Source organism: Corylus avellana, chromosome 6 (assembly GCF_965113065.1).
Source record: "Corylus avellana chromosome 6, dhCorAvel1.hap1.2, whole genome shotgun sequence".
NCBI classification, from domain to species: domain Eukaryota; kingdom Viridiplantae; phylum Streptophyta; class Magnoliopsida; order Fagales; family Betulaceae; genus Corylus; species Corylus avellana.
Genome location: NC_142495.1, coordinates 24,752,862 through 24,890,054, shown reverse-complemented (window position 1 = coordinate 24,890,054; position 137,193 = coordinate 24,752,862). Strand labels below are relative to the sequence as shown.

Sequence of the window (137,193 nt, the reverse complement as noted above, 5' to 3'; positions counted from 1 at the left end):
ATGGGTTGTAGAGAGAACACTGTGTAGTTTTTTATTTTTAATTTTTAACAACAATTATTTATTATTATTATTATTATTTTTTTTTTTAACTTTTACATATTTAATATATTTATATTTTTTTTATTAAGAGCACATATGTTACCATTTGATTGGTGGTGACGTGATAATTAACGGAATTCGTTAAATTTTTAAATAAAATTTAATTATAGGGATTAAATTGTTTTTTTTTTTTTTTTGGCATACTTCAAGAATCTTTGAGTTTATTTTGAAATCACATAAAGCATTTTGTAATTAAAGTCAATCACAAAGACCAATTACGCATTTAACCTTATAAAAATAAAAATTTAATTATTATTACTATTATTTTTTGACATGTCCGCATAAGAGGGGGAGAGAAATTCGAATTAGTAACCTCCGCTTTATTATGCGTGGTCTCAACCGATTGAGCTACCTATGGGACACAATTGAAAAAAAAAAAAAAAAAAAACAAAAAAACAAAAACAAGGCGAACATTCTAGATTATGAAAGAACATGTTGGACGAACATTCTAGCTTATGAAAGAACATGTTGAATTGCGTGTCGCTCTCTCTCAAGTCTCGGCATATACATTTCCTCTCGGAAAAGAGCAGGGCACTCTGTTTCCCTCTCTCACACACACACTCGGAATCTGCGTTCTATCGTCTTCCAACGTAAGTTCTCTATCTCTCTCTCTCTCTCTCTCTCTCTCTCTCTCCGTCTCTGCGCATGTTTGCCAAATATATTTTCAGAAGTCTCAGAATATAAACTTGGAAGTGTTCATGTGTAAGTTATTCTTATTATTATGATTTTTAAATAATATGGTTATTGAATAATACAAGATATTTCCTGGAATTGATTTACTTGGTTTGTTAGTTCTTAATTAACTCTAATACTTGACTTTGTTATCTTCAACGCTTAATTTGTTAGTTTCATGACATATTAAGGAAGTATATCTTTTGGATTATCTGAGATTGGGTAAGTTTTCTTTTCCCACATTTTCTTGGCAGTGATTCAGTGACACTGAGTTTAACAACTCAATCGTTTATATATATTTTTTATTATATTCAATTTTTGGTCTTCAACATTTGAGGTGCCGGTTTAACGATTAGAAATTCTGAACTTGTCTCTGTGATCGTATGTGATTTGAATTTTGCCCTTGTTCATATTCGTGATTAGGATGATTCTTATGAGATCATTCTTTTTCCAGTCGCTTCATTCATTGGCTTCATGCTTATTTGTAATAGAAATTTTCTTCTACTAAGTGTTAAATTTCAGATTCTTTTGAGTTTCTGAGCAAAATAACCTCTTCGGTTCACATTAATGCATCTCACATTTATAAGCTTTACTAAAAGTTTATATTTACTTTATAGAAGCAAAATCAACACAGAAAATAAAAGGTAGTTTTTTTTTTTCTTCCTCAAATTTTCTTGGCGACCAAGCAGATTTTCAGAATTTTGTGAATATTAGTTGTTCCTTAAACGGATTTTTGTGTTTTTAGAGGGATTAGAACAGGACAATATGCAGAGGGGAAGAGAGGGTCGAGATGACTTCTTCCATTCAGGTGACCTGTTGGGTAGTTTTAGGGGTTTTGGTGATGTTAGAAGATCCCATAGAAGTGTGATGCCTAGCCTTTTTGGAGAAAGGGATCCATTTGATGATCCCTTTTTCACTCGCCCATTTGGAAGCTTGTTTGATTCTGGCAGTGGCATGTTTGGTTCAACTGCTGCAACCAGTAAGCAGGACCAGACCAGTAGAGCAACAGGAATAGTAATAGAAGAACTAACCTCTGATGGTGAGAGACTGAATGAGGAAGATGAAGGCACTGGGGTTGAGAAGGATAATCATCAAAAGCATTCTCGGTCGATCAAAGAACCATCTGTTGAGCATCCGGACGATGAAACCGATGGTAACTGAACTTGTTTGTTTGCTTTACATTTTCATTCTAAGGTCTCTATTTTAGCCTGGGATTTTTCTTGCTTAACAATTTTGACTCCTGGGTTGATTTCATAGAGACGAAGAGCAAGAGTGTGGTTTGTGGGAATGACCGTAACAAGGTTGAAGGGGAACATTCCCAGGCTAGCAGAGTCGGTGTTCAGACTTGTAGAGTCACATATGGTGGTGTTAATGGAGCATATTACACATCTACGAGAACCACAAGGGCTGGCACTGATGGAGTAAGTAACTTTTTAAGGGCAAGTTGTTTCATTATTGGCTTTCTTCTGGATCTAACGCTGTGATTTTGAATAAGGTGATGCTTGAGGAGACTAAAGAAGCAGATAGAACAACAGGTCAAGCGAAACATAGAATCTCTAGAGGGATTCATGACAAGGTAATTATTTAGTTGGTGTAATGCACTTCATTAGAGGTCCATGATTAATGATTATGACACCCCTAACCCAGAAACCTTAATTTTAGCTTTATCAGTTTGTGGGATAATTGATTGGCAAAAAGATGTTTCAAATGGATGACCCTTCTCTTGCTGTATTGTTAGTGTCTGGTGCAGAGTGTGTTAGTGCATTTGGTCCTTGAGGATCCATTCGCCTTCATGGATGTTCTCATTATCTTGGCTTGGGAGATATAAACCCCAAGATTACCTGCCCGTGAAATTTTTATTAGTGTAGCTCGCACTATTCTCGAGTGAGATGTGTTCGTTATATATGTTCTATCATACTCTCCTTCTGTCGATCCATGAAGTTTTATAACCTGACCTCAAGTCATTTGGAATCTCTTTATTTCCTTCTCCCAACTCTTTTGGGTGAAAGTTGATGGAAGGATGCAACAAGAAATTGGTCTCTTTATTATTATACAGGGAACTTTAACCATGTGATTTGCGGTGATTGATGTGGTTGCGTTGCTTATGCAGGGTCACTCAGTTACAAGGAAGCTCAATTCAGATGGTAAGATGGATACGTTGCAAACTTTACACAATCTAAATGAAGGTTTGTTCCTGATGTCTATGATTAGTACTTAAAGTGGCATTATGTATTATGCAATTGCTCAGCCATAGGCTAACATTGTGGTGCTTATTCCAGATGAGCTTGCTGGTTTTGAAGAAGCTTGGAAAGGTAATGCTAAAGGAAATTTGCCGGGCCAGGAAGATGGATTTCATATGCATGGCAATGCAGGTAAGTTACAAATGGTGGTGTATTTTTTTTTTTTGATAAATAGAACATGCAACCAGGTGTACAAACTAACCAGAACAGTTAGAAATACAGGGAAATAAGAATACGAAAACATAAACAAACAACCAAAAGAGTACATTGTCTTTAGCAACATTAACATTGCAGTTTCTATCGACAGTCTAGATGGGATCCTCGCGGTAGAGCAAGTGAGAGGGCATGCTGCCAGTATAACTGGTTGTAGCGGCCCTATGGGTGGAGTTGCGAGTATGGCTGAAGGCACTCATATTGGTCTTAGTTTTTGGCCAGCCTCTGAAGGAAATAAGGAAACCAAGAAAAACTGAATAATTAGAAATGGGGTCTCCTACTAGAGTGGTCCGAATGTGGATCCGGAAGGCTCCATATGCCCAAAGGGAGCACCACATGTAGAGATTTAGAGGCGCATGGTTAGAGGTGGCCAAGATCTGCTATAAATAACAAAAAGGGTATCAACGCATGCAATCCATGCGTGCCACAAAAGTGCTTGGGGAGCATGGTGAGGGGGGAAAGTTGAAATAGAGAACAGAGAGATGGTGAAAGAAAGGAGTACATTAGGGTGAGGGGGGAGGAGAGAAGGGAAGAGCCTCTTGTCAATTTGAGATTTGGACACTTGAGGCTTTGCAGAGAATTCTTTTGCTAAAAGAGAGCAAGAGAAGACTGAATGGTGGTGTATGGTTTTTTTTTTCTTAGGTAGCCAATCTTACCTCCATTAATTACTTCTCTTAGTAGCATTTCCATTTGTTACTTGGTTGTGGGGTATTAAACATAAGATCTAGGGTTTTTTGCCAATGGACTCAAAAAAAGCCTCATACTATTCATCTCAAATTCAACTCTCGAACATTCTTACTTTTTACATCACATCAATCACATTTTACTACTATTCAAATAAAAAATTCACTACAAAACAAAATTTTTTCACTTTTCCATATCAAACATTCTTACTTTTTTCACACATCAATCAAATCTTGCTACAGTTTCGGGCCACTTTCTTTTTTAAAGCCATTAGCATACAGCCCCTAAGCATTAGAGGTTTCTCTTGCTACTTTTTAGTGATTGATCTGTTAGGTATGACTGATGCCCTATGACATGCTTATCTCTTGATGTGACACTGCTCTTTTGTTGCTGCTTGGCTTTTGATTTAAACATATGTTTGGTCTGGCTTCCATTTGTTAGGTTCTAGTAGCGGTAAACAGGAGAAGGCAGGTTGGGGAGGTTGGGCCCTCCCATCTGTAGAGCAGCTCTGGAAAGCTGGAGGAATGAAACCAGACAATGAAGCCAGAAACAATTTTTCTGCTGGGGGAACCAAAAAGGTGGTCAGAATCAATATAGAATGAATTATAGTGTATGAGTATTTTACCTGTGTTATTAGTAGGTGATCAAAGAACTTGGTGTTTGTGTCTTTGGGAAGGATAGCGTGCTCAAAAGTACTTTTGTTGCAAGTTTTATTTTGAAGTTGCAAAATCTCTAACTGTTTGAATACACAATCTTCTTCAAAAAAGCTATCATATTTCTGTTCTGGGTTTATTCATTCCTTTACACCCTTATTGACGTGAGTTTTAAAATAACTAATGAATCACAAATTATTATTAGATTTTGATTCAACAATAATTTAAAAAGTCACACAAGAAAATGTGAGCATGTGTCGGAATATCAGTCAACCCAACAACATTAGTAAAGTTAGATTTATCGTGCTCTGCTCCTCCGAATCACCCACACGGCCACTCCTTCATTTTCACTGGCCTCAGCAGCTTTTATCAACATCTGTCTCGAAAATTTGAATAAGAAAGAGACCTGAAAAATCATAAATAATTAAAGGGCGGCTGTAATAACCAATGTATGAGCATGGAGAGCAATGTGATCCGGACATAGATCTCTGTGTTGGTTTCGCGGGGGCAAACGAGCATCAACGCACCTTGTTCAACCATTTTCTATAGCAACTTGATCTTACATATTCATTTTCTCCTCCCTTTTTTTTTTCAAAAATAAAAAATAAATAATAATAACAATTAATCACTTTCTTAGCCTTCTGGGGTGCAATGCAACGGCAATCATAGCAGAAGTAGCATCAGAATATTACAAATTGAAGAAAAAAAAAATGATATTGCACCTCATTGTTCACCTGCTCGGGGACACCACAGCTACAATATACGAATATTTTGGTATTAGTATAGAAAACCAGATATATTATTTTATGTAATAAACATTTAAAAAAAAAAAACCTTAAATACATTGTCCACCATTATACTACTACTAGCGAAGATGATAACAAGTAATGATATAAATATGACGTTTGATCTTTTATTTTCTCAAAAGTAATGTGATTTTTAAAATTATTGTTGAATTTCTGATAAATCACTATTAGATTTTGATTCAATGGTAATTTTAAAAATTAAATCATCTTTAAAGAGATAAAAGTCCTTATAGCATTTGTTGATGGTCACGACTATTGCAAGATTCTTCGTGAAGCTAGTTGGCAGCATCTTGGCCTAGTTGGTGATATGTTTGATTGTTGTTTCCAGGCCTTATCCGCACGGCACTAGCGTTTATATTGGTACTTTTAGCACTCTTCAGCCCCGACACGTAAAAGCTCTAATATATGTTAAATCACCATTAAGCCAAATTGACAGTTGAAGTCAACGAAGCCAAATTGCATTGAAATTTTTCTTAAGGGGCCAAAATAAAAATAAAGAGAAAATACATTTTACCATGGAAAAAATCTATTTTACCCCTTTAAAATTTCAGAAGTTTTTCAATTTAAATCCAAAAGTTTAAAAATTGGCAATTTACCCCCTTAATGTTTTAAAAAATTTTAATTTAAACATTTCATTACTAATTTCCATCAAATTGGACGGAAATCTATAAAATTACGTAATTATCCTCAGGCTTTTTTAAAAAAAATTTCATCCAATTTAACGGAAATTATTAACGGAAGGTTTACATTGAAAATTTTGAAACATTAGGGGGGTACATTGCCAATTTTTAAACTTTGGGGTTTAAATTGAAAAACCCATAAAACTTCAGGAGGTAAAGTGAATTTTCCCCTTTTACCCTCCTAAACTATCCACACATTTACACTTTTAACCCGAATGTTTAAAAAGTGACATTTTACCTCCCCCAAAACTTTCAAATTGTTGCAATTCGACCATTTTGACTTTTTTTTTTTTTCTTTTTCAAAATGCCTCCATCCCAAGTTTTTTTTTTTTTTTTTTAAAAAAAAAATAATAATAAATAAATAAATAAAAATTAAGGGTTGGCTGGTCTAGGGTGGCCGAAGCCGGATTGGGATCCCCGGCAATGCATGGGGAATTGCCCATCAAAAATGCCTGAAATCCTAGCCTTTGAATTTCATCCAATGGTCTATATACTGCCACATGTCCATTTAATTAAAAAATACTAAAATAATATTTAAGTTTTAAAAAAAATATAAAACAAAATAATAAAAATAAATAAAAAATTATAAAAAAAAAAGTATGGGGTGGCTGGCCACCCCTAGGGTCGCCAGCCACCCCATCTGAGACTTGGGGGAGGCCGAAGCCATCCCCAGGTGCCGGTTGGGGGTGGCCAGAGCCACCCCCATGGCCCTAGGAGGTGCTTCAGCCACCCTCTAGGGCCAAACCCCAAAAAAAAAGAAATTGGGTTTGGCCCTAGGGGGTGGTTCGGCCACCCCCAACTGGTCCTTGCGGGTGGCTTTGGCCACCCCGTAGGCCCCAAATCCATAAAAAAAAAAAAAAACAAAAAAAAAAAAAGGATTTGGCCTAGAGGGTGGCCGAACCACCCCCTATGGCCATGGGGGTGGCTCCGGCCACCCCCAACTGGTCCTTTGGGGTGGCTTTGGCCACCCCCTAGGGCCCTAGGGGGTGGTTCGGCCACCCCCTAGGGCCCAAACCCACAAAAAAAAAAAAAAAAAAAAAAAAAGGTTTGGCCTAGGGAGTGGCCGAACCACCCCCTATGGTGGAGCCACCCCAACCGGCCATTGGGGGTGGCCGAAGCCACCCCCATGTCTCATATGGGGTGGCCGGCCACCCTATACTTTTTTTTATAATTTTTTATAATTTTATTTTATATTTTCTTTTTAAAACTTAAATAATATTTTAGTGTTTTTTAATTAAAGGGACATGTGGCAAACTAGAGGCCATTGGATGAAATTCAATGGCTAGGATTTCAAGCATTTTTTATGGGCAATTTCTCATGCATTGCCGGGGATCCCAATCCGGCCGAAGCCACCCCTTGATTTTTATTTTATTTTATTTTATTTTTTTAACTTGGGATGGAGTCATTTTGAGAAAAAGAAAAGTCAAAATTGTCGAATTGCAACAATTTGGAAGTTTGGATGGGGTAAAGTATCACTTTTTAAACATTTGGGTTAAAAGTGCAAATGAGTGAATAGTTCAGGAAGTAAAATATATTTTCCCCTACAAATAAAGACAAAAGGAAATTTTGTTGGAAGCTTAGTTTGTCTTAAACAGATAAGGAATGATAAATTTATTTATTTAATTAATTCTACATGGAGACCCCTAAAGAAGCTAGTAATTAAAAAGGTTTTATAGAAACTGAAATTGGAATTTTAGATAATTTAAAATTAAAAATAAAATCTAAAGGCTTGCTCATTAAAGAGTTGCAATGGTTCCACGGAAGAAATTAATTTGTAGTTCAATCCATATTAATTTTACAAATTAATAGAAGAGCAACTTGTGTAGTAAGAGCAACTTGTGTTGTAAGAAGAAATTTAGGGACATTAATAATTATTTCAACTTTTAGACAATGGCAGTTGGCAATGGAATCTTCCTCTCTCAGTTAAAACCTTCCTCAGATGCTTCTAATCTCTCATGACTCCAACTCTATAAAGCTCTGAAACGCAGCTTTTATTACCAAAAAAAAAAAAAAAAAAACTCTCAAAGCAAACGATTCCAAAATTCAAAACAAGAAAAATGACTTGGTCTGCTGAAAACGCCACAAAAGCGTATCTCCGTGCCCTAAAGATGGTAAGCAAGAACAGCTTAACAATCTCTTTCTGATTTGCACTTATTTTATATCAACTGACATGACATGTCGAAGGAGTAGTAGTAGCGTTATTCCTTTTTATGATTGAGTTTTGTGTTACGTTTTTATAGGCGAAAATAGGTAAAGAGCCAGACGTGGCGGAATTCATATCCGCCATCGCCGCCGGCAACAACGCTCAGCTCATGGTGATGATATGCGCTAGCATCGCCGGATCCACCGCTCTAGCACTAGTAGCAGCCGCCCATCAAACGGGTGGCCGTGTTGTGTGCATTCTAAGCAGCCTTGACGAATTGCATGCCTCCAAGAAAGCTCTAGGCCCCTATGCAAATTGTGCGGAATTTGCTGTGGGGGATGCACGCACCTTATTGTTAGATGACTACAAAGGAGCAGATTTTGTGCTTATTGATTGTCATATCAATGAGCACAAGGGAGTATTCTTCGCAGCGAAAAAGAGTGCAAAGCATGATGGGGCACTTATTGTAGGGTACAATGCCCTCCACAAGGGATCATGGTGGAGTGAATTGAACACACATTTTTTGCCCATTGGAAAGGGGCTTCTGGTGACAAGAATAGCGGCAACAAATGCGGCCAGTAGCCCGAAAAGAAGCCGGTGGGTGGTTAAAGTAGATAAGTGCACCGGAGAGGAGCATATCTTCAGGATCACTTCCCCACAAAGGAAACAAATTGAAGCTTAAGACTTTGTTTAACTCTCTGAGAGTACACGGAGAAGGAATAGGAATATATGAACTAGATAAAATGTTTGTCTTTATTAATGTATGAGAAGGAAGCTGAAGTTTTTTGAGATTTTCTGTTATCATAATTAGGATTTGAACTCGTGACATCTGCTTCATGAAGCGTGGTTCTTAACCAATTAAGTTAAACTAACTTATTTAGTTGCTTGGTTATATATATATAAAATAAAAAAATTGACAATTTGGGGGTGGCCGGCCACCCCCATTTCGACCAAGAGGGTGGCCAGGGCACCCCAACTGGCCAGAATGGGGTGGCGAGCCAACCGCCCATGGCCTAATGGGGGTGGTTGCCAACCACCCCCAATTAGATTTTTTTTTTTTCTTATGTTTTTTTTTAAAAAAAATAAAAAATAAAAAATAAAAAAATTGAAAAAATAGCATGGGACATTTTGGGTCATTTTGAAACATCGTAAGGGCAATTTTGGAAAATTTGGTGCTTAAAGGCCACATGTGTGGCACTGTGTTCTGCCTAGACCAAGAAGCACGGTACCGAAAGAAGAATCAAGCTTGGAAGTAAAACAAGTAGAGCATCCCTGCAGTCCAAAAATCAAAAAATGCGCACAACTTTAAAAGATAAACTGTAATTTTTCTCATACATAATAACTAAAATGTTCATGCGAATTTCAATAATTTCAGGAAAATATATATATGTTTTTCCGAAATTATTGAAATGCGCATGAACATTTTAACTGTAATTTTTCCCATTTTAACTGTAATTAAAATGTTCATGCGCATTTCAATAATTTCGGGAAAATATATATATATATGACCCATTGGTCCCATCATTATACATGCAACGGGAACTATGGTAGATGTTGTCAAAAAGTGCTCCAGGTCCTTTTCTACTGTATGCTATGCAATCAAACAATATACATTTACTGACGGCTGGCATTTTCCTATCCTGAATAATCCTAAGGTGAGGCAATAATTTAAAGATGCTCTGTTGCCACCCATGTCCATATTCGTTGCACATGAGTAGAGGTAGCTGTCTGTATTTTCGTGTCTGGGTTCGGGTCATATACCTTAAGGTATGAGTATAAAGTTATAAAGTTAATTATATAAATCAATTCTAAGTGGATCCATTTTAATAAACAGATCAAATCTTTAAACTTTAATCTACTAATTTTGTGTTGGATTTGTAGGTCGTATCAAAAAAAAATTTTGTTGAGATCATGTTGAATTTACAGGTTATGCCGAATAACCTACTATTTCAGCCATACAAAAGAGATGAGGTTTTTTTTTTTTTTTTTTTTTTTTTTTGTAGGGGTCGTCACAAAAATATTCTGCACTTGGCGTTTTGGCGGGCATCAAGATAATTTTAGAACAAGTCTTTGTTTTGTACTTGTGTTGTCATTCTTGAGGCATCAAGATAAGTTGGGTTTCATTTGGACTCTTCGGCCTGTTCCATGTGTTACACATGATGTGTATCAGATGTCCCAAGTAGACTTGATTATGATTAGGATTGATTTTGAGATCTGCCAACTTTCTTATACATTCGACCCCAAAATCATTAGGGTTTGCAATTTTTAACGTGACGCGTCATGCGTGCATTCGATACGATCTAAATATCAAAATTGAAGTATTAGAATTGAGAGGTATAATTCATTTAATTAATTTAATAGGTTAGATTACGGTCAACTTATATAATCTTTTGCATTTATGCATCGACACGATCCGAACCCGACATATAAATTTAGTACTAAACAATTTTATACGACTCACAAACCCAACCAAAATTAGCGTATTATAGTTTAAGGTTATAACCCGTTTAATTAAATTGGTCAGATTATAATTGAGTTATATATAGTCTTATACACATGCATGCTTCGACACGATTTAATCCCAACTTATGAACACAACAAATTATCGCCCCTAACAATTACCCTCATTATTAGGTTAATCCCAAAAACACGAACGCGGTATTGTCTAGTGTATTTTCTTGCTATTTCTGTCTCTGACTATTGGTGTTTCTCTTGACCCTGTATTGTCTCCTACTGACACCTCATTTCAGAAAAGCTTCACCTTTGTACTTATCTTATCTCAATAATTGTTTCTTTGGATGTTTCTCAGCCCTTTATGGTTCTAACAACTTTAGCACCCTGTGCACTGAGCCCTTTATAGTTCTGACAACCTTTGTGCCATGTCCAACAACTTTAGCACCCTGTTCACTGAGCCCTTTATAGTTTCGACAACCTTAGTGCCATGTCCACCACCCGCTGTGCTCATCAGCTCATTCATCTTCTGAAAGAATCTTTCTTTTGCTTTTAGGGTTTTTGGGTTTCTTGGGTCAAAGTTGTTTGCTTTTTGTAGATATGACAAGATTGCTTGTTGAAGAAGGCAATCAGTGAGCGTCACTGATGCGCTTGATCATATGCTTGTAGCGCATTCAGCCCTTTTCGTTGCCGAAATTCTTGAGTAGATATGCTTGCATTTTCCGTCTCACGCTATACGGTTTTTGCATTCATCAGCTCGTACATTTATTTATTTAATTTCGTTATACTTATCAAAAAAACCATCTCAATTCTGGTCCATTGTTCTTTTTCATAGGAAGATGAAAAAATTATAGGATTGTAAATTTATTTAGATAGCTAAGAAGGATGTACAGGTGCATGTGTGTGACTATTCTTTATTATATCTTCTTTTGCATGTGACTTAATTAGATTCAAGCCAACTGAATGCCATTTTTCAGTGCAATGATCAAGTTTATGATTTGAGATTTCGCAATTCTTAAATGCATTACCACTAAATTAAATAGATAGGTTCATTCTATAATATGAGGATGAGTCATCTGTTTGCTGGTAGAAGGTTGATTGCTGTTAAGAGATCTCCAGGATTGTCTGATATGCTTTTCCTGAAAAGCTTTGGTATGTTGGGAAGTTCTAGTTGTGAAATAGAGTTTCAATACTTCTTCATTGTTATTCAAGAGGCTTTTGAGCAGAGGTGGAGCCAAGTATGGTTGAGTGGGTACAATTTAATTGACCCCCCTTCAAATTTCTGAAACTTTTAGGTTTGGGTCATAATTTCTAAACTTTTACAATATTATTGTTGCACAGATGATTTTTTTTTTTAGGGGGGTGGGGGGGAATAAAAGATGTGGTTACTTTGTAATACTGACAAGTTATCAAAACTTATTGTCAGACAAAATGATAAGATTTCAATTGATCTTTTTGGCCCACTTTAAGTCTGTTTATGTGTTTTTTAAATTAGGCCACATAGTTCTACCTCGGCTCAGTGAGCATATTCTCTCTCTCTTTTTGATAGGTGGCCAAAACAATTTAGGCTTTCTTGTTGGCTTTTTTCTTAATTGATTTTATTTTCTTTTCTTCTTGGATTTATTTCTTTCTACTACCTCTATTTTGTGTTGCCTAACAAAGGAAAAGAGAAAAAATTAAGAAAATTTGTGGTGGAAGGAAAGAGCTTGTTTGTAGTTTACATCAGTTTTGGATTAATTTTTTTAGTTAATACACCTAAATTAATAATATGCATACATACATATATAGTGTCAATCCACTGTTATTCCCCCACTGAATAAAAATCTTGGCTGTTCTACTGCTCTTGGGGAGATGTTTCTTTTCCCAGATTTTCTATCTCATGTTTTCTTGACACTTTAATGAAAAGTGTTAGTTCTTGTGTTGGCTTAATTCAGTTCTAAAATGTAAAGGCTACTGTTCACGAGCTTAAACACTGATATAGAATGCTCAGAATCCAATCTTCACCGTTCATAATGTAGATTCATGTGTTATGAACGTTTCTGCAAAATTTCAGCTCAATCGGACCACAAACGCCCATCGATCGGAGCAGTTGATCAAAACTGGACAGCATTTCCAAAATGCTGTGCTTCACCCATTGGATGCCAGGTCCGAACAGGCCTTCCCCGGGTCCGGACTGCATTTTCAGAAACCTTATTTTTGCTCCGCAAGGCCGTTTCCGGACAGCCCATTAACCTGTCCGGACACCCCGTACCTATTATGCCCAAAAACATGTTTTTAGTGGGCCCAGGTCTAGGGTTTGATGTACTGATATATATACATCATTATAGAAGAGAGATGTACGAATTTTCACCCATAGAGAGTTCGTCGGAGGCTGTTCTAAGAGAGATCATATGTGGTGAGCGTTAAATTAAATCTCTTAAAGTTTTAGTTATTACTTTGATAAATCTACGGTTGAAAAGTCTATCGGAAGGGTTCGGTAAAGGAGAATCACGTTGAAGAAGATTGTGAGCAAGGAAACGAGTTGTAGGCTTGTCGATCTTACAGAGTCAAGGTCTTGCAAAGGGTTGTAAGTGTTCCTAGTGTCTGTAATCTCTGGATAATCTTTTGATAGTGATTTCCTGGGTTTGGCTGCCCCGGAGAGGTTTTACTTCTAGATTGGTTTCTAAAAGGTTTCCTCTTCGTAACCAAAATATTTGTGTCTGCCTCTTTATTACTTTATATATTTTGGGTGATTGAATTGTTTATTGCTTCATAATATTAATTTCGCATAAATTGTGATAAACAAGTTTTTGGAGTCGGCATAGCGTATTTCAATTGGTATCAGAGCGGGTTCACTCTGTTTGGCTTAAATTTCTGAGTGAGATCATTGACTCCTTTTTACTATGAATACATCTCAGTCCCTTGTCATTGACTCTTTTGGATTTGATGATCTGGACGATGTGTACAAGATCCTCTCTAATGAGTATAGTCAATTGTCCTACAAATACAAAAAAATTTGTAAGAATTTTAAAACTGTAGAACATGAAAAAGAGTCTTTGGCGAATGAATTGTCTAAATCACATGCCTTGATTGATTCTTTAAATTTTGAAATATTTGTGCTTGTTAAAAAGAATATATCACTTGAGAATGATTTGGAAGAACTCTCACAAAAATTCTCTAGTGATAATCTGAAAAGTTTTTTTTTGTGTTGATAACAAGCATAGTATGATTGTTGATAATGGTGTTTGCTCTACTTCTCATGCTTTTAAATCTGAAAGAAAGACCTTGCTCGTTAAGCCTGTGAATGTTAAAGAAGTCAAGGCTAATACAGTCTGTTTGGATAAGGGCAAAAACTCTTGTTTGAATAATTGTGTGAAGCCCAAATTGAAGACTTCTTCTAAGAAACAAACTCAAGCTAAGTTTGTTCCGACATGCCACCATTGTGGGATTATTGGTCACATCAGACCAAACTGTTTTCAGTTTAAATCCCAAAGACTTTGGAAAAACTCGACTTCTCCTAAGGAAGAAAAATGTGATATAGAGTCGGGTTTGCCTAGATCAAAGTCTAAATATATCCCTCCTCATAAAAGCCAACCTTCTCAAAGGTTTGTTCCCACAGGTCATCATTATGACAAAGTTTGTCATATTCGACTAAATTATTTTAAATTGAGACCCCATGTGCGTCATAAATCTGGTTTTAAGATTGTTAAAGAGTGGGTTAGGAAGGGTTATAACATTCGCCCATTGAGGGAGAGTGGTAGTGATCTCACATAGAGTTAGGTGAGTCATTAACAGGCCTAGGATTGATTGCCTATTTTTGAATATCCTAGAGCATGTTATTTTTTTTTGCTTTGCGTTTTTTTGGCTTTCGTGTTTATGCATTGCATTATTTTTGTTGTTACACTTTTTGTATGAAGAGTGTATACATAGTTGTTTTTGAGATTCTTGTTTTGAGGCATATTCATAAAGGACTTTTCAAGAAATTCATATATCATGATTTTTGAAAGGCTTATAGATGAGATGTTGTGTGCGAACCACCAAGATTTTTGTCTACTTGCTAATCAAATGTTCATGAATGTGTAATGTCTTGTGAAAACCTAGAAGTAGTTATTAAACCAAATCATTATTTTGTAGTGGGACCTATAAGATGTGATGAAAGTTTAATGCTAAAGGACATTCATGTATTGCCTGTTGTAATCTCAATTCAAGCATATTGTTTTTTTTTATGCATTGCATTTTTGTTTGTTTTGCATTTGTTTTCGTTCGTGTGCATTTCTTTTATGAAAATTTTCAAAAAGACAAAAATATGTTACTTTGATTGTTTTCTTTTCTTTCTTTTGTCTTATACACTTAGATAGTCTATTAATTTCTCATGTTGCTTTTTATGGATTTAATTCATTGCGTCTTGGAATGTTCTTAATATGCATGAGATTCAAATTTGTGTTAATGAACTTGTTTTTGTGGTTACCTAAAGCCTGATCTTATGTGGTACATTTTGCCTATATTTTATCTCTTGTGCACATTTATGCTTAAATTGAGGTTTTGTTTTACTTTATTTGTGAGGTCTGTTAGGTAACTATATGATGTTTTTGACTAATCATATTTTTCAAATTGACAATATGCTAGTTGAACTTAGGGCCTAAAAATTCTTGCTTTCTCTTTTGTGATAAGCACCAAAAGTTTAAGGACACTTTCTCAAAGAAAAAAATAAACAAAATAGTGAAACAAATTAAATTAAAAGATCATATTCCAAAAGGAATTTATTTCACTGTGTCAAACTTGTGCAAAATGTTTTACAAAGAGAAATGTATAAGATGAGAGTGGCTAGGCCCTAATATAATAAGGTTTGACTTTTGATTTGATATTCTTGTCAAAACCTCATGGTGGTGAAACTTTCTCCTCATTTTATAAGTTGAAATTTTTTCTCTTTGGATATCTTACACACACACCATACAAGCATAGGTTAAATGGAACATTTTTCTTTGCTTGGGTTAAGCAATATGAGTTTCTTGCCATTACTAGTCTCATGTATATTTTGCATATTTGGAGCATGTTTGGGATATTCATTGTGCAATACATGAGTCATTGATGTGTATATCATGTGTGTTCATTTGACTTTTGAGGGGGAGAAACATGTTTTGCATTTCCAGTTTCTTGTTGTTAATTGAGTCATACATTGAGGGGGAGTTTTGCTGATGTTTCTTTATGATCATGCATTCTACGTCATTTTTTTTTTCATGAGTTTTATTTATGTCTTCTTGTTCCACATATGCCTTGATGTATTTTGTGAAGTGTTTCAGGAAACATGAAGACCTTTTGTCATTCTGTGACAAAAAGGGGGAGTAAATATGGGGAGATGATGGGATTGGCTCGGCATTTTGGTTTTGTCACTGAATTGCCAAGCCAAAGGAGGAGTTTGTTAGTTCTTGTGTTGATTTAATTTAGTTCCAAAATGCAGAGGCTACTGTTCACAGGATTAAGCACTGATATAGAGTGTTCAGAATCCAATCTCCACTGTTCATAATGTAGATTCATGTGTTATGAACGTCCCTCCAAAATTTCAGCTCAATCGGACCACAAACGCACATCGATCGGAGCAGTTGATCAAGACTGGACAGCATTTCCAAAATGCTATGTTTCACCCATTGCATGCCGGGTCCAGACAGGCCTTCCCCAGGTTCGGACCGCATTTCCAAATAATTTATTTTTGCTCCGTAAGGCACGGACAGCCCATTAACCTATTCGGACACCCCGTACCTATTATGCCCAAAAACATGTTTTTAGTGGGCCTAGGTCTAGGGTTTGATGTACTGATATATATATACATCATTATAGAAAAGAGATGTACGAATTTTCACCCCCAGAGAGTTCGTCCGAGACTGTTCTAAGAGAGATCCTTTTAGAGTTTTAGTTATTCCTTTGATAAATCTACAGTTGAGAAGTCTATCGGAAGGGTCCGATAAATGAGAATCACGTTAAAGAAGATTGTGAGTAAGGACACGAGTTGTAGGCTTGTCGATCTTACAAAGCCTGTAATCTCTGGATAATCTTTTGATAGTGATTTCCTGGGTTTGACTGCTCCGGTGAGGTTTTACTTTTATATCAGTTTTTAAAAGGTTTCCTCTTCGTAATCAAAATATTTGTGTCTGCCTCTTTATTGCTTTATATATTTTGGGTGATTGAATTGTTTATTACTTCATAGTATTAATTCTACATAAATTGTGATAAACAAGTTTTTGAAATCGGCATAGTATTTTTTTAAAAATAATTAATTTGATGTTTTGCCTTTGTTAAATCTCAATGCAGTTCTACGCATTTCTCGAGACAAGTCTTGTAACACTGTCGTTTCTTCCACATTTTATAGCATTCTTTAGTGATGGAGAAATACCTGGAACTCCTGGCACCCGCACCCTCGCAACCACTTTTCTTGCCTTTGGTGAGGCCTGAGTAGCCTATTTCTGACTTGTTTAATTAATTGCATCTTTATTTCTCTTTAACTATCTTTGCTTTCTTTACAGTCCTGAATCTGGCTTTTGCGTTGAGTGTTATTGGGTTTCTGATAATGCACATATCATTGGTGGCTGCCAACACCACAACAATCGAGGTATTTTCTTTTGCTTACCTTTATATATTCATTTTTCACAATTTTTCTTCTAGTTGGGGCTATGCTTAATGCTGCTTGAATGAGATGCCAAAAGAAAGCGAACCAAGAAGCTGTTATTTCAAAATTAGGGATTTGGTAGTGGTCCTGTTGGCATTTGGCAAAAACCTATATTATGTGGAGAGACTTTCCTTGAATTATACTAACATACCATTCTGAAGCCTGTTATTTTGGCATGTCTTCGGTTTTAAAACTACGGATCTAGTTCTTAGTGGTCAGTACCACAAGTGATGCAGCATTTTCAGATGCTGCTGTCATCTTTTTAAAAGTTTGAATTAGCTGCCCTTTTCTTTGGTGCCTTGTGCATCTTTCCAGGTGCAATGAGATTGGATTGAGTAGAGCTTGGAAGTAAAATTAGATGTCTGATAATGGACTTTGTGGGCTTTTGGTTGAACCCTTGTTACTATTGCTAGAATTTTTGGGACAAGTGGTTTTTGGTTATAGCCAATATTATATTATATTGGGGAGGGACTTTTCTTGAGTGCCTGTTTGACACTTGTCTGAAGCTTCTTAACCTTACAATGGGACTATAAGTAATGTAGCACTCTTAGATGATCCAATGAATCTTTATGAAGTTTGAATGGTGAATGTATTTGCTGGGTGGGAATTTTTGAATGAATTAATTAATTAATTCTCTACGAGAGATATTATCATAATAACATTTATGGAACACTGAGTTATTCCCTTTACAGTCAAGCCATCTTCTGTTAGGTCAGCGCACTTGGCCTTCCAAAGGGGGAGGCTGCAACAGATATGTACTTTGTTTCTGATGGATTTATTATCTTGTGATCAGGCATATGAGAAGAAAACCACTCCAAAATGGCGCTATGACCTTGGTCGAAAGAAGAATTTTGAACAGGTTGGTAAAATTTATTGGCATTTTCTTGGTGTCATAAAACTTATTATTCAACAGATAAACTAGATAGTGATTGATAGCTTCTCAAATTTGGTTTTAACTCACAGTACCAGGTAATAGAAAGCTAAAGCGTTAATGTATTAATTTGTTTAGAATTACCATGTCCAGAGACCAGAATGCATGAATTTTCTGAAGTATATTGGGATGTGATGATGAAAACATGACAGGCAATCTAAAAGGGAAGAAGGGGGGGGGGGGGGGGGGGATTGTTACGTGTAGGTAGTGGGTCTGGGTCTGTTATGAAGTATTATCAATTAGTTTATTTAGTTCATTAATGTTTTATAGTTGTTTTATTATTTTTATATTGTTGTGTGGGTAGGACTCTTATGTTATGTTTATCTCTTTTATCTTGTTATTTGTTATTTGGGTAGGATTAGATTTTCCTATTTTTAATGGAAGTCCTATCTCATGCGGGACTCTATTTTCTATTGTCTTTAAATACTGCATTATTTATGAATAAAAATATGAAATCAAGTAAATTCTTTAAACCATGTGTTTGTAGGAGTTGAGAGCATCCTCATAGGAGGTATGCTCTCATAAGAGGTTTGGGATTCCTCGAAAATCCTATAGGAGGTTCAGGATTCCTCGAAAATCCTACCATATCAATCTTTCTACTTAGTTTCCATCACGCTACGTAACCACGTAACAAAGTGGTATCAGAGTCAACTTTCTGTAACCCACCACTTCAAGTTATGGAGGATTGTCTATATCAATGTGTTGGTCTAGTGCATGAACTCCAAAGAAAAGTGGAAGAATGCCAAAGAAAAATGGACGAGTCGTTTGGCAGATTCGAGAGCACTTTAGCGGAAATAAAAAATGAACGCCTACGTGAGCAGCAACAAACGATTTTGCGGGTGCAAAAGCCGCATGCCCCACACCGCCACGACAACGCCAAAACTCAGCCGTCATGTTCAAAAATCCGACCACACCACCTTCATCACATCAAAGTTCCACCACCAAAAATTCATCTATACAATTCAGTCCACTAGCAAACACAATTTTACCATACCAAACCGGTCTTTAGTGGGACAAACCCCATCAGGTTCTCATTTCACAACAGAGACAAGAAATTTGGTGATCTTACCATATCAATCCTTCTACTTAGTTTCCATCATGTTACATAACCACGTGAGTCACGTGACAGGGAGTGGTGGGGGGAATTCCGATAAGCAATTGATGTGATTGAGAGTGGCAAAAATATCAGGATGACAAACCTCAAAGTGCAGGAATTTTTACGGTATGACTAAACTTCTAGAGACTCCAAACGCATATAGGTCATGTTGGATAAAAAAACAAAAAGGCGAACATTCTAGCATATGACAGGATAAAAAAACAAAAACAAACATTCTAGCATATGAAAGGATAAAAAAACAAGGATAAAAAAACAAAAACAAACATTCTAGCATATGAAATAAAAAAACAAAAACAAACATTCTAGCATATGAAAGGATAAAAAAACAAAAACAAACATTCTAGCATATGAAAAAAAAAAACAAAAACAAACATTCTAGCACATGAAAGAATATGGATAAAAAAACAAAAACAAACATATAAAAAAACAAAAACAAAAAGGGCCGGCTCAACCACTAGGCGAGTTAGGCGGTTGCTTAGGGCCTCCAATTTACTAAGGCCCCCAATTAAAAAATATTAATTAAAAAATTTTCCATAAAAAAAAAAAATTAAAACCCTTATTACCCTCCATATTCTTTAATTAAAGCCTCTAATCATGGTAAATAAGTAATTTAAAAAAGACCTCAATTTAATAGGGCCTAATTAATGAATCATAATAAAACAATTTTCATATAAAACAAAATTCAACACCTAATTAATTGCCGTTTCCATAAAAAATAAAATAAAATAAAATAAAAATAAACACGGTCAATATATATGCTTAAATTAAGGACCCCTGTTTAATTTCAAAAAGGCATTAATGTCACTTGATTCTCTAGTATTCTGAAATAAATAAAGCTTAAAAATTGATATCAATAAATAAGGGAATCAAATAACAATAAAAATATTCTTAAATATACATTTTTTTTTTTGGCCTTGTGCAATGACAAACATAATCCTCAAATATAACTAACCGAAGAGAATCAAGTTTGAGATTGTGTCAAATGTTTAAATCAAATGGAAAAAGTAAATAAATAAATGTCGGAAGATAGAAAGTTTCTAAAATATTTTATTCAATTACAAACTCCTCACTTTATAAATTTTCATTTTTCTCTTACAGTACAAAGAAGTTTTTCAAAATTAAAATTGATAAAATCTTATCTAAGATTAACAATGCCCCAAGAGAAATTAAATGGATTAGCCATATTATCAATTAAAAAACAAATGTTAAAAAATCATGAATATAAAAACTTAATCAATAATTTTATTTTTCAAAAAACGAGAAGAAAGATTTTTAAATAAAAAATAATTAATATTAAAATAAATATTACTTAATTAATATTTAAATATAAAAAAAGCCCCGCTTAAACTTTTTACCAAAGGCCTCAAAATATCGGGCCGGCCCTGATTCTAGCATATGAAAGAACATGTTGGATTGCGTGTCGCTCTCTCTCAAGTCTCTGTATATATATTTCCTCTCCCGGCGGGAAAAGAGCAGGACACTCTGTTTCCCTCTACCACACACACTCAGAATCTGCGTTCTATCGTCTTCCAACGTAAGTTCTCTCTCTCTCTCTCTCTCTATCTCTCTCCCTCTCTGCGCATGTTTGCCAAATATATTTTCAGAAGTCTCAGAATATAAACTTGGAAGTGTTCATGTGTTAGTTATTCTCATTATTATGATTTTTAAATAATATGGTTATTGAATAATACAAGATATTTCCTGGAATTGATTTACTTGGTTTGTTAGTTCTTAATTAACTCTAATACTTGACTTCGTTATCTTCAACGCTTAATTTGTTAGTTTCATGACATATTAAGGAAGTATTTCTTTTGGATTATCTGAGATTGGGTAAGTTTTCTTTTCCCACATTTTCTTGGCAGTGATTTAGTGAAACTGAGTTTAACAACTCAATCGTTTATATATAGTTTTTATTATATTGAATTTTTGGTCTTGAACATTTGAGGTGCCGGTTTAACGATTAGAAATTCAGAACTTGTCTCTGTGATCGTATGTGATTTGAATTTTGGCCTTGTTCATAATCGTGATTATGATGATTCTTATGAGATCATTCTTTTTCCAGTCGCTTCATTCATTGGCTCCATGCTTATTTGTAATAGAAATTTTCTTCTACTAAGTGTTAAATTTCAGATTCTTTTGAGTTTCTGAGCAAAATAACCTCTTCGGTTCACATTAATGCATCACACATTTATAAGCTTTACTAAAAGTTTATATTTACTTATAGAAGCAAAATCAACACAGAAAATAAAAGTTAGTTTTTTTTTTTCTTTCTCAAATTTTCTTGGCGACCAAGCAGATTATTAGTATATGAATTTCAGAATTTTGTGAATATTAGTTGTTCCTTAAACGGATTTTTGTGTTTTTAGAGGGATTAGAACAGGACAATATGCAGAGGAGAAGAGATGGTCGAGATGACTTCTTCCATTCAGGTGACCAGTTGGGTAGTTTTGGGGGTTATGGTGATGTTAGAAGATCCCATGGAAGTATGATGCCTAGCCATTTTGGAGAAAGGGATCCATTTGATGATCCCTTTTTCACTCGCCCATATGGAAGCTTGTTTGATTCTGGCAGTGGTGAGAGGAGACTGAATGAGGAAGATGAAGGCACTTGGGTTGAGAAGGATAATCATCAAAAGCATTCTCGGTCGATCAAAGAACCATCTGTTGAGCATCTGGACTATGAAACCGATGGTAACTGAACTTGTTTGTTTGCTTTACATTTTCATTCTAAGGTCTCTATTTTAGCCTGGGATTTTTCTTGCTTAACAATTTTGACTCCTGGTGAAGAGGAACATTCCCAGGCTAGCAGAGTCGGTGTTCAGACTTGTAGAGTCACATATGGCGGTGTTAATGGAGCATATTACACATCTACGAGAACCACAAGGGCTGGCACTGATGGAGTAAGTAACTTTTTAAGGGCAAGTTGTTTCATTATTGGCTTTCTTCTGGATCTAACGCTGTGATTTTGAATAAGGTGATGCTTGAGGAGAGTAAAGAAGCAGATAGAACAACAGGTCAAGCGAAACATAGAATCTCTAGAGGGATTCATGACAAGGTAATTATTTAGTTGGTGTAATGCACTTCATTAGAGGTCCATGATTAATGATTATGACACCCCTAACCCAGAAACCTCAATTTTAGCTTTATCAGTTTGTGGGATAATTGATTGCCAAAAAGATGTTTCACATGGATGACCCTTCTCTTGCTGTATTGTTAGTGTCTGGTGCAGAGTGTGTTAGTGCATTTGGTCCTTGAGGATCCATTCGCCTTCATGGATGTTCTCATTATCTTGGCTTGGGAGATATAAACCCCAAGATTACCTGCCCGTGAAATTTTTATTAGTGTAGGTCGCACTATTCTCGATTGAGATGTGTTCGTTATATATGTTCTATCATACTCTCCTTCAGTCGATCCATGAAGTTTTATAACCTGACCTCGAGTCATTTGGAATCTCTTTATTTCCTTCTCCCAACTCTTTTGGGTGAAAGTTGATGGAAGGATACAACAAGAAATTGGTCTCTTTATTATTATACGGGGAACTTTAGCCATGTGATTTGCGGTGATTGATGTGGTTGCGTTGCTTATGCAGGGTCACTCAGTTACAAGGAAGTTCAATTCGGATGGTAAGACGGATACGCTGCAAACTTTACACAATCTAAATGAAGGTTTGTTCCTGATGTCTATGATTAGTACTTAAAAGTGGCATTATGTATTATGCAATTGCTCAGCCATAGGCTAACATTGTGGTGCTTATTCCAGATGAGCTTGCTGGTTTTGAAGGTGCTTGGAAAGGTAATGCTCAAGGAAATTTGCTGGGCCAGGAAGATGGATTTCATATGCATGGCAATGCAGGTAAGTTACAAATGGTGGTGTTTTTTTTTGTTTTTTTTATTTTTTGATAAATAGAACATGCAACCAGGTGTACAAACTAACCAGAACAGTTAGAAATACAGGGAAATAAGAATACGAAAACATAAACAAACCACCAAAAGAGTACATTGTCTTTAGCAACATTAACATTGCAGTTTCTATCGACAGTCTAGATGGGATCCTCGGGGTACAGCAAGTGAGAGGGAATGCTGCCAGTATAACTGGTTGTAGCGGCCCTATGGGTGGAGTTGCGAGTATGGCTGAAGGCACTCATATTGGTCTTAGTTTTTGGCCAGCCTCTGACGGAAATGAGGAAACCAAGAAAAACTGAATAATTAGAAATGGGGTCTCCTACTAGAGTGGTCCGAGTGTGGATCTGGAAGGCTCCATATGCCCAAAGGGAGCACCACATGTAGAGATTTAGAGGCGCATGGTTAGAGGAGGCCAAGATCTGCTATAAATAACAAAACGGGTATCAACGCATGCAACCCATGCGTGCCACAAAAGTGCTTGGGGAGCATGGTGAGGGGGGAAAGGTGAAATAGAGAACAGAGAGATGGTGAAAGAAAGGAGTACATTAGGGTGAGGGGGGAGGAGAGAAGGGAAGAGCCTCTTGTCAATTTGAGATTTGGACACTTGAGGCTTTGCAGAGAATTCTTTTGCTAAAAGAGAGCAAGAGAAGACTGAATGGTGGTGTATGGTTTTTTTTTCTTAGGTAGCCAATCTTACCTCCATTAATTACTTCTCTTAGTAGCATTTCCATTTATTACTTGGTTGTGGGGTATTAAACATAAGATCTAGGGTGGTTTGCCAATGGACTCAAAAAAAGCCTCATACTATTCATCTCAAATTCAAATCTTAAATATTCTTAATCACATTTTGCTACTATTCAAATAAAAAATTCTCTACAAAACAAAATTTTTTCACTTTTTCATATTAAACATTCTTACGTTTTTCACACATCAATCAAATCTTGTTACAATTTTGGGCCACTTTCTTTTTTAAAGCCATTAGCAAACAGCCACTAAGCATTAGAGGTTTTTCTTGCTACTTCTTAGTGATTAATCTATTTGGTATGACTGATGCCCTATGACATGCTTATCTCTTGATGTGACACTGCTCTTTTGTTGCTGCTTGGCTTTTGATTTAAACATATGTTTGGTCTGGCTTCCATTTGTTAGGTTCTAGTTGCAGTAAACATAAGAAGGCAGGTTGGGGAGGTTGGGCCCTCCCATCTGTAGAGCGGCACTGGAAAGCTGGAGGAATGAAACCAGACAATGAAGCCAGAAACAATTTTCATGCTGGGAGAACCAAAAAGGCGGTCAGAATCAATATAGAATAAATTATAGTGTTGGAGTATTTTACCTGTGTTATCAATATAGAATAAATTGTAGTGTTGGAGTATTTTTACCTGTGTTATCGATATAGAATAAATTATAGTGTTGTTACCTGTGTTGTCAATATAGAATAAATTATAGTGTTGTTACCTGTGTTATCAATATAGAATAAATTATAGTGTTGGAGTATTTTACGTGAGTTTTTAGTAGGTGGTCAAAGAACTTGGTGTTTTGTCTCTTTGGGAAGGATAGCGTGCTCAAAAGTACTTTTGTTGCAAGTTTTATTTTGAAGTTGCAAAATCTCGACTGTTTGAATACACAATCTTCTTCAAAAAAGCTATCATATTTTTGTTCTGGGTTTATTCACTCCTTTACACACTTATTGACGTGGGTTTTAAAATAACTAATGAATCACAAATTATTATTAGATTTTGATTCAATAATGATTTATAAAAAGTCACACAAGAAAATGTGAGTGGGTGTCAGAATATCAGTCAACCCAACAACATTAGTAAAGTTAGATTTTGCTCCTCTGAATCACCCACATGGCCACTCTTCATTATCACCGGCCTCTGCAGCTTCTATCAACACCTGTCTCAAGAATTTGAATAAGAAAGAGACCTGAAAAACCATAAATAATTAAAGGGCGGCTGTAATAACCAATGTATGGGCATGGAGAGCAATGTGATCTGGACTTAGATCTCTGTGTTGGTTTCGCGGGGGCAAATGAGCATCAACGCACCTCATTCAACCATTTTCTATAGCAACTTGGTCTTACATATTCATTTTCTCCTCCCTTTTTCTTTAAAAAATAATAATAATAATAATAATTCATCACTTTTTTAGCCTTCTGGGGTGCAATGCAACGGCAATCATAGCAGAAGTAGCATCAGAATATTACAAATTGCAGAATAAAAAATGATATTGTACCTTATTTTTCACCTGCTCGGGGACACCACAGCTACTGTATACGAATATTTTGGTATTAGTATAGAAAACCAGATATATTATTTTATGTAATAAACATTTTAAAAAAAAATTAAATACATTGTCCACCATTATACTACTACTAGCGAAGACGGTAACGAGTAAAGATATAAATATGACGTTTGTTTTTTTATTTTCTCAAAAGTAATGTGATTTTTAAAATTATCGTTGGATTTTTGATAAATCACTATTAGATTTTGATTCAATAGTGATTTTAAAAACTACGTTACCTTTAAAGACATAAAAGTTCTACTTATAGCATTACTTGATGGTCATGACTATTGCAAGATTCTTCATGAAGCTAGTTGGCAGCATGTGGGCCTAGTTGGTGACATGTTTGATTGTTGTTTTCAGACCTTATCCGCACCGCACAAGCATCTATATTAATACTTTTAATGCTCTCACGCCCGACATGTAAAAGCTCTAATATATGTTAAATCACCACTAAGCTGAATTGAAAGTTGAAGTCAAAGAAGCCAACTTGCATTGAAATTTTTCTTAAGGGGCCAAAATAAAAATAAAGAGAAAATACATTTTACCCCACCTGAACTATTTATACATTTGTATTTTTAACCCTAATGTTTAAAAAGTGACTTTATCCCCCCCCCCAAAAAAAAAAAAAAACTTCCAAATTATTGCAATTCAACTATTTCCCCAAAATGCCACAATTTCAAGTTAAAAAATTAAGAGGTGGCTGGTCTAGGGTGGCCAAAGCCACGCCCAGGCCCAACTGGGATGGCCGGCCACCCCTTAATTTTTAATTTTTTTCTTGTAACTTGGGATTGGGACATTTTGGCAAAAAAAAAAAAAAAAAAAAAAAAAAGTCAGATCGAATTGCAACAATTTGGAAGTTTGGGAATGGTAAAGTGTCAATTTTTAAACATTAGGGTTAGAAGTGCAAATGGGTGAATAGTTCAGGTAAAATGTATCTTCCCCTAAAAATAAAGACAAAAGGAAAATTTTGTTGGAAGCTTAGTTTGTCTATGGCTTAAACATATAAGGAATGATAAATTTATTCATTTAGTTAATTCTACGTGGAGACCCCTAAAGAAGCTAGTAATTAAAAAGGTTTTATAGAAACTGAAATTGGAATTTCAGATAATTTAAAATTAAAAATAAAATCTAGAGGCTTGCTCATTGAAGAGTTGCAATGGTTCCACGGAAGAAATTAGTTTGTAATTCAATCCACATTAATTTTACAAATTAATAGAAGAGCAACTTGTGTAGTAAGAAGAAATTTAGGGACATTAATAATTATTTCAACTTTTCGACAATGGCAGTTGGCAATGGAATCTTCCTCTCTCAGTTAAAACCTTCCTCAGATGCTTCTAATCTCTCATCACTCCAACTCTATAAAGCTCTGAAACCCAGCTTTTATTACCCAAAAAAAAGAAGAAAATCTCTCAAAGCAAACGATTCCAAAACTCAAAAGAAGAAAAATGGCTTGGTCTGCTGAAAACGCCACAAAAGCGTATATCCGTGCCCTAAAGATGGTAAGCAAGCTGAACAACCTAACAATCTCCTTCTAATCTGCACTTATTTTATATCAACTGACATGACATGTCGAAGGAGTGGTAGCGTTATTCCTTTTTATGATTGAGTTTTGTGTTTCGTTTTTATAGGCGAAAATAGGTAAAGAGCCAGACGTGGCGGAATTCATATCTGCCCTCGTTGCCGGCAACAACGCTCAACTCATGGCGATGATATGCCCTAGCATCGCCGGATCCACCGCTCTAGCACTAGTAGCAGCCGCCCATCAAACCGGCGGCCGTGTTGTGTGCATTCTAAGCGGCCTTAACGAATTGCATGCCTCAAAGAAAGCTCTAGGCCCCTATGCAAATTGTGTGGAATTTGCTGTGGGGGATGCACGCACCTTATTGTTAGATGACTACAAAGGAGCAGATTTTGTGCTTATTGATTGTCACATCAATGAGCACAAGGGAGTATTCTTCGCAGCGAAAAAGAATGCAAAGCATGATGGGGCACTTATTGTAGGGTACAATGCCCTCCACAAGGGATCATGGTGGAGTGAATTGAACACACATTTTTTGCCCATTGGAGAGGGGCTTCTGGTGACAAGAATAGCGGCAACAAATGCGGCCAGCGGTAGCCTAAAAAGAAGCCGGTGGGTGGTTAAAGTAGATAAGTGCACCGGAGAGGAACATGTCTTCAGGATCACTTCCCCACAAAGGAAACAAATTGAAGCCTAAGACTTTGTTTAACTCTCTGAGAGTACATGGAGAAGGAATAGGAATATGAACTAGATAAAATGGTTGTCTTTATTAATGTATGAGAAGGAAGCTGAAGTTTTTTAAAATTTCCTGTCATCATAATTAGGATTCAAATTAGTGACATCCGCTTTATAAAGCGTGATTCTTAACGAATTAAGTTAAACTAGCTTATTTAGTAGCTTGGTTATATATATATATAATTAAAAAAAAATTGACAGTTTGGGGGTTGGCCGGCCGCCCGGCCACCCCCATTTGGACCAAGAGGGTGGCCAGGGCACCCCAACTAGACAAAATGGGGTGGCGAGCCACCCCCCATGGCCTAATGGGGGTGGCTGCTGACCACCCCCAATTAGATTTTTTTTCTTTTTTTCCTTGTGTTTTTTTTTTAAAAAAAAAAAAAATTGAAAAAATAGCATGGGACATTTTGGGTCATTTTGAAACATCATAACGGCCATTTTGGAAAATTTGGTGCTTAAAGGCCACGTGTGTGGCACGTGTCCTACCTAGACCGAGAAGCACGGTACCAAAAGCAGAATCAAGCTTGGAAGTAGAACAAGTAGAGCATCCCTACAGTGCAAAAATCAAAAATGCGAACAACTTTAAAAGATAAACCGTAATTTTTCCCGTAGATAATAACTAAAATGTTCATGAGCATTTCAATAAGTCCAGGAAAACATATATATATATATATATATATATATATATATATATCAAACATTTTGTCGGTACTCCTTCTAATATTACCTCTCGAATTTTTGATTATTTGAATAATCTTCGATGCCATACTATGTCTGACTATAGATAGTATCAAGATGTCTTTCTTTCCTATATCATGGTTAGACCAGATAGTCAAAAACCTTATTGGAAAGAACAGTTTATTGATGGATTGCCTTCATTATTTGTTCACAAAGTTTACCATCTATATGCATACTGCGCTTCCTCTCCTCTCTTGTTGGGTCATATATATATATATATATATGACCCATTGGTCCCATCATTATACATGCAACGGGAATTATGGTAGATGTTGTCAAAAAGTGCTCCAGGTCCTTTTCTACCGTATGCTATGCAATCAAACAATATACATTTACAGACGGCTGGCATTTTCCTATCCTGAATAATCCTAAGATGAGGCAATAATTTAAAGATGCTCTGTTGCCACCTATGTCCATATTCGTTGCACATGAGTAGGGGTAGCTGTTTGTATTTTCGTGTCTGGGTTCGGGTCATATACCTTAAGGTACGAGTATAAAGTTATAAAGTTAATTATATAAATCAATTCTAAGTCGATTCATTTTATTAAACAGATCAAATCTTTAAACTTTAATCTATTAATTTTGTGTTGAGTTTGTAAGTTATATAAAAAAATATTAACCTTAACTGTTGCGTATCGGGCCGGGTTATATCAAGGCATGGGTATAAGACTTATATAAGTCAATCCTAATCTAATTAATTTAATTAATCGAGTCAAATTCCTCAACTCTAATTTACTAATTTTTTGTTAAGGTCATATCGAATTTAGAGGTTATGTCGAATAACCTACTATTTCAGCCATACAAAAGAGATGAGGAATTTTTTTTTTTTTTTTTTTTGGGGGGGTGTGGGTGGGTGTGGGTTGGGTGGTCACGAAATATTCTGCACTTGGCGTTTTGACAGGCATCAAGATAATTTTAGAACAAGTCTTTGTTTTGTACTTGTGTTGTCATTCTTGAGGCATCAAGATAAGTTGGGTTTCATTTGGACTCTTCCGGCCTGTTCCATGTGTTACACATGATGTGTATCAGATGTCCCAAGTAGACTTGATTATGATTGGGATTGATTTTGAGATCTGCCAACTTTCTTATATATTCAACCCAAAAATTATTAGGGTTTGCAATTTTTAACGTGACGTGTCGTGCGTGCATTCGATACGAACTAAATACAGAATTGAAGGGTTATGATTAAGAGGCCTGATTCATTTAATTAATTAAATAGCCGGATTGGATTATGGTCAGCTTATATCATCTTTTGCTTTCATACGTCGACACGATCCGAACCCGACATATAAAATTTAGTACTAAACCATTTTATACGACTCACAAACCCAACCAAAATTAGCGTGTTATAGTCTAGGATTATGACCCCTTTAATTAAATTAGTCAAATTATAATTGAGTTATAGTCTTATACACATGCTTCGACATAATTAAATCCCAACTTATGAACACAAATTATCGCCCCTAAAAATTACCCTCATTATTAGGTTAATCCCAAAAACGAAGCAGGCCAGGTAACTGACTCTTCATCTGCCATTTTTCCTGCTCACAAAATTCCAAGGAGAAAATTCTTAACCTACGAATAATTGTTTATATATATATATTCTCATTTCTTAAACTTATGTGACGTGGCCTTGAATAACATTTATTGGGTAACAATTGATTTTTTGATGCAGAAAATCAGGCTTTATAAGCTTTAGAGATGAAAAATGACAAATAGAATTACTCAAATGCAATCAGAGTTGCCATAAAAAGTAACCTCCACTAAGAAGTTGACATATATAGAACGGGATAATATTCGGTTAGTAAAAAAGTAAAAAGGCAAAAATATATTTCAACATAACTAACTCGATATTATTCGGTTCAAATCAACCGGATCCTAATTCGGCATATAGTCATAATGGCAGTTACAAAATTGAGAAATCTATACATTAATGTTCATATATATATATATATATATATATATATATACAAATACATAGGTAAATACATATGTTTTACCTCTGCTTCTCACCCACTAGCCCGAGGTAACATTATTCTTGCAGTTGCAGCCCATCTCGTATTTCAGCCATGGAAAAGGATGAACTTTATGTTATTTATTGTAATTTATATATATATAAAAGAAATCACCACCGGAACAAATGCTCCTCACCGGAGCGCGCATCGATGTGCTTGATCCAACGGCTAGGACCCTTCCTGGAGACCGGAGGCCCGGTACCTTTGCTCCCTATATGGGCAATATCCAACCCGGATCCCTTCCCCATCGGCAAAAGCACGGTCCTCACCACACGTGTCCCACTCTCAAGCGCCCCATGCCATCCAAACCCCGAAACGTTTCCTTTGCACGCGTTTTTGCATGCCAAAACCGCACCTCTCGGGCTCAGCCTAGCAACCCTCAAAACCCTCGCGAAGTCTCCGCGCTCGCAATCCACCACCAGAAAATCCACCCCCACCAGCCCCTCCATCGCCGCCTCAGCCTCTCCCACCACCACCTCCGTCGCCGGAGACCCGTCGGCGTACGCCCGTACGGCCTCGACGTACTCCTGTCTCGACTGCTCGTCCGGGACTATGCACACGTGGCGTCCGCAAGCGTGGCGGGCGGCTATGGCGAGGCCGATGCTCGTCGGGATTGGCTCCCCGCGGAGCCACGCTTGGACGATCAGCTTCGCATTCCAGCCGGCGGCCATCGCCGACAGCAGCTCCTCCACCCCGGAATGTTCTTTGAAACTCCGACACTGCATGTAAATGAAGGAAAAGTTGTGGGGTTAATTAGTATCATGTCGACGGTTAAAAAACATTTTACCGGGCAAAGGGGTCGCCGGTTTTAGAGCTCTTACTGATTTGACGGTGTCTATATAAGCTTTTGACGCTGTTTCTGGGGACCAAACAAGCTTCATAACTCTGTCTCTGTTTCTCTGTTTCTCTCTCGCAGGATTTTGAGAGAGAATGGTGGTGGTGGGGGGAGTGAGAGGTGTTGCCGTGTTGGGCTTTTTAAATGCCCTTTTTTCTGAGAGAGAAGACAAGGGATTGCAGGGTTTTGTTTACAAGCGTTGACATTTTAGCCGTACATTTAAGAAGGTGTGCGTGGGGGTTTAAAAGTCTTTGGATTTTGTGCCTCAGCAACTGAATGGAAAATAAATTTCTTATTATATAATATAAATATTTGTGGGAGTGGTGGGAGATCATCTCCTGCTGCTGGCTGCACCCATCTCTGATGAATCAATTTTAATGGTGAGGTTTTAATGTTCCTCGTGTCTGTAAAAGGATTGGATCAAACAGTTTTCACCACTTGGATTTGTCGTCAATATATTCAATGAGCACTCGCACTAATTCTGTGTAGAGTAGTGTGGGAATACCCTTCTCTACTTTTTTTTTTTTTCTTTTTTTTTTATGACTTAAAAATTGTTGCATTTAATTGTGAAAATAAAATCAATAAAAAAAAAAATTATATACTAAGAGTCTGTTTGGGATAGCGTTTGAGATTGCGTTTGAGAGGTCTAAAAGTATTTTTAACACTTAAAAAGTCTGTTTAAAGAAAAAAAATTTAAAGCGCTTTTAATGGTTCAAAAAGCCTAAAAATGCTAAAAAAAAAATATTTTTGGCAAAAGCTTTAAAATGAAGTTTTTGCACAAAAGTTCTTTTTGACTTAAAAGCTCTATTTCTCAAACGCAATACCAAACAAGCTCTAATGAAGTAACGCTATAACTAGAATTTTTGGGATTAATTATTATTAAATTTTGGTTTAATATTAATTTTAAAAGTCTATTTATATAGCTTACAATTAGGGGTTGAAGAAGAAGAAAAAAATTATTTGACGTGGGGTTTGGTTGCTTTAAGCATTAAAAGTAGTGATTAGAGCAAGTTGTTAGGGAGAATAAAATATGTCCAACACTTGCTCTGTATACTTTCGAGAGGGTGACGTCCCGGCAGGCAGTTTATTCTGTAGCTGACAGTCTGACAGACGAATCGTTGCATGTGTAAGGAAATATATTTCGTGTTAATTAATTACATGATATTATGATAAATCTAACAATTTTATCCGGAGGTAACCGCCATGCTTAAACATATTTGGCGAAATAAAAATTATATTTATATATAAGAAAATAAAATAAAAATATGGTAAATACAATTCAAAATAAAAAAATAAAGTATTTTATAGGGTAAAAGTCTACTTAATCCCCTCAAACTATCACTCTAATGACAATCTACCCATCAAACTATCAATTGCGACAATTTACCTCCCAAACTACCAAAACAATGACAATGTACCCCCCAATGTTAGTAAAATGATAAAATTACCCTTATAAGATTTTAATAAGACAAAAATATTCTTAAAAATTTGAAAGAAAATTAAATTTTCGTGTTTTTATTTTTGTTTTAGTAAGGGTAATTTTATCATTTTTTAAAAATTTGAGGTACATTGTCATTGTTTTGGTAATTTGGGGGTAAATTGTCGTAATTGATAGTTTATGGGGTAGATTGTTATTGTAGTGGTAGTTTGAGGCGGTTAAGTGAACTTTACCCTATTTTACAACACAAGAATCACAAAAAAAAAATATATATCTAGCAAACTTCATGCATATTATGCACTACACACTAATACAAAATTACAAAACGATAAGGTGTATAAAATTAGGAAGCAGATCATCTTCATTTCATGATCATGATTTAAAATTGGTATATCAAATGGTGTACATGATATTAATTTTGGCACGTCTTTTAAAAAAATTAAATAATGATGTACACAGTTAGATACACTAACTTTAAATTCTGACCATAAAATGAAGATAATCCTTACCCTTAAAATTGTTGTCTACGCTCATTTAGAAAAACGAATCATTAATTATCGAATTTGAATTGAAGATTTTAACAATTTTCCTTTCAATATGAACAATTAAATTATTTGCAAGAAATTCATTCTCGATTTTGCAGCGAAATCTTGTTTTAACAACTTTTATAATTAAAAATGCTTATTAGGTAATTGCTATTGACACCGGAAGAGTCAAAACAAGACAAATCAATATATCAATAAGATGATATGTCTTTGATTTTCTGTCTCTATCAATCCTCGACATAATTCTACAATGAAAAACAAATTTTATAATTTCGGATGATTAAACATATCAAATTCAAAATATTTCAACAAAAATCTTAAATTAATTTCCACATGCTCAAAAAAAAAATCAAGAGAATAATACTTTTTTCACAAGATTATATATATCATCAATGTTAGGAGATTCGAACTAGTGAGCTCCACTTCATTAAATGTGGTCTTAGTCGATTGAGCTACTTCTTGGAAACAATGCTAAAGGATTTATAGGCATTTGTTGGACCCAAAGTTGAATTAAATGCTAAAAGTTCCATCACCTTTTCTCCAAATCTGCTATCGAGCTTTTGCAACCGAAAGTCAATAGTAACATTGAATCTGTCAAAATATATGATAAAGTGATCTCGTTGATGACGACCGAGTAATTAAGTCTAAACCGTACATTTTTTTAATGGAAAATATATTGTTGTTATTTCTACATATATGACTTAAGCCTAATTAATCCGAATAAGATAAAAGTATGCTGTTGTCAGAAACCAGAGGGATCCATGCACTACTCTAATATAAAAAATTATCCTTAATTACATCATTTAAGTCATTCAATATTTTTTTCAATCTCAAATTATTAAAGTCTGCATATGTAAATAAAATATTTTGAAAAGAAAGTTTCAAAAAGCAGAATAATAATAATATCATTAAAGTTCACCCCCATGATTTTTTTTCCTTGGATAATGGATCAATAAAATAATACTACTAAAAATAAAGGTCAAATATTATATTAAAGAAAAAGTTTCAAACGATATTGTTTTTTTTCTAATATTATTTTTTAGTTTTTTGTTACTTATAATTAATTAACTTTTTTTTTTTTTTTGGAGAAAAAAGAGATAGGAAGAAGGCTTTGGAAGATCTGATTGTGTTAGTGGGGGCGAAAATGAAGAAAAAACAAAAGCACTATGTACGGTGTACCTTGTGCGGAGGCCGGCCATTATTTATATTAATTTCACGAATTTTTTATTTATATTTTTCGAAGGTCATCATGCTTGTGGAAATATAGAAATAGAAATATGTAGAAAGAGACAAGAGATAGGGACTAGGGAGAGGGGAGAGAAAGTAACAATTTGTAGGAGTAACTTTACTTAACCGCTGAATTGTCGCGTCTTTTGTAAATACTGTTTTAATGTTTAAAGTCTCTCACTTTAGTGTATTAAACTTTTATTTTATTCCAGTTACCCCATCCGTTAGGATTTTCTGTTAAATTCTAAGAAAAATGTACGAAATTTTAGGAGTATAAAAGTCTTTTAAGTAGCTCAAATGCAAATCTAAACAGGTCCTTAGTCTTTTAGGACCCTTAAAAACGCTTTTAATTTTTTTTTTACTAAACGAATATTTTTTTCTTTGAACGAAACTTTTTGAGTGTTAAATACATTTTTAGACCTCTCAAACGCACATCCAAATAAACCTTTAACATCAAAATTAAACACCATATCACAAATTTGAGTTAAGTAAAAGACGACCTATACAATAGAGTAGGGACTTTAGATTCAAAGTCGATCTAATGGATATTTTGGTGAAGATAATTACAGCAAGCTTACCTCATACTACTAAATAACATGCACACTTGCACATAAATTAGGAGTTTATGGCTGCCGTACCAATTGTACTTTACTTGAACAAATATCTTTCAATCCACGACTTTTTTATTTTGTTTTTTTTATCAATGATTAATCAACAATTATAGAATTTTTTTAAAAGGTTGGTGAGAGCATGAATGTTTTTAAACCTATGCTTTGAAACATTAGGTTATATTTATATATGCGAGCAAGTTGTACCATTAGGTTCATAGGGGAGGTCATGACTAGGACCTCTCCTAAGTCAATACCTAACCCTTTTTGTGATTTAGTCAATAACTATATATTGATATTTATTTATTATTATTATTATTTTTAGCAATTATGTATTGCTATTCCTTTGGACACAAAGATATTTCTTGAAAATTTAATCAGAATGGTGCTAATAAAAGAAATACTTGTGACATAATTGATTGAATTGCCGGCAATTCTTACTCCATTTTACAAGTTACATTTTTAGTCAATTATTTTAATCGAGGAAATTAGGGCTGGCAAAGCAGGTCTGCGGGTTGACTAGTTTACAACCCGCAGGTACCCGCAACCTGTTTAACGTATACCAAACATGACCCGTTTAGTAAACGGGTCAGCCCCACTAGACATGACACGACACGAAAATTTTCTCGGGTCACCCGACACAACCCGTGAAACCCGTTTAAAATAATGGGTCGTGCCGGGTCGACACCGTTTACCCGTTTAACTAAAAAAGTGATTTTTTTTTTATATAAATAAAATAATAATAGTTTTAGCAATTATCTCTTGAAATTGAACACGTAGCAAACTAGCCACACCAAATCACTTAATAGTTATAAGTTAATAGGCTTAATTGTCTAATCAAATAACCAAAAAAAAAAAAAAAACACACACACACACACACCATCATCTGAAAGGTTGGAGAAACAAAGGAAAAATGGAAAAGGTTGGAGAAAGAAAGAGGGGTGTCGGCGGCGTGAGCATGAGGACTAGGAGAGGTTTGGTCAGTCTGGAGATTGCGTTTTTCCTTTAGGTAATTAGGTTAAAAAAAAGAAGGTAAACGGGTTTGGCAGATCACCTACGGGTGACCCGTGACACGACCCGCCAGACACTCATAAACGGATCAATCCGTTTATGACCCAAACTCATTTAAGGTAAACCCAAACCCGCTAATTTCGTGTCGTGTTTGTGTCAGGTTGTCGGATCGTATCAAAATTGTCAGCTCTAGAGAAAATGTTAGAGGGGTTCAGATCCCCTGGAATTCCTAGGGGAATTCTAGTTTCTAAAATTTCAGATCCAAGCCATTTATTTTCATCCAAGAGTCATTATCCTGCCACGTGCCCCACTACTAATAAAATAATAAAATAATGATGATTATTATTAGTATCATTAAAATTTTATTATTATTTTATTAGTAGTGGGACACGTGGCAGAATAATGACTCTTGGATGAAAATAGATGGCCGGGATGTGAAATTTTAGACACAATAATGCCTCTAGGAATTCTAGGGGATCCGGATCCAATGTTAGAGTCACTTCCATTTTAATCTCACTTTCTATACTCCTATTTCATTTAATTGTTTGGGATTATTTGAAGAGTAATGTCATTCATACAACTCTTTTACAACTTTTGACACGTGTTAATATATAATTGGAGTCAAAGTGTATGCATTTAACACCTTCTAACACTTCCAATTGATCACATGTTGACATGTGTCAATAATTTTAAAAACTTTATAAAATAGTTGAATGTCTAGCATTTTTCTTGTCCCGAATACCGACCCTTACTTAAATTTAACAGCGATAACGGCTAATGCGAGATTTTTGAAATTTAATGGTTGGAATTTTGTTATACACATGGACAAGATTGTGGTATGGGAAGCCAACCTATGACGTTATTAAGCACATAGCATTCAAAACGCATCGGAGGGCAAATCTAAAAGATGCCACTTTCACGCCGGAGGCAAAACCAAAAGAAAACTCTTGGGGGGACAAAAAAAAAACTTTTGGAGGTTTACTCATAAAAATACATCTTTTAACGGGTTTAAAAATAAATAAATAAATAAATTTGAGGGGAGGGTTGAACCCCCCGCACTTACACATGAGTCCGCTCCTAGTCATACAATATTTATTGATTATTGTTGAGTTTTAACTGTTGATATGAAAAAATCTCGACCGTTAAATTTCAAATTATTTGTTGAAATTTGAAGAAATTAATTATAGAGAATCTTGATCTAAATTGTAAATTCTTTCCGTGATTCTTAAGGTTTTCCCATTTCACATGATGCTCTCCTAAGGTGATGATCAAGTTAGTTGATGCCACGAATGCTTGGTCTATGTTCTTGGAACCCTTGAGACAAATTCTTATACAACTTGTTGTAAGCCATTAAAGTTGTCGGGCTGCTGCTTAGCGTTTCATCGCAATAGAAAACATAAGAAGAAATGTTTCCTTGCATTTTAAACGTTCATTTTGAATATATTTCTATTAAGTTGACATGTATTATTTATTATTAATTAAAAAAAATTAATAGCAAATAAAATAGATAAGTGCTAAGGAATCAAAGAAATGAACCCAGAAAATTTTTCAAACTGATGTGGTAAGGGTTTTTAAAATTTTTTTTTTTTTTAAAAAAAAACAATTCGCTCTCCCTTGTCTGTCACGTCAGTTTGAAAAAAATTTTGGGTTCATTTGTTTAGTTCTGTAACACTTCCCAATAGAATATGCTAATTCAACGAAAATGTACGAAAGATTTGGCACCGGAATGCCAACAAAAAAAAATAAAAAAAGAAATTGCCTTTGCCACCTCATGATTGAAAAAGGAGAAATCACCCATCTCTTTCAAATATAGGCTCATCTCCATTACCTACTGCTTATTTATATGTACATTGCATACAAAATTGATGACATCAATTAAAGTTGATGGCTTAAAATATCATAACATCCCCATGAAATCCTTGGACCCAGTCCAAGCCTGATCTTAAACTGATGGTCTATATTTCAATTTGCATGTAATGCTTTTATGGGAGTCATATGAATTTTTAAAATCAATCACAAATCATACTTTTTATACAAGAGTTGTACACAATAGACAAAGTCCAAGGTAGGTGGTAAGATGTTAACAAAAAATAGGAATCGTACTTTTTTTTATTTTTAATTTAAAAAAATTAAGAGAATGAGGAAAAGAGAAATTACAATATAAGAAGTACAAATAAAGGGTGCAAATAAGAGCCCCAAACCAATCAGAAATTAGTGTAATAAGACTTATTAAAAATTGGTTAAATAAATTACCCGACCTAGTGAAAGAACTAGGACCACCACAAATGGCGGTTTGCTGAGATAATTTTTCCTAACTGAAACTACTTAACACAACAAGAATAAGACTTATTAAAAATAATTTTTCCTAAATAATAAAAAGACACTTCACGGTAATACGTATAGACAGTACCCAATTAAAAAAAAAAACACAAACAAAATGGCTTGGTAGACAAACATGTTATACAAAAGGCAAAAATTATATTTACTAGGAGTTAGTAGATTAACCGTTTATCGTCTACTGACCATCACCGAGCCGGCAATCGACGTTCGGCTGTCGGTAGGCAGAATAAAAATGTTGTCTTGACGTTGGTTCGGTTCGGTAGGCAGTAGAAAAAAAAATTTGTCGGTTGACCGATAATTACCTAAATTTTCAAGTGAAATTTAAATTTTATCTGATACGTTTTCTTATTTTTTTATCCTATTGATTTGTAGTTATCCTTTTGATATGTGTTTCATGGATTAGCTTTCTCTTTTCATTTATAAAAGTATATGTTTTACTAATTCTATAATTACAAGAAAGTTGATATTGCCGGTTTATTAACTAACTAATAAATTAATCGAAAAAGTCGAAACTATTATTTTGTATGAAATTAATTAAGGGAAATTGTATATAAAATCCTTAGGTAAACGCGCCTTTTTTAAAAACTCCCTGGGTTTTTTTTTTCGAAAATTTACTCCTTGGGTCACTCGAAATTACTAGAAACTCCATACCGTTAAATTTTGGTAACTGCCGTTATTTGAATGAAACGAACCGTTTCACTTAAGTCCACCTAAGTGGAATTTTTGTATCCTACGTGTTCACATTGGACACGTAGGATATAAAACTCACCGTTTTGGACCATCCAAAACGGTGAGTTTTATATAACTAGATGGCTTCTTTTTTGAAACCCTTCCATACGGACCATACGAAACCCACCCGATAGAACCAGCGGCGAGCCACCGACGCAGCAGACGCCACCGACCCAGACTCCGCCGGCGACAGAACCACCGGAGACGGAACCCACCGGCGACAGAGGCCACCGGCGACAGTACCCACCGTTTGGACCATCAATTCCGGCGTCACTTTTCCGGCTAGGTTTCCGTCGATTCACAATATTTTGAATCGGAAAAATCCGGTTTCGACGAAGGTATTTTCCGAAATTTCTCTGTGGGTTTTGTTGATTGACTGAAATGGAAGCCTTTAATAGTTGTGTTTTGAATTTTCTTGTTGTGTTGGAAGCTTTTGGTCGAAACCCCATCCCCAACCATTTTTTGTCCAACATCTGTCGAATATTCCACTTTTGAGCCAATATTATTGTTGATTGGCAGTGGGTGTGGTCCACCTTGGTTGTGGTCCTGGAAAGAGACTGGTTTTTTTCGTGTGCACTGGCAAGTTGGTCAAGGGGGATTGTTTGATCTGTATAATTATTTATTTTATTTTGTTGCTTCTCTACTCAAATGGTGGATTGCCGAGGACATGAAAATAGGAATTCTTTGTGTATAGTTTACGCCAGTTTCATCATTCTACAATTGAGCAGTATTTTTTGAATTTTTTTTTTTTTACCTAATAGTTCATGCCATACTTGCCATACTTTTCTATGCATGTCTTTGTTTTTAGGTCCTCCAATATTGTTGCCACCTTTTTTAGTTGATGAGAAGAAAGGTCAATTACTGAAAGAAATGTTAATCATATTAGTATTAACATTTGGAAGAAAAGTATTTTTCAATGGAGAAAAAAGTGGTATTATTGTTGGGATATGATAGATTGTGGTTGGTTGGGTTTTAATGACTTTGTAAATTTTTTTAGGGAAGTTTCATCATTCTACAATTGAGCAGTATGATATATGTGGTTGGATGCTATGGCTAATTTCTTCTTATTGCATGCTTGATTACACTGCATATTTGCATGTTTGTAGGGAGCCCTCTATGCTCATATACCATCTCTAGCTACTACACTAACAACTTAGTATTGTTTAGATTACAAATTGAGCAGTACTATTTCTGTAGGGGAATCACATTTTAAACAATGTGATTATCTATCGGTTAGGGTTTAGGGTACATTATTTTTCCCAGTATTGTTTAGATTACAAATTGAAGTGAGAATAATCTTTTGGCAAGCTTGATTTTATTTTTCTTTTATGAGCTTGATTATTCTCTCACATGTCAGTTATATATTGTTAGGTTCATATTATAAGATGAACAGGAGGAAGAAAGATTTCGGGATAGGAGACAATGAAAGCGAATTCTACGATGGGAAGATGAAAAAGGTTTGTGAATTTTAATTAGTGAAACCCATTAGGGAATTGTGATTACTTCTAATAATTGTGGGTTTCACCGTAGAATGAGCAGTCAATGTCGTCGGCATCTATGACATCATCGGTGAAAGAGGATATGGAACCTGTGCAGTGTAGGTGCGGACATACAAGCCCAATTATAACATCCACTACTATAAAAAATCCTGGGAGGCGATTCTATGGGTGTGCTATGTATGACCGTAAAAAGGTATTTGAATTTGGATAATTTGGTTTTACGAAATAGTTATTACTTTGTGCTTGTTCGTAATTATCAGATTTTTTTTTGTGTAATTACAGAAAGCTGGCCAATGTCCTTTTTTCCAATGGTATGACAAAGAAACCTGTGCTCGCGGAAGGGAGGTCCTACCTGCGCTGTATAAACAAGTTCATTCCCTGAAATGTGAAGTGTCATTACTTAGGGGCAAACTAAAGATCCAAACATATTTGTTGGTTTTTTTGTTGGTGATTTGTGTACTGTTGATTTGTCTAAGGTTGATGGGGCATTGAGGCATGGGAATGAGGCAATTAGATTATTATCAGTGAAATGGACTATCTGTTTTGTTGTTGTCAAGGATATTGTTTACTTACCTATGTTGTCCACGTGGATATATGGTTATGTCTTCTATGTAACAATTACGTAAAAATCCTGCTTGTTCGTAACATGCAAGGTATGGAGATGTAAGCAAAAAAGTTTGTCGGTGTAAGCTCATGAAAAACAATTTCGATATATAAGTTAGTAGAAAAGAAAAGACGTAAATAATGTACAATAGGAATGTACGGTTGTAGGTATTTCCCTCATAATCGAAATTGCAACCAATTTAAGCGGTTATTCATTTTTAAATAACCGCAACCATAACCGATATGCCGATTAGCGGTTAATTGTAAATGATACAACGTTAATCATAATCTAATCCATAAAGTTCTTTCACTTTTTCCATTGCAATTAGAGTAACCATTCAAAATTACTGAACTTCACCAAATGTTGAGAGAAAAATTGAGTGAGCTAAAGCTTTTTTTCTGTTTTTTAACAGTATATTGGGCAAGTTGAGTTGTACATTAAATGGAAGGAAATTAAGCCCCACATAAAAAAATTGGTAGAATCCCTTCTGCCTAACACGACAAAATCAGTCTCTTTCCAGGACCATACAGTGCACACGAAAAAAACCAGTCTCTTTCCAGGACCACAACCAAGGTGGACCACACCCACTGCCAATCAACAATAATATTGGCTCAAAAGTGGAATATTCGACAGATGTTGGACAAAAATTGGTTGGGGATGGGGTTTCGACCAAAATCTTCCAACACAACAAGAAAATTCAAAACACAACTATTAAAGGCTTCCATTTCAGTCAATCAACAAAACCCATAGAGAAATTTCGGAAAATACCTTCGTCGAAACCGGATTTTTCCGATTCAAAATATTGTGAATCGACGGAAACCTAGCCGGAAAAGTGACGCCGAAATTGATGGTCCAAACGGTGGGTACTGTCGCCGGTGGCCTCTGTCGCCGGTGGGTTCCGTCTCCGGTGGTTCTGTCGCCGGCGGAGTCTGGGTCGGTGGCGTCTGCTGCGTCGGTGGCTCGCCGCTGCTTCTATCGGGTGGGTTTCGTATGGTCCGTATGGTCCGAATGGGTTTCGAAAATAAACCCCTCAAGTTATATAAAACGCACCGTTTTGGATGGTCCAAAACGGTGAGTTTTATATCCTATGTGTCCAATGTGAACACGTAGGATACAAAAATTCCACGTAGGTGGACTTAAGTGAAACGGTTCGTTTCATTCAAATAACGGCAGTTACCAAAATTTAACGGTATGGAGTTTCTAGTAATTTCGAGTGACCCAAGGAGTAAATTTTCGAGAAAAAAAAACCCAGGGAGTTTTTAAAAAAGGCGCGTTTACCTAAGGATTTTATATACAATTTCTCATTAATTAATTAACTAACTTAACCAACTTCCGCGATTCAATAGGCGAAAATACCCCTACCAAAACATGCTCACCCCAAAATTATTTACCCAGTGCCCCCATAAAAATTAGCTCCCGGACAGAGCCTGTCTTGGCAGTTGAGAAGTACTCGGAGGAGGCACAAAGACAACGTTTTCACAGAGCTCAAATCCTTGTGTTCATGGTTCTCTGTGTAAACTCGTACCAGCCATGGAACTCAACCCTCCCAACATTCATTCTCCTCCCAAAATGCAGAACTTTAAACGACGTAAATCAAATCCATGCGAGACTTATAACAACTGGGTTTATCAAGAACACCTCTCTCACCACCAAAGTCATCCTCAATTTCATTTCTTCACCTCAGCAGCATCTCATTGAATTCGCTCGCTACATCTTCTTCACGCGGCACGCTTTTCGGATTCGTCGAGAACAAGAGGACCCTTTTCTTTGGAATGCTCTTATAAAGTCGTATTCTCATGGGTGTGAACCAAAACGAGCTTTGGCTTTGTTTTGTTTGATGCTTGAGAATGGGATTTGTGTGGACAAGTTTACTTTCTCTTTGGTATTGAAAGCGTGTTCCCGGCTGGGTTTGGTGGAGGAAGGAATGCAGGTTCATGGGCTGTTGAAGAAAATGGAGATTGGCTTGGATGTGTTTTTGCAGAATTGTGTGATTGGATGGTATTTGAGATGTGGGTTTGTTGAATTTGCTAGGCAACTGTTTGATAGAATGCCAAAGCGGGACTCGGTTTCGTATAATTCGATGATTGGTGGGTATGTTAAGTGTGGGATGATTCAATCCGCACGCGATTTGTTTGATTGTATGCCAGTGGAGGAGAGGAATTTGATTTCGTGGAATTCAATGATTAGTGGTTATGCACAATCTAAAGATGGGCTTAATGTTGCATGGGATTTGTTTGCGAAATTGCCTGCTAGAGATTTGGTCTCTTGGAACACAATGATTGATGGGTGTGTAAAGCATGGCAAGATGGAAGATGCCTATCATTTGTTCAATCAGATGCCGAAACAGGACGTGGTTAGTTGGGCAAATATGATATATGGGTATGCAAAATTAGGTAGTATTGATGTAGCTAGAAGTTTATTTGATGGAATGCCAGAAAGAGATGTTGTTGCTTATAATGCTCTGATGGCTGGCTATGTTCAAAATGGTTATTGCATGGAAGCTGTAAAAGTTTTTCATGATATGAAAAGTAAGAGCGGAATGTCACCTGATAATGCCACTTTGTTGATTGTTCTTTCTGCAATTGCCCAATTAGGACACATTGAAAGAGGTATATCTGTACATCACTATCTAGAGGCAAACGGGTTCTCTTTGAGCGGAAAACTTGGGGTTGCCCTCATTGATATGTATTCTAAATGTGGCAGCATAGGGAATGCTATGTCAGTTTTTGAGGATGTTGAACAAAAAAGCGTTGATCATTGGAATGCTATGATTGGTGGATTGGCCATTCATGGCTTGGGTGAATTGGCTTTTGATTTGCTCATGGAGATGGAGAAGCTTTGTGTCAAACCTGATGATATTACATTCATTGGGGTGTTAAACGCTTGTGGCCACGCCGGCTTGGTGAAGGAAGGTCTGATGTGTTTTGAGCTTATGAGAAGAGTTCACAAGGTGGAACCAAAGTTGCAACATTATGGATGCATGGTTGACATTTTAGGCCGCGCTGGGCTTATAGAAGAAGCCAGGACATTAATAGAGCAAATGCCCATCGAGCCAAATGATGTGATTTGGAGGACGTTGCTTAGTGCTTGCAAAAATCAAGAGAACTTCAATATTGGAAAGCCTGTAGCTGACCATCTAATGATGTTGGATTCTTGTAATCCAAGTTCTTATGTGCTTCTGTCTAACATGTATGCTCGTCTAGGTATGTGGAACGATGTTAGCAGACTTAGGATGATGCTGAAGGAAAGAAACCTAAAGAAAAATCCTGGTTGCAGTTGGATTGAACTCGAGGGAACTGTCCATGAGTTTTTTGTTCAAGATAAGTCCCACCCTCAAGTTACAGAGATCTATTCAATGTTAAATAGTTTGTGGATTCCCAATTCAGAGCACACCTATTGTACAAGTAAATTGCTGAATGCAACTCTGTAAAAAGACACCCTCATCTTTACCAAAAGTCACTGTAAACATTGACTGTCCAAAAATGCTACTCTTTGCTCTGCATATTGATAGCCGAATGTAAGTATATAATGAAAGCTTAAACGTCTATTTCCTTTTGGAGGAATTTGAGTTCCACTTGAGACAGCATTCTGCAAGATATCAGCAACGGTTCAATCAGTTCAAAATACTCTTTTTTTTTCTAATTAAAAAACTAGTTTTAAATCATTTTGAATCTTATTTTCCTTAAAGAGTAATGCTATAAACTACATTTTTTATCTCATAATTATTTTACAATGCTGACGTGTCAATTTCTATAAACTCTTAGAACAATCCTTGTCAAAAAATAAAATAAAGAGTCGGTTGAGACTGCCACGTCAATACCACAAAATATTCGTGGGGTAAAAATGTAGTATATAGCATTACTCTTTTCTTAAATCTTTTGAACCAAGGAAGAAGTGGCATTTGATTTTGATTATTAAGGATTTATTTGTTTTAACATAAAATATTTTCTGTCAGAAAATGTTCTCAATGAAATCATTATTTCTTAGAAAATATTCTTCGGTGTTTGGCTTGTACGAAAAATGGCCGGCAACTTCTGGCAACCTCCGACAAAAGTTCTACGGTGGTCAGACAGCAATCATGCAGTGGTCCAGCATCGGTCCTAGAGTAATTCGACAATTTGAGAAAAATAAACTCAAACTTGGAAAACGGTTTAAGAAATTTAAAAATGAAAATAATTTTTCGAAATTAAGGAAGCATTTTTTGTCAAACAGAAAAATATTTTGGATGTAGCAAACACAAAAAATAGGAAAAACATTTTCAATAATATATTTTAGGTCACAAACGGATTCTAAATTACACAGTGACATAGAGGATAAAGTAAAAATAAAAAATCACACTTTGAGATGGAGGATAAGCAAAAGGAAACAGAAAAGACATGTTAGCACTTAGCAGTCTTGAACGATGAAGAGGACAAAAAATATTCACAGACACCAGAGAGAAAGCAATAAAGGCAAGCTTTTTGTATTTGACAGCCTGTTTGTTTTTATAGGAGGAATACATATTATATGCTTTGAGATGCAAAAGTCAGCCAAAATTCCATACACTTTTATACGAGCCAAATCTGTGAAATGGGATTGCTGGACTGTTTTGTTTCCAAGAGACTATTTTGTCCATTTTCCAATTGGCCAGTTCTGGTTCTAGAATATTTTTCTCAAAGTCACATGTTGGGCTTACAGCATCTTGGAAATTACTATTGCCCTATTTTCTTTTGCTTTTTCAATGCCCTAATTGTTGTGCATTTTTAATATTAAAATACTATGTAAATAATTAAATTCATCATTGTATGACATTAAACATGATATCATTATAAAACTTCAAAATTCGATTCTTAACTTCATAATTTATCTTACATTTCAATTAAATTCTGCTCAGAGCCAATGTTCAATGCCATTGCAGCAAAAGGGTCTCTTCAAAAAGTAAATATAAAAACTTCAATATCTAGTTTTGATACTTATTTAAAAAGAAAAAAAGAAAAAAGAAAAAGAAGGAAGACTAGTCTCCTCCTCTTCTTCAATTTGCTTAGCCAAAAATACAAATAAAAACTGGTATTGATATAGTAAAGGAAACCTGCCTTTTACATAGCTGAAGTTCATATAAATAATTAAAGGTATAATACCCCATTAAAATCACTTCATGTTCTCTGCTCACTGATGCAAGTATCAGTACATACCACTCACAATAACTTCAGTCATTGAGCAATAACTAGCAGAAAACTTCAAATACTAAGAGCTTAGGCACCACGCACCAGGCACCAGTCAGCAGTTAGCAACAGCTTCATCTTTCCCCTTTTGTCTTTGAAAATCAAGGCCAGAACAGATTAATCAAGAACTGTTAACAAGTCCACTTAGTTCTTGAATCACATTTTCCATGGAAGGCCGATGGCTGGGAGATTCATGGGTGCACAGCAGAGCGATTCTTCCGAGTTTAGCTGCTTCTGACTCTGAGAAGTTCCCCTCGAGGTTTGCATCAACAAAATCCTCAAATCTGCAGGACTCGGCTGCGTGGCGAGTCAACTGGTTGATTATTCGCTTTCCGGCAAGGATTTGAAATATAATCATACCAAATGCATACACATCACTCTTTTCAGTGAAGCGGCCTGTTGTTGTGTATTCTGGAGCCAGGTATCCCATCGCTGCACTGGCTTTGAGTGTGGAGTAGACAATGTCATCTGCAAGGAGTTTGTGCAAGCCTGAATCTAAGAGCAAGGGATTATACCATATGTCAACAAGCACTTTCTCAGCCGATATATTCTGGTGAAATATAGCAGGTTTGTTTCCAGTACTTCCATGCAAGTACCCAATGCCTGACCAAGAAGGGACATCAAATTTTGAGTATTCAGTGTAAAACAAGATAATGAAACCACCCCTCCCCAGAAATACAGCAAATAAGATTCTTGAGCCTATAGCTTTGTTGAGAAGCAACACCAGCTGATAAGTGTGTCACATTTTAAGAAGATTGTTAGAATATTTAATTAAAATGAATAATATTCATTATTTCATATCAACTTAATCTTTTGGGACAACTAGTGATTTAACATTAGCATAAGAGCAGAGGTCTGAGTTCGAACCTTAACTTTGTAGTCTTATCAGCTTAAGCCTTTGGAATAAGTAGTGATTTAACATAAATCTTTTCAAAAACTTTATTAACTTCTTTCCAAGATCAGGTAGTTTTTGTTCCTTATTAGGTGTTAATTTTATTTTCAAACAGCTTTGCATGAGAGTTACAAGCACTGTTTTCAAATAAATTATTCAGTCTGTTTTATGGAACACCCAACATACAAGTTACATTTCTAAATGCATTTAAACCAGAAGTAATTACTTGTGGACACAACAAGCTGAAAGAATGACCCCCTATTTTCTTACCCAACTTCCAAAAAAGTAAATAAATAATAACAACAATAACTTCATTAAGCAAGAAGAAAGCGATAGAATGACCTTTGGCAATGCCATTGATGATAGATACTCTGGCAGACCATTCAAGAACCTTCCCACTGGCACTCTTAACATCAAGATACTCCAACAGGCTTCCGCTTTGGACAAACTCATAGATAAGAAAACACTCTCCCCTGCCTTTTGAACAACAAAAGCCTCTCAACCTAACAAGATTTTCATGTTTCAGTGAGGTCAGTATCTTCAACCCCTTCAAGAACTCAACTTCATCAGACTTGCAACTCGTCTTGGAAATGCATTTTATTGCAACAGCAGACCCATCTCTGAGGATCCCCTTGTAGATAGCAGAGAAATTGCTCTTCCCCAACAAATTCACCTCTGAGAAGCACTGAGTTGCACGCTCCACATTCTCTAAATTGAACATAAGGCTTTCAAGAACTTCCTGAGAGACCCCGCTTCGACCTTTAGCAATTGGGTCCCATCCATTAGAATACTCAAGACTGATGAGAGGAGATGCACTCTTCCTGTAAACTTCCTTCACCTGGTCAGTACTAAGTCGACTATCTGAGGCGTCGAAGGAATTTCCAATTTTCTGTTTTTGTCGACGGTAAAATGCAAACATGAAAAGTCCAGCAACAGCCGAAGCAATAAGAACCCCAATCACCCCAAAAACTACACCAATTTTTGAGGATTTGGATGGTTTTGAACACTGGGTTTTGCCGCAATCAGAATTTAAGGGTGCTGATTCCGGCAGAGTTTTCGAAGAAAAATTTCCTGGTTCAAATGGTTCTGGTCTGTTTGGGTTTATGTCATAAGCAGCCTTGCAAACACTTAAGTCAGAAAACCCATCTCCACATAATCCTGGATTGTTCTTGTACAGAAATCCACCTTTCAGTCTCTTCAAATCTGAGTTTTCATCCACAAGGCCATAAAAATAAAATCAGAACTTTTGACCACTTTGATTCTCCCAAAACATCTATACTTAAAGCACAAGAGCATGTAAGTGAGCGACATCATATTACCTGAAGGGACCATGCCTGAGAGAGAGTTGTTTTGTATGTCAAGAACCTCTAGCATGGGAGCATTAACCAACCATACTGGAATAGAGCCAAAAAAGTAATTAAAGCTCAAATCCAACCTCCTTAACATCGGCAAATCACCCAAACTTGCAGGAATTGCACCAGTCAATTGATTGTATTGCAAAGCAAGAACACTAAGCCTCTTCAATTTTCCTAGTTGTGTTGGTATGCTGCCAGTCAACTTATTGTAGCACAGCTGCAAAACTGCAAACAAAGAAAACCCATTTGAAATTTTGTCAGTTATGTTTAATTATTGGTCATTCTGTCGTACATATAACTAAGAGACAATCTCTGTTCAGAAATGAGAGATGCAGAATGCACTGAACAAGATTTAAAAGCCTTTCATTGGACCCAGTTTCTAGCTTAATCTATCTCTACTTTCTAGAATTACAAGTTCATAAACAGATTATGCAAGTGTCGCACCAGATTAAACCCAAACCAGTGAATGAAAACGAGATAATACAAATTGGGAAAGAAGAGAAAGGTATTGCAAAGATTAGAGCTTTTTATTGCACACAGCTAGACCTCTAAAGAAACAACAAAGTTAGTGTATATAATTAAACCCAGATCAGTGTCGTATACACTCAAGATTGAGGCTTTGTTGGCAAGTACTAAATAAAACGACAAATTCAAAGTAAAACAAAAAAAAAAAAAAAAGAAAAGAAAGAAAAAAAAAGCAAGAAACAAAAGAGAAGAAAAAGAGTTAAGAGATTGAAACTTTCCTCTATAAACACAGAGGCCAAGAGCCAAAAATGCAAAACCAACCTTGAAGATTAGGCATGTGGCCAATCTGTGGAGGAATCTCGGCAGAGAGATTATTGACATTGAGATACAAATCACTGAGCTGGGTCAGCCGAGCAATCTCCTTTGGGATTTTTCCGTTGAGAGCATTGAAGTGCAAGTACAAGCCAGTCAAGCTCTTAAGCTCAGCCAAGGCCGCAGGTAATGTACCAGAGAGCCCCTTCCCTTGCAGAGAGATATTGGCGACAAGGCCTTGCTCGTTGCAGGCGACGCCTTCGAAGGAGCCGCCGCATGGGTCGGCGGCTGGGGACCATGAGGCCAAGAACTGATTTTTTGGGTCCAGAGAGGCCTTGATGGCCATCAGAGTGGGAAGCTCGGCGAGTGAGGATATGGACGGAGAGGGTAAAAAGAGGAGGAGGAGAGAGAAGAGGAGGGTGAGAGAAGGAAGCATGTTTGTTTTGAGGGAAAATGGGAAGGAAAAGTGAGAGTTTGTGAGAAAGTTTGGGACTTTCTTTGTGGGAAAGTGAAGACAAGTCCAAGTTGCTAACTTCCTACTCTCCTTTCTGCTTTGGGTTGGAAGTCAAGAGAGAAATCCAATCCAATCTCAGAAGAGGAGAAAAGCCATGTGTACGTGTTTAAAGAAAACCAGAAGAAATGGGAGGGAAACTGTGGACATGTGTTTTTCTTATTTATTTATTTATCTTGTTTTTTTGTTAATGCCGGTGATAGTGCATGGGGAAATGTGACGGACTTGAAGGGTCAAGTGTAGGTAAGAAGAAAACAAACGTGAAGACGAAAGATTGATTGAATAGAGAATCTCAGTAGTAGGTGACTTTTACTCTGTTCCTCATGATATTCCCAGAAACAAAAAAACAAAATAAATAAATAAATAAAATAAAATTTGCTCATAGATGGTCCGGCATCCTATGGGAGTAAAAATCATCAGCATTTCTTTTTTGTCACTTAAATCATCAGCATTTCAATAGGTCATCACCGACTCTCTGGTTTTTCTTGGCTGTGTTTGGCAAAGGCCAGATTGGACCAGACCAAAAATTTTAAATTAATTTTAATATTTTTATTTTTTTTATTACATTAATCATTTTTTTTATTACTATTCAAATAAAAAAATTATTATAAAACAATTTTTTATTATTTTTTTATATAAAACATTTTAACTTTCTTTTTTCATATCAATCAAATCTGCTACAATACCGTTTCACTCTACTTTTCCATTCCATTGCCAAACACAGTCCTTCTTTTCTCTTTTTTTTTTTTTTTTTACTCTATTTTTTTATTTTGTTTTCCCTCTCATCTTGGCATGCCCAACTACTTGGGAGTTGGGGCTTCTAACTTAGCATGTTTTTCCTTCATCTTTTCTTTTTTTTTTTCCTTTTTTTTTAAAAAAAAAGAAAAAGAAAAAACCCCTATATTCCTTTAAAAGGTAAATTTTACCACCCAAATTTTTAATATTTATTTTTTTATTTTTATTTTTTTACCCCTCTCCCTCCCCAAAAAAAACAACCTCAAATACTATTTAGGCCGTAATTATACACATATCTTTACGCAACTCAATTTGATACTCAACACAAACTGGGATCTGGATCCCCTCCAATTAGGAAGAAATTTAAAATTCTTTAATTGTTAATCGTAACCCTTCATTTTAAATTCAATGGTCTATAAAATCATTTATACCTCAGTAAAACAAAAATAGTATTTAATGCCTCGATTATACAAAAGCAGCTGACATTTTATAGACCATTGAATTTAAAATGAAGGACCACGATTAACAATTAGAGAATCTTTAATTTCTCCTCAATTAGAGAGGATCTCAATTCCACAAATCGTTACCTCTATCGTAAATGAATATCAAAACCTAAATTAATAGGGATCAATCCTAAATTTTAAGTGTATATATATATATATGCGAAGTGCTAAAGAGCCAAACAAATAAATCCAGAAAAAATTTCAAACTGACGTGACAGACCATGAGTAGCAGACAAATGAGAGATAATTGCATTTTTTTTTTTAATTTAAAAACCCTTGCCACGCCAATTTGAAAATTTTTCTGAGTTTATTTGTTTGGCTCTCTAGCACTTATATATATATAATCAAAATGAGGGATGCAATACTCCCGACACCCTGGTTGAGTCAAGGCATAACATGATTTTGGCATGGTAGCTTAAATTAGAAATTAAATAAGCATGATAATAAGTGGCCAAACAAGTGGAATAATAAGCAAAGAGAAAATTTTGAAGAAGGGCCGAGAGAGTTAGGAGGACATGGTTGTTTTCAAAGCAAACATGAGAAGCAATCCTATTTAGAAAGATGTTAATAATTGTGCTTTCCATAACCAACTTTAATGGGAAGGGGGAAAAAGGTCAAGTGGCCCATACCATATTGTATAATTAGATTCACTGGGCATGCACTCAGTGCTTGGTGAAAGTTTGGTGAAAAAAGTTCAATGCTTTTCAGTGCACCACGCTCCTTTTCCATCACCCATTCATTTCAAAGCAATGGAGGGAAAATCTTGGCTTATATATATATATACACACTAATGTTAAGGAAAACTTAATTTTAAAACTTAATTTTAAACCTCTGAATTATTGTTCGTTTTGAGAATACCTCTTAAAATTAAAAAACTCTCAATTTACACACCTGAACTTTCAATTTCAATCAATTTACCTCATCTGTTATAGCCATTAACTTATAATAGAAATGCTTAAAAAGACCAAATTACCTTCAATTTTCGTTGAAAAAAAATGAAAATTAAGGGTAAATTTGAAATTTTATAAAAAAATTACGGGTATAAAGATTATTTTATCACTTTTAACATTTAAAATCTGACAGATGAAGGTACATTGATTGAGATTGAAAGTTTAGAGGTGTAAATTGAGAGCTTTTGAATTTTTGAGGGATCTTCTCGAAACGCGCGATAATTCAAGAGTTTTAAGTGAAGTTTCCCCATAATGTTAAATACTATACTCTCATTGCACTCACTCTCGTTCTATTATGCTAACATGACATTTCCAATTTATTATTGGAACACAAAAATAAAAACAAAAGTATTAGCCACTTAAAACACGTTATGTCAACCGATATACTTTTAGGCCCCGTTTGGTTTGCGGAATAGACCATTTGATTGGACGAGTTAACACTAGGTATAGCTAGTCCTTTGTTTGGTAACACTCTATTCCTGTGAATAGTCTATTCACATGAGACTACTAATCTTATACACACAAGGTTAGCTAAGCCATTAAAAAATGAGTGGCTTAGCTAATCCTTTCTTGTGAGATTAAATTAATTGTGTAAATTGCTAAAAAAAATCCACTTGTGAGATGAAATTTTGTTCTCTCTCTAATTCTTCTATATTTCTCTCTCTCTCTCTCTCTCTCTCTCTCTCTATATATATATATATATATATATATATATATATATATATCTTCGTTTCTCTTTTCTCCGTCTCTATATTTCGTTCTCTCTCTTTTTTTATTTCTTTCTATTTTCTCTCTGATTCTTCTGGTACAGTTTTTCTGCAAGTGCAAACGAATTTTTTTTTTTCTCTATGCCGTCTCCCTTTTCTGTACCATTTCTCTGTTTTTTTTTTTTTTTTTTTTTTTTAAATTCTGTTTTTTTTATTTCTTTTGATTCTCTGTACATTCTCCAACTATACTTTTTTTATTTCAAGATTGAGTTTGATTCTATTTTCTCCAACTATATTTTTTTTATATAAATAATTTTGTAGCGTAATTGCAAAAAAAAAAAAAGAAAAAAGAAAAAAAAAAAGGCCACATACCTGACATAATTAAAAACAAAAAAAGAAAAAGAAATTATAGTAAAGTTGTTTATGTTTAAAAAAAAAAAAAAGAAAAAAAAAAAAGAATGAAAGTCCTTAATAATATAAATTGTATTTGTATTATAAGGGTATTTTAGAAAATTTGATCACAATATGATTTCATTCACCAACAAATTACATTGTACCAAACGAAGGAATATGATTAGCTAGTCTATTCCAGCGTTACAACCAAATAAAGGAATAGAAATAACTAATCTATTCCACACTTTTCTATTTCCAGTAGTAGCTAATCATTTTTCAATGAACTAGACATTCTGCGAACCAAACGAGGCCTATGATAAACAAGCGTAATAACATTACTTTAAAATTAAACTTGATGCCCCCTTCATGCTACAACTCTCTCAATGAAAAATCTTGATTGATGGATATTGTTGGTTAAAGTAGTCTTGAAACCACTCGATCATCTCCTCCATAACTCATTAACATGTAACTGTGATCCAGAAGGCCAAAAAAGCAAAAGGAAAAAAGGAAGACAGACACACACGAGGAGACATGCATGACTATTTGTTCAAACATGTGGGAGAGGATCATGAAATGATCTACTGTGCTTGATGAGGAAATGCAGGGAAAAAGTTGATCATATAAGAAATATTTGCTCATTCATTCAAAAAATAAAAAATAAAAAAATTATTATTACCAGGAATTTGACAAGTCTCCCAAACTTTAAAACTTCTCAATTTAAACTCCTGAACTTTTAATTTTTTTTAAAACTTTATTCTTAAATTTTTTTAATTTGGAATTAAGAGTAAATTTGAAATTTTATAAAAAAGTCAGGGGTATAGACGTCAATATCTCACTTTTAATAAATTAAGATGTTTTAAAATTTGAAAAATTGCCAAATTGCGTGGTAATTCAGGAGTTTTGATAATTCAGGAGTTTAGAAGTGAATTATTAACCTTTTATCTACTTGATTTCACTCAATGACAGGAATGGTGGGTAGCCGTATGATTCTGATATTTGATCATATGTGGCGAAATGGGGGCCATTCATAAGCTTCATGTGAACTCTTTTTTTGTTTCAGTAGATAGAATATAAGCTCCATGTGAAGTGGTGGAAGACTCATGTTTTCCTGTCTCTTCCTTGCAAGGACGAAGACTCGCAGTGCTCCAGCAGCATCCACCTGTGAATCGATTGATCCTGGAAAAGAGAATGGGACAGATTTTGTGGGGGCTCACTCTCTTCTCTAATGTGTACGTACGTTCCTTTCATAATAAATATTAATGGATGACACCGGGGCAGGCTCCACAGGCATGCCCAGATCCACTGCTTACATTTGTGCATGTATTGATAAGGATACAAAATTTCATTGACATTAATGAAGATTAAGGATTTGAAAATGATTCAAATCATTTGTCATTTGTATTGTACACCAGTCAAATGTAGCCCAAAAAGCTTTAGCTTATAAACGTTAGTCATTGGCCGAATCACTTTAATTCTTCATCTTTTAAGTTCAAGAATCTGTAGTGATCATGCTTATAATTACAGTTAGTCTCATTCACTTGCCTTTTTGAATTAAAAAAAAAAAAAATCAACCAACAATATTTATTTGTGTTCTATAAATTTTTTAGGAACCACCTACTATGACACGAATAGGATAAATAGGTGTGGGATTAGACAACACGTTGGACTTTTTTTAATTGAAATGAGGAATAAACTATAGAAATCATATATTATATAGAATTGCTTAAATGGAATTTTTTTTTTTTTTTTTTTTAATTTTATAGATTGCTTAAATGGGTATTAGTCCTCACCTACCACAGAAGACAACTTGAGATGGATTATTACTCATGATTGTGTTGTGACTCAAATGTTGAAAATTAACATATTCTTCTTCCCTTCAATTTCACGGGCAGAGCAAAGGGGTCAAGAGGAGGAAATGCCTTTCTCACCCCTCTCCCATCCAAACTTTTTGTATGGCTTTTTGTGAAATAACCATAAACAATAATATAACCCATGTTAATAGATAAATTGACACATATTTTGTATAATAATTAGACAAACAAAAATAAAGTATGGTCTATTTTAATCTTATAAGGTATTTATTTATTTACGTAAGTTCGGATCTCATACAGGAAATCTCGATTCGGCCCATGATGACCGGGATAGCTATCGATGAATCCTTTTCTCTGAAGGAACTCAGTTTTTTCTCACATCCTTGAAAATGACTATTTTTTTTTTTTTTGGGCTTTGGGCATTCCTTCCTCTTTGTTCCTCTGAATTGCAAGAGGATGTTTGATTCTCTTCAACAAATAAAGCCACACGAGTGAGACAAAATGAACTTTGAATCTTGTTTGCATGCAATAATCCACCATCTATGTACCTTGGTTGAAGCAAAATATACATATAATTGTTAGATATGAGTCATATGACTCATCTTTCACTTTACTTTTTGCTGGGCCCAAAGCCCACAGCACCCCTCCTTCTACTGTTTACTGTTTATGCATGAATGAACAGAACCACCATTGACACACATGCCATTACCCTACAAATTAGAAAAAGGCAAAACCTTTGAGAAGCTCTTTGCAGAAAAAGAAGAGAAGACATCACTACTTCTTTTTAAGTCACTTTAAGAGCATGTTAGGAAGATCTTTCTTGGCAAAGACAAGGAATCAGTAGCCCATAACATGTAGTGGCAATTTGAATTGTACTAGCTTTTCATTTTGCTGTCATGGGGTTCACAACTCACAAGTACCAAACCAAAAATTTTTGATACAATGACTAGGGAAAGAGTAATGCTATATGTTACACTTTCTCTTATTGGGTTGATGTATTAATGTTTATCAATTCTTGAATCATTAGTTATTGTTAATATATATATATATATATATATATATATATATATATATATATATATGGGCATTACCATATAGCTCCGAGAGTTGAGGATATAGCATATAACATTTCTTCTAGCTAAAATATAAGGGAAGAGTATTGTCAGAAACCATGCTTTTATTTAACCACCATTTGACACTATAATATTAGCATGGTAAAATAGTGGTGGGATAAAAGTATGGTTTGTGACATTAATCGTAGCGAAAATCATGAATTGGAATGACAAAAGAACATAAAAGGGTTAAAAATTACAAGATTAATATCCCTTATGGCAGCTCAAATTTCCGTTGTCTTGAAAATGTTATCATTTGGTGGAATGACTAAGAGCTTGATTGGGTATATATTTGCGGGGCCTAAAAGTCCGTTTAACACTCAAAAAGTCCGTTTTAAGAATTTTTTTTTTTTAAAAAAAAAATCCGTTTAGTACAAAAAATTGAAAGGGCTTTTAAGGGTAAAAAAAAAAAAAAATGGTCAAATCGCACTTTTGGTTTCAAACACAATCTCAAACATGCCCTAAGAATTTGAATTGCATCGGGCTTTGAAGCAGCTCCTTGGTCTCGTCACTTGGAATATGTTCATTAGTAACATAAAGCTTTTACTGAAATTAAAACTTGCTTATATGATTTAAGAATAATGTTAGAAACCACAATTTTTAATTTTTATCACACAATAACATGTTAATCCTAATTTTTTTATTTTTTTTAAGATTAATCAAAAGGTTAGTTGGGACTGACGCATTAGCATTGCATAATAACTATAAGATAAAAATGTGATTTTTAGCATTAATCATGATTTGATTCTTTTTTTTTTTTTTTGAGTAATGCTACATATTATACAAACATCCCACAAATATCCTATAAAACTAATTTGACAAAGTCTAATAATCTTTCGTATATATATTTTGTTTTTTTTAACAAACATCACTTTTGTCACAATATCCTAACATAACTTTTGATTGGATCCATTTAATGTACCCCATCATTAAAGTGTCAAATGTGACACAAACATTTGCATGTGCCGTTGGACACAAACCATCCGATTTCATATATATAAATATATATAAACTTTATGATTGACATGAGTAATTCTAAAAGTCTCTATTATGTCAGTTTTGTATTATTCCAAGAATGATATGATTTTTAAAATCACTATTGAGCTTGTGATTGATCATTATTAAATTTTGATCAAATTATGAATTTAAAAACCACCTTATTTTTTGAGTGACACAATAATGACAAAAGATAAATTTATAGCATTACTCGGTGTTACACGCCTAATCTAGACCTCTCGCCTTTTCAACTCAGGGCCCTAATTTTCATTTAACTAGCGATAACCTAATCACAAATTTGAGCACCAATTGAAGCAAAAAGTAGGGAACTCAGAAGATAAGCTAATTATGGAAGATTACTTGAAGAATGTGGTTTATAGGCCTAAATATGTTACAGAATCACATAGCGGTCGATATTTTACAGAAACGAGTGTTACGTGATAGCTCACATTTTAATGGGTAACGTAATATCTACCATGTGAATTATCATGTCAGTTTGTAAATTTGATAAGTATCATGTGAACAACCACACATCATTCCACATTTTAGTGGCTAATGTGGTTACGTGACAAATCTCACATGAACTTCAGCACGTCAGTTTGTAAGAAGCTCTTGTTTTAAAAATTATAGTACTCCTAATAATGTTGGATTCGCCATTAGCGAAGTAAAAGTAGTTGGCCCAAACCTAGAATCCAATGAACATTTGGTTCTGAAAGGTTGGGCCTAAAGATTTAAATTATTTTTGGATAGGCCTTTGGGCCCAATACTGTACATATACATGGAACAATGATTGGGCCAAAAAGTAGTTATTGTTTGTGCGCAGTACCACAACACAAAACGAACAAAACCCAGGGACCCCATTGCAATTAACCAAAACCATAAAACCCTAGCCTCCTCCGCCCCCATTTTCTTTCTAGGGTTTCTCTTTGAGCGCAACACCGAGAGAGCGAGCGAGGCACATCTATAGTGACAGAGAGAGACACTCATTTGTCATCACCATGGGTCGTATGCACAGTAGAGGGTTCGTTCTTTCTTCATAAGACTTCTCCTTCTAAACCGTTGATTTGCTTGATACTGATTGATTTCGTTGTTTCAATTTCCTCTTTATTTTTTTTCCAGTAAGGGTATTTCGGCTTCTGCTCTTCCATACAAGAGGACCCCACCAAGCTGGCTGAAGATCTCTTTTCAGGATGTGAGAGACCCTATCCCTTCGATTTGTTTGTGATTGGGTTCGATTACGGTCTGTTTAGTCGCTGAGAAAATTAATAAGTAGAAATTATTGAACTAGGCTTTATTCGGTTGAGCTTTTTGTGTTTCTCTTGAATTTAATTTAATTTTATAAGAGTGAAAGATATTTTCAATTTGGTTGACGAGAAAATGTGGTGAAGAATTTTTAGTATGCAAAAAGCACCACTCGGTTAAGCTCTTCGGTTTGTATAATTGAGCTTTTTTACTTAGTTAAAACAGTAAGTTATCTGCAGTAAATAGAACCCTTCATTATGTTTGATTTAGGTAACTTATTTGTTTATTAATCTTTCAGTGAAGAGAACCTTGAAGTGTATTTGTATTGGTTATTTACTAATGGTTTTCCCTTTTTTATTATCTTCAATATTCAAAAACAAAAGTTCGTGTTTGTCTTCTTTTTGTTAGAATATAGAGCTCTAGGGTCTGTGACCTGTCATTGTTTTCAGCACTAGTTCAATGTTTTACTAGAGTTTAAATTATTGAGATTTTAAGACAGTTACTCATTTTCATTATATTATCCAATTAGCTTAGTTGAATGGAACCCCATGGTCTATGCGATGAACTTAGTTAGAGATGTACATCTTATTAGGGGTGCTCAAACGGTTATAACTGGTGGTTATTGGCTATAACCGCAACTGGAACTGCCTTAGGCAGTTATTGATTTTTTTAATGACCGCAACCGCCTATGCAGTTAACTGTTATTTTATAACAGGTGGTTAGCAGTTATTCAATCCAATAATCGGCGATTTTATAACCGTTTTTTTTATATGGGCTTTTGGGCTTTTTAAGTGTTTTGGGTCTTTAATTGACCTATTTTTTGGGCTTATTTTAAGGGTTTAAGGCCAAAATGTTCCAAAAAAGATGGAAAAAAAAAACATGCTGTTTTTTTGGGCTAGCCAATGTTTTGGATTTTTATTATATATATATATAAATGAAGGCGGTTAGCGGTTATAACCGCCTTCCCCTACCTCCTAAAACTGCTAACCGCAACTGCCCTAGGCCGTTAGCGGACGGCCCCATTTGAGCCGCCCTACATCTTATTATCTTATTATATGATGAATGATTAGAACTTTATCCATTATTTTGGTTTTTGGCTGCATTTGATTCACCATGAATTTTTGTAAAAGGATTGGTTTTGCTATGATGGTAATTCAATGTCATTGATAGCATTTGCTGCCATTTGTTTGTTCTGCCATAATCGTATCATACCATATGTGAGGACTATGAAACAACTCATATTTTTAATAATGACTCAGATTAATTTCTTCTTTTGAGAGTGATTTGGATTAGCTTTGTAATTTTCTTGGGAATCCTCCTCTGCTGTGACACAAGAAGATAATTTGCGGAAAAGACTCTGCGGAGGATATAACTAATAAGATTTATTTTGCATGAAGCGCATTTTGAAATGCTAGATAATGTTCTTCTGATGTTTGTTGGGAATGTCCCAGCTTGTTGATATCTTAGTGACTGAAACTACCGTGTCCTCTTGTAATTGTATGGAATCCTAAATTCTCGTGTTTAATATTATAGCTATTGGTTCTGCTCTTGTCTTTCAGGTTGAGGAGAACATCTGCAAGTTTGCTAAGAAGGGTCTGACTCCATCTCAAATTGGTGTTATTCTTCGTGATTCTCATGGGATTGCTCAGGTTAAGACTGTTTCCGGTAGCAAGATTTTGCGTATACTGAAGGCCCATGGTGTGTATTATGTCATTGTCATCTTGCAGTGTGTTCTACTTCTAGATTGAATTCGTAAAAGTTTAGTTTATTATTATTTTTTTTCATATGGTTAGGGCTTGCTCCTGAAATTCCTGAGGATCTGTACCACCTCATCAAGAAAGCAGTTTCCATTCGCAAGCATTTGGAGAGGAATAGGAAGGACAAAGATTCTAAGTTTAGGTTGATTCTGGTTGAGAGCAGGATCCATCGCCTAGCTCGCTACTACAAAAAGACAAAGAAGCTTCCACCTGTATGGAAATAGTAAGTTTCTGTCTCTCTCTGAATTTTTAGATAATCATAGGTCCTGTACTGGTACTTTGTTGCTTTCAAGTGGATATGAATAGACATACACATAATGTTGTTCTCTCTTTGGGAGTTTTAGGAATGAGGTGTCTTTAAATGCATTTTATGTAGTTGAAACTTTGAGTGGTATATTGTTAAACCTTTTTTTTTAAAAAAAATTAATAAATAGTTGTGAAAATACTTTGGGATCTTCGGTTGTTTGCATTAAAAGCAAAAGGCGATAGAATGGTGCACTTTTGTGATCCGCCATGTTGAAGATACTTGTTGGATAGATGTTTTGATTGTTGCTGTGTTGGAGACATCAGACTCAATATTAGTTATATTTTGTACTGTAGTCTATTATACTCTAAAGTTTTCATTTACAATTTTGTTACTATTTCAACATCTCTAGATTTATTAGATCTGATATTTAACTAGAGTAGAAAGTGTATTTGACTTGAAAATAAACAATATCCTGCAACTTGGATATTAATGCTATGTAGGGCCGAGTGTCGGTCAGTAATGTTGGTTTCGGTAGAAAAATTTTATTTTCGCTTTTCGAAAGTCGGTTATTTCACCGACTTATGCCGCCAAATTTTATTTTGTTTCGTCTTTCGAACCGAATGGCAGTCAGTAATGTCGGTATGTGGAAAAAATGGCAAATTTGTCGGTAAAGTCGGTTGAAAGTCGGTCGGTAAAGTCGGTTCGGTTAAAAAACCTCTTCCGCCTACCGCACTGAAAAATTCTGAACAAAAAAAATCCTGCCGCCTCCTATCCACCATCTAGTCGGTCACGGTTGGTGTCGGTCAAAAGTCGGTCGGAAGTCGGATAATCGATGAATTTGCTCAGCCCTAATGCTATGTATCCCATTTTGACTGAATGATAAAAAATGGACAATTCGGTTAAATAGTAGAATGTCTTAATTGCTGATATAAAAACCAACATAATGTCTTTTTGTTGGGAGTCAATTTTATTGGTAAAGAATATTAATGCAGAGAGGCTGTAGAGTTGTAAAGGATTGATCGTATGGATAAAAAATTTATGGAGAGCAACATCTATCTGTGGGTATTGTGTTATGTTAATTGTTATTCTCAAGCAAAAGTTTTATTTTTGATTGGTAACCAACTAACGCACTCCTTTTGGTTGAATGGCCGCTGATTGTACATATTGTGTATAATCGATCTTTTTGTACATGAATGTTTCCGCATTCAATAATTAATCTCTGGAATATACCAATTATGACCTCTTAGTTTCGGAAACAATATTTGTATGTGCGAGATAAATGTTCAAGTGTTGTATGAGGAATTGTTATATTAATAGCATCAAGAATTAATTAACTTTGTTGTAAAACATTGTTGTTGTCTTTCAATTCTTTGAAATGCTCCTTGTCTGAATTATAATGCCTTTGATCACTCCATTGAATATGATTAGTGTTCTTACGATATATTTTGCATTGAAGGAGGATCTCACTGTTGCTTACTAAAATCTATATTTCCTCTCATCGGTGTTATGTTTCTGCTATGTGCTTCAGTTTGCTGACAGTTTATTTATTTGTTCTTTTGGCAGTGAATCTACCACCGCCAGCACTCTTGTGGCTTAGGTTAGTAATTTTTTTGGATGCTCCCATGAGATACTCTCTGACGAGGAAGACTCAGTTTTTCAATATCTAATGTTTTGTCAGATTTCGTTTTAAGGAAAGTTTCTGAGGATGATTGTTATGTTTTAAACAATTTGGCTGTTGGGAGTGCATTTGAGTAATTTCTTGTTCGTTCTTATTTCTTCTAAGAAGTATCTCATAACATGCATTGCTTGCTAAAAGTACGTGAGCCCTGGGCATATGAAAATTCTACGCATTATGTCCCTCGTACGCGATTGCTGATGCCTCTTTCTTTGATTCCTTCTCTTCTACTGAGGATAATCACACAACTACACGTATTTGTTTCTCAAAATTAAAATTAAGATGCTACACATTTCTATTGTTTTGAAAAATGCTATCATTTGGTGGTGATTTGGAATATATCCGTTATTAACATTAATAGCTTTTACCGAAATTAGAACTTGCTTATATGGTTTAAGAATAATGTTAGAAATCATGTTTTTACGCCACAATAGAATTTTTTTAAAAGACTAGCCCAAAGGTTAGTTAGGACTGGCGCATTAGCACTGTTTAATAATTATAAGATAAAAATGTGATTTTTAACATTATTCATAATTTAATACTCTTTTTTTTTTTTAAAAAAAAAATGTTTTAGAAAATAATTTAATTTTTTTTTAGTAATGTTACATACTATACAAACATCTCACAAATATCCCATAAAATTGATGTTGCAAGATCTAACCTTTGGAAATTAAAAAAAAAATAAAATTATATATATATATATATATATATATATATATATATATCACTTTATGGTTGAAAGTGGTGTTTCACACCTAATCTGGACCTCTCGCCTTTTCAACTCAAGGCCCTAATTTTCAATTAACTAGCGATAAATTAATTCACAAATTTGAGCAACAATTGAAGCGAAAAGTGGGGAACTCAGAAGATAAGCTAATTATGGAAGATTAATTGAAGAATGTGGTTTATAGGCCTAAATATCTTACAAACTCAATTCGATGTTTTATAGAAACAAGTGTCACGTGATGGTTTGCATTTTAATGGGTAATGTAATATCTGCTATGTGAACTGTCATGTCAGTTTATAAATTTGATAAGTATCATATGAACAATCACATTATTCCACATTTTAGTGGCTATCGTGGTTATGTGACAAATCTCACATTGTAGTAAAAATGGTAGTACTACTAATGATATTGGATTCACCAAATAATAGTTGGCCCAAACCTAGAATCCAATGAACATCGATTGTGAAAGGTTTGGGCCTAAAAGATTTAAATTATTTTTGGATAGGCTTTTGGGCCCAAAAGTGTACATATACATGGAAGACTGATTGTGCCAAAATAGTTAATGTTTGAGTGCAGTACCAAAACACAAAATGAACAAAACCTAGGGACTCCATTGAAATTAACGTTGAGTTTGATTCTGATAAATTTTAAATAGATATGCTCTAGTACAATAAAAAGACCACATTTAGCCCATATTTAGGACATGGCATATGGACATGTCATTACCTTTTTTTTTTTTTTTTTTTTTGGTCACAAAATCACACAAAAGGATCGACCCCCCATCAGATGTGACTTGTGAGGTTTCCCTCTCCCCCTCTCCCTCTCCAAACCCTTATCTCTCCGACAACAACTCTCTCCCCTCCGAAGACAATCCGATGACCTCAACCGACTCTCTCTCACAGATCCAGTGCTTTTTCTCAAATCCACCAACGCCAGTGCTCTCTCTCAGATCTGGAAGGCGTCTCTCTTCCACTATTATCACTGCAACCGGCCCATTGGCCACCCCAAGGGAAAAAATTTAATTTTTTTTTTTAGAGACTACTCCCACAGGCTTAGGGGTGGCCGGCCACCCTTTTTATTTTTTGATTTTTTTATTAATCTTTTTATATTCTAATTTTAATTTTAAAATAAAAACAAAATTAAATAATAAAAAATTGCTAATGGCAAATGTGCCGTTTGCCCCCTAGGAATTAGATAAGCCAATTGTGGGAAATTTATTGCATTGTAGCATTTCCCTTTTTATTGCACGCATTTCTCAATTTTAATTGACGTGGTGGATTATGAACCTTAGATTGTTTTACACCAATGAATATCGTTGGATGCTACTAGCAGCCACGTGTAGGTGGAAACTCTGAAACTCACCGCACCGTAGAATTCACACAATGACCACCGTCGCTCTGCGCATTGCATTACCCATTCGCGAGCCTCCAGCGTCGTCGACTGATCCATGTTGGCTTATCTGACCACCGGCAGCAGCATTCGATTTCTGCGCTACTGCCGTATTTTCCTGCCACCTGTCCCCGCAACTCCTTTTTCTCTACTCACCAGGAAGAGCTCTCGTGCCCTCATGGAGACAACAAACACCACCAGCTCTTCTTTCGCTTCTTTTGCTCGTTCGGATAGAAGGTGATTCTCTCTCCATTTCCGTCTGGTTAGGTTTCCGAGACAACTCAGAAAAGGAAATTTATCTCTCTTTTTTTCCCTGCTTTTTTCTTGACAAGCAAACAGATATTTTTCGGTGTTTTTATATGTAAAAATTGAAATTCAATTTGCTAACGATGTTCTTGTTGTGTAAAATAAAAATAAAAATTGGGCAGTGGTGGTAGAGGGAAGGATATGGAGATGAGAACTGATAGAGGGAGATCAAGGGGGCGTGGTGGCGGTGGCGGCTCTAGCAAAGATAAAATCGATGCTCTTGGTAGGCTATTGTAAGCACTACTTCTTCATTCACTTCCTGTAATGTTCGGATTCTCGCTATGTTGTGCTATGTTTGTGTAACTCAAATTGAATCTACAAGGTTTCTCTCTTTTTCTGGAATGTGTAGGACGCGTATTCTGCGCCATATGGCTTCTGAGTTGAATTTGAGTATGCGGAGTGATGGGTACGTGAAGGTTCAGGATCTATTAAAGCTGAATATGAAGACTTTTGCTAATATTCCGTTAAAATCACACACTATTGATGATGTTAGGGAGGTTCGTTCTTCAATACTGTTCTCATCTTTCTCATTTTTGCTTGTCCTTTCTGTTAAGCTTTTTCCTTAACTGTTAATATGATATTGGATTGCAAACTCCTTTCACCTCCTGCACAAAATGCTAATTTCTTTCTATAAATGTTATCAAAGATTACCAGTAAGCAGCTCTGTCCGTAATGGTGAAATTGGGTGTTTAGTATTTTAGGAGCAAGACTTTAAGTGCTTTTTAAGGTTTTCTCCTTGAAAGAATTTATGCGGGATAATTATTGCAACATATGTTATCTATGTGTTTGTTTGGTCCTTAGAATCAATGTCGAAGAGTTTGAGGTTTAGGCAATTGTGGGTGCTATGAACTAATCCCAGTTGATTAAGTATGAAGTTTCTGAGTAATTGTATGGTGAATGATGGAAAAATTACTGAGGCAGGTTTCAAGAGGTTTATACTTCCTTATCATCTAGGTTTCATGAGTCTTACATAGATACTACCTAAACATGATGGTTATATGGATATATCAAGGGGTAACTTAATCGATTGGGAACCATGTTCCATGAAGTGGAGGTTATTAATTCGAATTTCCATTAGTGTCAAAAAACTTACCCAAAAAAAAAAAAAATGTTGGTTTACTTGAGACCAGTATCTAATCACCAAACATGATTCCCATTTCTGGCTACATTAGCACACTAATTTAAGATGTGACGTGCCCAGTTTATTGAGCTACAGATTTTGATGCACATGTTATACTTATAATATTTCCTGTACAGTTCGTTAGTGTTCGACATTCTGTCTTACATTTTTTTCACCTGAGTTGTTAGTAATGAATATTCTTCAAGCAATTGTATTTCTCATAAGTTTTTCAAGAGACACTTCTAAGTTAGGTAGTTCACTTTTCAGGCTGTCAGAAAGGATAATAAGCAGCGTTTCAGCCTCTTTGAAGAAAATGGGGAGCTTCTGATACGTGCAAACCAAGGCCACACAGTAACGGTGAAATATCATTCTTTGTTTCAGCCAGGATGTAATCAGTTTCTGATTCCATTTAACATTCTATGTGTCAATCAGTGTATCCAATTGAAAGTTAAACTTTACCTGGTCTTTTTAGAGTTAAATTATTTGCAGGGGCTATGCTTCCAGGCTTATACTTGCTTCTGTTCCATCAGTATGTTGGCAAACATTTTTGATAAATTTACGCCTTTGTCGTTTCTAACTGATTAAGACCCTGTATTTAAACACTTGAGGAATTTCATCAACTGAATTAGTTTGAAAGTATTGAAATCTATGGTACATATTGTTTTCTGTACAACTAGTATGTGATTTTGCAAAGTAATGCTTCACAACAAGGTTTTTGATTACTTAGATATATTAAAATATCTTTGAACAATAAATGCTTAGATCTAAACAGAAGCTTTGAAAATTCCATTTTTGGTCAAGTTAAACCTTAAATAAGAACATAAATGTTAAGATCTCAGTCCTTTCTTCCTACCAAACAAGATGAGGGGGAGATCTGTTTCTAATGCTGCTTGTTTTTCTCTTTATAATAGTACTAGCTTAAGATTGCCTTTTTTAATTCTTTTCACAATTTGTTTTTGACATACACTGTTGGCTATTGCACTCGAGTTTCAACTATCAATATATGATTTTTTGTGTAATTGGCAGACGGTTGAATCTGAAAGCTTATTGAAACCCATCCTTTCAGCTGAAGAATTTCAAGGTAAATCTATGTTTATATTCTTGAAACAAACGCTATGACTTAACTGTCTCATATCATATTCTCCCTTTTTTTTGTTTGTTTGTTTTGCTTCATTGCTATTTCTTTCCTGATGATATGCAGTGTGCGTACATGGAACCTATAGGAAAAATTTGGAAGCAATTCTGGAGTCTGGTCTGAAACGCATGAAAAGATTGCATGTTCACTTTTCATGCGGCTTGCCAACAGATGGGGAAGTGATAAGTGGTAATGTGTTAATTTTTTGATATCTAGGAATTAAGGTGCATGGCATTGTCCCCTCTAATCTCTCCCCCCCCCCCCCCCCCCTTCTCTCTCTCTCTCTCTCTCTCTCTCTCTCTTTTCAACCCAACCCCACAAATGTGGAACAATAAAGGCTTCTGGCACTTGTTAATAAGTTTTACGCTCTAAGACTTGCTTCCTCTGGCTCAGATAAACTTTTGGCACTGAGCACTGATCATCAGAGTGAAGGATAAGAACTTGATCAACTCATACATGAAGGATATTCTAATTTTAACTGTGAATATGGCCAATGTAAAAGTACTTGGACTTGAAATTTTGCATTTGTATGTTATACCACAAATTGGTCAGTGACTCAGTCAACTAGAGGTTCAAGTATTCATTAGACTTACGACGTTGCTTATATATGCTTTATCGAATTGAATTGGTGCAAGTCTTAAAAAAATACCCCAGGTGCTCATCATTTTGGCTGCCCTTTGAGGTACTGGTCTAGGTGCATTTAATCAAATTCAAGGTTGTTTTCATAACCATGATCTCATTGTGGCTGCCATGGAGCCTTAGGCATCTTTTATGACATTAATATATACTTCTTATTTTATGAATTGTCCTTGCAACAGTAGTCTGTGGGAGTCCTGCCCATGTATATAAACCCATGTTCTAACATGCTATTCCTTTGAGACCCGTTGGCTTTAACGGATTGTTCTACGGTTCTTCAACATTGTTAGGATGCTTTAATTTTGAACAGAAATTGAGAGTTTCACAATCCTCAAAATATCCGAAAAACTGACCATTCATCTGAATCCAGTAAAAACATAGTTTGGCTGACTTCTGACAGTCCACTTGATTTGTCATATTTCCAGGTATGAGACGGGATGTCAATGTTTTGATCTTCCTAGATGTCAGAAAGGCTTTGGAAGGTAAGTGTGATGAACTTTTTGTCCTTTTAAGCTCTCAAAGTGCTCTGAACCAAGATTGTTCATCATCTACCAAATACATTTGTTTTCTGGCCCATATCATTTCAAAAAATACAAAGGGCCTCTTGTTCTAATTAGTTTCTTTACAATTTCCTTTACAGAGGGAATGAAGCTGTACATTTCAGACAACAAGGTCATCTTAACTGAAGGGTTTGATGGTGTTGTGCCGGTCAAGTACTTTGAAAAGATAGAATCCTGGCCTGACAGGAAACCCATACCATTTTGAACCTTTATTGGCACAAAACAGCCTAGGATGAGTGCAGTTTTTGATTGATCATTTTTGTTGCTTATCATTTTAAATTGCTTGGGGTTATATTGATGTCATAAGAAACATACATTGTTTGGATATGTATATACTTTTAATATACAAGTAAGAATTTATTGAAAATTCAATAAATAAATTAAAAACAAATATGATCCACAAGCAATCGCCTACAAGGTGGCCAACATTGACAAGATTACATCATAAAAACCCTAAAACCCAATTAGAAAATCTCCAAAATTCAATAATATTGGGATTTGGACCATTACCATTAACCACCAAGGAGGGAGAGGGGTATGATTTGTTAGATGGGTCCAAATAAGCCCAAGCAGAGCATAAACCTACTTGAAGTCCGGTGGTGGGCTTATTCGTTTTCACACGGCTTACAGATTAAATTTTACAAACAAATCGAATTCAGGGCCGTTCATTGAAAAGAAATCAAACCAAGGGAACCTTTGCATTTTCTAGCTTAAATACAAAAATATTGAATTAAGGGAAAAATCAAATATAATATTATGTTTATTTTTTTGCGATTTTAATTTAGTTTCTGAATTTCTAATTTTGAAAATTAGGTCCTCAAAACCTACCAATTTTAAATAAGCTCTTACCAAAATGACATGAAGATGATTGAAACAATTAATCAAAAAATCTTGGTTTAATCGCCCATATCTCCTTTGCCTGGCCCATGATAATGGATGGGTTGGAGTTAGCTTAGATACTGTTCATCATCATTTTTCAAAAAAATCAACATTAAAATATTTTTATTTTTTCACTTTTTATATCACATCATTTACTTTTATTATTATTCAAATAAAAAAATCACTGCAAAACAACTTTTTTACTTTTTCATACCACTTTTTTACTTTTATTATACAAAATATTTTTACTTTTTTTTTTTTTTTACATAATTCTACATCAACTACAGTGTTTATGCCAACCTATTTACCAAACACCACCTAAAAATAGTAGTCCCATAACTTCCATCTTTAAAACATTACTTTTACAGCTTCCAATAAAAAGTTGACACCTCCAAAATACACTAGATGCTAAAACACCGGATTATCACTCTTCTCATTTCCTTCTACCCACAAACCGTAAAGCACCCCACCCCCACCTCTCCAGCCAAACGCCGGCGCCGGAATCCATAGAGCCACCTACGGAATACACCGAAGGCCATCGCCGGAATCTGTCAGTTTATGGTAGATGAGAACCGAGAGAGAGAGAGAGAGAGAGAGAGAGAGAGAGATCGGGTCTGTGATGGTTTAATGGAGAAGAGAATTTATGTGGGTTTTGATGATTGAGTTTTTCTGATTTGGGGATTTTGATTTAGGGTTTGAATTTATGTGGGTTTTGTTGATTGGGTTTTTATTGGGTTGTTGAGATGGGGTTCAATGGCCATTAGAGCTTCCAAATCTGGTTTCTTCTTTTGAAAAAAGGTCTCCTGCTAGGTGGTTCTTCTTGTTTCTTTGTGATCTTCGAAACCCGTATTTGCGCCTCCTTTCTCCTCCATACCGATAGTTCCATTTTTTCTTTTCTTTTTTCCTTCGATAGGTCGCAATTTTGGATATTGTTGAGTATCTTTCTGCGAGATCCTTTCGAGTTGCTACTCCTTCCACAGCTACAATAACATTAGAACTACCGAGAAATACTTTTAGCACAACTTCAAAGGCATTTCCTTCTCCGTTTGCGTCAGTGAACGTCTTCTTCCAGTTGGTGAAGACTTCTTTTTGTTCCCAATTCTTGCAGAATTTGTTGATGTATTGGCTGCTTTCGTTTCTATTCTATTTGTTGTGTTTGGGTGATGTGTCAAAATTTGATTGGGGGCTGTAAAAGTGGTGTTTTACAGATGGACCGGTTCACAGAAAGAAAAGATAAGTAAAACAATGAAAATCGTTATTCTCCCGACTTCTCTTGGTGGGTGCACCAGGATTCGAAAATTGCTTCACTTTCTCTGTGGGTATGTCGTTTTCCTCTCAGACCCTGTCGGTCACCTCTAATTATTGCTTCACATTTCCTGTGTTTTTAGCAATTCAACTTCGCAATTCTTTTTTCTGCTCTGAAAGTGATTTTTAGTTCTGTAATTTTGCTGTATAATCTGTCCCCTTCAAATCATGGGAAAAAAAAAAAAAAGCACACACAAAAGTTAATTCGTAAGTATATGCTAATACTTGAACATCACAAACCCAACGCGTGTATGTTTGTATCAACATGCTGCAATCTTGTTGAAATATGGTATGTTGCACTCATTTTCGATGGCTAAGAAATCATGGAGGAGATGATTGTTGGTTTTTTTTAGCTGAGACTATTAGTAAGCTTGATCTGATGCCTCATGTGAGTGTGTGTGGCTTGATTGAGTACAGTTTTTTTTTTTTTTTAATCATTTGATTTGGAACCAAAAATTGCTTCTGGGTTATTGTAGAGCAGTGGTGGGTTGTTGGCATTCTAGTGTGTCGATCCATTATTTGAAAAGGGGATGAACTTGGAGTTTTTTTTTAACCTTCTGTGAGGGGAGGGTAAAAGAAGGGTTCCTTCCCATTATAAGTTGGCAGTGATTTTCACTTTTTGCAACCTAGCAATCGATTCATATGAGAAATCGTTGTACTTGACCTTTAATGTATAATTTGTTGATTTCTTCTGTTAGGTTATTATTATAAATGAGATTATTAATATAAACATTTTTTAATAGTTTCTCCATTAATTGTGCAGTCCTGACAAAGCACAAGGTCATTTTTGCGTAAAATAAAGACCTTGTATTACAGATCTTTGGGTTTTCTTCTGGCCTGGGCAGTGATCTCTGAGACAGCAAGTGTCTCTAGAGAGGTTTCTGAGTCATGAGAATATTCAGTGGCTGGCGCCGTTTTCTCTTCTGTCTTCCTCTCATTTTCTTCCTTCCTCATTTGTTCTCTGGTGATTGATCCTCTCTCTATTTCTACTTCATTAATAGTTTTTCTTTTCAGTTTATATATTAGCCAAGGCATAAGAGTGAACCTTTTTGCTGCAAATTTCAGTTATGGAATTGCATCAGAACTCGAATGTCGAATATCCACAGAAGAAACATAGCAAGAAAGTTGATCATCTTGTGCTTGGGCCTGCTGCTGGACAAGGCTTGCCCAACCGTTTGCAATGTGAAGGTTCTTGCAGTCTCTCGTTATAATATAGTGGTTTGTAATACGCCCTAAAGAGTTGCAATTTGTTGATCTAAGAAATTAAATAACTGTGAATATGATTTTTTTTTTCTTTTACATTTTGAACTATAAATTTTGACATGTGACACCTAATTAGTTGTTCAATCATCTAGTTGGTGATAGTCCTTCTATTAAAACATGGTCTTCATACTACAGGAGTTTCTTGAGATCTTAGGAAACATGCTAATGCTTGGACTTTGATTTGGTTGGTTGCTGATTTAGCTGTGAGATTTACTCATTGGCGGTTCAGACTTACTTCAATATTAATATTCTTGTAGACAGGAAATTATGACTTATGGACACTTGCATGTCGTTCTTTTAGATTTGTCTGTTCTTTATATAGGGAAAAAGTAATGTAATGTATAGTTGGCATCTATTTCCTTGTAAATATTGTAATATTGCTGTTGCTGTAGTCAAATCATATTGTGATTTTTGCAATGATTAGAAAATGTTGCTTTCAATTCCTATATTTAGGTTATTGCTTTTGTGTTGTAGTTATTTACGTGTGTTTCATGTTTGATGTATATTGCAGGTATCAAAGCTCTCAACAAGTCAATCTTCTCCCACATATCCAGAGGCGGAGAAAATATTGCTTTTGTCACTGTTTTTGCTATTTATAATTCTTCCCCGAACATACATGTAGATGATAAATCAGACTTGGTCATTGTTGGGAATACTTCATATAGTAAGGTGGAGAGATCAATGGCCATACTGAATGTCTTCATTGACTTCATTCAGGTAATTTCTTAGTAAAGCCCTAGCAATATCATTTGACTAGCACATATTGACAACACTTCCCAGAAACTTTGCTAAATTTAGATGAAGCTATACTATTTAAATTACTCTTTAATATCCTTTAACAGGCTCGTAATAGAAGATCAAGGTTTTACAAGACTTATTTTTCTTCTTCTTCTTGTATGACTCCATAAAAGGATTGAAAAGATCTGGCTATAATATTTTTCCTATTTTCCATCTCTACCATGGATGAAATTCAGGTTTTGGATTCATGGTTACAAAAACTAGAGATTTTTTTTTTTTTTGGGGGCTTAGAGTAGTGGGTTAAAGCTTGTATGTCTTCCCCCACCCTGTGTCTCTTTTTTTCCAGATTATGGAGCAATCCTTCTAAGGCAAAAAGAATGTCTAATATCAATGGATTTTACAGGAAAGCAAATTTGGTCTATTGTGTAAAATGTTTATGTATATGTTATGTTTTCAGACGACAATGCCTCAAAGCAACATAATAATTCTTACGGACCCAGCATCTGACCTTCAAATGCGCAGAAATAGGGTCGCCTTCCATCCAATTCAAGGTGAATATTCACGAGACAGGTTGATGCTTCAAAGAATCAGGTCTTACATTGTAAGAGCACATTACATTACACTAGGTTGAACATTTCTGTTTTTGGTCAATAGCTATGCTTCTTGAGCAATATTTATTTGTTAAAAGATCCTGAACTTTCTATTGTTTCCCTTTGATCGACTGATCTATATGTTCTAAATATCAGTATCAATATTTATGAGTATTTCGTGATTCCAATGAGCAAGTTGTAACTCATAACTTTTTCCTTCTCTCATTTTCAAAAGGGCAGGGAGTGCTCTAAGTCCCTTCTATATCGTAGTCTCATTTCATTATTTATCTGGTGGGTCTGTAATTGTTTTTATCAGCAACAAGACCTCATTAAAGACTTCCTTTTAGTATATAAAACAATTTTAAAGCACAAGAAATTACTGTTTTTTTCCCATCCTGTACACGATATTGTAATTTGACATGTTCTGTCATTTTTTCCCTGTAATTCAGGCTTTTCTAGAAACAAGGCTTGAGGAGCTTTCTCATAACAAGGGGCATATCACTCATTACATCTTCACTGACTCAGATGTAGCAATGGTTAATGATCTAGGACAGATATTTCGGGATTATCCAAATTTTCATCTGGCTCTCACCTTCCGGAACAACAAAGCTCAACCTTTGAATTCAGGATTTATAGCAGTGAGGGGTACACCTGATGGGATTTTAAGGTGCATTAATTGCATTATATTTTCTTTCTTTTAGTTCTTGTATGCTCAGTTTGGTTGCAACTAAAGGAAGAAATGTATAAAGGAAGGTCAAATCTGAACCTTTTAAAACCTTATCAGTCGGTTGCATAGATCATTTTCTGCCATTCTGCTCAGACAACGATCATATTGATTATTCAAAAAAATAAAAAAAAAGTTTTGGTAAGGGTCATATTTCTGAGAAGAAAAAAGGAAGAAAATGTGGTGAGGACATAGTAGAGAGGGTTCAATGAAATTTTCTGTTGAGTGGACAAATCTCTACCCCATTAACAGTGGAGAGGGTGGATCACAAGCACCATCCTGCTGTTTTTGCACCTTGTCCACTAGTACCCCACGTGGGAGGACTACCTCTTCCATCTCACATAATGACACCTGCAACATGTGTTTCCACATCACCATTGATACCATTGGTTGCTTTCTTTCTTTTTTTGTTGCTTTCTTTTTCCTCCTATGAACAGAATTGACTGAAAGTTGTTTCCTCTTTTTCTTTTATTTCCTGTCATTCTTTTTTTGTCGTGTTCCTCACATTTTCTTGGCAACACAAAAAGGAAATTAAGATGTGAAGTTGGATGCAGGGCAAAGGTTTTTCTACAAGAAGTATTGAAAGTCTACAGTTCAAAGTACATGAGTGCTTCCAGAATGCTTGGAGATCAGTTAGCTCTTGCCTGGGTTATAAAGTCGGACCCTTCCTTTGACACAACGAAATTTACCAAACCACAAGCTTTTCTAGAAAAAATTGGAGGTGCCTCAGTACTATTTTTACCTTGTGCTATATACAATTGGACGCCACCCGAAGGTGCAGGTCAATTTCATGGCATGCCCTTAGATGTTAAGGTATGTAATGTGAACATGACTTCCTATGATCTTGATTACCAGCTGAATATAGGAGTGTGGTTTAATTTGGATCCTGCAAAAGGAGAAGGGAACAAAACTAAAAACAAAAAAAGAAGCAAAGAGATGCCGAAGCCGTTAAACATGATTTTATCTCTCATGTCTAACTTTATGTCCTGGATACAGGTTGTCCATTTCAAGGGATCAAGGAAACGCCTAATGCTAGAGTCTTGGAACTTCTTCAATTCCTCTGGTAACATGTCAGATATGCTATGCCTCATCTTAAGTAGTGGGAGAACAAAGTATGATTTTTGAATAGCTTCATATGATTTTTTATTGGGGGAAAAACCGATTTTACTCAAGTTAGGGAATGAGGTGGTGCCATCTCTGCCAACTAGCCTTTCCATCCTTGGTATTAGATTCAATTTTGCAGGCAGCAAGTGGAATTTCAAAAGATGTGGGAACTCAGAATATGGATACCAATTTCCTGCAACAAATGTTTGACTACCTTCAATTCTTCTCTTGCAATACTCTTTTTACATCTTTCCTCCAATTTTTTTGAGGGCGGCGCATTATTTTTTGGCAAGGAAGTGTGAACATGATATTGATTCAAGGTAATACCATATTTTTCTAATGATATCTTTCGCATGATTCTTTGTCAAAGTGGCTCTATTTGGAGCATGATTTAGCTTCTTAGTTTTTATCCTAAGTTGTTGCAACTTTGAAATGTGGTCTAACCAAGTAGCATTATGCACTTGAAGGCATACCTTTGGGACCATAATAAGTAATATGTGGTCGAAAAATTTGCTGATATGTGCCAAACAAGTGATTCCTAACCAAAATGTACTGCCACTCCTTTTCTGTGAAGGTGTTACTATAGAAGAGGAAAAATGGGGTAGAGCAAACAAAAGCTAGCGATTTCTATGTGATAAATACACCTCAAAGAGGGCCTCTACTGGTGAAAGTGCAGGAGTTGGGTATTTAAAAAAACAAGACAATTTTTGGTAGGATTCTCGGGTACTGATATCATGAAGTCTATGATTATTGAGGGATCCGGATCCCTCACGTGTTCTATTCAAATTTATATAATAAAATATTAATTAACTTTCAAAAACAAAATAAAAATAGAAATAGTAAAAAATTAAAATCAAATAATAAAAAAGTTAAGGTGGTCAGCCGGTCAGCCACCACTCCAGTTGAGCCTAGGGGTGGGGTCACCCTATGACGTTGGGGGTGGTTCAGCTGCCCGTGGTGTGGGCTGTTGAACGAATCCATTATAGAGACCTCGACGGAAATTTCAAGTTTTCAAAGGGACTTGAGTAGAGATTGAGACCGAATGAGTTCTAACGGCTCCTACAAAATCTGCGGATGGACAAAAACAAATTTAGACTGATTTGTGGGGCTCTCATTGAATGAAAGAACCCTCCAAAAATTGGCGTATGCCGCTATTTGCGGCGCGCACACGGTATTCTTTAGTAAAAGGCGAAAGAATAGTTCGCTTTGTGCTCACCGCGCGGCTGCGTGATTTGTATCGAGCATAAGCTCTCCTTTTTATATACGTTGTATTGTGGGGTTTCCATTGCTTCTTTCCCGTGTGGGACTTGTAATGAAAAGAGAAAGCACCTTATTACCTGGGTGAAGCCCACGAGCCAGAAACCAAGACCAAGCCCAACAACACGAAAGAGAGGGCCCATTTCATTTTCTTCCTTTTTTTGTTGGAGCCCAAAAAAACCTTGACCCCAAGAATCCCAAATGCTACTAAACTGCATGACATTCTCACATTGATGATTTGAAAATTGATAACATTAGAGTAGATTGTTGTAATTAACAATCATTAAATCGGATAGAAGATATTGTACTTATCTTTGACTTACATAATTCATAACTCTTCATGAAAAAAATTTGCAGTGAGAAAACTTAAGAAAATAATACTGGAACCATATGAACAAGAAAATAATACTTTCGTAATATATATATATATATATATAACATGCTTAACTTTCATCACATTCCCATATAATTGGAATGATATAGCAGTAATCATAAGTTATTGAATCAATTTTTATTGAAAAAAGCAAAAAAAAAATTGAAGAATTTTGTAAAGCAAAATATCAAATGTCAAGCCCGTTTAGCCACCCGCTCTATTTCCTTTATTTCTTTTATATAAAAAAATCAATAAATTTTTTTACATTATCAAATAACTTTATTTTACTTTTCTCTTATAAAAAATTCAAAACTCATTTCTTCTTTATATCACATCAATCAGTTCTTATTTTTCTTTAATTATCAAACAATTTTCTTCCGCTTTTTTCATAAAAAATTTTAAATTCTTTTCACGTTTATATTACATTAATCCATTCTTACTGGCCCCGTTTGCCAACAACGCGAAACAGCACTGTAGTTGGAACGGTACTGTTCCAGCTACAGTACCATTCTCAAATGTGCAGCAAAAAGTCCACGTAGTTTTCATTCATACTTCATACACCCCAACAAGTACCCAATGACAACCTATATATATATTTTTTTAAAAAAATGAAAAATATTAAAAAAAAAAAAAAAAAACACCTCAGCCCAAAACGGTGTCGTTTTGGGCATTAAAATTATTATTATTATTTTATTCTTTAAAAAAAAAAAAAAGGGTGGTTGGAGCCACCCCGATCTCTTTCTCCGGTGTTTTTTTTTTTTTTTTTTAAGAAAAAAAAAAATTTTAATGCCCAAAACGACACCGTTTTGGGTTGGGGTGTTTTTTTTTTATATATATATATATATATATATATATATATATATATATATATATAATTTTAGGTTGTCATTGGTAACTTGTTGGAGTGTGTGAAGTGTGAATGAAAACTGCGTAGACTTTTTGCTGCACATATGAGAATGATACTGTAGCTGGAACAGTACTGTTCTAACTACAGTACCGTTCCACGCTGTTGGCAAACTGGGCCACTATTATTCCAAAAAAAAAAGAAAAGAAAAAAAAATCGAAAATAAGAATGGTTTGTCAAACACTCCTACCAACTTTCTGGGTTATTTTGTAAAGATTCTCAAGTCAACGGGCAAAAAATATATATTTAAACAAAATGAGGGCTCCATTTTAACAAGAACAAATTGTATGGGTATGTTTTGGTAAAAATAGTAAATATGTATATATTTTCTTATTTGTGTATAAATACGAAACCCTAATTCCACAGAAAGAGTTTAGTAGTGCCTTCCCTGCTATCCTCAGAGTTCGAAAGCTTATACGCCGTCGTTCGTCCCCTCCACTCTCAGGTTTGCCCACTGAATCCTCTCAATTTCCCTGTGTATGTAGGTTACTTGCACTTTGTTTGGCTACCGAGAAAGAATGGCATAAAAGAAAGATGTAGTTTTGAATCCTGTGTTTCGTATAAGGCATAGGTGAATGTAGGTTTTTGTTTCCTAATGATTCAAACAACAAGACATCGAACAATCTTTCTTTCGCTCTGTATGCCATACGCTTCAATGAACTTACACTCCTCTTCGCTCGTTTTGATTTTTGTATCTTCCAATTCTCTCTCTTCCTAGAGCAATCGTCGCCGCTCTCTCTCTCTTTTCTCATTAGATTCTTCTTGTTCTATCCCATTGATTTATTGGGCGAGGCTACATGTACCAAGGGAAGGGTGTCATCTTCGATTCAGTACCCTTGATCTTGATTTGCCAAAGCGGCTGTAGCCAAATCAAACATCGGAGAGAAGTTTACTGGCCGGTTGTCGTGAGATCTTTCCGATCTCCGTTGACTAATCTGCTTACCGAACTTCTTATATTCTTTGTATTAATTTTGTTGTTACTTATATATATAAAAAAAGTACTAGGGTATTCATAGTTTCTGTTGACAGATCAGTGAGCATTGGATGTTACCACTTCTGCACAACAGTTGTGATTGCACGCTTTAAGTCCTTGCATGCTTGTAACCCGACACGACACGTTTATCTAAATGGGTTACACGTGTCGGTCATGTTACCCGTGTGTGTTCGGGTTAGCATAAACGGGTTTGTGGTTCAATTGACACGAACCCGACATGCCAACCCGTTTTGCCAGCCTTAGGAGTAATGTGCTAAATACATAAATAAGTTGATTCTGATGAATGAGAGATTGAGATAGAGGTGGAGTTGGTTGTTGGGCACTTTTCTTTTGGTGCAAATATCGTTATGAGTTGTGCAGTTTCAAAGTTTTATTTTTGATAATGTTTTATTTTTTTAATTTTTTATTATTATTATTTTTTAATAGATTGTAGGATAATGGTTTTGTTTTGATATAAAGGTGAAAATAAAATGTTTTGAGTTTTTTGAAGTGTTTTATGTTTGAAATTGTTTGTCAATAATTTTGAGGGGTTGACCTTGTGGTCGAGGCTTGTGATTTAGGGAGTATCACACCTTAGATCCCAAGTTTTTTGACTTGCTAAGTGCAAACTCCCCATCGAGGCCACACCCCTGGTGTAAAAAGCCAGCAATCTACCCTAATCCGTGTAGGGAAACTTCCGAGAGCGCAGTGCACGGGTTTGAGGTTTACTTGTAGGGTGGGGCCTGCCTTGTCGAGGTTCCCTTTAATAAAAAAAAAGGAAAAGAAAATCTTTACCAATCGAGGACAAATCATTTTTCCATGAGATATACAATATGTTTATCTGTAGTTTTATGCAACTTTTATTCTGTTGAAAAGATTGAAACTAGACTTATCCAAAAAGAAAAAGGTTGATGCTAATACATGTAGCTAATGTGTACTCTAAAATAGCTCTTTTGCTTAAAGTGACAAACAATACTTAGCAAATATGTTGAATTAAGTGCAGTATCAGTGACTCAAAATTAGAAAAAGAAATCATGGCTTATGCGGCAGTGAAGCCCGGTAAGGCTGGTTTGGAGGAATCTCAGGATCAGATTAACCGCATTAGGATCACCCTCACCTCAAAGAATGTCAAGAATCTCGAGAAAGGTGCTCCATTTTTTTATATCTGTCATTGTTCTGATCAGATTGGAATTATCTATTTGTGCATTCAAATAATTATTATTATTTTTTTAACTTTTAATGTTATTCAATATATGCTGAGGTTTATGGCTGTGACAGTGTGTGGTGATCTTGTTCGTGGTGCCAAGGACAAGAGTTTGAGAGTGAAGGGACCAGTGAGGATACCCACTAAAGTTCTTAAAATCACTACTAGAAAGTCTCCCTGTGGCGAAGGTCTTGCTCAAAAATCAAACTCTATTCTTTCTCATAAATGTTTTCTTGGTTCATTTGACTAAGTCTCTGGATTGTTTTATCTAGTTTTATTGATTTTACGCATGAAAACGTATCCCAATGCACTACCTTTTATCTTTTTCCCTTTTCTTTTGGGTTTTTGTCTTGAAATCTTCATTTCATTGCCAGGAACCAACACATGGGACAGGTTTGAACTCCGAGTGCATAAGCGAGTGATTGACCTTCACAGCTCCCCCGAAGTGGTTAAGCAGATTACTTCCATCACCATTGAACCCGGTGTTGAGGTTGAGGTTACAATAGCAGATTGAGGCTTAATACTGCGGATAATAATTATTCCTTTCCATCATTTTTGCAGTTAGCCATGTTAAAAATGATACGCTTATCTTTTCCTAGAGGTGTTCCTACTGAAAACATTGTTGCATAATAGACTTGAGAAAGATTTGTCTTTTAATCAATTTTCCTATTGAAGGCTATGCAATGAGTCTTATTATTGGCAAAGACGCCCATGGTGCGTGTCATATTATTGGTAATAACAGGGAGTTTAGATTAATAGCAGGTTGAGGTTTATTATTGAAAGCTATGCATGTCATATTATTTGTTTATTTCATATTGGTGATTAATCGGAAGTTGGGGGGCCAAGTTCACTTGCTTTCTGAGAGACCTAAACTACTGTAGAAACATAGAAAGTAGTCAATTTCTTTGCATCAGCACAGGTTGTCTCCCTCAGAAGGAGGATGGAAGATGAGGGAGGACCAATGATTTGGCCAAGGAAGAGAAAATCAGAGATACTTAGGGTGGGAAATGAGATCAGTGTCCTTTTATAATTCTGAGGGTGATCATGAAAGGGAATCTGGTGGAATCAAGGAATTGCCTGCTTGTTTCCAGTTTCTTCTTTTATCTTCATCATCGTCTCTTTCTTTTTTCTGGTGAAAAGTGGAAGAAGTATTGGAGGAAAAAAAAGAAAGTGGTGGCAAGTGTGGAAACCAGGAGAGTGGCATGGTGGAAGTGGTATATATTTGGGCCATTTGGCAATAGCAAGTGTTGACGTCTATGGTCCAAAAAAAATTTTAGTGACATATCACACATTTATCAATTTTTTGTGGTGCGTTGGATCCAAGGCAAATAATCCAATATGAATGTTTAGAAAAAATTATAGCATTTAGTAAATTAATTTAATAAGAAAATACATATATATGCATAAAAATTTATCAAATTTAAATGCATATGGTTTTATGGTGCTAACATACCAATAGTAGTAGTGTTATATAATTAATATACTTACGAAGTGCATACTATTTATGTAAATAATATATTATAATGTATAGTGCATAAGTATAATGTACAACATATATTAATAATATATATGTAAATGTACTCATATGTAAGTACTATATGTTAATATGTATCATTATAAGTAATTATACATTGGATTTGCTTTTTGTACAAAAGGAGGGTTGATGGAACAAAATTGGATTAAGATCCATACAAATTATGAATAGTCTTTTCCAAATTTAATGTTTAAACTTGGCTTATGTATTAAATAAACTGAGCCTGATCTAGATCTAGACTTTGTTTTGTTTGAAGGCTGCAATAAATGGTAAATTGAAATTTGGTAACAGATGCAACTTTTTACGAGACGTTGCCATATGACGTTGACGTCATCAGGCAAAAGGACATTGACCACCGAAATTGAAGCAACACAATCCTATATATATATATATATTATATATTATATATATATATGATTCCGACAGGCAGCCATGCCCATGTGTAAGCATAATTCATAACTTGCAGCTTTTATCAATTTATGGCCGGTAATGGGGAACATAGACCTGTAAAGCCCAAATTGAAGGCATGTGGCAATTGGCATAAGCAATGACAAAGTGGCAAATATGACAAGCAAGAACAAAATCACAGCATAAATACAGTAGCCATATCACCTATTTTCTTCAATTTTTTAAAGTTTTTTGTATTTTTGTGTTTTGTTTTCTCTTTTCAAAACACAAATATTAACAAACAATTCAAATACAAAGCACCGCTAAAAACACAGAAAGGAATATGTTCAATGGCTAACCAAAAGGAATATACGAAACCTCAAGATATTCCACCTAAAGAACTGCTAAGAATCTTCATCGACTATGAGATGAATTTATATATATATTAAAGAAAAAAAAAAAAAACAAACAGACAAACTAAGAACATGCTTTTCATGCATATTCTCAAACTTATGTCCACCTTCAAATCAACTGTGTGATATTCTTTTGAATTTCTAGAGATCATTACATCAAAGTACTTCCAAGAATCTCTATGTTGATAGAAACATTTAGTGACAAACAGAACAAAGTTTGGCAAACTAAGGGGCATATATATATATATATATACACACACCTATCTTATGCAAACAAAGGAGCTTAACTATTTTGGCAACTGGGCAAATCCTACAAGATATTGTCTTTGCCGAGACCTGCATACCAAATTTTGACTACTATAGTGTTACCCGGAAGTTTCATGTAATTTCCAAGGATACAAAAGTTTTTCAAAACAGTCTCATACATTATTATAACTGCAGGCACAGGCAGGTATGACAATGATGCTATGGTTTTCAGGTCTTCCAAAATTGGAGGCATGACCATAAATAAATAGGGATAAGTATCAAAAGAGAAAGTGCACGGCAAAGTGCATCAAGATTGACTTAAAAGGCATCAATTAGATAAAGAGCAGCATATCTCACACCACCATCAGTCTGACTTGATGCTCAAAATGACCAAGATAAAAGAGTTTGAGCTTTAAATGCATTGCTCAAGGAAGAAACTCTCAAATATTCCAAACATGAAGTCAATGCTTATCAAATGGAGAAATAGGAATTATACAGAAAGAGCACCAAACTTAGAATTCCTATTGTCAGGAATGGGGTAAAAGCACCAAATACAGCATGGATTAAACTTTCAAAAAAGAAAAATCTGCAAGAAGTGCTGAAGCTGAAATTCAGCCATCTCTACTTGTTGCTCTACAGCGCCTAAACTTGGGAGAAAGGGATAACTCCAACTGTAGCCATACATAGAATACTGTTCGCACTCAATTCTAAACGCAGCTTAAAAAGAACTTCATCTCTAATATATGAGTTCTTCAAATTATACAATCAATTATGCAGAGATACAAAAACAAAAAATACTCTGCCAGAAGATATAAATTGAGAGCCTTTTATCAAATTTATATATATGTATGCATCTACATAATATTGTCATTATTTACACATGATTTGCTGGTAAGCTCGGGCATCTGCTATTTACTTAGAAAAGCAAAGCACAAGTTATGTGTTGTGGACATCTGCAGTTAAGTCTACATGTCAAAAATGGGCTGGTTTCAAAAGGTAAAATTATGCAGCAAAAAATAGACAAGGTCAAAATATTAGCCATAAGAAGATGCAGCTAATCTTGTGGACATCATTAATACAAGAAGCCTACTTATGACAAATAAATTATGCATTACATTAAAGTCAAAGGTAATTCATTAAATAACCAAACAGAAAGACCAAACTAATCGTGTGATTTTTTATTAACTTGCATAACAATGATACATGTCCACCAATCAGCATATGCTCTATCAGTCGTGAATTCTACAAGGCCGAAACTACAACAATTACATTTCCAGAGAACGAAAAAGATGGTTCTGGTTTTCTTTGATACAGCTTAGAAGGTGCCCAACAAAACAATGTCCACCAACCACAAAACTTCTTCAATGCAGGACGCAAGGTTCCTCGTTATATGGCAACCTTAAGATATACGAAAAGAAGATAATCGTGCATCGAACATAGAAATGTTAAAAACAATCATAAGAATCATAATGAACAGAATCCAAAGGATCCTACCACACAATCGAAAGAATTTGTCAGCCGGCGGCCTTCTTCCCACCAGCATAGTAATTGAGATACCACCGCACAAACTTCTTCAAACCCGTATGCAGATCTGTTGTAGGCTTATACCCAAGCTCCCTCTGAGCCAAGCTGATATTTGCATGAGTAAATTGAACATCCCCATTTCGAGGCAACTTCATGATACGTCTCTTGGCCTTCACCTTCAAAAGCCTCTCCAAAATGCTAACAAGATCCGAAACAGGCACAGGTGAAGTATTCCCCAAATTGAAAACCCGCAATTGAGCCGGCCTGGTCTTCTTCCCACCACTTCCGGTGCTCTTCTCTGCTGTATCCAAGGCCGCCAAGCACCCCTTCACAATGTCATCAATGTAGGTAAAGTCCCTAGCAACTGTGCCATGATTAGACGCTTCAAAGATCGGAATCGACTTCCCTTTCAATATATCCTTCGTGAAAAAGAAATACGCCATATCGGGTCTCCCCCAAGGACCATACACCGTGAAAAACCTCAACCCAGTAAGCGACAGACCGTATATATGATTGTAAGTATGTGCAATTTCTTCACCAGCCTTCTTAGTAGCCGCATACAGGCTAGCAGGCTGGTCAGTCCGGTCTCTCTCCGAAAAGGGTACCTTAGTATTAAGTCCATAGACCGAACTAGATGATGCCCACACGATTGCAGGCTGTGGGTTCGCGGATTTACAAACTTCTAAGAGACTAACAAGACCAGCAATGTTACTATGCACGTAAGAGGCAGGATTTTCCATGGCATACCTCACTCCAGCCTGAGCAGCCAAGTGCATCACATGGGTAAACGCCACGACCTCGAAGAGCTTCCTCAGCAGCGTGGAATCGTTGATGTCTCCCTCGACAATGAACACGCCTGTGCGCTCCAAAAGCGCTTGGCGAGCTCGCTTCAAGGAGGGATCGTAGTAGTCGTTGAAATTGTCGAGTCCGAGTACGCCGTCCCCGCGGCGCTTGAGAGCCGTGGATACATGGGTTCCGACGAAGCCGGCGGCGCCAGTGACGAGGACCGAGACGCCGTTGCGGGAACGGACCCGGGCGGAAGAGCGGACCCGTTTTTCCCAGGCGGGTCCGCCCCAGTTGTAGGTGCGGAGCGAGCGGCGAGAAGGATCGGACTGTTGGGGCGAAGAAGAAGGGGATCGGAAGAAGAAGAGGAAGATCAAGCCCAGGAAGACAACGGACCAGAAGGTGAGCTTGGCGAGAGAGGAATGTAAGCGGAGTCTGTGAATGTATGGGGATTTGTCCATCTTGAATTTTCCTGGAGTCGAGGGAATGTTGTCGAGGTGAGACATTGGCTTCAGCTGTGACATTTTCTCGGGAAAATGTGGGAAAATGTAGGATTTGGAAGAGAACCCAAATTTCTGTTTTGGTGGGTTTTGGGGATTTTGGGATTTGGGTTAGGGTTCAAGGAAGATTTCTCGTGGTAGTGGTGGTGTTGAAAGATAAAGAAAGTGAGAAGGGGAAAAAGAGGGGTTTTCGCTTGCTTGCTGTTGGTGTTCCTTTAAGCCTCTTCTTTTGTTTATGGGGGAATCTTTCTGGTTTCTTGGAGGCACGGGTTGTTGTTGTTGTTGGTGCTGATGCTTGTGCTTGTGCTGGGCTTTCTTTTAAGCTTTTATAGTTCCGTTGAAAAAATATGCAAACTTTGATTTTGGTTAAGCAAACTATCAAGATAAGCTAAAAAAAGTAATTAAGGATCTTCAATTTGACTCAAAAAGAAAAAAGAAAAAGAAAATCAAAACCTTTTCAGTTAGGTGAAGAAAAAAAAGAAGCAAGTGGGAGAGTAAAATCTTTGTTTATGTCTACATGTTCTTTGTTTGATTGGTTGGGAGGCTTTGAAATTGGGGCCTTCAAATTCATATTCCCCCCTTTATTCAAGGAAATCTTGCATGGGAGTTGTTTATAGTTTGGGATTTGTGAAGTGAGTTGTGGGTGGTGGTGCTGAGATTCGTAGCCTTAGGAAATGGTATGGATGAGATTTTGAGGCTATTTATTTATGAATTTATGAATGGGGTTTTACTGCTTTCCCCACCATTGGAAGGTGTGAGAGACTGGTGGGAATTTGGGGCTTTCATTTTGGTTCAGTCAATTTAGATTTCTGATGATTATGATTAGAGTATGTGAAAACTCCACCTTAATATAGTATTTCTGCAGCTATTCATAACTAAAATAAGGGTTTTTGCAGTTACTAATGTAAATATTTTTCGATTTATGCCTAAACAATCCATCTTGTGTGTTTAAAATCTCATTTATATCCCTCGTATCGTCCACATGAATAATGTGTCAGACAAGTTACTCTAATGTGATATAGTGTTGATTAATTGGATAATAACTTAATAGATAAACTCATTTGAATTAATAATCAAAACTAAAAATTTGAATTTTTTTTTGTTATCTCTTAATATTTTGTTGATTGTGTGTGTAGAGAGAGAGAGAGAGGTGGGGCTTATTGCTTTAGGATTGACACTTAGTGAGATACTTAAAAGTGGAAGACAAACTTGAGATGGAAGCAAAAGGAAGCAAAGCACCATGTGGGTAGGTGCATGTAGAGATAAATTATATCCTAGGATCAAAAGCACAAAGAAAGTTTTCTTCTTATGAAAGAAGAGTGATGTTGAAGAAAATAATACCCATTTGTGCCCCCACATTCCCTACTATTTACTCATCATTGTATTAATGTGCACCACTAATCCAATAGACAAATATATGTGATGAGTCAAAGGAATACCACCTCATATGTAGAGGCTTATATGAGTCAATGGATGAATCATGAATGAGTTGCTCCATTGACCATGTCCAATTCAACCCATTCAACGGAAGGATGATGGCTTCCTTCCTCTTTGATTGGTTTGTTTTGAGTTCTAGAAACTTTGTAGTCCTCTTAGGCCCTTAGGCTAATGTTACAACTTTTATTTCAATTCTCTTTAGAGTTTACGTGATAGTTTATATATTTATGAAAATAAGCGTTACATGGACAATAATGTGACAATTCATATCTTAGCGGCTGACATGGTAAGTATTACGTGGACTGTCATGTCAGTTTGTAGACGTGATAAGTGTCATGTGACTGTCTACATTTTAGTGGCTGACATTGTAAGTAGTACTAAAATGTCACGTTAGTTTGTAAAAAACTTATAGACTTGTAGTAAATGGTGTAATATCCTGCAAGTATTCTATAGGATAGATTACTCTTTTTGAGATGAGAAAAAGAAAAAAAGAATGGGTTGAGGTGACATAGAGGTGAAATAAATTTTGAATTTTTTTTGTTATAAAACAGTGAAGAAAGTTATTTGTTAATATGAAGAATATATATATATATATATATATATATATATATAAGAAAAAGAAAAAAGAGAAATGATTGTCAAACGTTTTTTTTTTTTTAAAGAAAATAAATTCATCCCAACTCCCACCGTCCCCATGTGAGTTCATGTAAGCTTGACTTGGATAAATGATTTTATAAATCTGCACATATTTGGATAATGAAGAAGGAATATTACACTCACGTTTAGCCTCATAAAATAATAGACCCACAATGGGGGCGCCATTAAAGCATAAGCAGCTGTATAGTTTTTGGTTAGGGCTAAACTTACCCTTTTTTTCATAAAGAGGTGTTTATGAGAGTTCACCCATAAAGATTGATGGAATAGAGAAAAATCCATTGCCATTTTCTCAGTAATGATTTCCCTTGTTTTCTTTCTCCTGAAAGAAAGTTAAGTTCTCTCTTAGTGGAGATAATTTTGCTTGTTTTTAAATCGTTATGGACCCTGCCCTACCCCAGTGGCCCTTAAATGGAATCGAGCGGCAAAACCCATTTAGGGCAAAGGTTATTGGCGGCATGAAGTAAAGAACAAAAGAAAAATACAAAAGAGATAAGAAGAATCATGTGAAGCTTTGCCACGGAGAGAGAGAGAGAGAGAGAGAGAGAGAGAGAGTGCATCAAGTAGGCATTAAATTACAGTCTTACAAACAAGAAGCTCAGCTTTACTTACCCCAAAACAAAACACTAATAAAAGAAGCTCAACTTGCAAATATAAATTATCAAAAACTACAAGGCAGTATAGAAAAATAGGGAGGAGTTGGCTCCCTGATGCTTTGGCTGCAGGGAAGGGCATTATTTTTTTCTTCTAAGCATTTATTTAAAAGAGCTGTTCAATGCTTTGTAAATCTCTGGAGGACTTCAAAGTAGTCTGGGAATGTTTTACGGGTGCAACCGGGGTCGTTGATCGTGACAGGAACATCTCCACAGGCAGCAAGTGAGAATGCCATAGCCATTCTGTGATCGTCATAAGTGTCGATAGCCGTCACATTGAGATTCTCCGGCGGTGTGATCACACAGTAATCAGGTCCTTCTTCAACTGTTGCTCCCAGCTGAAATATCAAGCCTATATATGTTAGTAGGAAAAAAAGTATGGTGAAGGGATTTCAGATGTACAGGAGGCTACAAGAAACTTGCCTTCCTTAGTTCTGTGCAAATGGCAATCATCCTTTCTGTCTCTTTCACTCTCCAACTTGCCACTAAAAAAATAGGTAAACCAAGAGATCCAAGTTGGTGTTTGATACAATAATGTAAATCTCAAAAGATGTGTGTGATATAAATCCAATGAGCATTTAAGAATCAAATTTGATATGAAATATGAACCCTGGCCCCACTAGGAAAAAAAAACACTTCATTGCTACTTATATGAAGGTGAGAGCGCACCATATGGTGGCCATTAGTCACTGTCAATGGTGTCTGCAACAGCAGTGAAGTGCAGGGACCAAGAAATGGGAAAATTCCACTTTGTGTAGTTGGGTTGACTTCTAACACCATTTTCTCATATGGCTTGATCTGCCACCCATCTTTCACAATTTAAAATATTGGACCAAATTCCCATTGCTCAGGACCAGCCAAATGGTAATCACCAGTTCAATTTCAAAGTGCCCGACAAAAAATCATGAATTGGCAGGGCAAATGGAAAAAAGGTTCTAAACATTTATCTATAATGCCACTTATAAACAACTAGAGGCCAAAATTCATTTTCATTTTTCTCTACTACAAAAAGACCAACCTACCGTCTCTTATGGCAGTGGGTCCATCAGCAAAAAGGGCAACAACAGCAAGAGTCATAGCAACATCCGGCATTTTGTTCATATTGACATCAATAGCTCGCAGGTGCTTTCTTCTGGAAGAATCTCGTGGTGGTCCAGTGACGGTTACACTGTTCTCTGTCCAGGTAACTTTAGCACCCATCTTCTCAAGAACTTCAGCGAATTTTACATCCCCCTTAATTAATGGAAAATAATGGTAAGAATATTCCTAACATATGTAATAAAGATGTATCGGCTAGACTCATCCAAAACATAGAATAGATTCAAACTAAGAGACTTTGTGTCCCATGTAAGTAATTAAGGATGTGAATAGGTTGCAAGTTTCTTTATTGGCATGAGGGAATTACCTGCAAACTGCTTGTCCCACAACCTTCAACAGTAACTGTCCCACCAGTGACTGCTGCACCAGCTAGGAAGTAACTAGCACTTGAAGCATCACCTTCGACAAAAGCATTTCCAGGAGACCTAATAATCATATAATTACTCTCAGAATGACCAGATCTCACAAACTGCTGCAATTCTATGTTAGAGAAACCTACTTGTACTTTTGACCTCCTCGGACCAAGAACCGATCCCAGCTATCAGTGTGTTCTACAGTGACTCCAAAGCGTTCCATCAACTTCAAAGTCATCTCAACATATGGAATGGAAATCAGTTTGTCAATTATCTGAATCTCTACGTCTCCAAGAGCCAAAGGAGAAGCCAAAAGCAAAGCAGTCAAGTATTGACTACTAATTGATCCAGAGAGCTCCACCTGCAAATGAAGACACATAGCACATAAATAAAAATGATCAAGTTTGCTCCATCTTGGCCAACAACAATAATCCACAGGCTTGGTTCAAAATTTTCCTTCACATAAGAAACTAGGAGGCAAAATCAATGGCAGAGCCAGAACTTGAAGAATAATATTTGAATAAATGTTTCAAGTTTCAAAATCAAGAAACATTTGAGGAAAATAAAAAATAAGAAACATGAACAATCATATCAAGACTTTTATTTTCCAGCAATTGAATTAAAGAATACAAGTCCCTTTCCTAGAAAAGCCAATGGATGATAGGTGAGCTGAAATTTATACCTGAAATCCATTTTCTAATTTTAACTGAACAAAGTTCAATTCTTTCATATTTCTATACATAGACGATTGACACCCTAGAGCTTCAAAAGGCTGTCCAAGCAACCAAAGCCACAACGCACCAGGTTACAAACCCATTTAAGTCCATTCTTCCACACAAAAGGTAAAATCACTAGTTGAAATATCACTGTGGTTATGCATCCTAATGTTTCTCAACACATTAAACTTAAAGCTGGGTTCCCATGGTTACTTTTATACCTTTGGCAGTAAATATTGATGCAAGAATTCTATAAAAATTAGAAGACATGTTGGAATGAGAAACAACAATATTTTCAATCCATTAATCCACCAATTACACATTATAAAATGTCACCTCACCTTACCCCCTGGAAGACCCCCCTTTCCAATTACACGCACAGGGGGGCATTTTGTGCCAAGAAAACAATCAACATCAGCACCAAGCTGCTTAAGACCAGTAACTAAATCCTCAATGGGTCTCTCTCTCATTCGGGGCACGCCATCAAGTATGTAGCTGAAATGTATTAAATAGTACAAAGGGTCAATTTAGGATGTAATAACAGTAAAAGACACAGAACATGTAACTGGATGGCTCCAGAAGAACTTAGTGGAATTAAGGAGAAGACACCCCTGGTGATGCAACCCTCTTGCAGAATCTATTCAAAAGTTAGCCTTTGAGAATGCAACTAAATTGTCACATGCCTCTGAAAAGTAACAAAAGAAGAAAAGAGGCCAATTGATCCAAATAACAATATTCCCAAACAACGATAAAACTCAAAAAAGCTTATGATCCATTCTAGACAGTTGCCATCATATAGAAGTCCTTAATTCTTATGTATATGCCAACTCTATGGAAGAGGCAATATTGCATACTTTGTGCTTTGTTTAAGTTATATACAAAAACGAACATAGCAATAACTTCAACACCATAGACATTATAGTGCCAACAAATAAGAATCAATCCAGTTTTCCAGGTTAATCAGGAAAAATAAGTGTAGTGTGAAAGTAAGAGCCAGATTTTATAGAGACTACATAGCAGCAATCCTGCTGGTAGGGCAGGAATTTCGTATTTCGTATTTCCAAAACAATTTTGTTCAAAAAGAAAAACCAGACATACCTTGAATTTCCCCCAGCTGCAGTAACTGCAGCTGTCAATGGACGCATTGCTGTTCCTGCATTTCCAAGGAAAAGTTGAATTTCTTCCCTTGATTCTTTGCCCACTGGAAACAGACCACCACAACCTTCCACAATTGCTCTTTTAATTGTCTTGTCCTCTGCTACACGTAGCCCAAGGGTTCTTAATGCACCAAGCATGTAATGAACATCATCACTATTTAACAAGTTGTCTACCACAGTTGTTCCCTGGAGAATAAGTAAAGACAACAATTAATAACTGCCAAGAGACTTGCACTAAGTTAAGAATGAAAACATGAAGAAAAAAAAAGCACAAAACAAATCAATTACTTTATGACCCTTTCCTTTTTCATCTAAACAGTTACCAAACATAAATCACCTAAACAAAAACTACAAACTTTGGAGGAAGTTCCATGCCACATTTTACCATAGATCTTCCCAGGAAATTAATAGTGTATTTAAAACCAGTTCTATTACTCTGAAGCCCTTACATTAGAGGGAACCAAGCACAGAGACATTCTTTGGAATCTAAACTTACCAGTCAAAATAACCATTTAAAATGAAAAAATACCAAATGAGAAATTTGGCAATCAAACGTGAAATCTTTTTAAGTTGAAGTTGAAGTTGTGAATTAAAACTTGAACGACAAACCGTCTCTTTCTTTTTCTTTTTTCTTTTTTTTTTCTTTTTTTTTTTTTTTTTTTATCGTTTTAACAGTTATTCTCTCAGCAAGCAAACAGATATCAATTCATTTCCAATAATTGAAGAACATACACCACAAATTACAACTACCCAAAACAAATCTATATATACTATAGCTTGCGAAAGAAAGTGCATGCTTCTAATACTAATAATTCCCAATACTTTCTATAACCATATTTTATTATGATCCAAGCGCAGTTTATATGACAAGAATTCAAATTAGCCCAGAAAAAAAAACTTTGCAATTCTCTTCTCTTTTCTCCCTTGTTTCCAAGTCCAAACAGGAACTTAGTGAAAAGTACAAGTGTGCAACAAAGATACCAAACCAAATGCCTATTCTCAAACCAAAACGGATGTCCTTTCAATCCCATTTAAAATCCAAATACCAGAAATCATCATCACCACAAATCGCGTTCTTCCATAATTCTCATATTAGGCTCATAAGCTAGAAAATGACATACACATATTAACTGATTAAAGAACCTAAAATGCGATCAAATTTTCAAACTCTCCTGCATTTTCCTACACTATCTAGGGAACCGAAAAAACCCAGATATACCCAAACCAAGTTCCTCCACTACAGTACAAGAAAACTAGAGTTACCCTCAAGAACTCAATTGATTGTATACCTCAGAGAGAGCAGCCAGAAGCAGAATCCGATTCGACAGCGACTTGGACCCCGGCAGCGTGATATCACCGGAGATCTCTTTGATGGGTTGCAACACGATCTCCGGTACCGTTGACGGCTTCTCTGCTGCGGCAACCGAAGCCGAAACCCTAACCGCACCAGCTCGACGACTACCCACCAAGCTCACATTCTTGTGCTTCAAAGTCCAAGAATTTGGTGAGGCCAAGAACTGTGGCCTGAAATTAAGAGAATTCAGAGAATTGTGCTTGTGGGGTTTGGGATTGTTGTGAAAAATTTGGGTGCTATGAGCTCCTCCACTGCAGATTTTGCTTACTTGAGCCATCTCTCTCTCTCTCTCTCTCTCTCTCTGGCTCTCTCTTCCAGTTGCTCTCTCGCTTTCTATAATGGGTTTGCTGAGAATTGGGGGCTTTTGGTGCAATGGGTGTTGTTAGATTGACTCTCCGGAGGGGGGAGGGTTTACCAACCAAAAGATGGCCACCATAAACGTGGGAAAAGACACTGAAAGTGTCCCTTGTTCTGTGCTATGAGCGATTGTACGTTGTGCTGGAAATGTTGTACTTCGTGGTTGGTGAATTATTTAAATGGGTTGTTGGCAAAATCGACCCGGTTGGGGTTGGTGGGAGTGGCGGGTGGCTCCGAATTGCAGTCATGGCTGGCAGTGTCACTCTCTCGCACCAACCCACCCATGATGGGGCCCAATTTACAGGAACAAAAATGGTAACAACCACCACCCAAATCTCACAAACATACCAATTATCTAATTTACCAATTCCATTAGTTTTTGATGAATTTAATGTTGCATATTTTGCATACAAATTCATTGAATTTTTTGGACCCAATACTTTTATAAGATAAATTTTTTGTTTCAATTAAGTCGGAGGAATTTCTTCCAATCGTAAGGTTTTAATTATTAAAATTGAAAATCTATAAATTATATAAAAATCACATGAAAATCTAAGGACTACATTTGATTTTTTTTTTTTTTTCTTTATAATTCTCACATAAATTTGAAACGGAGAATACACAGTATTTTTAGATATTATATTAAAAGAATTTTCTACGACTCAATTTATAAAAATCTTTTTTCCTTTACAAACTGGAGCGGGCCAGTAAGATCAGTGAGCCACTTCTTGTTGAGACACACGAAAAGCCCAAGCCCACTCCAAATCACAAAGGCCCACCCCTCTTTGTGTCCCAATTACCAGTTTGTTTGTTTGTTTGTTTTTTTTGTGGGGGAGGGGGGTGTTGGGGGGAGCTCGTTTCCAGGGTTTTGAATTGAATACGTCTTCCCCTAAGGCTTCATTCTCTCTCTCCCTCTCTCTCTCTCTGTGTCCGAAAATGGAGTCTCTTGCTAGACTGCACAACTGTCATCAAACCCTACACCTCTCACTCAATCACCGCCGTCCGTCATTCCCGGAGCCCATATCTTCTCTCTTCCTCACAGCCCCAACGCCATCATCGTCATCATCATCAGCACCGGCCAGAGCCTCATCATCACCATCATCATCATCGCCGGACCCACTTCACAGAACCACCCAGAACCCCAAACACGCACTCTGCCAAACCCTCAAGTCCCTCCTCAGAATAACCCTGCCCACCATCGCCTCGACAGCCACAGCAGCATTGCTCTTCACACGGATGCGCTTCGACCCAAAGCCCCTCATTTCTCAACCGTCAACCCAAGAACACGTCGGAGAGAGCAACGGCGTTAAGATTAGCTACTTTGACCTTAAGGTCAAGATGAAAGTTGTAGACTTTGTGCTCGAAGTAAAACCCGACGACCAAGCTTGGCATTTGCTCAAGACCCAGCTTCGCGGTTATAGCCAAGAGCTCGAATCCGCCAGATTTGGGTTCCAAGAGATATTGGCCAAAGACTTGTTATGCCACAGGGCTCGCTGTGGCGACATAAGGGAGTGTTTGGAAATGGCTGATGAACTCGAGGGCTTGTCCAGAGAAATAGAGGAGGCCATGGACAGGTGCAGGGACAAGGACATCAAGTATTATTTGAAGGATTTCAAGGGCTTGGTTGCGCGAGTAAGGGATTCTAAGGGGGACGTGTTTCGTGCATTGAAGTATTTTCAGGAGCTTGAGCACGAGGAGGACAACGAGCTATAGCCGAAAGCACTTGTTTCCATGCGGTGTCATGCTTCTTGGTACTTTACTGCGTTTGTTTAGGTTTTGTTAATGCCTTTTGATGCTCTCGTAGCTGTAGATTATAGGTTGAACATACAGATTAGAGAGAGGCTCTGAGGGAGAGTAATGTTGAGTGAATCGGTTATAGGTTGTCTCTCAATTTGTGTAGTAGAAGATAGTTAGCGAGGTAAATTTTTATTTACACTGGTTACTCGGTAGCAGAAATAGTTACGTTTCTAGTTTCGTCATTATCTTAGGCCATCATGTGAATTCAAAAAAGCCATTATTTGAATTTCATGCAGACATTATGAATTCATAAAAGACAATCTAAGTGATAGTCTCTATCTGTCTATCTTGTCCTGCAGCTGTGCATTTTTATTTTCACATGAAATTCATTGCATTGTTTATTGAGTTTGTTATTAAAAAATGCAACTGGTGGAACTACACTGAAGCCATTATTTTCAATGTTGTTGGTGCAAGCAAATGGGGCGGAGAAGGATTAGGTTCATTATTGTGGAAGTCGAGGCCAATAACTTTTTATTTTTTATTTTTTGTGGTAGTCTAGTAAAGATTAGATTTGTTTGTTCTTTTGGGTGATTGATATGGATGAGATATTGATAAAGCATCAATTTATACATATGATTTTGAAGAATGCTTAATATGTCAAGGCCTACCAGCCATTTGTTTCTTTGGGTGACCGGTATGAGAAATGCCTGCTGTAGAACTCTGAAAGCATTTTTTTCTAAGTCATTGGTGCAAGAAAATGGCAGAGAAGAGGTGAGGTTATTGTTGTTTGTGGGGGGGGGGGGGGGGGGGGGGGGGGAAGGGTATTGTATGAGAAGTTCTTGTATTAAAGGCTGGTGTGAATGATATTATCAATAAAGCATCAATGTATGAAATGGGAAAAAGTGCAAGAACAAAGTTCTACGGTAGTTGGCCATGAGAATGAGTCCCTTACTGACTCCTAACTGCAAGTACTCTTATGGTGGTCAAATGGGGTTTTGTTGGTATCATCTAGTATAGTTCTGGGATTTATGGTCAAGAGCTATGTGTTAGCCAATCCAGATTGGATATGTGAAGGAAGATTTTGCCTTTCATCAATCAGTGGTTATGTGCAACATGGTAGTAAAATAGTCATCGAAATTGGAGAAGGAGGCTTTTCATCAGGGGCATAGGGACCATCCTCAAGGAGAGGGCCATAAAAAGAGAAAGAATTATTAAGTTACAGGAGTGAATTGAATTTAAATTTATGGGTAGAGGGGGAGGATGCTAACCGCATGATTTTTCATTTCTCTAGAAATTCTCTGATTGTGTCTTTTGGCATTCCATTTTGTTCAGCTTTGTTAGGTGGGGACTGCAAAGCGTGCCACGATGGGTATTTGCAAATGTCTGGCTGTCTGAATTGACAGTATTGCCACAGGCAGGCTTTGATGGAGTTTTCCATGGGATGTTCAACTTCTTGAATAATGTTGGATGGCTATTAGGATGAGTTGGTGGGAACAAGGTCAGTACATGTGCTGAAAAGGGACCATGCTCAGTGCTCACTAGTAGTAGATTAAAGGGTAGTGCCTATGTATATAGTCAATTGCTTGATTTGACTGTGTTACTCAATCTTAGCATCTTGGAGAAGACAAGCCACCGCTGCCAAACAAATTTTGCAGAGATGCGTAAGAGGAATAAAATTTGCAGACAAACTGGTTTTTCCAAAGCCATGGGCTGGTCAGTTCTAGTTGACTGTAGTCAGACATCATTGATGCAGCTGGTTATTTCCCATATGTGGGCATTCTGAACCTGATCCACCAAGTGCATAATGTCCGCTGTGGAACGTCCGGACTTCCATTCAGGTAAACTATCCCTTGCAGGATGGAATTTTTAGTTAAAGCAAAATGTACCACAGAGTGCCCTGCCTGCCCTGTGGTACATTTAGCAATCATGTTTTCTTCTTGTGGCATCACCATATATCCTGATTGAAAGTTAAAAAATTGAAACAACTGTGTTTCAATGATAACAGATTCTATATCTTAATTTGCATTAATTTCATGTAGTGGACCCATTTTTACATGATGCATTTTAACCTTTGTTGCTAGGTGAAACACCATGAAGTGTTTTGCTTTTCATGGCTTGTAAAACATGCCACTAGCATCATTTTTCAATTATTTTTAATTATGTATAGTATGCTATTGAATTTTATGAAGGATCATATTTCATTGTTGCTACCTTGAACATGGCCAAACACTTCTTCGTTTCCTTGATGAATAGCTGCAAAACCAACCTTTTCATGCATAAGATCACAATTTGCCGGTCAAGGATTTATGCCTTATGGTGGCTCTTTGTTCTAGCTTATACACTAAATAATCTCAAAAATAAGAATTTGTATTGCACTTTTGCCTCATCCTATGGGCATGAATCCCAAACCTAAAATAAATCCATGAATATAAACAAACACGAATAAGCAAAAGATTGGTTTTAGGTAAGACAATAGGTAGGTCTAAGTACAAAATAATTAGAAGAAAGGAATTTGTATAGAAGTTTTAAGAACCTAAGTATGTGTTGAAGTGACAGTTCTTATTCTAATTAGTAGAAGTATTCATATCACATGTGATTTAATTAATGGTAAGATTAGATTTGATAAACTTGTGTGCTGTAGATGTACAAGTACATTGCTTATTTCTTGTGGTGAGTGGCCTGGCCTCAAAAATTAATTTCCTCTGAGTCCTTTATTTCAAGCATGATATATATTTAACAGGATTCATGTAACAATTAAGACTTTATTCAGTTAAGAGGATTTCAGTCTTCTTATATATATATATATATATATATATAAGAAGACTGAAATCCTCTTAACTGAATAAAGTCTTAATTGTTACATGAATCCTGTTAAAGCTTTGAATTGTATTAGACTTGGATCTATTTTGATACTCTTGGAGATATTTCTGATCATTGGGGAGGTGAATTTCATAACTATGGTGTAACTCTGAAATAGTTTGTAGAAATCTATGACCACAAGTATTGGTTATCCATGCTAAAAAATACTCTGAATCTCTTGGTAGTCTTTTCCATTTATCCCTTAAGACCCCCCTCCCCCTAGCCCCCTAGCCAGGCTTCTTTTTGGGCTGAGTGAGAGATAAACTTCTCAAAGCTTGAAATACAGGATCATAATTTTGTACTTAGTTTGACAGGTTCACATTGTAACAGTGGGATAATTATATACTGTAAATGGATTATATTCTTCATTTTAATTCTCTAATATGTCCTTTGACAGAAACTTGGGGAAGGCGTAAAGGCGTGTCTATGGTGATAGATGTGTACAGTCTTTGATCGTGCGTTTGCTCCCGGAGCTGTCTCATTGAGTCGGAGCCTCGTTTCGTGATGTTCTCAACATCCACAATCTCCAAGGTAATGTTGGTGCGATGTATGTGGTTGAATTCAAAACACAGTGGGACACCGCGGATGATATGACTGCAATGGTAGCTGCTAAGCTGGTGCCAGAATCGACTGCAAAGATATAAAATGATAAATCCTGTGGCTTCCATCAAGAATTTCAAATATAAAATGATTAATTCATCCGTTGGATCTGAAGGATCTCCTGTCAAAAAGGAAAAGTAGACAATTATTATTTACTTCAATGTTGTGTCTCTATGTCTTAGAGTTCATAGTTGATTATTCAACAAAAGGTGTGAAATGATGTTAGAATTAATTATTTTGCATGTTATGTATTACAAGGATGTTATTAATTTGCTAATGGAAGGGTGATGCTTTCTCTAGTGCCATAGACCACTTTTAAACCATTTTTATCTTAAAGCAACGTTCCATAAGTTTTTGAAAAAAAAAAAAAACAAAAATTTTAAAAATTTATGGTGCCAAAGTATGTATGTTAAGTATTTTGAGAAGTGTTTTTTGGTGGTGTGATTTGAATTTGTTTTTGATGTGATACAAAGTTCAAAAGTGGTTTTAGTGGGATTCACATTTTAAAAAATATTGTTTGTGAGGTGCCAAAAATAATAATAATAATAATAAGTTGATAAACATTTTGAAAAATATTTTGTATTTTCAAATAAATAAATAAGTGTTTTCCCGGAGGTCGGAAAGAAAAGGATTGTTTTTCCATACACCAAAAAGAAAATCCTAGAGAATATATTTGTTGTTTATTTTTGGAAAAGTTTACATACCCTCTTTAAGCTACTATACAATTGACAATGTCTCCTCCAATTTCTAAGCTATCTTAACGATGAAATTACCCTTAGTAAAATAAAAACAAAAAAATACTAAAACTTCTAGAAAAAACCTAAAACTAAAAAATAAAATCCAAGGGGTGGTCAAATTTAAACTAAAAAAAAAAAAATCCTTTTTATAAGAAAAGTTGATTTTTTTTAATGAAAAAATTCGTTTTTTTAAAAAAAAATAAAAAATAAAAAATTCCGTTTTAAAAAAATAATTTTTTTGTTTAAAAATGTAAAATTTTTTATTTTTAAAACAACTTTTTTTTAAAAAATAATAATTGAGTTTTTAAAAATAAAAATTTCCTTTTAAAAAAATAAAAAAATTTCGTTTATAAAACAAATTTTGTTTTTTTAACTAAAATTTTTGTTTTTTTTAAAAAATTATTATTATTATTATTATTTGAATTTATAGGGTATTTTTTGTCTTATTGAGAAATATATAGAGACATTTTTATCTTTTCCTAACTTTGGGAAGACATTGTTAGAATCGAAAGTTTTGAGAGATATTATCAATTGGAAAATAGTTTGGAGGGATATACGAATTTTACCCTTATATTTTTAAGAGAAGTAGATTTAAAAAAACAATGAAAGAAAAAGAACTTTGTGAGAGAGGCATGAGGCTTATGATTGGTATCTCTCTACCTGCTTTGGCCACAAAATAATGTCACCCAATAGATTACCAAAAAGGGTACTTTTGTAAATGCACTCTAATGACTAAAACTATAATAGCATTATAGCAGCCTTACCCAGAGCTTTTTTTTTTTTTTTTTTTGCTAAGGCAATTTAGTGGAAAAAAAAGAAAAAAGAAAAAAAGAAAAAAAAAAGTCTTAAAATCGTCCCCTTCAGCCTCACTAGTGAACAGTATTGTTTACTCACTAATTGAATAAAAAAAATAGTTTCTCTCCCCAGCCCCCAATTTTCTTTTCGATTTTTCTCACCTCTTTTAATAGTTAAAGAAAGAATAAACTAATCTTTGAAAAATAATAGTTAAATGGAATAGTAAAAGTGGATTATTAAAATAGTGAGGCGGCTGTGGTGCTCAAAAAAATGAATAGTTAAAATAGAGAAAAATGTATTTTTAGTTATTTTGGTGAGTAAAATTTGGTGAAATTGCTAATAATACGAAATAGTTTCTATTTATCTATTTTATGCTTTAGTTGTTCAGGTGAAACATAAAATTATGCCTTGCTAGTTCATTATTTTGAATTAGAGATTTGACTAGTTTAATTATATGGGTATGATTAATGTTGACCTTTATAATCTCATATTCGGATTTTGACACGACTCAAACTTGACATGCGAACACAAATTGCCACCCCTATTCGCGATGCACATCCTTCCAAACCCATAATAGGTTCATATGAAATATATTCCAAGTCTGCACAAGCTCATCTCAAATATATAAAAAACAAGTAATTGTTATTGTTCTTTGCATTTACAAAATTTTAAAAGTGATGTAATATAACTCCCTATTTTGTTGTACAATATTATTTTGTTGAATACCTAAGTTAATATATGATTTCGTATTTAATGAAGGGCAAATTAAATTTTGTGTTATTATCAAACTTCACTTATCATTTTTATCATGTAAAGAGAATTTGAGTCAATAATACAATGGAGTAAAATATTAACTTAATATTTTTTAGTGTGTTTACTGGTTTTATTTCGAAGAATTTGATGTTGTTGATTCTAAAAGCAGGCCTGCACATAAATATTAAATAGGAAAAAATACACTTTACCCCCCTGAACTATCAAACCATTTGTACTTTTAATCCCAATGTTTAAAAAATGACACTTTATCCTCCCAAACTTTCAAATTGTTGTAATTCGACCATTCTGATTTTTTTTTTCTTTCCAAAATACCCCAATTCCAAGTAAAATAAATAAATAAAATAAAATTTAAATTAAGGGGTGACTGGCCACCCCAGTTGGGCCAAGCGACAACCCTTGATAGTAATAGCTAGCTCCTTGGATTCGGTTAGGAATGAGATCGATGGAAATTTGTGGACTTCTGTGTCTTCCACTCGATGAAGAAGCTCTCCTCATGCTGATGACGTTCGATCTCTCCTATTTCTTTGAAGACGATCATGATGATCTCAAAAGAAAATACAAAAGCCATGTGGGCATGGGGTGGGTAAGCAATTGGAGCGGCTCAAGAAAGTACTTAACCCACCAAATCAAAGTGGGCATGGGGCGGGTAAACAATTGGAGGAGCGGCTCCTCAATAACCCACCAATTCAACGTGGGCATGGAATCGGGTGTTCGAGTTTCGACTTGAAACTCGAATCAGCAGCAAAAAAACTCCATCTTGCGTAAGAAAAGAAGCTTCCCAAGAACAAGAAGCCTTGCTGTGGAGCATCTCCCGCCAAAAGACTGCCCAAGAAACCTCAACCTCGATGGTAATTATCTTTATATATTAGTGATGATTTTTTTATTAATACAATTAATATATGATGTTTGTTTTTGGTGTTAGGTCACAATATCATCATGTCAAATTCTGATCACCATTCATCATGCATGCATGGCAATGACGATCGAGGCAATATATTGATGAAAGATGTGGAAATTAATTAAAGGTTTCTCATGCATTAATCCCTTTGCCAATATTTTTGCTATTTTAACTCAATTAATTAATGTCATTCGATCTCACTGCCACGTACGTCCTATGCTGCAGATTTATATGCTGAGTCATTAATTGTTCAAGTCAGCATCAGAGTTCAAGCCAAGTCAGCATTGGTGTATTCTTGATTGATGATGTGAAAATTTAACTGGACCAGGTCTTAAGGTTTTTCTCTTTACATTGGAGGGTTTTTCATATAAAAAAAATTGTTGTCTTGTCTTACTTGTGGGTTGTTTGATTTATTTTTCTGCAATATCGTTAGTGAGTTGATATTTGGCACTAATTAACCAATTAATTTGTACAAAGAAAAGGTACATTAATTCCATCATAAATTGAACCATAGGCCTTGGGGCCAGACATGCAATTTACACTCAATCAATGAACAAGACTTAAACAAAACCCACTCTTCAATTTGCATTACAAACATAATATAAAACAATAAATACACATAGACAGAACAAGACGGTGAATGGCTCCTAAAAAAGAAGATAAACAAAGATATAACTAAATATATTTATTCATCTCTATAATCACAAGAATGGTATATAGATTGAGCACTCAGATCCCTCGATCCACTGAATTTGAAGGCTTGAATGTTTTAAGTAATTAGCATGCATCCAAAGTGAAAAAAACTTTGGATGAAAAAAGAAAAGAAAAGAAAAAAAATGTTTCTATTTTGACTAGCTAGCAAAAGAATGACATATATATTTGGAAATATTTTATAGATAGAAATGTACTCATCCTTATTTCAATCTTGCAAGGGACAGGACATGTCATCATCCTTATTTATTATTGGACCACTGCTTTGGTCTCCATCACTCATATAATAATAATAATAACAATTCCACTAAAGATTGTATTTCTTAGATCTTGTCAACACTACCAAACATCTGTGAGCTACCTTTATGAACACCTACATATCTAACCAGATTTATGCCCTAGCTCACACTCTGCCGGGCAAGGTTTTTTTTTGCCTTCCAAAGGACTAACATCTAAACGTGTGTAACTAACACTGCGGATTACTCTCGCCAACGCAGCATATAGCATATCCTCGTATACCAAAAGCATGATTACCAACTTGTTCTTAACCTAATTTTGTATATGACCCAAAAATTGAAGTGTTTGGAAGATGAATAATGCTATTAATTAGTACAATGCTATATTTGTTATACAACTGAGATAATGTAGTAGTAAAAATTAACTCTTACAAAAAATAAAAATAAAAATAAATAAGTTTTAATTTTCACTACACATCATTTCAAATTATATGACAATGTAGACCAGGCTACGAAATAATTGTGTACTCCGGCACTTAGTACCCAAATTGAGTCACAAACAGCTCTCCTCCCATACGCTCGAGAGAGATAGAGGGGGATGGAATATGCTGAATCTGCTGAAATATGCTGAAAGTCTCTCTACTGTCTGTAATATATACACATAAAACACCATTAAAAGTAGTGCAGAGTGGGTCCAATATCGACCAACAAACGTAACCGTCGATTGCAGGGACAAGATATTGGAGGAAAAGGCACGGAACTCTATGAGAGTGAGAGTTTTACTACCCCATACATTTGAAGAAACTTTTGGTGGTAGAAGACAATACGGATAGGTAGGCTGATGACAGGGGCTTCAACAACCACAAACTTATCAATGGGTCAGTATCTTCCCTTCCCTGCCCACATAGAACAAATTTCTTGAATGGATTGGCTCCAAATGATTATCCAATCCAATTTATCTATCTATGATATGCAAACCATTTTCTTTCTGGTGGGACACAAAACCCTTTTGAACCACCCATCCGTTTCTTTTTATTTTACTTTAATTTTGTTGACAAAAGAACAACTTTGAAGGGCATGGTTATCTTCTTTGGGTAGGTGGGTGTGTGTAAGGAGAGTCCAACAAGCATGCAAGCTGAAGCAGCCGAATTTGGCCATGTTTTTATCTATCAATGACAATTTGGGGAGAAATGATCCAAATCTCCAAATGAGATGGTCCTGTTGTTTCAAATTTCATACCAACTAAAAATGAAGACAGCAATGGAGGATTAGAGCCTCATTAAAATCAACCACATAACATTACAAAACTCAAGACAGGTCCAAGAGTTGTTACAAATTCATGAAAATTCATAAACCCTACTCTCTCTTTTGATCTATGTGCTCCACTGAGGAAAATTCATAACAGAAGAAAATTTAATCTTGCCTTTTTTATTGTAACAAGAAGAGACAGTGTCATGAAACAGATCTCTTGGAAGTGGCCTCCTCACCGTAATTCGTAGTGGAAACCAATTTGCCAAATCGCAAGTTTTTGAGACAGAACAAGAAACCAAGCCTAGGAAACTTCTTTGGCTGCTGCAATAACAGCTTCTACAGTAAGGCCGAACTCCTTGTATATTCTCCCTGCCGGAGCACTAGCGCCAAACCGGTCAATTCCAATTGCCTTACCTTTGCTTCCAACAATCTTCTCCCACCCAAATGTTGATCCAGCCTCAATGCTAACCCTAGCTGTCACAGCTGCTGGCAAAACACTTTCCTTATAGGCGTCAGATTGCTCATCAAAGAGCTCCCAAGAAATAAAGGAAACAACTCTAACAGCCTTCCCTTCCTTTCTCAGTTCCTCACCAGCTTTGTAAGCAATTTCCAGTTCAGAACCAGTTCCAACCAAAATAACATCTGGCTTGTTACCAGAAGAATTGTCTGAAACAATATAGCCACCCTTTTCAACTCCTTCAACGGAAGTTCCAGCAAGATGGGGAAGTTTTTGACGAGAGAGGGCAAGGATGGAGGGTCTCTTCCTGTTCTTGACTGCAACCTTGTATGCTCCAGCAGTCTCATTTCCATCAGCTGGACGGAGCATCAATATGTTGGGCATTGCCCGGAAACTTGCCAGGTGCTCAATTGGCTGATGGGTTGGGCCATCTTCTCCAAGTCCAATTGAATCGTGGGTCATAACATAGATAACTCCGGCTTCACCTAAGGCGGAAATCCTGATAGCTGCTCTCATGTAGTCGGTGAAAACAAAGAAAGTGGCATTGTATGGAATCAGCCCAGGGCTGTGAAGGACAATGCCGTTGCAAATGGCTCCCATGCCGTGCTCTCTAACACCAAACCTAAGATTGCGCTCTTCTGGGGTGCCCTTTTGGAAGTCCCCAAACATTTTCAGCAATGTCATGTTGGAAGAAGCAAGGTCTGCACTGCCACCAAGAAAACCAGGAAGAACTTTTGCAAGGGCATTAAGGCATTGTTGAGACAGATTTCTGGTAGCATCAGCTGGGCTCTCTGGAGTGTATGTCTGGAAAATCACATTAAAAATATGATATATAAGATCGTCTATAATTCTTAGTTGTGAATAGGGGCTTTTCTATGGGACAGTCAACTGGGGTTAGCAAATTATACTCTTGAAACTTTGTATACCCAAGATGAATTTAAAACTAGGGATTCCAAAAAAAAAAGAAAAAGGAAGCCAATTATGTTATCAATCGTTGTGTAGAATGCTTGCCAAAGCAGTATTCATGGTCATTTTGGGATGATGTAACATAAGCAAGCAGGCCCTGAAAGGTAAGATCAAGACCAACCAAAATGATTAATTGCTACTTACAGGAAGTGCTTTCTCCCAGCCAGCGGGGAGTTCACCAGTAATGATAGACTTGAGCTCCGCAGCTTCCTCCTTGTACTTCTTCTCATATGCAGCAAACTTGGCATTCCATTCAGCTTCAAGAGCAGAACCCTTGGGAACATGGCGACTCCAATGCCTGAAAATGGGTAGAATATATTGATCAATATCAAATCAATTCAGGTAGCATGACAAACAATGATAACTATATATATGTTTCCTCACTTCTTAACATCCTCAGGCACATGGAAAGGCTCAAATGGCCATGCAAGGTTCTTCCTAGTAGCATCCACTTCCTTGGCACCCAGTGCACTTCCATGTACACTGTACGAGTTTGCCTTATTTGGAGACCCATAACCAATTGTTGTAGTCACCTGTGAACATGCAAATGAAAACAAAAAGGTCATAATTCGAAATCAGAATACATTAAACCCAAACACTTAACTAGAGGCTATTCATTTAAGGAACTTAAATCAAGAACGACTTAGTGTATCACTGGACTACTAGAGCCAACAAATCCTGTCTCAACTTCCACAAATACCCTTTTACTGTCTGCTGGTGTGAAGCAGAACACCCTTCAAGCACAGTTGGTTGAACTTATTAAATAATCATAAAACTTACACAAACTTTCAAATATATATATATATATATATATATATATATATATATATATATATATATATATAAGTACATAGGTGTTTTAAGAAACTATTCTTTCTGCATCAATCCCAACTGCACCATAAAAAGCTACATATTAGGAAATATCTAACCTTGATCAAAGTGGGCTTGTCTTTCACAGCCTTTGCTTCCTGAATGGCAGCACGAATCTCATCATAGCCAGTGTTTCCATTCTTCACCCAGATAACGTGCCACCCAAGGCCCTCAAAACGGGTGTCAACGCTCTCAGTGAATGCAATCTCTGTGTCACCGTCAATAGAGATGTGGTTGTCATCATAGAAAGCAATCAATTTCCCAAGTCCCCAGTGAGCGGCAAGGGAAGAAGCTTCATTTGAAATCCCTTCCATTTGGCAACCATCTCCCAATATAACATATCTAGAGCAAACAGACACCAATACTTTTAAATCAAACAAGATAAGGCGCTATAACTTATATTCTATATAAACAGAAACAAGAGTTGCTATGAGAAATAGAAAGTTGTATTACGTGTAATGGTCGACGATCTCACTGTCGGGCTTGTTGAAACGAGCAGCCAAGTGTTTCTCAGCAAGAGCCAGACCAACAGCATTGGCAATACCCTGCCCCAGAGGACCTGCATAAAGTAAAATACCAAAAAAAAAGGGCGATAAATAAACATCCAAGACAAATGCTACCAAAAATACTAACTAGAGTAATTGATTAAACTTTGAAGACAAGGATCTAACCAGTTGTCACTTCAACACCAGGAGTCTCAAAGTGCTCGGGGTGTCCAGGTGTTCTGCTTCCCCATTGACGGAAATTCTTCAAGTCGTCTTCCTAAGAGTGGATCCCAAAATTTTTCAATTCATATAGAATAAAAATTTAATCTTATGGGGACAATAGAAAAAGGTAGTGCTACAATAATAAACAATTACACGAACATAATTATTATAATTCTTCTTTGAAGGATTCTAATAGATGCAAAAGAAAATAAAGTCACACTCACAAATAACTGCCACTTCAAAATATAAGCAAGTGAAGAGAACAATAAAGCAAATTGTGCTGAAAAAATCAACATGAAAGTTGAAACCATAAACTCATATAAACTTAGCACACAAACACACGGGGTAGTAGTATCATATCATGATCAAACACAATCCATAAAGAATCCACTACAGATCCAAAACAAAAACGAAAAGACAAACCAGTAATGAAATTACCTGGACACTGTCGTAGCCAGCGAGGTGGAGCAGAGCGTACTGGAGCATGCAACCATGGCCGGCGGAGAGGACAAAGCGGTCGCGGTTGAACCAGTATGGGTTCTTGGGGTTGTACCTCATGATCTCGTCGTACAAGATGTGACCCATCGGAGCGCACCCCATGGGCAGACCAGGGTGACCCGAGTTGGCCTTCTCCACGGCGTCGATCGCCAGGAACCGGATCGTGTTCACGGACTTCTCCACCAGGGAAGTATCGGTGGTCTTGCCCACGGTGGCGGGCTCGGCCACGGAGGCTCGTACCGGGCGGCTGGCCCCGGCAGATCGGCGGCTGCGGTGGAGGAGCCTGGTCGACGGCTTAGCCGGCGAGGATTTGAGGCCCGAGAAGGTGGGCAGAGAGAGCGTGGAGGACGAGGATGAGTTGGAGCCATGGTGGTGGGAAATGGCTCGGGCTACGAGGGCTTGTGAGAGCGTCAGAGACGAAGTGGAAGCCATGGCTTACAGAGAGAAAAAGAGAGAGAGCGAGAGGTGGTGTTGGAGAGTCCGAGTTGTTGGATTTATGTGTGAGAGAGAGAGAGAGAAAGAGAGAGGGTGAGACATCGGAGCTTCTCGTCTACACGTCAGGAAATGATGACAGGTAGGGAGAGCTGACCGTTAGATTCGGAGGGAAAGCCATCAGAGCCGTTGACTGTGGGTAGGAAATGCTTGCCTTTCATTTTTCTTCTTCTCTTTTTCTAAATTTCGTTAAAAGATATTTATTTGCTTTCCATTTTTCCATTTTTTTTATTTTTCTTGTCTTCTTATGGGTGGTTGAAGCAGCTTGGTGGTAGTTGGTGAAAACCTGGGTACTGGTGATATTTATTTTATTTTATTTTTCTTTATAAGGTTTCTTTTTAAATTCTCATATATTTCTTTCCTATTAGTCCATTAAATGACTTTAAATACTTATATATAAAAAAAAAATGATGGGAATACATAAGATAAGAATATTAGAATATGCTGCTTCTTTGAGCGGTACTACTTAGAATGACTGGTGTTGACATTTGAATAGGTGGCACTCAAGGGGGGCTGAACAAGCAAAGAGAGAAGATTGAATCCTTGTTACCTTTTTTTTTTTTTTTTTTTTTTTCTATAAATTATATTTTTATTTTACAACATGAATATATAAAAATGTAATTTTTAACATTTTTTCTTTTTTTATATTACCGGGTTTCTACAATATTTTTCACATCCAATAAGGTGTTGATATTATCTAGAGATGTTAGTTAAAGAGCATAGGTTTTTTCGTCCTAAATTTGGCTTTTCTATTATCCAAAGGCTGATTTTAGGTTTAAGATGGCAGCTTTTCTGTATATCGAAGGGCTGGTTCTTGGTGACCTTAATCCAAAAGGAAAAAGCCATTGAGAATGCCAGTTTTAGGATAGGAAAAGGTTCCTTTTATGTCGGGGAACCTCTCCAAGACAAAGCTCTTCGGATCCATCCCTACAGAGTAAACCCCGGTCTCGTGCACTACACCCTCGGAAGTTTCCCTACACGGAACTGGTTAAATATGAAAATGTTCCTAAATTAGAAATTGACCACTTTTGGGAACTTTTTTATGGGATTTTTTTTTTTTTTTTTTTTTTTCTGAGCTGGCTTTTTTTTAAGTAGATGCAGCCAACCAGCACAGGGTACATTTCAAAGTTTAACGCTGGTGGGTTGTTAAAATGTTAGAAAAAGCAAAAAGGTGAGGGAGTTTGGTGGAGGGAAGGTCAAGAAGAAGTTATTTTCTTTGAGTTGAAGATTTGTTCTAAAATAACTGCAAAAGAGTTGGTTAGGAAAAGAGGGGGTGGCCTTGTCATTCAAAGTTCACTGCCATGGTCACCCAATGTTCAAATTTAATTAATCATCAAACACCTGACATTGGCACATGTGTACACCATCTAATTATAATACTTTAAGTCTAAATCCCACCCACACATGGCTACAGGACACTATTAAAGTGGAATTTTTTTTTTTAAAAAAAAAAAATTATTCTTATCCATTTTGGCTAGCCGATATGTTAAAATTATAATAATAAAATGAGTTGCATCTGACTTAACAATTTGAAGGAAAATTTGGTGAATACCGTTCATTCACCAAATGTTAAAGAAAATGAAGCATTTTTTAATCTCTAATATTCTATCTCCTCTCAAGAAAGAAGGAAAGAAATCATTGAGAAAGAGTATTAAAATGAAATAGGAAAAAATAGATACTTAAAATATACAATGAGATGTAGGCATTTTGGAAAAGTGAGTAGCTAAATTTATTTATTTATTTATAAATGCTCTGAATGTACAAATTGATATACCACATGAACTTAGTGAAGAAAGAAATAAAATAAAATAAATTGTAATATCCTCAACATATATTTCTTCTCTATTTCTATATCTGCGTACAGATAAAAGAAAAGTTTATTGTCAAATACACAAGTTTGTCATCCTAAATCTGCACAATAAACCTCGTAATTTCTTATTGGCCTAAAGTCATGTATTTTAAAGTCACATATCTTATACAATATTAAGATCCTAAGATTATTAATGTAATGTGATAGTCAATTCAAGGGCTCTCAATACTCTTACCAAGAAAGGGAAAAAAAAAATGGTTCACAACTCTCTGATGATGGAACCTGCTAACCTCATTTCAAACTGGAAGACAAACTATCTTGCATGCGGGTCTTTGGGGTTTAAAGGGAATATGCTGGAGAGGTAAACCAGATAGTCACCTTTCAGTTTTCTTGATTCAACTATCGATATTTTACTTATATGCTAGGGTTTAAGCAGTCACACAACTTTGAATTCATATTCTGATTGTTTATTTTATTTAATTCATTGATAAAAACTTGAATCTAAGATTCAACTCCAGTCTCAACTCACTGATTAACCACCTGAGTTGAGGCCCGTATGAGCTTATTTTTTATTGAACCAAGCCAAGTTTGGATTTAATTGAAAACTTTAACACCAGACTTTGGTTCAACTTTGGGTAACAACCGACTGTCAAGCTGAATAAGTACATGAACATTCCCTAATTACCAAAATAAAATATGTTGGTGACTATAATTTGCTTAAATGATAAAGCTTTTCAGTATGGTTTAAACAACATATACTATAGTGTTGATGCTGGATAGTTTTTGCTTGCATCTCACCCTATCTATATGTCACATCATTTTAATTCGCTTACAGTTCGAAGCAGAATTCCTAATACCTTTACTGGTCACAGAATATGGTGCTGATGCTGATCGGAGGGAAGGCGACTTGTCGATGTATGCATATCGTTCATTGCCATTCCAATATAATATGACCCGATTTGTGCAAGAATGTGACCAGCTATCACCTGATCAGCAAGATGAAACAAACACTCTTAATAGAGGCCATGTGATTAGGGTAAGTAAAACATCAACGGCTCAAACTATGAAGTCAAATTGGTGGTGGGAGCTGACTGAGAATAAACTTACCCAGTGCAAGAGTTAACTGGAATGAACCTTCTGTATACTTGTTGGTCACCTGATTCAATAAAACAACCTGCCAAAAAGAACAGGAAAACCAAACTAATGGCGTTCAGGCATAGCCAGTAAAGCTTTTAATTACAAAAGTGGACCTGAAAAATAAATACAAGTTCGTTCCACTGCATTCAAATCTCTACTTGAATAAGCAAGGCAAGATTGTCACAAGCTTAATATATTAAAAATCCTATGAACAAACCAAATTAATTCTTACCGCCAAGCTAAACACTTTTGCAAGCTTCATGAGCTTTAAAGCCATTCCGCTTAGTAATCGAGTCCTGAGGGCCATGTCATCAAAATCTTGGCGGAAGTGAAAAGTAACACTATCAACAATAACAATCTTAACCTGAAATATGATTTTAACCTTAAAAAAGTTACTAGCAAATACTATACAATAGTATCCACACGATGCAGGCAAATACACATAGAGACAAACATACATGCAAGCACAAATATGCACACAAACACTTAAAGTGAGGGACATAATTGATAAGACAATGAGAAGTTCTATCTACTTTCATCCTTAAAAAACCAACAAGTGTATGTATTAAAGGAGATTTCTGTGGCATAAAATCTCAACTAGTAAGAAAGAGAGAGAGAGAGAGGAAGCCAGGCAAAAACAAATAATTTCTTAAGATACTTCTTGTCATAGACTCGGCATATTTACACTATACCTACATCTTTATGCTCTGAGATGAACTTTTCTAAGTAATTTGTAAGGGCAATTTGCTCAGTGTAGCTGCAGACGCGGAAATAGAATAAGTTTTCCAAGATATTGTTGGGGTGCATTTTAAGTTGGCAAGCTTTAAAATCCTTGCGCAAAAGGCCATCAGATTCTGACATGTCCTCTATGCATGCTTCAGCAATTTGTAAAGCCCGCTCTACCATAAAGCTGCCTTCTGTATCTAAGCACCAAAAAAGTAACAATATGAATAACAGTTGGAGACCAGCGTCAGATGGTCAGTGATGAACAGTTATGACGTTGAGAAACTTACCTATATATATTGCCTTTCCACCTAAGCCGCCATAATCAACTGGAATTTGAACATTTACAGCAAGTTGAATCCTGTAAATTTAATTAATTATTAAATGTCCCAAAAACACCCGCAACGAAAAAATAGAATGACGGCCCATACCCCAGCTGTGTTTTACCAATGCCTGGAACTCCACCTAAACAATAAACATAATGAAATTATCATCTCCTTGTGAACAGAACACTTGCCGAGTATTTATGCTCATAAATGAAGTGCAAAAGCAATATGAATCAATGAAGGTAACAACATAGAACATATTTTGATTTTCGGTATTCATTTTGAATAGGGACAACATTGCATGTATTCCAATGAGGGAGGAAGAAAAGCTAACCAATTTCTGTAACTTCTTTGCAATTTATTCCCCCACCAAGGATGTTATCCAAATCCACACACGATGTAGTGATGCGTGGAAACATTTCCTCCTCATGGAGCATATCCCAAGCAGTTTGTGCACCTGCACAAGATGGAAACCAAAAGATCATTCTAACCGTAGGTGAGGTTCCTTAATAGTAAGAAAATGGCAACCTAGATTTGTATCCAAGGCTTACTAAAAAGAAAAGGGAAAAATAGAAAAGAGGGTGACTTAAAACTATTTTACTTCACTGATATTTCCAAATAACAATATCGTTTGACCAAATTACGGGACTGCATTCATGATTTAACAAATGATTTGAAATATTTCTTTCTTCCCTTGGATTGGTAGAAAGATCAACAATGAGAAAATAAAACCATTATCAAAAGAACTCTAATCGAAGTAAAACAAAATGGCCAAGAAATGGCATTTGAACCAAATCATAGTCTGACTGAATAATGAACACAAGAAGACAGCAGGTCCCATAACTATTGAATGCACTAACCAGGAATGAAACTTGTGTATGTGTGTGTAAGAAGAGTGTAACATTTTCGAAAAAAGAAGTTACACTGTTTGTCAGAAATGGCTGTAAACAACTACGGGCCTGGATTGAAGCAGCTTTTAAAGGCTATAATAACATAAGGTGCACAATCTGATATTGACACACTAGCATGCTACATTGGCAATGTACCCAGCATGGGGAGCAGCATCTTCAGGCAGAACCACAATATTGTCACAGTTCTTTTTGTCTCTCATGAGACCTTTCTTAAGATTGTCTCAGAAAAGTTTTCATTCTTTGAAGTGAAAAACAAAAGTAACTACATATCATAGAGAGAATACATACCGTTAATAGTAGCACAACCTCCTTCTGACCCGTCCAACCTACTACCATGTGATGCAACCTTCAGAATTTGAGCAGCTTCAGTATCCGAAACATTTACTTCTGTCAAAGGATAAACAATGTTAGAATACTTCAATCTAAAACATCAAAGAAATTATAGAAGCTGATTCATGTGAGATTTCTCAAATGCCCATATATATTATCAAGTCTAATACTTAATTCCTGATATACTACGGCAGTACAAATCCAATGGGCAGTAATTTTTATAAGGCCTGACAACAAATATAGTGGCTAACGATCATTGCTCTCGGACAAGTAATCAACTACCAAAATGAAACCACTTTATGCAATGTGATTGGATCAACTAGTAATAAATAGCCAATACTCGTAGAAGAAAGATTTAAAGGAATATAATGATCGAGAAAATCTTTGTCATTCTATTATAATCATAAATGAAACTTCCATCAAGAAACTCAGAGAGTAATTACATCAAACAATTTGCGAGGTACATGTATAAGAGACCAAAAATGACTCAAACCCAGGAATACAAAAGCTCTGACACAAAGATTCTCGAAAGACCAACATGCCCAGAACTCCAATTTGGAAAAGAACAAGAGGAAATGATGATGGGGAAAATGGTGGGTACCTCGAGCAAGGACGGAAGGAGAGAGCGAAGAAAGCGACGAGAGAGTGGTATAGCCGGCTGATATCAGTTTCCCTCTCTGCGATGCTGAGATGGGTAGCCTCCCCACTTCCATTTACTTGTCGCCCGTGCCTCTGTGAGAGAGAGAGAGAGAGACAGAGAGAGAGTGTTTTGCGAGCTCACTGTTGTGGCGCTTGAAGCCACTTTTCGTTGAAAATTGAAATGCGGGAAGGAAGACAATTCTCTTTTACTATGGAGGGTTAATCCAGCCCAAATTGAAACGAGTATTTCAATGGGCCCAACATTTCGGAAAGCCGTCTCCATTTTTCACTACCTATCATCAATGAGTTATGCTATTATGCTGCCAAGAGTCCGACAAGTGTGTGTCAAAGCTTTATTAAAAAAAAAAAAAAAAAAATTTGTAGAAAAATCTCTCTCTTTCTAGTCCTGCTAGATTTTGTTTTGTTTTTTTTTTTTTTTTTGTTAAATTTTTATAAGTTAATATTTAGTTTCTAATGTCTCAAAATTTATTTTTGGATTTAAAACTAAAATCTAGGGGTGGAAGGTTAACCCTTTAGGGATGGTATCACTTAAAAGTGATTTTATCATCCTAAATTTAGTGCTACTATCTCAAATTTAGTGCTAATACCTCAAATTTGAATTTCCTTTTAATATTTCTCTTCTTTAATTTAAAAAACAAATTAAAAAAAAAAAAAAAGAAAAAAAAAAAGAAAGAAAGAAAAGTCTGACGCTAGAGGCAGCCAAAAATCTCAACTCATCATCAATGCCTTCCTATGTCGACTATTTATTTATTACGCCTATTTTAGGTTTGTTATAAATAATTTTTTTTTAAAAAAAAGTAACTTAAAACATGTCCTGATAAATGTATGTGAAAAGTAACATTATTTTATATAAAAGACATTTTTTTTTTAATTTAATCCGTTCATTTTAAATAAATGGTTCAAAATCTATACATCATGATAGTTATTTTTTTTAGATAAATTGTGTTTTAACATGATATTATAGAAAAAAATTTGAGTTTGAACATTGTTGTGCTTGGAGATTCTAAATCCACGTGTAAGAGAAAGCGTTAAAATATAAATTAAATTATTAAATTTACCATTAAATGTCATCTTAAGCTTTGGGGATGCCCAGCAGCTGTGAATGTATGGGGATGCTGCAAGATAACTTTCCAAAAAAGTGCTACTAGTGGGCTTGATTTCTTGTATGTGGCAGAGGCGATGATGGCCAGGTGTGGAAAGGAAGACTTTGCTATCTTTGTACAATTAGCCCGTCAGATATGGCTGAGAAGGAACAAATGGATATATGAAAAAGTTTTCATCAACCCAAATATTATCGTGCAGGAGGTGATTAAATATGATGAGGAATTCAAGCAGATCCACGAACCAACTTATTCCACAACTCACGTGAACAGCAACAACCAGATTGCAAAGTGGCTAGTTCCCAACCAAGGATGGTATAAGGCGAACTGCGATGTAACTATTAATAATTCTCGTGATAGGTTTGGGATAGGTGTTGTAGTCAGAGAGGAACGGGGAAGAGTCGTTGCGGCAATGAGCAAAACACGACAAGGCTCTTTTGAGCCAACGACGGGGGAAGCTATCACCTCATTTCATGCAGCGAGCCTATGTAAAGATCTTGAAATTCAACATCTAATATTGGAGGGGGATGCAAAACAGGTCGTGGAAGCTATCAACTCAACCACAAGCACATGGAGCCACTTCGGCCACTTAATTGAGGACACACGACGTGCTTTACAGATGTTTTCAGGGTAGAGGTGTGTCTTTGTTAATCAGGAAGCTAATGAGGCGGCGCACCGGCTGGCGAAGAGGGCTACTACAAATGTCAATGATAGAATATAGAGGGACCATACTCCAGATTGTATTAGTGATATTGTTTTGATAGAGCAGTTAGCTTCATCTCTTTGATTGTTGTTGGAGTTTTTTTCTCCACCTTCTATCTTTTATCAATGATAATGCATAAATTTTTCTAAAAAAATACTCATGCGTATTTTGTGTTTAAATGGTGGGAATGGTGTGGCATGGGGTAGTATTAGTGTGGGATACATGAATGAGAATTTGATGAATTCAACCTTTAAATAGAAAGTGTGCAAAATAGGGTAATTGACAATCGAATTTGCATTCCATATGTTGATATGACTTTTGAAGTTTATGAAAGGTTTTGCAGTCACTCTAGAAAGGCTCGAAGAGCTCAAAACTACAAGTGAGTTTCTCTATGTTTCTGTCAGTTTGAGGAATTAGTTTTGTTCTGAAGAGTGATTATATGATTATTTGGTCTCCTACAAATACTAACACAAAAATATTTCAATCCAGTAAATACTGCAAGAAAATATTTGAAAATATAATAAGGATTTTATTAAATTTCAAAGAATAGGAAACAATACAAAAAAAGTTTATCTTTATAACTAATAATTAAACATTCAATAAAAAATGAGGAAAGCATTAAGCAACAAAGATGAACTAAATTTAGTAATTCATAACTTATTGAATTTTTAAATTATAAGTTATAAAGATGATTTTTTTATTTTATTTTATTTTATTTTGTATTGTTTTCTATTATTTAAAATTTAATAAAATGTTTATTATATTTTCTTGTAAGATTTACTGGATTGAAATATTTTTATGTTAATATTTGTAGGAGACCAAATAATTTTATAATTAATCTTCAGAACGATCTAATTCCACAAATTGACGAAACATCGAAAATCAAACCTAGAAAACTCATCTACTATAGATCTCATGAGTTTACCTGGTACCGAATGAGGTACTCAGTTATTCACAATTTTGAAGGATTATGAAATCATACCTATGTACAAGTACAAGTGTACAACTACTCCAACCAAATTTCACTTACATCAATGTGTTTCAAACACCAAATTTGCTAATATAAAAGCTAACAAACTCTCATTTTGGCAATTCGGTGACAAAATTAATTACAACAATTTTTTTTTAGCCCCATAAATTGACATGTGTGACTCTTAAATACATCAAACTGTCATTTATTGAAATTAGACCCCTTCGTTAGCTTGACCGTCTATATGGATGGAAAAATTAAATTTGACCAAAGTCTTTCAAAACCACCCTCGTATGACTCTTGAAAAACCAAATTTATCCATTATATTTATTAAGCAATAAAAAAAAGGCTAGCTGGGGGAGGCCGCGAACCACCCCCAGCCAACCTTTGGGTTTTACAATTTTTTGTTTTTATTTATTTTATTTATGTTGGTTTTAAAGAAATAAGGGGTATTATAGGAAAGCTGACAGAATATGGCCACGTGCACATGATCATTTTTCTATCCCAACAGATGGCTAATCCTAACAGAGATGCTTAATTAGAACAAAATGGTAGTTTAATCTAAGTGTTACATCTATTAATTCGTGGGGCTGAATAAAAGATGACTGTTAGTTTAAGGGGTCAAAGTATATTTATCCCAATTTCCCAATATAAAAACCCAAAACCCAACCTAAATCTATTAAACCACAAAGCTAGGCCTAAGTGAAATTATGAGTTTGTAATTTGTTCTCTGAAACACGAGTGAACACATTAAACACATAAGAGAACTGAAATTTCAAGAACTAGAATAGACAGATATTGAACAATTTTATGATCATAAAGGGCCACAACATCTAAATATAAATAGAGGTACATACATAGATGTACTCAATAATAGTCAATAAGCACAGTAAATCCATGTAAATATGTCATAAAACTGATTAATAACACACCAGCACTACTCCCCCTATCCCAAACATCCCATCTACTCCCCAACCTTTTTATCACGAATGACATAGGGAAGGAAAACAATAAACCAAAATGGGTGATGCACATAAGACAATCCTCTATGACACACGAAGAAAAACTAAGTGACCAACCAAGACCTAGAGATGCCAAACCTAAAATGAAATGCAATGCATGACTATAAGGTTTCAACATTATCCTATTGCACATGTCATGAAAACACTTCAAGTACCTGTTGAGTGATCATGAGATATGATGAATGAACAAATTAGAGAACCAAGGGACATGAGAGGAAACATGCATCCAGGCCACACTAAAAGTAGTTGAATTGCCATATGCCAAATCTTTCATCTCCTATAGCCTTGTGTAAGTTTTGTTGGTTTCATTCAATAACGTCTAATTTGAGGGTGGAGTCAACCCAAATAGTTTGTTTCGTTAAATCAACACACATCTTTGATTTCTCTAAAATTGATTTTATGCTGAGAAATCTGTGACATATATAATGTCATGAACAAATCCTATGGTACTTCTGCTATTTAAACATAGAGAGAAACCATTCCATCTGATACTGAGAGAATGAGCTCAACATGCCGACCTTCACAAGCAGTTGAAACTTGAACCAAAGCATTGCATTTGATACTGACAAGGAGCTCTGCTTCCCATATTGCACATAAGTCTGGAAACTTATGTGCAATATGGTTGTAGATGATGGAAGCTCTGCAGTATCCTATTGCAGAGACTGATGAAGTCATTTAAGCTCTTAAAATTGCTGTCAGGGAGGACTGGAAGCACTGGAGGTTATTGAAAACCTCAAACCTATAAAAGAGCTGAAAGACTTAGTAAAGTGAAAGTAACATGCAAATATATACAATTGAGGTCGTACAGAAAGGTTTAAAATATAAAAAGATACAAAGGGAAAAAACAAAGAAGCAAACAACAATAAATAACTTTTAAGCATCTGATCTCCTATAAATTATAGCATGTATAATGCCAAGACGCCTTTGAAGGGATCATTGCCTAGTTACTACACAAGAAATTTGGCAACGCCGACAGCTACAAGATAAGCCTTCACAGCATGCAAAGGAACTCATGGGAACATTTGATAACAAACCTTACATTAAAAGAAATGAAGAAATTCAATCAGAAAGGTTAATTACTAAAGACAAAGTAAAATGAGTAGTCAATAGACTAGACGTGTCTATATGTATGGGATAATTTTTCAACAATTACAAAGGAGGTTTGTTAATTGTGAGAGCAAGAACTAATGCAAATGAATGATTGCAAAAAATATGACGACAAGAGGCTCACAAATGGTACTTTGAAAACTAGAGCGGGGCACACAGTCACTGCTCTTATCTAGGACCAGGCACTCCTATTAGTTCAGTTTGGCCCTTTACTTTGATAGAAAAGACCAAACAACTAGTCAAACTTTGAGCATGTCTCATCATGACTCAAGGAAAGTGATATTACCCTAAAAGACTAGTCAAAGGTGCAACTGGGCTTCTTATTCATCTAGTACACAACCAATAAAAGACTTTGCACATATAGGATTTCATAAGCCACTCACCCAATGTGGGACTTAACTTTCACAATCCGGAGTATCATAATCCTCTCATTCAAATCTCTGACGTCTTCATCAAGATCCACGTCGTGTTGTAATGCCCCAACGCTATATGGCGTTACTAGGTTGATTTTGATATCATTTGTCACAGCCTAAGAAAAGCTCTAATCATATTCGCATTACTGCCTAAAATGACTAGTCAAAGTTACAATTGGAGTTCCCTTTTCACTTGGTACACAACCAATGAGAGATTTGGCACATGCGTACTTTCATAATTCATCCACCCATTGTGAAACTTAACTTTCAAAATCCGGGGCATCACATGCCTCAGATCAAAGAACGCTTAGAAGGTGAGAACATAACATGCAACTCCCTAAGAAACAAATTCAGCAAAGTCAATGGTAAACAGAGCTGCCATATTAGTAAGCCCCAGGCACAGGCAGCATAAGAAGATGGCTTCTCGCATTCCAAGAATACTTGTCCAAGAGTCAAAGAACAATATGAAAGTAGAAAGCAAAACATAAGAGTAATATATCTAGAAAAACACACACAGGCACACACTTTTTTACCTTCTCATCTATCAGCTACTGTGACTGCCACAACTTCTCCAGAATGACGATAGAGGAAACTGTGAAACCAGGGACTCCATGACTCTTGCAGGAACTGTTTTGTTTGTCGCCGCCTTTTCCTTTGCATCTGCTTGAGTATCAAAATCCCGCCAGAACTTGATGACATGGAGAGACTCTTCTTCTGTTGATCTCTGGACCACAATTCTAGAAGCATATCCCTTCTCTCTCATTTGAAGGCATATCTGTGAGGGTTTGTTAGCTGTAAGCATGACCATGTACAACCAGCCCTTGTCTGACAATAGATAGTCAGCAATTGGCAATATCTTATCGATAACACACCGGCCATTCTCCCCTCCTGCCCAAGCAGAGGCAATTCCTTCACGGCCCACTTCATCTTCGGGGGTCGGCACATATGGTGGGTTCACAACCATTACATCAACCAATCCTGCCAGACGCTTCTCTAGCCCTGACGAGATATCAGTGTTTATCAACTCTGCATGAACACCATGTGCTTCTAAGGTCTCACTGGTCACCCTCATTGCATGAGGGTTGATATCAGTAGCAATATAGTAGACCCCAGGAGCCTCCTGTCGAAGCATAAGAGCTAAAGAAGTGATAACATACCCACTACCACAACCCACTTCCATGCACAATGTTGGTTGATGCTCTAACAGGTTGTTTCTATCAGCCAGAAGTGCATCAACTAGTGCGAATGAATCATCACACGGTTCATAAACCTCGGGATGTGAACTCATAAGGCGGATTTGGGCAATCTGGGCTTTCCTGAAGGACATCTTGTAGAGGACCTGACATAACGGAATAGTTTCCAAGAGAGCTAAATACACTAATTGAACAGGGAGAAAAAGAAAAATCAATTTCAAATAACTAGATAAATCATCATATATTAGCTTTATCCTAGCCAAAAGCTGGCAGAAATTCGAATATAACAATGCAAGTCGCATTGTGGCATGTGATACAATCCGAGCACCCCCAATGCAAGAACACTTGCTTAATAGTAGATAGCATGATCCAACCAATGAATTATCAGATTATTGATTCCCCATCTTATATTGATTCCCATAACTTCTTCTGAATACAATCAAAACCTAAAACTTCTTCTGAACGGAATCAAAACCCAAGCAAAAGAACCTAAAGGTAGAATGCTAAAGCTGCTAATGTTAACATCCCTCCTTTCATTCACACTAAAAAAGAAGAATAAGAAATAGGAAGTGGCTCATAAGAGTTACCTTGAATTCTCCCTTCCGCCGAAAAGAGAAAATAACGTGGATGCTCACCGGAATTGATGGTGGTCAGCACATGTGGATGATGGTGTGAGATTGACGAGGAGGAGCGGGGCAGATTAGAGAATCAGGGAAAGAGGCGGCAACTCTTGTGGGATTTATAGAGTTTTGAGGAAAGGGCAGAACTCTGGAGAGATGGGTTTTGCAGGAGGTGGAAGGAAGAGTCAATAGTGGAGAGTTTATGGAACAGAAAATAGAAAAGAAGTGAGAAACCAACGAAGTTGAACAAAGCTGGGATTTGGTAGGATAATTCTAGGATTCATTTGATAATTAACTTCTTTCTTATTAATTAACAAACACTAAGAAGAATGAGTGAGATTGTGATTTTATAAAAATAATTGGTATTTTTAAAAGATATCGCAAAACGTAAGACGTTTGGCATTGCTATTTAAAAAACATTAAATCTATCTCCAAGAGGTAGCTCAATCGGCTGGGACCACGCCTAATGAAGCGGAGGTCACTAGTTCGAATCCCCCTACCCCCTCTTGTGGGGACATGTCAAAAAAAAAAAAAAAAAAAAAACTAACTACGTTTTCTATAAGCAGGTTATGAGTGCTTATTTGAAAAGACACAAATTTCAACAAAAATCACTATTTTGTATAACAAATATTTGATAAAAAAAATATTTTTTAACATGTTTTACCAAACACTTTTGCGATTTTAAAAAGTAGCATTTTCAAAAAAGCACTTACTTGTCTGCAATTTGAAAATGCAAATTTGCTACGTTTTTCAAATTGTAATTTTTAAAAAATGCAATCCCAAACGTTCTGTTTTTTACATTTGGTTTAAAATCACACTTTTGTTTATAAAGTCGAAACGACAAATGCACCCTAACTACGCTAGGGTTATAGATTATTGAGTATTAAACTCACAAAAATATTTTGGGCGTGTGTTGAACCTTTGATATGAAGGTAATAAATGCTGATTTGTGTAATGAAGTACTTGTTAATGGTTTGAGAAAAAATGTGTTTTTTTTTTTTTTTTAATTTTGAAAACACACAAAGTTCGTCTGTTAGTAATTTCTGAAAAGTGTTTTTGTTTGAAAAAAAGTGTTTTAATTTTACATAAAAGTAAAAAGAACTTTGAATATTTTGTTCCGGTTAACTGTTAATATTTTAAGGCAACATAGGTGAAAGTGTTAAAATTGCTGAAGGTATTATAGCTTTGAAAATTGGTTCTCTATTTGACGTGATGATATTCTCTTTTCAAGATCTCAAGTAACTTTTAATATAGAAAAAAATAATAATAATAATAAAAAAAAAAATTTGGATTTCAATTAAAATAAATCATATGCTTTACAAATTATATATGGTGAAGGGACCATCCATACAAATGGATACATAATTTCAATACAGAAGTGGTATTTTTGAAGAGAGACCAAGGATTCATGCTGCAATTGCATTGCTTTCATTTCAAAGCTGATCCCCACTTGCAACACATATCTCTAACACCAACATAAACTCAGCAATGCCAGCCAGTAGGAGATTGAGTCATCAATCCAAAAACATGTATAAAGGGGGTGAACAGAGTAGGAGATGCAGGCTACCGTTGCTGTTGCAGTGATGCTTGAATGATAGAAGTCAGAGATGGATGAATCCTGGCCCTTCTTAAGGAGCGAGCTTCACTTCTTCCTTCAGCATATTCCTCCCCCAAAGGCCATCTTGGTCGCAAATCGTACTGATTCGTATAGCAAATAAATACAAGTTAAAGTTGAGACGCAGAATATTCTTCATCTAATCTATTAGCCATGTACAAAGTCATTAAAAATTCCAAGTAAAAAACTTATCAACATTTATAAGTTAGTTTATTCAGAAGTCATTTGAATATCAACAATTGGAGCAACTAAATTCCACCAGTCTTACAATGAGAACAAATCATTTTGTTTGAAAAATAGAGAACTATTCCATTTTTCATAATTCTGGAATCAGATTTGATGTCATAGGGAAAGTTTGCTGTTTACTATGTACCAACACAAAGCTTTGCCTTCTTTTCTAAAACATAAATCCTATTATGGCATTTAGATAATTATAATATATGACTTTAGCAGATGTAATAAACCAAACGAAATGGAAAGGAGGTAGGGAGGGACACAAATGAAAGGCAGTCAAAGGTAATTAAAAGTTTGAAGCAAACCAGAAAATCTTCAGGTTCATCTGCAGGAGGTGGAGGATCAAATCTACCGATGCGAAAGTGCTCAATGCCGGTCCAAGCTACCATTACACCTAGTCACGCGAAGTCTAAGGCATTAATCTTGAACAACAGCCATTACAGATTATTTGACCAGCAATATTAATCATACTTTTGTGCATCCATGGAACTCTCCCCTGTTGGTAACTTTTAAAACCTGTTAAGTACTGTATGGAAAGTAATATACACTGAAACTAGTTGTGACTGCTGAAAAATTGGAGAATTGTTAACTTGTATTTGGGATATGAATGGAAGTTAACATACATCTCTTGAACAATGAAGTGGACAGCAACAGTTCTACTGATAGGATTATCAGAATATCCATGTGAATCACAAGTTAAATAACAAAAAAAGCAATATATCTATTAATAAAACACGTACATGATATCATTATTTGTTTAATGATTGTTTTTACATCAGAGGTTTAATGTCACCAAGTATAAGAAAAATTATGTCATTTTGATCGTATTATTAAAAAGAAAAATTATTTACTGTTGCAACATGTAGCCCCCCTGAACTCACAATGAGCAAGCCTGAGCTTCATCATATAGCAAGCAACTTGAGCCCAAGAGCCAGCGAAAACCCAATTTGTATAATATCTCTCTGAAGTTAGTTAACTCCAGCTAAAAATACTTTTGATTTAGCACATTCTAATCCCATCAGCCGCTCTAGGCTAACATTCTAAGGCCCCTGTTTTATTACAGGTGGTAAACCCTCATCCCCAAGTCAAGCAAAGCTACTCAAATATGACTTACCATTGTCAGTGCAAAGGCTGGGAGGAGGGCACACAAGTTGCAAGCTGTTTTTCTTGACAACCTGATCAAGTTGAGCCCTAACATACTGATTTGATGCAACACCTCCAGAGACTACCTACAGGAGGCAGATTATAAGATGAAAGTCATGTTCCACTGCTTGTATGAAAAATTAACAGAAAGAGAAAGTATTGATTTGAAAAATGCAGTTCAATTCACCAAATGTTTTATAGAAGGCTCAATATTCAGTGCCCATTCAATTGCTCGCTCGCACCTTTCCTCTAGGTGTAATACTGCAACTCGCTGCATAGAAACAAATCTCAGAGGGAGAGCAAAAAAAATCAAGACATACAAGAGAAATATTAAAGACCTCATGAATACTTCATTCATCAAAATAAGTTTATGCGAATATATTAACCTGAAAAGAGGCAGCAATATCAGCTCGAGAACTTCTATCTTGGTGACTTGCACAAGAAATGGGAATTTCAGCATCACTGCACATAGCCCATACACATCAAAAAGTGGACAAGAGATTGGAAGGGAATGAATGTTAAATTTAAATAGCTTGCTGTTTGCTTAGTTCATTACTTCAACGCAGCCATACTTCATGTTGTAGGCAGCATGTTTAATTAATACCGCAGCTTAGTATATATACTTATAAAATTCAATTATAAAAGAGATATTCGGTTTTTACAATAATTGAGCTCGTGTGAATAAATTAACCAAAGTAGGAGGATGCCAAACATAATGTGAAATTAGGTCACTCCTTTCTGGCCTGAAACTCTGATATTTAGATTACTTTGGTAATAAATTAAATTTGTTTGTATATATATTATGCGTAACTCATACAGTGAACTTTTAATCTCTCAGACACCTGAAACAATCAAATATGTATGTATCACAATAAAGATGCAACAATTGCTGCATAATACACAACAACTTAAATGCACAAAGCATATTGACAATGCATGAATCTCTTCCGTGCTTGTTCTCCGGTTCTTCCAAAGATTCTACAAAACTAGTAGCCCTTCTGAACATTTCAAGTTCTCAAAATATTCAATATAGGCACATAACTCACTCTCAACAGCACGCAACTATCATTATTTTTGTGCTTCAATTCTTAACCTCACCAACTTTGTCTTCTATCCTAAATCTGAACATCTGTACATTGCCAGATCTCCTTTTTATCCCATCTAAATTACAATACTCTTTACAGATCAAGAGGAAGAATGTAAATAAAAAAGAATTCACCAGGCAGAAAAAAGGAGACTGGGTTCCAATATTATATCTGCATCTTTTGACATATTCAACATACATTTTTTTTTTTTTTGAAAAGTAAATATTCAACGTACATATTTCTGGATTTAATTGCCAGCCTCACTTGAGTCTTCAGACCAGCGTATGAGAAGTTGCAATCTTTATGTTGTTTCATTGGGATCTAAAAAAGTAACGCACTGCAAAACTTAGGATATACGCTCTGCCAAAAATGACTAGAATGAAGGGAAAATAGTCCTAGAAAAAGACTTACAGAGAATTTGATTGATTTTGCGTCCCCCTCTCGAGCAAGCTCCTCTATAGCTGGTCCACCACTCCTTCTCAAATCAAGACCAAGCCATTTCGCTGTCTTGTCATATGCCTCACCAATTGCATCATCTATTGTGGTCCCAAGTTGTATGTACTGGCCAAGATCTTGAGCAAGAATAAGTAGATTGTGTCCTCCTAAAAAACAAGGTGCATACAAAAATCATCATATTGCTTAAGGCCATTATAACCAAACGAGATAGAAAAATCAAACATAAATATAGTCCATGTGATGTAGCACAAACACTGTATGAACAGTACCCTCGGAGAGTATGCATGAACAGTGCCATGAGTCTTTTCTGTAATCTAATGAGGGCTGGGTGGCTTAGGTTTTGAAGATTAGGATTTTATAGAGAGAGAGAGAGAAAAAAAAAAAAAAAAAACCTAAGCATCACACCTAGGATCCATTGCATAGTCCCTTGGATATAATTGCATCACACAATCCATTAAGCAATAGTTGCTGGAATTTTCATAGCCATCTTCTTTTTCAATAAGCATATGAATACTATTAAATCCTTATTTATAGGCATCTAACATCTAATCCTAATGAACTTAGGAATCCCTGGGCTTTAACAACTAAATGCCCAAAACTAAATAACTAGTAAAACCCACAAATAAAACCCAATACCAATAACAAGCCAAAATACAAAATAAGACCCAACTAGGCTTTAAACTAATTATGCAAGCTCCCAAGTAGACTCCACATCATCAAACATATGCCAAATTAATGTTTGGACTTAGAAGCATCTTTTCATCCCGATAGACTTTATAAGCGCACTGCCACATTTCACCATCACCGTGGTATTGGATGAGTTAGGGAAGATCAAAGTCTGTCTCTTGCTATAGAAGCATCCGACAAATAAACCATTATCCACAAATTCCTCTATGATTTTGAAATGGAAGTATGATAACAAAACTTATTGTTTGACTATAGTGAAGAAAGATGGAACAATTCATCTTGTAGACAAATCAACAACTTATGAGCTGGATTTTCTACACAAGGTACCATGGAGAAAAGAGGGCCAACAAGGACAAAACCAAGTCAGCACTTGAAGAATGTAGGATGATCACATCAATGCTCTAGCTAAATTAGTTTTCTTTTTTTTAAAAAAAAAAAAAATAGTTTATCTTTTGTGAATGTACTTTGTTTTAGGAATCGGGGCAGCTAGAAAGACATGTTTGCCCTACCAGTTTATACGAAATTGCTCCTTTCTCATCCAACTAAACCATTGGTAATCCTTTTTTAAGAACCAAGGTTTGAGATTGAATATATTGGCCTCTTATATATGATGCCGGTATGGCCAAGCGCGCTCACAACTCAATGCTTCATACTGCATGAACTTGGACTGATTTGATAAGAAGCATCATAAGCATGCAAACAATACCAAATGAGATTCAAGCAATCTAGATTTTAGACAAATAAGAAAGTCGGCAATATAAACCTAAAAAATAAGAAAGGAGTATAAATTCTAACCTGAAATAAGCAGGGCCATGAAAGGAAATTGGAGCTTTTTTTCCATTAACCTAGGAAGGAAAAGACACATTCAGATGCTATAAAACACTTACCTTACAATTTTGAGTTCACATATAAGCACACAAACATCATTTGTTTTCTTTATTTTTTTTAAAGCAAAACCATAGATACAGTTAAGTTGTATTGTAAAATGTGTCATGTCCATGTTAATGTATTTGAAGTGCAATCTATTCTGCATTTTCTAGATGTTACTCTACTACCTGGCCACTAGAGCATGAGCCTCCATGTGATGTACGCCAATTATTGGCAGATTAAATCTTCCAGCAGTTTTCCGAGCTTTCTGCACACCAACTGCATTGCAATTGCATGAAGAAATAATTCTAAGCAACCAACAAAATTTCCACCCAAATGGCTAGGGAAGGCAAGAATCCTCATTCAACTCAATTCCTGATATAAAATCCACAATTCGGCAGTAATTTCTAAATGTCGTAAAACTATGCAGAATTATCCCAGAGCACTTACTGTAAAATTCTGTCCAACACAATTGTTTACTTCAAACAGGAACCTACAACCTACCAAATGATATAAGTCATTAGAAGTAATTTTTTTTTTTCCTCCTATTATAAATTTTCACTTATTCCACATTGTGTAATTCATTCTACATACTAATCTGATAAATTGATCATTTGAGACAGGGACAATCCTGACTTTTGTATATTAGGTGTTAGAGTTGCTAATTGAACCCCAAATGTAGGGCAAGATCGAACAGAGTCAGAAAAATAATTTCCACTACCTGTTACCCAACTTGAATCCCCTGGGAATCACTTTGACGCGACTTAATAGCCCAAGAGAAATCTTCTATAGTTAATTTAAGATAGCTCAATAACAGGGACTGATGTGTATATGTTATATAGTTCTTCCTTTTCATTCAAATTCACATTTGTTACACAAAGACATTGTGCACCACACAACTGGAGGACAGGGACAATACCCAACTATTTGGCATAAAAAAAGTACAGAGAATTTTAGGGGAGCCAACACACACAAAGAGAGATATCACTCAAAATTACCACGCAGACAAAGGCTTAAACCGGGACCAATTGTAACAGCAACTGCTGATAAATCAGTTTCTCTTACATTAGCTTTATCAAGTGCTTCTTGCACTACCTGCAATTAATAAGCTCAAATTTAGACCCATGTCAGTATTAGACATTTATAATGCTGATAATACTAATAACCTAAGCTCAAAGAATCAGAATATTGTTCACAGCAATACGGTAAGTGTGAGTGACAAGAACGATAACACATTTAAGGTACCTGACAGCACATATAGTGCCTGACACAGTGAGTTTCCAAAATAAATATTATGTGTGACACGGACGGCAAGGTATTTATATCTGGCATGTAAAGAGATGCATACTAGAAGGAAAGTTTGTTATGCAGATCAGACACCTGATCAATCACTTGTGAGTGTGCTTCTTCAGCCATTTTAGGGGCAACACCTCCATATCGAGCAAGAAGATCTGCCTTGATGTAACAAAGGCTTAAAATTAGATAATGTGCAAGCACTATAAATAGAACATAAATTGGTCATGTATGCAAAGCAGAAAACATGATACAATTCATAGTAAAAGGAAGCAAATCATTTTAACATAAAACTGTTTCTTGCGAGTAGTCTAATAAAAAGCAACACCAAAGAAGCTTTTTAGTTCAGCCTAATATTTCATGTTAGGATGTTTTAGCAATGTACAGGCTATAAAGTAATTTCTAGACTGCAATGAGAAGGAATTTGGAGTTTTCTTTAACAAGAAAATTTAGAGAGAGATCACAAGGCCACAATAAGTCAATATCCCTTATTAAATTCATCCATCACCACAACTTTTAAATTTTGAAACACAGATCCTTAGGTCCATATTTCTCCAAACCGCTGTATTGACAGCCTTAACGTATGAATTACCAAGATTCCTTAGGTTCATATACCACATTCCTAATTATATAAGTAATTCACCGCCTTACTTACAAGATATCCCTACTAGAACTCCATCATTCAGCATACACCATCAGACCTATTGTAGCCTGCTCGTCTTATTAATAAGCAATTTGGGCCATAACTCAAAACCAATAATTTGATGTTCTCAAGCAGCCAAAGAAAACAGAAGTAAAAGTGCAACGTTGAGATAATTGAACATAACATATGTAACCTAGAGAAAGAATTTGAGCCATTCTAAGAAGTAACGACAAAAGAAAAACACAACGATATTACTAGCACAGTACTGATTCTGCAAAAACAAAAATATAAAACCAATTCTCTACAACGAACAAAAACAACTCTCATGAACTAAATCCAATAAACATCAAATATTATACCTGAGAAGACACAACTTGGCTGAGAATCTCCCCACTGCTCCTCACCTTATCCCCAAAAAACAGCAAACACAAAAACCAACCAAAACCCATTAAGGACGCCACAAAATCACAAACGAACAAATATCCATGACAAAGCCACAACAAACGAATCGGAATTCGGCTGCGACTTACAACGGCGGCGGCGGTGTCGTCGCAGCTGGTTTCGATGCCGAGAACAATGAAGTCGTAGTCGGGTGCTCCTGGACTTTGGGTGTTGGGTTCTGGGGAACTTTTGGGAGTGGAAAAATGGGCAGAGAAGGAGTTGGAGAAGGAAGTGAGAGGTGCACACATGGGTCGGAATTTTAGAGCTCTGAGAGTGGATACTGCGTAGGGAAGCGAAGGTCTGGGGAGGAGGTTTAGGCGGGAAAGCGTTGAAGAAACTGCCATTTCACACACAGAGAGTGTGTGCGTGGGGAACTCTGGCACACAGAGGGTCTCCTTAAAGGCCGAGAGCTTAGGCGAGAGGGACAAGAGTTTCTATTAAAAAAAATGTTAACTAAATGAGAATAACTTATATCAGGAGATTGCAAAAAGATGAGTTTTATGCAATCAATCAGAAGATCACACATTCACACCTATGCTAAATTTACCAAACTTAAATTTTTTTTTAAAAAAAAAAACACTCAACTACACTAATTATATCAAATATGAAATAAAAAAATTAATTATTTATAAAGAACAAAAATAAAAACAGAATTGAAGGGCGGCCCCCCCTTCAATTCATATCAATTTTCACACACACACACACATATATATATATATATATATAAAGAAAATAGAGAATGAAATATACAATATTTTAGAGTTTACATTTTTATAAGTAAAGTTGGCTAAAATGTCTCTAGAGAAATAGTTTGGACGTGAGAGAGTTTTAAAAAAGAAAAGACAGTTTAAAAATATGTTTTTTTTTTTTTTTTTTTTACATGTCCACGCAAAAAGTGGGAAGAGGATTTAAACTAGTGACATCCGCGTCATTAGGCATTGTGTCAGTGGATTGAGCTATCTCATATTAAACCTGAATCGGTATTTTAACCTATTCCGTAGCATATATACTAACAGCATGTCAGCATTTACAATAGGCTCTTTATATTCAGTTTTTCTTTTTCTTTTCTAAAAATCTAACAAAACTCATAAAAACATCAATTTAACAAGCTCCATTATTTACTTTGTATTTAACCATTGTCATACATGCTTCATACATTCTAAGAGTCAAAAAGCTAAAGTTTAATAATTCTTTAATCTTATTTTAGGGATAAATGACCAACAACAAAAGAAGAGTAACGAGTTTGTTGTTGCAAAAGTAGAGGGTGTATCTGTATCTTCTAAATCTCAGAACCCAAAGAGAGAGAGAGAGGAGAGAGAGAGAGAGCTTTAAGCTATATGCCTTAAAATGTATATGTTCAAGGTGCAAAATTAGCTAATGGAAGCCCCGGCTTTTCAGCATCCCGGGAGAGAAAAACATAGGGCTTCAACCCATCAAAGAAGCTTCGATGTGCTTGAGACTGGCGCGCATAACAGATTAAAAGAAAGAATGAATTTTGAATAAAAATCTCAGAAGAAAGACTCAAAGAATCATTTCGTCACCGATTCCCATCTTTTTTCTCACTCACCCGAAAAAATTCTTTTACTTATCTGAGCTTGAATGTGAATTTTTTACTTCTAAAATTGCAATAGTGCCGAGGCCCTGAATTTGGGCAGTGGACGAGGACGCCATTTGGGCAAATTGCTGGTGGTAAATTGGGGAATTGGATTAGGGCCAAGCCACACCTATTATATTCAGTGGTGGCCAATCCACCCTCTAGGAGTGCATGGGATGGCCGGCTCTGCCGCTCCCTGCTACACATGGGTGGTTCCACCCTATTTTATTTTTTTATTTTTTTAAATTTAATTTTTTAAAAAAAAAATTTATTTTTTATTTTTTATTTTTTTTTAAAAAAAAATTAGAGATATTTTTGTCATAATAAACATTTTATAGGGGCAATTTTGTCATTTTTCTAGCACTAGGGGCACATTGTTATTGTTTTGGTAGTTTTTGGAGTAAATTGTTGCAATTGATAGTTTAAAAGGGAAATTGACATATTGTCATTGGAGTGATAGTTTGAGGGGTTAAGAAGACTTTACCCTATAAAATAGAATAGAGATTTCTGGCTGCCTCAAGCGTCAGACATTTTATTTTATTTTTTGTAAATTGAAGAAGAGAGATATTAAAGGGAAATCCAAATTTGAGGTATTAGCACCAAATTTGAGGCATTAGCACCAAATTTATGATGATCGAATCCCTTTTGAGTGATACCATCCCTAAAGGGTTAACCTTTCATCCATAGATTTTAGTTTTGAATCAAAAAATAAGTTTTAAGGCATTAGAAACTAAATATTAACTCATAAAAATTTAACTAACAAAAAAAAAAAATTGTATTATTATTATTATTTTTTTAATATATGTCCGACGCTAGGCTGCCAAAATTTGGCAGCCGCATAGCATGACTCTATAAAGAGTTGGGATTTTCGGCAACCTGGGGTCATCCCAACGTCTGCCAAAATCTGACGTGGCCAATTTCTTTTTTTTTAAAAAAAAAAAAAAAAAAAAAAAATTGAACAAGAGATATACTAAAGAAAACTTCAAATTTGAAGTATTAACACTAAATTTAAGGTATTAGCACTAAATTTAAGGCATTAGCATCAAATTTAAGGCATTAGCACCAAATTTAGGATGATCGAAATCCTTTTGGGTGATACAATCCCTAAAAGGTTAACCTTTTCACACCTAAATTTTAGTTTTTAATTCAAAAATAAGTTTTGAAGCATTAATAATTTAATTAACAAAAAAAAAAAAAATTATTATTTTTTAATATATGTCTTACGCTAGAGGCAGCCGCATAGCAGGACTTCTCCATAAAATATGAAAGTTTTAAAACATCCGTTGCTCTTAGAATTCCGAAAGTTGGGTTGGTCCCTGAGCCCAAAAAATGTGATTGCTCATTTACAATGGTCCACCAATGGAGTTGGATTCAGAACAATCGGTTATAGTGGTTGGCCTTGGATCGAAAATAAGTTAAAGGCCAAAATTGGGCCATTATTCGGGTCTTCAACGGCCCAACGGGGTTGCATTCTTACAAGAATACAAGCACGTACCGGTGTGATTAAAGGCTCAAGTTCCTGAATTATAAAAAAAAAAACAAGAAAAAAGACTCAAGTTCCTGAATTAGAAAGAACAAAAAAAAAAAGAAAGAACAAAAAAAAAGAAAAAGACTCAAGTTCCTGCCCTAAAATCCTTTACTCCCGATGGAGGCCACAGAATCCTTTTACTCCCATATATAATCCTTTAAAAGGTGCATAATCCGAACCAAACAAATGCATAGGATAACCAAATCTAAAGCCGACTTAATAATAATCATATTTTTGTTATAGGATAAACAAAATAATTAAATGCAGAAATTCAATCCTCAATAACAAACAACATTAATAGTCCATAAGGGGTAGCTCAATCTGTAGTGAATTACGCCTCATGAAGCGGAAATCACAATCCTGGTGCATAAAGTTTCGGCAGTGATGCAATAGGTGGCGGTGGTGGTGCTGTAACAGGCAGCGGCAGTGGTTCATCATGACCTTGTTGCTTGAAGAATTTCCTCCGCTTCCTCGACAGAATTCTACCAAGACATGTACCGATGACAGTCGATACGATCGCAATTAGCAGGTCCATGAAGAAATTGATCCAAAAAGAACTATCGCTTGTGGAGCCCGAAGGACCCGCCGGAGACCGAGTAGGATTCCCCACACCTTCCATATCGTACCAAAGAGAGCTGTAAAAGACTTCTTTGAGCTGTTTCAGACCGAGTAGGAGGCCTCAAACTGCAATGGGTGAGTAGAGGTTTTAGTCTCCTGCTGTTGTACAGTCGTGGAGGTTTTGGGGGATGATGGAAAAGGAGTTGGAGCAATTGTGCAACAGGATTTCCCTAACGGAAAAGGAAAAGGTTGGGATCTTGATAGATGATAATGAAGTAGCCGTAGCAAAGTCACAGGGGAACCGGTGCTTAGTAGGAAGGCTCTGGACGGACAAGGGGATCAACAACAGACCCTGGTCTTTTGATAGGCAGATTTTGGTGCTCATAGAATTTGAGATGAAAGAATTTGGAGTTAGGAAGAGTATATATTGACTGAATTGTTTTTGGGTGGTGGGATGACACGTGTTTTAATGATGGGCTGGTGAATTTTTTTTTTTTTTTTTACCATTGATTTCTGATGTGTCAATGGTACTGACACGTCAGAAAAATCTTTCTTACGTGTCTCAATGGTTAAAAAGGTGAGTGTTAAAAAATTCAAGTTTTTGACGTGTCAATGGTACTGACACGTCAGAAAAATCTTTCTTACGTGTCTCAATGGTTAAAAAGGTGAGTGTTAAAAAATTCAAAATTTTTTTTTGACGTGGTGATTTTCACCACATCAATAAATTTATTGACGTGGTGAAATTTACCACGTCAAAAATTTTTGGTCAAAATTTTTTTGCCGTAGCATTTTACCACGTCAATAAAATTTTGGGATACCGAATTGTTTTTGGACAAGTGGATATTTTATGGCCCGTTCCAGAATTGTTTTTGGGGCTTTTTGAAGGCTTTTCGGCCATTCCAGTCTAGAAAGCAAAGAACGTCATCCTCCGACCGTGAAAGCGATTACGTAATGGAAAGTTGCGGGTCATTCTTAGGTAATGGCGTAAGCGATTACACCCAAAGCATTGTTAACTTAGGTAATGGCGTAAATTTTTTGTCCGATGGCAAAGAATGACCAATCTTTAGATTTTTCAAATACATTTATCTTTAGGTTCACGTCTAGACCTTCACGGCTTTGTCTGGCATCAACCTTGGCACCCGCAAAGGTTGACTAGAAAACAAAATTTCACTAGGCACCCAGCTCATCATTAAAACACGTGTCATCCCACCACCCAAAAACAATTCAGTCAATATATACTCTTCCTAACTCCAAATTCTTTCATCTCAAATTCTTTGACTGAATTCTTTCATCTCAAATTCTTTCATACCACTATAACCGATTGTTCTGAATCCAACTCCATTGGCGGACCATTGTAAATGAGCAATCACATTTTTTGGGCTCAGGGACCAACCCAACTTTCGGAATTCTAAGAGCAACGGATGTTTTAAAACTTTCATATTTTATAGAGAAGTCCTGCTATGCGGCTGCCTCTAGCGTAGAACATATATTAAAAAATAATAATAATTTTTTTTTTTTGTTAATTAAATTATTAATGCTTCAAAACTTATTTTTGAATTAAAAACTAAAATTTAGGTGTGAAAGGTTAACCTTTTAGGGATTGTATCACCCAAAAGGATTTCGATCATCCTAAATTTGGTGCTAATGCCTTAAATTTAGTGCTAATACCTTAAATTTAGTGTTAATACTTCAAATTTGAAGTTTTCTTTAATATATCTCTTGTTCAATTTTTTTTTTTTTTTTTTTTTTTTTTTAAAAAGAAATTGGCCACGTCAGATTTTGGCAGACGTTGGGATGACCCCAGGTTGCCGAAAATCCCAACTCTTTATAGAGTCATGCTATGCGGCTGCCAAATTTTGGCAGCCTAGCGTCGGACATATATTAAAAAAATAATAATAATACAATTTTTTTTTTTTTGTTAGTTAAATTTTTATGAGTTAATATTTAGTTTCTAATGCCTTAAAACTTATTTTTTGATTCAAAACTAAAATCTATGGATGAAAGGTTAACCCTTTAGGGATGGTATCACTCAAAAGGGATTCGATTATCATAAATTTGGTGCTAATGCCTCAAATTTGGTGCTAATACCTCAAATTTGGATTTCCCTTTAATATCTCTCTTCTTCAATTTACAAAAAATAAAATAAAATGTCTGACGCTTGAGGCAGCCAGAAATCTCTATTCTATTTTATAGGGTAAAGTCCTCTTAACCCCTCAAACTATCACTCCAATGACAATATGTCAATTTCCCTTTTAAACTATCAATTGCAACAATTTACTCCAAAAACTACCAAAACAATAACAATGTGCCCCTAATGCTAGAAAAATGACAAAATTGCCCCTATAAAATGTTTATTATGACAAAAATATCTCTAATTTTTTTTTAAAAAAATAAAAAAATAAATTAAAATAAAAATAAAAAATAAAAAAATAAAATAGGGTGGAACCACCCATGGGTAGCAGGGAGCAGCAGAGCCGGCCATCCCATGCACTCCTAGAGGGTGGATCAGCCACCACTGAATATAATAGGGGTGGCTTGGCCCTAATCCAATTCCCCAATTTACCACCACCAATTTGCCCAAATGGCGTCCTCGTCCACTGCCCAAATTCAGGGCCTCGGCACTATTGCAATTTTAGAAGTAAAAAATTCACATTCAAGCTCGGATAAGTAAAAGAATTTTTTCGGGTGAGTGAGAAAAAAGATGGGAATCGGTGACGAAATGATTCTTTGAGTCTTTCTTCTGAGATTTTTATTCAAAATTCATTCTTTCTTTTAATCTGTTATGCGCGCTAGTCTCAAGCACATCGAAGCTTCTTTGATGGGTTGAAGCCCTTTGAGGGCTTAACTTGAAGGTAGGATTTTTCTCTGTTTTTCATGCTTCTTAATTAGAGGATGGATTGAAGCCCTATGTTTTTCTCTCCCGGGATGCTGAAAAGCCGAGGCTTCCATTAGCTAATTTTGCACCTTGAACATATACATTTCAAGGCATATAGCTTAAAGCTCTCTCTCTCTCTCCTCTCTCTCTCTTTGGGTTCTGAGATTTAGAAGATACAGATACACCCTCTACTTTTGCAACAACAAACTCGTTACTCTTCTTTTGCTGTTGGTCATTTATCCCTAAAATAAGATTAAAGAATTATTAAACTTTAGCTTTTTGACTCTTAGAATGTATGACAATGGTTAAATACAAAGTAAATAATGGAGCTTGTTAAATTGATGTTTTTATGAATTTTGTTAGATTTTTATAAAAGAAAAAGAAAAACTGAATATAAAGAGCCTATTGTAAATGCCGACATGATGTTAGTATATATGCTACGGAATAGGTTAAAATACCGATTCAGGTTTAATATGAGGTAGCTCAATCCACTGACACAATGCCTAATGACGCGGATGTCACTAGTTTAAATCATCTTCTCACTTCTTGCGTGAACATGTAAAAAAAAAAAAAAAAAAAAAAAAAAAAACATATTTTTAAACTGTCTTTTCTTTTTTAAAACTCTCTCACGTCCAAACTATTTCTCTAGAGTATTTCTAATAATGCCATGCATTTTAGCCAACTTTAGTTATAAAAATGTAAACTCTAAAATATTGTATATTTCATTCTCTATTTTCTTTATATATATATATATGAATTGAAGGGGTGGCCAGCCAGCCACCCCCGTTCAATTCTGTTTTTATTTTTATTTTTTATAAACAATTAATTTTTTACTTTATATGTGATATAATTTGGTGTAGTTAAGCTTTTTTTTTTTAAAAAAAAAAAACTTAAGTTTGGTAAGTTTGGCTTAGGTGTCAACCTCTGATTGGTTGCACAAAACTCACCTTTTGTGCAACCTCTCTGTATAAGTTATTCTCTAACTAAATACCTTATTCACCCATGTTTCTTAATCTTCCTCAACCCAGAGCAACTCTTAAAGTTGTGAAATTCACGGGCTCTCTCTCTCTCTTTATTTTGGGAAAATTTCACTAAGCTCTCATGAAGTTCTTGCCGATTTGATAAACACTCCCTGAATTACCAAAACTCTCACTTAGGCCTCCTAAACTTTGGTTTTCTCTCATCTAAGACCCTTTCGTCCATATGAATCTTCAAACCCTAACGGAAGGGCCCTCACGTGATTTTCATGTGGTCTTTTTCAGCTAGCTTACTCATTTTGCCCTCCTCATTCTTACTAACCCTCACTCACCCTCACCATTACAAAACTTCTCACTCACTCGTCCAAGCCACTCCAACTAGAAGCTGAAGACCCACCATCGAAGCCTGAGGAAAAAATGTCGAAGCTGATGGTTTAGGGTTCCAGCCATCGATTCGAAGCCTTAGAAAGAAAGCTGAGGAACTAACTTCCAATGGCGAAGAATCCCACATGACGACGAGGCCCAGGACCGGCAAAAATCATCCACCGGCAAAATTACTCACTATCCAGTACCGGCGAGGTGACGACAGTTAAAGATGGAGCACTCCGAGGGTGAGGTAAGCGATTCAGAATTGAGCTATCCAATTTGCAAATGTAGGAGCAAAACCGTTGTCAAAACTGCATCAACAACTAAAAATCATGCCAAAATGTTTTATGCCTATGTAAATTATATGGTAAGATGTGTTTGAGAATTTATATTTTTTTTCACAGAAATTTGCTGCTCATCCCGTTATGCCTAAATCCTTTAATAATGGATTAAATCCTAATTTGTGTGATTATCCAGAATGAAACAAATCGTGGTTGAAATTTTTTTAAATTGGTTGAACCAGAAATTTTGTGTGCGGTGATCGAGTGATGTCGATGTTGTTAGCGTGGCAACACAATTTGAAGTCCGAAAGGGCAATGGAAGTCTTCAAATGCAAGATTGAACTTGCCGAGTACAAGTCAA

At 35.8% G+C, this 137,193-nt stretch overlaps 19 protein-coding genes, 1 long non-coding RNA gene and 2 other non-coding genes across 26 annotated transcripts; 13 read left to right on the top strand and 9 right to left on the bottom strand.

Annotated features, from left to right (window-relative positions):
* The first annotated feature begins 577 nt into the window (after nucleotides 1-577).
* Nucleotides 578-4,700, top strand: LOC132188580 (uncharacterized). Its single transcript, XM_059603079.2, has 7 exons — nucleotides 578-689; nucleotides 1,517-1,924; nucleotides 2,029-2,192; nucleotides 2,267-2,347; nucleotides 2,882-2,957; nucleotides 3,051-3,143; nucleotides 4,350-4,700. Exons 2-7 carry the CDS (start codon nucleotides 1,537-1,539, stop codon nucleotides 4,508-4,510), a joined length of 963 nt encoding a protein of 320 aa, XP_059459062.2. The 5' UTR covers nucleotides 578-689; nucleotides 1,517-1,536; the 3' UTR covers nucleotides 4,511-4,700.
* A 3,353-nt stretch (nucleotides 4,701-8,053) lies between these two features.
* Nucleotides 8,054-9,016, top strand: LOC132188691 (uncharacterized). Its single transcript, XM_059603219.2, has 2 exons — nucleotides 8,054-8,158; nucleotides 8,288-9,016. The coding sequence occupies exons 1-2, from the start codon at nucleotides 8,105-8,107 to the stop codon at nucleotides 8,870-8,872; spliced, it is 639 nt and encodes a 212-aa protein (XP_059459202.2). The 5' UTR covers nucleotides 8,054-8,104; the 3' UTR covers nucleotides 8,873-9,016.
* Nucleotides 9,017-20,791: 11,775 nt separating this feature from the next.
* LOC132188312 (uncharacterized) lies at nucleotides 20,792-24,724 on the top strand. The gene is made up of 7 exons (XM_088517161.1): nucleotides 20,792-20,863; nucleotides 21,696-22,019; nucleotides 22,116-22,228; nucleotides 22,303-22,383; nucleotides 22,918-22,993; nucleotides 23,088-23,180; nucleotides 24,380-24,724. The coding sequence occupies exons 2-7, from the start codon at nucleotides 21,716-21,718 to the stop codon at nucleotides 24,538-24,540; spliced, it is 828 nt and encodes a 275-aa protein (XP_088373287.1). The 5' UTR covers nucleotides 20,792-20,863; nucleotides 21,696-21,715; the 3' UTR covers nucleotides 24,541-24,724.
* Nucleotides 24,725-26,905: 2,181 nt separating this feature from the next.
* Nucleotides 26,906-27,835, top strand: LOC132188690 (uncharacterized). Its single transcript, XM_059603218.2, has 2 exons — nucleotides 26,906-27,015; nucleotides 27,145-27,835. Exons 1-2 carry the CDS (start codon nucleotides 26,962-26,964, stop codon nucleotides 27,730-27,732), a joined length of 642 nt encoding a protein of 213 aa, XP_059459201.2. The 5' UTR covers nucleotides 26,906-26,961; the 3' UTR covers nucleotides 27,733-27,835.
* Nucleotides 27,836-30,350: 2,515 nt separating this feature from the next.
* LOC132188350 (ankyrin repeat/KH domain protein (DUF1442)) lies at nucleotides 30,351-31,545 on the bottom strand. The gene is made up of 2 exons (XM_059602773.2): nucleotides 31,345-31,545; nucleotides 30,351-31,242 (listed from the first exon to the last, which is right to left on the bottom strand). The coding sequence occupies exons 1-2, from the start codon at nucleotides 31,402-31,404 to the stop codon at nucleotides 30,634-30,636; spliced, it is 669 nt and encodes a 222-aa protein (XP_059458756.1). The 5' UTR covers nucleotides 31,405-31,545; the 3' UTR covers nucleotides 30,351-30,633.
* A 7,565-nt stretch (nucleotides 31,546-39,110) lies between these two features.
* On the top strand, nucleotides 39,111-41,391 carry LOC132185706 (uncharacterized). Its single transcript, XR_015912730.1, has 4 exons — nucleotides 39,111-39,594; nucleotides 40,628-40,713; nucleotides 40,787-40,948; nucleotides 41,038-41,391. It is a non-coding gene; the product is annotated as an uncharacterized LOC132185706 (long non-coding RNA).
* A 1,376-nt stretch (nucleotides 41,392-42,767) lies between these two features.
* Nucleotides 42,768-44,964, top strand: CRR4 (Pentatricopeptide repeat (PPR) superfamily protein). Its single transcript, XM_059601747.2, has one exon. The coding sequence runs from the start codon at nucleotides 42,861-42,863 to the stop codon at nucleotides 44,787-44,789; it is 1,929 nt and encodes a 642-aa protein (XP_059457730.2). The 5' UTR covers nucleotides 42,768-42,860; the 3' UTR covers nucleotides 44,790-44,964.
* Nucleotides 44,965-46,385: 1,421 nt separating this feature from the next.
* On the bottom strand, nucleotides 46,386-50,296 carry LOC132187290 (Leucine-rich repeat protein kinase family protein). Its single transcript, XM_059601555.2, has 4 exons — nucleotides 49,594-50,296; nucleotides 48,772-49,032; nucleotides 47,795-48,655; nucleotides 46,386-47,163 (listed from the first exon to the last, which is right to left on the bottom strand). The coding sequence occupies exons 1-4, from the start codon at nucleotides 50,018-50,020 to the stop codon at nucleotides 46,682-46,684; spliced, it is 2,031 nt and encodes a 676-aa protein (XP_059457538.2). The 5' UTR covers nucleotides 50,021-50,296; the 3' UTR covers nucleotides 46,386-46,681.
* Nucleotides 50,297-58,207: 7,911 nt separating this feature from the next.
* Nucleotides 58,208-62,320, top strand: LOC132188491 (small ribosomal subunit protein uS15). The gene is made up of 5 exons (XM_059602968.2): nucleotides 58,208-58,323; nucleotides 58,422-58,494; nucleotides 60,104-60,242; nucleotides 60,338-60,524; nucleotides 62,112-62,320. Exons 1-5 carry the CDS (start codon nucleotides 58,301-58,303, stop codon nucleotides 62,143-62,145), a joined length of 456 nt encoding a protein of 151 aa, XP_059458951.1. The 5' UTR covers nucleotides 58,208-58,300; the 3' UTR covers nucleotides 62,146-62,320.
* Nucleotides 62,321-64,331: 2,011 nt separating this feature from the next.
* EMB1067 (RNA 2'-phosphotransferase, Tpt1 / KptA family) lies at nucleotides 64,332-68,461 on the top strand. The gene is made up of 8 exons (XM_059601334.2): nucleotides 64,332-64,576; nucleotides 64,768-64,878; nucleotides 64,995-65,142; nucleotides 66,033-66,122; nucleotides 66,792-66,846; nucleotides 66,967-67,089; nucleotides 67,962-68,018; nucleotides 68,177-68,461. Exons 1-8 carry the CDS (start codon nucleotides 64,398-64,400, stop codon nucleotides 68,299-68,301), a joined length of 888 nt encoding a protein of 295 aa, XP_059457317.1. The 5' UTR covers nucleotides 64,332-64,397; the 3' UTR covers nucleotides 68,302-68,461.
* Nucleotides 68,462-69,324: 863 nt separating this feature from the next.
* Nucleotides 69,325-75,414, top strand: LOC132188568 (polyphosphatidylinositol phosphatase). 2 transcript variants are annotated; one of them, XM_088517951.1, is made up of 10 exons: nucleotides 69,325-70,094; nucleotides 70,184-70,294; nucleotides 71,044-71,244; nucleotides 71,346-71,468; nucleotides 72,055-72,260; nucleotides 72,739-72,882; nucleotides 73,321-73,538; nucleotides 74,150-74,408; nucleotides 74,592-75,019; nucleotides 75,274-75,414. In XM_088517951.1, exons 3-9 carry the CDS (start codon nucleotides 71,169-71,171, stop codon nucleotides 74,718-74,720), a joined length of 1,155 nt encoding a protein of 384 aa, XP_088374077.1. In that variant the 5' UTR covers nucleotides 69,325-70,094; nucleotides 70,184-70,294; nucleotides 71,044-71,168; the 3' UTR covers nucleotides 74,721-75,019; nucleotides 75,274-75,414. The 2 variants fall into 2 exon arrangements, with proteins under 2 accessions (XP_088374077.1, XP_088374076.1); XM_088517950.1 differs by having other exon boundaries at nucleotides 69,325-70,294.
* Nucleotides 75,415-75,805: 391 nt separating this feature from the next.
* LOC132188924 (U5 spliceosomal RNA) lies at nucleotides 75,806-75,924 on the bottom strand. Its single transcript, XR_009440982.2, has one exon. It is a non-coding gene; the product is annotated as a U5 spliceosomal RNA (small nuclear RNA).
* A 1,662-nt stretch (nucleotides 75,925-77,586) lies between these two features.
* Nucleotides 77,587-80,089, top strand: LOC132187027 (small ribosomal subunit protein uS10z/uS10x). Its single transcript, XM_059601179.2, has 4 exons — nucleotides 77,587-77,678; nucleotides 79,210-79,352; nucleotides 79,485-79,598; nucleotides 79,785-80,089. Exons 2-4 carry the CDS (start codon nucleotides 79,241-79,243, stop codon nucleotides 79,922-79,924), a joined length of 366 nt encoding a protein of 121 aa, XP_059457162.1. The 5' UTR covers nucleotides 77,587-77,678; nucleotides 79,210-79,240; the 3' UTR covers nucleotides 79,925-80,089.
* Nucleotides 78,090-78,192, top strand: LOC132188898 (small nucleolar RNA snoR109). Its single transcript, XR_009440958.2, has one exon. It is a non-coding gene; the product is annotated as a small nucleolar RNA snoR109 (small nucleolar RNA).
* Nucleotides 80,090-83,092: 3,003 nt separating the features above from the next.
* Nucleotides 83,093-85,128, bottom strand: GAE4 (UDP-D-glucuronate 4-epimerase 4). The gene is made up of 2 exons (XM_059603155.2): nucleotides 83,485-85,128; nucleotides 83,093-83,388 (listed from the first exon to the last, which is right to left on the bottom strand). The coding sequence occupies exon 1, from the start codon at nucleotides 84,819-84,821 to the stop codon at nucleotides 83,505-83,507; it is 1,317 nt and encodes a 438-aa protein (XP_059459138.1). The 5' UTR covers nucleotides 84,822-85,128; the 3' UTR covers nucleotides 83,093-83,388; nucleotides 83,485-83,504.
* Nucleotides 85,129-87,428: 2,300 nt separating this feature from the next.
* On the bottom strand, nucleotides 87,429-92,687 carry LOC132187198 (RNA 3'-terminal phosphate cyclase/enolpyruvate transferase, alpha/beta). The gene is made up of 8 exons (XM_059601422.2): nucleotides 92,155-92,687; nucleotides 90,807-91,051; nucleotides 90,050-90,203; nucleotides 89,139-89,353; nucleotides 88,947-89,064; nucleotides 88,564-88,774; nucleotides 87,965-88,026; nucleotides 87,429-87,879 (listed from the first exon to the last, which is right to left on the bottom strand). Exons 1-8 carry the CDS (start codon nucleotides 92,494-92,496, stop codon nucleotides 87,661-87,663), a joined length of 1,566 nt encoding a protein of 521 aa, XP_059457405.2. The 5' UTR covers nucleotides 92,497-92,687; the 3' UTR covers nucleotides 87,429-87,660.
* A 739-nt stretch (nucleotides 92,688-93,426) lies between these two features.
* On the top strand, nucleotides 93,427-98,071 carry LOC132188725 (uncharacterized). Of its 2 annotated transcripts, XM_088517121.1 has the most exons (4): nucleotides 93,432-94,327; nucleotides 95,646-95,811; nucleotides 95,925-96,151; nucleotides 97,570-98,071. In XM_088517121.1, exon 1 carries the CDS (start codon nucleotides 93,513-93,515, stop codon nucleotides 94,287-94,289), a length of 777 nt encoding a protein of 258 aa, XP_088373247.1. In that variant the 5' UTR covers nucleotides 93,432-93,512; the 3' UTR covers nucleotides 94,290-94,327; nucleotides 95,646-95,811; nucleotides 95,925-96,151; nucleotides 97,570-98,071. The 2 variants fall into 2 exon arrangements, with proteins under 2 accessions (XP_059459239.2, XP_088373247.1); XM_059603256.2 differs by having other exon boundaries at nucleotides 93,427-94,327; nucleotides 95,646-96,151.
* Nucleotides 98,072-103,199: 5,128 nt separating this feature from the next.
* Nucleotides 103,200-107,213, bottom strand: LOC132186601 (Transketolase). Its single transcript, XM_059600580.2, has 7 exons — nucleotides 106,613-107,213; nucleotides 106,139-106,229; nucleotides 105,921-106,026; nucleotides 105,527-105,809; nucleotides 104,982-105,130; nucleotides 104,742-104,895; nucleotides 103,200-104,435 (listed from the first exon to the last, which is right to left on the bottom strand). The coding sequence occupies exons 1-7, from the start codon at nucleotides 107,102-107,104 to the stop codon at nucleotides 103,476-103,478; spliced, it is 2,235 nt and encodes a 744-aa protein (XP_059456563.1). The 5' UTR covers nucleotides 107,105-107,213; the 3' UTR covers nucleotides 103,200-103,475.
* A 2,044-nt stretch (nucleotides 107,214-109,257) lies between these two features.
* RAD51C (RAS associated with diabetes protein 51C) lies at nucleotides 109,258-113,203 on the bottom strand. Of its 2 annotated transcripts, none has more exons than XM_059602217.1 (9): nucleotides 113,003-113,203; nucleotides 112,360-112,458; nucleotides 111,495-111,617; nucleotides 111,266-111,299; nucleotides 111,125-111,195; nucleotides 110,808-111,034; nucleotides 110,344-110,475; nucleotides 110,082-110,148; nucleotides 109,258-109,960 (listed from the first exon to the last, which is right to left on the bottom strand). In XM_059602217.1, the coding sequence occupies exons 1-9, from the start codon at nucleotides 113,112-113,114 to the stop codon at nucleotides 109,785-109,787; spliced, it is 1,041 nt and encodes a 346-aa protein (XP_059458200.1). In that variant the 5' UTR covers nucleotides 113,115-113,203; the 3' UTR covers nucleotides 109,258-109,784. The 2 variants fall into 2 exon arrangements, with proteins under 2 accessions (XP_059458200.1, XP_059458201.1); XM_059602218.1 differs by having other exon boundaries at nucleotides 110,808-111,028.
* Nucleotides 113,204-114,243: 1,040 nt separating this feature from the next.
* Nucleotides 114,244-114,795, top strand: LOC148585072 (uncharacterized). Its single transcript, XM_088517689.1, has one exon. The coding sequence runs from the start codon at nucleotides 114,244-114,246 to the stop codon at nucleotides 114,793-114,795; it is 552 nt and encodes a 183-aa protein (XP_088373815.1).
* A 2,290-nt stretch (nucleotides 114,796-117,085) lies between these two features.
* LOC132187082 (S-adenosyl-L-methionine-dependent methyltransferases superfamily protein) lies at nucleotides 117,086-120,411 on the bottom strand. Of its 2 annotated transcripts, none has more exons than XM_059601250.2 (3): nucleotides 120,157-120,411; nucleotides 118,910-119,753; nucleotides 117,086-117,595 (listed from the first exon to the last, which is right to left on the bottom strand). In XM_059601250.2, the coding sequence occupies exon 2, from the start codon at nucleotides 119,701-119,703 to the stop codon at nucleotides 118,921-118,923; it is 783 nt and encodes a 260-aa protein (XP_059457233.1). In that variant the 5' UTR covers nucleotides 119,704-119,753; nucleotides 120,157-120,411; the 3' UTR covers nucleotides 117,086-117,595; nucleotides 118,910-118,920. The 2 variants fall into 2 exon arrangements, with proteins under 2 accessions (XP_059457233.1, XP_059457232.1); XM_059601249.2 differs by having other exon boundaries at nucleotides 118,910-119,715.
* A 1,051-nt stretch (nucleotides 120,412-121,462) lies between these two features.
* Nucleotides 121,463-129,083, bottom strand: GCP1 (glycoprotease 1). The gene is made up of 13 exons (XM_059602803.2): nucleotides 128,743-129,083; nucleotides 128,572-128,616; nucleotides 127,657-127,731; nucleotides 127,275-127,371; nucleotides 126,465-126,555; nucleotides 126,205-126,254; nucleotides 124,678-124,868; nucleotides 124,502-124,587; nucleotides 123,568-123,643; nucleotides 123,369-123,452; nucleotides 123,153-123,267; nucleotides 122,344-122,432; nucleotides 121,463-121,887 (listed from the first exon to the last, which is right to left on the bottom strand). The coding sequence occupies exons 1-13, from the start codon at nucleotides 128,995-128,997 to the stop codon at nucleotides 121,753-121,755; spliced, it is 1,389 nt and encodes a 462-aa protein (XP_059458786.1). The 5' UTR covers nucleotides 128,998-129,083; the 3' UTR covers nucleotides 121,463-121,752.
* Nucleotides 129,084-137,193: the final 8,110 nt, after the last annotated feature.

What these genes read in the sequence shown, in the direction of transcription:
- LOC132188580 (XM_059603079.2), top strand. Translation starts at nt 1,537, where the DNA reads ATGCAGAGGGGAAGAGAGGGTCGAGATGACTTCTTCCATTCAGGTGAC. An exon ending in TCCGGACGATGAAACCGATG is followed by an intron (nt 1,925 to 2,028) that starts GTAACTGAACTT and finishes TTGATTTCATAG; the next exon opens with AGACGAAGAGCAAGAGTGTG. An exon ending in TTTACACAATCTAAATGAAG is followed by an intron (nt 2,958 to 3,050) that starts GTTTGTTCCTGA and finishes TGCTTATTCCAG; the next exon opens with ATGAGCTTGCTGGTTTTGAA.
- LOC132188691 (XM_059603219.2), top strand. Translation starts at nt 8,105, where the DNA reads ATGACTTGGTCTGCTGAAAACGCCACAAAAGCGTATCTCCGTGCCCTA. An exon ending in ATCTCCGTGCCCTAAAGATG is followed by an intron (nt 8,159 to 8,287) that starts GTAAGCAAGAAC and finishes ACGTTTTTATAG; the next exon opens with GCGAAAATAGGTAAAGAGCC.
- LOC132188312 (XM_088517161.1), top strand. Translation starts at nt 21,716, where the DNA reads ATGCAGAGGAGAAGAGATGGTCGAGATGACTTCTTCCATTCAGGTGAC. An exon ending in CTAGAGGGATTCATGACAAG is followed by an intron (nt 22,384 to 22,917) that starts GTAATTATTTAG and finishes TTGCTTATGCAG; the next exon opens with GGTCACTCAGTTACAAGGAA. An exon ending in TTTACACAATCTAAATGAAG is followed by an intron (nt 22,994 to 23,087) that starts GTTTGTTCCTGA and finishes TGCTTATTCCAG; the next exon opens with ATGAGCTTGCTGGTTTTGAA.
- LOC132188690 (XM_059603218.2), top strand. Translation starts at nt 26,962, where the DNA reads ATGGCTTGGTCTGCTGAAAACGCCACAAAAGCGTATATCCGTGCCCTA. An exon ending in ATATCCGTGCCCTAAAGATG is followed by an intron (nt 27,016 to 27,144) that starts GTAAGCAAGCTG and finishes TCGTTTTTATAG; the next exon opens with GCGAAAATAGGTAAAGAGCC.
- LOC132188350 (XM_059602773.2), bottom strand. Translation starts at nt 31,404, where the DNA reads ATGAAGCTTGTTTGGTCCCCAGAAACAGCGTCAAAAGCTTATATAGAC. An exon ending in ATATAGACACCGTCAAATCA is followed by an intron (nt 31,243 to 31,344) that starts GTAAGAGCTCTA and finishes ATTTACATGCAG; the next exon opens with TGTCGGAGTTTCAAAGAACA.
- CRR4 (XM_059601747.2), top strand. Translation starts at nt 42,861, where the DNA reads ATGGTTCTCTGTGTAAACTCGTACCAGCCATGGAACTCAACCCTCCCA.
- LOC132187290 (XM_059601555.2), bottom strand. Translation starts at nt 50,020, where the DNA reads ATGCTTCCTTCTCTCACCCTCCTCTTCTCTCTCCTCCTCCTCTTTTTA. An exon ending in CCACATGCCTAATCTTCAAG is followed by an intron (nt 49,033 to 49,593) that starts GTTGGTTTTGCA and finishes CTTTGTTTGCAG; the next exon opens with TTTTGCAGCTGTGCTACAAT. An exon ending in CATCAATGGCATTGCCAAAG is followed by an intron (nt 47,164 to 47,794) that starts GTCATTCTATCG and finishes CTTCTTGGTCAG; the next exon opens with GCATTGGGTACTTGCATGGA.
- LOC132188491 (XM_059602968.2), top strand. Translation starts at nt 58,301, where the DNA reads ATGGGTCGTATGCACAGTAGAGG. An exon ending in GGTCGTATGCACAGTAGAGG is followed by an intron (nt 58,324 to 58,421) that starts GTTCGTTCTTTC and finishes TTTTTTTTCCAG; the next exon opens with TAAGGGTATTTCGGCTTCTG. An exon ending in GCGTATACTGAAGGCCCATG is followed by an intron (nt 60,243 to 60,337) that starts GTGTGTATTATG and finishes TCATATGGTTAG; the next exon opens with GGCTTGCTCCTGAAATTCCT.
- EMB1067 (XM_059601334.2), top strand. Translation starts at nt 64,398, where the DNA reads ATGTTGGCTTATCTGACCACCGGCAGCAGCATTCGATTTCTGCGCTAC. An exon ending in TTTGCTCGTTCGGATAGAAG is followed by an intron (nt 64,577 to 64,767) that starts GTGATTCTCTCT and finishes AAAATTGGGCAG; the next exon opens with TGGTGGTAGAGGGAAGGATA. An exon ending in TGTCAGAAAGGCTTTGGAAG is followed by an intron (nt 68,019 to 68,176) that starts GTAAGTGTGATG and finishes TTTCCTTTACAG; the next exon opens with AGGGAATGAAGCTGTACATT.
- LOC132188568 (XM_088517951.1), top strand. Translation starts at nt 71,169, where the DNA reads ATGAGAATATTCAGTGGCTGGCGCCGTTTTCTCTTCTGTCTTCCTCTC. An exon ending in CAACCGTTTGCAATGTGAAG is followed by an intron (nt 71,469 to 72,054) that starts GTTCTTGCAGTC and finishes TGTATATTGCAG; the next exon opens with GTATCAAAGCTCTCAACAAG. An exon ending in AAAGAATCAGGTCTTACATT is followed by an intron (nt 72,883 to 73,320) that starts GTAAGAGCACAT and finishes CCTGTAATTCAG; the next exon opens with GCTTTTCTAGAAACAAGGCT.
- LOC132187027 (XM_059601179.2), top strand. Translation starts at nt 79,241, where the DNA reads ATGGCTTATGCGGCAGTGAAGCCCGGTAAGGCTGGTTTGGAGGAATCT. An exon ending in TGTCAAGAATCTCGAGAAAG is followed by an intron (nt 79,353 to 79,484) that starts GTGCTCCATTTT and finishes TGGCTGTGACAG; the next exon opens with TGTGTGGTGATCTTGTTCGT. An exon ending in AAAGTCTCCCTGTGGCGAAG is followed by an intron (nt 79,599 to 79,784) that starts GTCTTGCTCAAA and finishes TTTCATTGCCAG; the next exon opens with GAACCAACACATGGGACAGG.
- GAE4 (XM_059603155.2), bottom strand. Translation starts at nt 84,821, where the DNA reads ATGTCACAGCTGAAGCCAATGTCTCACCTCGACAACATTCCCTCGACT.
- LOC132187198 (XM_059601422.2), bottom strand. Translation starts at nt 92,496, where the DNA reads ATGGCTCAAGTAAGCAAAATCTGCAGTGGAGGAGCTCATAGCACCCAA. An exon ending in TTCTGGCTGCTCTCTCTGAG is followed by an intron (nt 91,052 to 92,154) that starts GTATACAATCAA and finishes CTTATTCTCCAG; the next exon opens with GGAACAACTGTGGTAGACAA. An exon ending in CGAGGAGGTCAAAAGTACAA is followed by an intron (nt 89,065 to 89,138) that starts GTAGGTTTCTCT and finishes TATGATTATTAG; the next exon opens with GTCTCCTGGAAATGCTTTTG.
- LOC132188725 (XM_059603256.2), top strand. Translation starts at nt 93,513, where the DNA reads ATGGAGTCTCTTGCTAGACTGCACAACTGTCATCAAACCCTACACCTC.
- LOC132186601 (XM_059600580.2), bottom strand. Translation starts at nt 107,104, where the DNA reads ATGGCTTCCACTTCGTCTCTGACGCTCTCACAAGCCCTCGTAGCCCGA. An exon ending in CTGGCTACGACAGTGTCCAG is followed by an intron (nt 106,230 to 106,612) that starts GTAATTTCATTA and finishes ATCCACTCTTAG; the next exon opens with GAAGACGACTTGAAGAATTT. An exon ending in ACAAGCCCACTTTGATCAAG is followed by an intron (nt 105,131 to 105,526) that starts GTTAGATATTTC and finishes GCATGTTCACAG; the next exon opens with GTGACTACAACAATTGGTTA.
- RAD51C (XM_059602217.1), bottom strand. Translation starts at nt 113,114, where the DNA reads ATGGAAGTGGGGAGGCTACCCATCTCAGCATCGCAGAGAGGGAAACTG. An exon ending in CAAAGAAGTTACAGAAATTG is followed by an intron (nt 111,300 to 111,494) that starts GTTAGCTTTTCT and finishes TTTATTGTTTAG; the next exon opens with GTGGAGTTCCAGGCATTGGT. An exon ending in TGGAAAGGCAATATATATAG is followed by an intron (nt 111,035 to 111,124) that starts GTAAGTTTCTCA and finishes TTTGGTGCTTAG; the next exon opens with ATACAGAAGGCAGCTTTATG.
- LOC148585072 (XM_088517689.1), top strand. Translation starts at nt 114,244, where the DNA reads ATGGCCAGGTGTGGAAAGGAAGACTTTGCTATCTTTGTACAATTAGCC.
- LOC132187082 (XM_059601250.2), bottom strand. Translation starts at nt 119,703, where the DNA reads ATGTCCTTCAGGAAAGCCCAGATTGCCCAAATCCGCCTTATGAGTTCA.
- GCP1 (XM_059602803.2), bottom strand. Translation starts at nt 128,997, where the DNA reads ATGGCAGTTTCTTCAACGCTTTCCCGCCTAAACCTCCTCCCCAGACCT. An exon ending in ATATTGCTGCCTCTTTTCAG is followed by an intron (nt 123,453 to 123,567) that starts GTTAATATATTC and finishes GTTTCTATGCAG; the next exon opens with CGAGTTGCAGTATTACACCT. An exon ending in CAGCCTTTGCACTGACAATG is followed by an intron (nt 122,433 to 123,152) that starts GTAAGTCATATT and finishes TCGCGTGACTAG; the next exon opens with GTGTAATGGTAGCTTGGACC.